This window comes from Mesoplodon bidens (assembly GCF_964165515.1).
Source record: "Mesoplodon bidens genome assembly, chromosome: 3".
NCBI classification, from domain to species: Eukaryota; Metazoa; Chordata; class Mammalia; order Artiodactyla; family Ziphiidae; genus Mesoplodon; species Mesoplodon bidens.
The window spans coordinates 102,867,286-102,999,904 of NC_138178.1; the positions used below are offsets into that span (position 1 = coordinate 102,867,286).

Consider the following 132,619-nt stretch of genomic DNA (forward strand, 5'->3'; position numbering starts at 1 on the left):
GCCTGGCACATGGTGAGTACTCAATCCCAGCATGAGTCCATCAGTCACGCAGCTCTGACAATCTTTTTTTTTTTTTAATAATTCTTTTAAAATATTTATTGGGCTTCCCTGGTAGTGCAGTGGTTGAGAGTCCGCCTGCCGATGCAGGGGACACGGGTTCGTGCCCCGGTCCGGGAAGATCCCACATGCCACGGAGCGGCTGGGCCCGTGAGCTGTGGCCGCTGAGCCTTCAAATCTGGAGTCTGTGCTCCGCAACGGGAGGGGCCACAACCGTGAGAGGCCCGCGTACCGCAAAAAAAAAAAAAAAAAAGTATTTATTTATTTGTTTGTTTGGCTGCACGAGGTCTTAGTTGCAGTGTATGCGATCTTCGTTGTGGCACGCGGCTCTTAGTTGTGGCTTGCAGGATCTAGTTCCCTGACCAGGGATTGAACCCAGGCCCGCTGCATTGGGAGCACGGAGTCTTAACCACTGGACCACCAGCAAAGTCCCAGCCCTGGGAATCTTAACTAAAACTTTTCCCGAACCAGTCTCTTCCATTCCTATTTCTTCCCCTGCTCAGGCTTTCCCCTCTCCTGGACACCACACACTCTCCAACTCCAGAAGGACTCTACAACTCATAGGACAGAAGACCTCCATGATCTGGCCGCCACCATGTCTCCAACTGCATCTCCATCTCTGCCTGCTTCCCCCACTGGTGCCCACCCCACCTCTCGCTCACGTTATCTCCTCTACGCAGCACGCTGCTCTCTCCTCCCGCTCTCACCCCCATCAGTTCCGCTGAGCCAGCTCATGTGAAGATCAGCCCGGACGTCCTGTTTAAGAAGCGTCTGCTCGGAGCACCTCCCCAGGGAAGTGTGCACAGCCAAGTAAGTGAGGATAAAGCCTACACTGGCAGGTAGCTCATCTGTATCCTTCAGGCTGGTGTATCAGCCAACACCCAGTGGGAATCCATGCAGGGTGGTGCCAGAGCCTGGCTGACTCAAAGTCTTTGTTTCGAGGAAGCTAGCACTTTGTGGCCCCAGATTCAGAGTGTGCCACCTCTTCCTTATTTGCTCAAGGCTGCAGCTTCCCTTGGAAGAGAAAGGGGCTTGTCATGCCTCTTGATCTTCTTCTTTCTTCATTCCTACCCACCCACCACCGCTAACCTCTGCACACAGTGTTACAGAGATGGAACAGCACATAGTAGAGGAAAGAGTTTAGGACTTGATCTCAGATAACCTACTGAGCTTCTGTTTCCTCTTCTATAAAATGGAAGCCTTCCTTACCTCATGAGGCTGCAAGAATAAAATGAGATGGTCAATATGGAGGTGACTTTTAGCCATTAAACAATATATAAATGGAAAATTGGATATGGTCTCCTAGGTCTTATAACAACTCACTTTTCCCCCCAACTCACTTAACATCTGCAAAGCCTTCCATTTTTTAAAAAAAAATATTTATTTAATTTATTTATTTTTGGCTGCGTTGGGTCTTTGTTGCTGCGCGTGGGCTTTCTCTAGTTGTGGCGGGCGGGGACTAGCCTTCCTTGCAGTGTGCAGGCTTCTCATTGCAGTGGCTTCTCTTATTGCAGAGCACAGGCTCTAGGCATGTGGGCTTCAGTAGTTGTGGCACTTGGGCTCAGTAGTTGTGGCTCGTGGGCTCTAGAGCGCAGGCTCAGTAGTTGTGGTTCATGGGCTTAGTTGCTCTGCGGCATGTGGGATCTTCCCAGACCAGGGCTCAAACCCGTGTCCCCTGCATTGGCAGGCGGATTCTTAACCACTGTGCCACCAGGGAAGCCCTGTAAAGTCTTATATTCCCCAAATGAGCCAAGTGACCTCCCCACATCCCCACTCTGCCAATCTAGAGCCCTCTTTAACACCTGACTTAAATTCATCTTCACCAAGCTTTCTATTAGTCATGCCCCACACTGATTACTTTTAAATACTTTAAATTGTTGAATACTATCTGAAAAGCACTATGACAAATGTTGGGGAAATTAGAAAGGTAAATAAGATAGTTCCAGTCCAGATTAAATTTACAATTCAGTAGGAACAACACACATATGAACATATGTTACAAAGGCCTGAGCACGGGCCCAGGAAAAGTGCTGAGTGTGCGATGGGCCTCCAGGTTCCAACCTACTGTCCTACTGGTCTGGTCTTTAAAATCCTATCCCAGAGGAGCTGATCCATAGGATTGCTTCATCCATTCTGACAAAGCCTGAGATTTGTGGAATTGTTACCCCATTATACTGGACTTTACATATGCAAGAATCATCCTAGAGATGAAGAAACTAAGTTTTAGAGATGGGTGGTAGCTTGCTTGAGGTCATATGTCTAATTCAGTGGTTCTCAACGGGGAGCAATTGGATCACGTCTGGAGACTTTTTTTTGGTTGTCACAACTGGGAGGTGCTACTGGCATCTAGTGGGTAGAGGCCAGAGATGCTGCTAAACATCCTACATTGCACAAGACGGCTCCCACAGCAAAGAAGTATCCAGACAAAAATGTAGATGGTACTGAGGTTGAGAAATTCTGGCCTAATGAGAGAATCAGATTTCCTAACAAAAGCAGACTTATTTATACTTTATATATTGAAAAGGATTGGTAAATATCCAAGACTGAGAAATATTTTTGTTAGACTTTGCTTGTGATGGTGTTGTTTCTTTTACCAGCAAAAGGATTATTGATAGTTCATCATTGAAACAACTTTTTGTTATTTTTCCCGTAAAAGTGACTTTCTGCATATAACCATCTACACATTCTTTCCCTTCTCCCCTCCCCAATGGTAGGATTTCTAGAACCACTGACTAGAGTGACAAGTGCAGGGGTGATTCCCTACGATTGACGGGGAGGCTCAAGATTTTGCCCCAAGTGAGCTCACTACAATCTCAGTGGCATCACTTTTGCCCTGTCCAACTCATATTGTTCAAAGAGCAAACTGTCCTGGGTTGTCCTTGAACCCAAAGGATTGCTTCAGCCATTTCAACCTTCTTGTCATAGGTTCACCTCCACCCCAGGGTTAAAGTTCAGGAACTGCCTTGTCAGTTCCTCAACTGGGACCGGGATCATTCAAGGGCAGAATGAATGCCTTCTAACATAGAATTTGAATCATTTAGGGTCCCTTATATGCAAGGCACTATGCTACATCCTGTGGGAGGTACAGAAGTAGTGTAAGAGATGGTCCTTGTCTTCTGGGAATTCACAGTCTAAACTGGAGGAAAGCAATACATATATATGAAGAAATAACCAATGATTCAAGGCAGAAAATTATACACCTTGAAGACAGTAAATGTACGAATTTAGAGGTGAGAGAGATCCCTCTGAATTAGGAGGGTCAGAGAAAGTTTTCTGGGGAGAGAGGGAGTCACCTGGGACCTCAGGATGCGTCTCAAGGAACAGTTGAGTTAAGCGGAGATAAAGAGAATCATGAAAGGTATGTTTGAGGAAAGAGAGAAAACCAGCCTGGCTGGGGTTGAGGCAATCAGCGGGAGAAAAGTCAGAGATAAAGTTAGAAAGACGGGTTTGCCAGATTACGGCAGACCTTGAATATCAGGCTAAGGAATTTATATTTTATTCTCGAGATAAATGAGGAACTGGCAATGGCTTATGAGACAGAGTGACCTGGTGAGGCCTCTCAACCCCAGACCAGGTCCCCCACTCCTACATCCTGGCTTGTCTAAAGGCATCGCGAGCCAAAGATTCCAAACTTCTGTCCCTGCTGCTTCCTCCAGATCCACAGCTGTTCCAGGAAAGGTCATGAGAATTCAAAGACCCAAAGTGAATCCCACATCTGACCCCGAGTTGCTGTTTTTTTCACTTTCCCCGTCTACAAAAATGAGTCAGCTACCTTTATTTATCCCGGGAGCAACACAATCAGGATCACAGAACTTGGATCTGCTCCTGCTTGGAGGGAAACTCTCACGGGCTTTCCATCGGTATCCAGAGGCCGTGTGGAACTCCGGAAGAGAGAGAGGCTGGGCTCTGAAGGGTGGGCACCAATCCAGGCTTGGCCCTCGTCTCTCCCAGCCCCCCTCACCCCCTCCCAATGCAGGCTAGAGGAAGTAGCAGCTGTGGTCCTGTGGGGAAGACAGGCAGAGGTCCACCTGGCACTATTGGCATTTTCACAACACCCACCCGAACAACTTTAAACACACACACACACACACACACACACAGCAGCCTGGGGAGAGGTTAGGCCAAGAGCAGTGACTATGCCGCTAGAAGAAGGAGGCTGGGGAGCTACCTCACATCCCTGGAGAGAGGCTGCCATGTGAGGGGCTTTCTTCCCTCCCATCTTCTCTCCCACCATTTTATTTTATTTTATTTTATTTTTGCGGTACGCGGGCCTCTCACTGTTGCGGCCTCTCTCGTTGCGGAGCACAGGCTCCGGACGCGCAGGCTCAGCGGCCATGGCTCACGGGCCCAGCCGTTCCGCGGCATGTGGGATCTTCCCGGACCGGGGCACAAACCCGTGTCCCCTGCATCAGCAGGTGGACTCTCAACCACTGTGCCACCAGGGAAGCCCGTCTCCCACCATTTTGTCTTCTGCTCTCCCTTCTTTAATTTTTCTCTTTTCTCTTCTGCCAGACTCCCTGCCCAGTCCTTGGCCTGACGCCTGACTCCTTTTGTTCTCCCTAACCCTGTTCCCCTTCCTCCATTCTTTCCTCTCGCCCTATGAATGTAGTGAAGGAAACATGGCAAAATTATCCTACCGAGTGCAAAGTGAAGCGGATCTTGGAAGCTGGATAGTTTCAGCGAAAAAATTAATCACCTGCCTTATCCAAATAATGGAGGTGAAATAAGGGTTTCAGCTTGAACTGTGCAAATAGTAGGTTCGACTTTTCAGTTTTCACACGCAAACCTAACCCTTTATTCCCTCCTCCCTTTGAACTGGGACCGCACGGCTGTGTTTACTTTCACAGAGCACTAAGGAATCCTGCTGGAGAACCCCACATGATGAAGTTAAAGGGCAAACTGGGATAATTATAATGACAGGAAAATACAAGAGCAGAGGGCAGTGCAAGCCATGGTTTGGAAACATCTCACCCTAGAATAATGAGAAGTGAGGAGGAGTCCGGGCAGGCGAGGAATCCAAATGAGCTCCTGGCCTCCCACCCCCTCCTCTTACCCCAGCCTCCAGTCCAGGGCTGGCCTGATCCACATTCTGTCCACAGTCTTCTTTAAACCATGGATTTTATCTCCAAACATTTGCATTTCTACAGCAGCAGAGGCATAATTCTCTACCCAGAAGTTCCAACTACAAAGATTCAGGCACCTGAACAAAGCAGTGAATGCTGCTCCCCAGCCAAGGCCTCACAGAGCGGGAACCAGAGAAGCCAGAGGCCTGTGTGAACTGGCTCCTGCTTCTCTGTTGCCACCTAGTGGTGCTTCTGCCTCCAACACCATTTTTTATTCCAAAGATACTTCATCCTGACCCACAGCTATGCTCTCTTATCTGCTGAAATGATGTCCCCTGACCTCAAAACAAACACCCATCTTTCTGACTCAGAACCCTAACTTCTGGACCAGAACACAAACTGTATGACCCATATGGTTTGTGTGGGCCTCTCTGCAGTCACATCCACACAACAGCCAGGGGATTTTTTTTTTAAATTAATTAATTTATTTATTTTTGGCTGCATTGGGTCTTCATTGCTGCGCGTAGGCTTTCTCTAGTTGCAGAGAGTGGGCTCTAGGCGTGCAGGCTTCAGTAGTTGTGGCCCGCAGGCTCAGTAGTTGTGGTGCACGGGCTCAGCTGCCCCGCGGCACATGGGATCTTTCCGGACCAGGGCCGGAACCCGTGTCCCCTGCATTGGCAGGTGGACTCTCAACCACTGTGCCACCAGGGAAGTCCCACAGCCATGGGATTTTTAAACAGATAGGGCTTTTACTCCTCTGCTACTTTTTTTTCTCTTTTTTGGCCAGGGATCTTGCAGGATCCCAATTCCCCAACCAGGGATTGAACCCGGGCCATGGCAGTGAAAGCCTGGAATTCTAACCACTAGACCACCAGGGAACTCCCTTTATTCCTCTGCTTAGAACCCTCCTAGAGCTCCCCACTCTGTGCACAGCAAAACTCTTAATGGTCTCTGAGGCTTCCCATGATCTGGCCTCTGGTCCCTCTCTGACCCCATCACTCATCCGCTCCAGCCACACTGGGTTCCTTACTGTCCCTCCAACTCCCCAGGCATCCGTCTGCTTTAGAGCCTTTACAGTGCTGTCCTCTATGCTTGGAGCATTCTTCCCCAGACAAGCGTAAGTTCACTCTCACCTTGAAATCTTTGTCCCAGAGTCACCTACTTCAATGACCCTATTTAAAAATCACTGCCTGAACACTCTTTGACATAAATCGCAGCAAGATCTTTTTTACCCACCTCCCAGAGTAATGAAAATAAAAACAAAAATAAACAAATGGGACCTAATGAAACTTAAAAGCTTTTGCACAGCAAAGGAAACCATAAACAAGACGAAAAAATCCTCAGAATGGGAGAAAATATTTGCAAATGAAGCAACTGACAAGGGACTAATCTCCAAAATATACAAACAGCTCATGCAGCTCGGTATCAAAATAACAACCCAATCAAAAACTGAGAGGAAGACCTAAATAGACATTTCTCCAAAGAAGACGTACAGATGGCCAACAAACACATGAAAAGATGCTCAACATCACTAATTATTAGAGAAATGCAAATCATAACTACAATGAGGTACCACCTCACACTGGTCAGAATGGCCATCATCAAAAAATCGCAAACAGTAAATTCTGGAGAGGGTGTGGAGAAAAGGGAAGCCTCTTACACTGTTGGTGGGAATGTAAATTGATACAGCCACTGTGGAGAACAGTATGGAGGTTCCTTAAAAAACTAAAAATAGAATTACCATATGATCCAGCAATCCAACTCCTGGGCATATACCTGGAGAAAACCATAATTTAAAAAGATACATGCACCCTAATGTTCATTGCAGCACTATTTACAATCACCCGGACATGGAAGCAACCTAAATGTCCATCAACAGAGGAATGGATAAAGATGATGTGGTACACATATACAATAGAATATTACTCAGCCATAAAAAGGAACAAAATTGTGCCATTTACAAAGACATGGATGGATCTAGAGACTGTCAAACAGAATGAAGTAAGTCAGAAAGAGAAAAACAAATATTGTATATTAATTAATATATGTGGAATCTAGAAAAATGATATAGATGAACCTATTTGCAAAGCAGAAATAGAGACACAGATGTAGAGAACAAACGTATGGATACCAAAGAAGGAAGGGAGGGGTGGGATGAATTGGGAGATTGGGATTGACATATATACACTACTATGTATAAAATAGATGACTAATGAGAGCCTACTGTACAGCACAGGGAACTCTACTCAATATTCTGTGGTGACCTAAATGGGAAGGAAATCCAAAAAAGAGGGGTTATATGTATAAGTATAGCTGGTCCACTTTGCTGTACAGTAGAAACTAACACAATACCATAAAGCAACTATACGCCAGTAAAAAACGAATAAAAATAAAAATCATTGCCTACCAATCTCCATTTGTTCTTTTTTCCTTAGCAATGGTGTATTTTTTACTGCCTTTCCTCCAATGAAATGTAAGGATTCCAAAGGTAGGGATTTTTGTATCTTTTATTCACTGATATATCCCAAGCACCTTGGAACATAGTAGATGCTCAATAAATATTGACTACGTGAATGAACCTGAACCCACTATTCTGAGACCACCTACTACTTACAGGTGAAACCTGAAAACAAGAACACTGTTCATCTCAGTTTTCCAGGCCTTCCCATCCACAGATAGTGTTGCTTCTCTTCCTCAGTGTCTCAATTCTTCTGAGTCTCCCATGCCAAGCTCACTGGAGCTGCCGGAGCAGCACGGACCCAAGCTCTCCACACAACTGTAACTGCTGCAAGGAACAGGGAATACACGGTAGAGGAAGGTCTAAGCTTGCTGTGGAGCAGCACCACCACCAATAGCATTTTCAAATTAGGACACTAAGCACTGCAAATTTTAATAAAGTAGTAATGGAAAGAGTGAAGGGTGAGAGGTGTTGGGTGCCATCTCCAGGTAAAGCCAGATGACCTTGCTTGACCTTGGAACGGGAGGGACCCAGAGGGATGAATCATTGTAGAATAGCTGAGGTGGGATGGTGCTGTGACTTGTGACTCTGGTGATTGGTCCACTTCCCTGTCTCCTCCATCTCCTCCAAAAGATAAGCAGTAAGTCCTGATGACAGGAAGTAACTTTCTAGGTTATTCCATCTTTATCTCAGATCAGAAAAAGCAATCCTTACCACCACAGTGATCGGCTCTTCCCAGAATCAGAACCAGAGGTGTATATAGGAGATGATAAATGACAGCTCTCATTCGGGGTTGACACCTGAGTCAGGTGCATTATTAGAGTCATTAGAACCATGTGGCTAGGAGTCAGGTCTAGTCTTTGAGTGTGAGGATTCAGGCTTCCTCATTGCTGAAGATGTTTAGGCAGGTGTACTAGCTCCACAGGTATCCACTTAATTGGGACATGTAAGTGAAGAGGCATGAACCTGATTCATTTCCTGATCCACGGCTATTCCCCAGCCTGCCCCCAAACAGAAGCACCACAAGCCAGGCCAGCTCTTAAGGAGTTCGGCGGTGAGAAGAGGCCCTCAGAGGTCTGAGGCCCAGCGGAAGGCAGGTGCGTCCCGGTGAGCCGAAGCCACAACACGAGGATTTGGTGAGGAGGTAAGGCCTGTGGCGGGACGTGAGTGAGGAGATAGGACAGGGCAGGGATGGGTTCTGGCCAGAGAACAGTGTACTCAGGTGAGTGACAAGGTGGACAAAGGAGGGACTCGATGTGGAGGGGGTGAGGATACACACAGGGGAGAGAGGAGAGAGATGCTGAGGGATGGAGGCACAAAACGGGGCTATGGAGGAGATGGGGATGGGGTCATGGAGGGTGTGAGACACAGAGAAAGGAATAAGGACATAGGGACACGGGGACACAGAGGGATGGACCTGAGGGAGAGGAGATAGAGCAAGGAGCGGGAGGCATGAGGGACAGAATGAAGGAGGATAGGGATTCAAGGTGAGGGGGATGGAGCCCTAGGGTTAGGGGGTGGGGTCTTAGTGGTTTGGGGCACCCGGAGGGGAAGGGAGGGGAAAGACACAGGGTGAGGGAGGAAGGAGACAGCAGGGGAGAGAGATGGTGATTGGCTAGAAGGAGCAGGTTTAGGAAGGCTAATTTCCACCTCCTCTGTGCCCAGAGAACCCAGCCCTCCCTTCTGACTGTTCCCCCCAAGAGAGATGGCACCAGCCAGAGCAGGATTCTGCCCTCTGCTTCTCCTGCTGCTGGGGCTGTGGATGGCTGAGGACCCAGTCGGTGCCAAGCCCAGAAACATGACCTCAGCTCAGTGGTTTGAAACTCAGCACGTGCAGCCCAGGCCTCAGAGATGCAACACGGCGATGCAAAACATCAACAAGTACTCCAATCGCTGCAAAGGCCTCAACACCTTCCTGCATGAATCCTTCTCCGGTGTGGCCGCCACTTGTCAGACTCCCAGCATAACCTGCAAGAGAGGCCGTAAAAACTGCCACCGGAGCCAGAAGCCTGTATCCCTGACCATGTGTAACCTCACCTCAGGGAGGTACCCAGACTGCAGGTACAAGGAGAAGCAGCTGAATGCTCCTTACATCGTGGCCTGTGACCCTCCCCAGAAAGGGGACTCTAGGAAATCCAAGCTGGTTCCTGTCCACCTGGACGATGTCCTTTAGGTTTCCAGCCAGCCACGTGCTTGGGCCGCGCCTTAAATCCCTCCACAGGCCCCTGGACCACTCCTCCTCAACCCAGAAGGTTCTCTTCTGACATCTCTTGGGGCCCTTCCTAGCTCAGGCTCCTCTGAGAGGGTGGGGCTGCGGGGAGTTGAGGTGATACATTAGTAGGCTAAGCTCCAGAAGAGATGGTGATCTCTCAACTTTTTGTTGCTGTTTTTCCAGAAGCTTATCCCGAAGAAGCTTAGGGGTGTGGGTTCCTTAGTCTATGCCTCCTACATCTTTCCCCTACCCCATCTTCTCACGGCAGCATGACGAGAGGAGGAAAGGAATGGAAAAGGAGTGTAGGAGATTTATGGCGAGAGCCACTCCTATTCCTAAACTAGGCCTCTTCCCTAGCTCTGATTGGTAGTGACGTGGCTTGTGGGCAGGGAGGTTGCCTGAAGGGAAGAAGACAAAGCAGCACCACTTCATATTTACATAGCATTTCATGCTTTTCACAGTGTGTCCACGTGACTCCCTTGTGAGATAGACATGACTAGGATTACTCATCTTTAGGGATGAGGACGTTGAGATTATTTTTTTTACATCTTTATTGGAGTATAATTGCTTTACAGTGGTGTCTTAGTTTCTGCTGTATAACAAAGTGAATCAGTTATACATAAGTTCCCATATCTCCTCCCTCTTGCGTCTCCCTCCCTCCCTCCCTATCCCACCCCTCTAGGTGGTCACAAAGCACCGAGCTGATCTCCCTGTGCTATGCGGCTGCTTCCCACTAGCTAGCTATTTTACATTTGGTAGTGTATATATGTCCATGCCACTCTCTCACTTAGTCCCAGCTTACCATTCCCCCTCCCCATATCCTCAAGTCCATTCCCTAGTAGGTCTGTGTCTTTATTCCTGTCTTACCCCTAGGTTCTTCATGACATTTTTTTTCTTAAATTCCATATATATGTGTTAGCGTACGGCATTTGTCTTTCTCTTTCTGACTTACTTCACTCTGTATGACAGACTCTAGGTCCATCCACCTCATTGCAAATAGCTCAATTTCGTTTCTTTTTATGGCTGAGTAATATTCCATTGTATATATGTGCCACATCTTCTTTATCCATTCATCCGATGATGGACACTTAGGTTGTTTCCATCTCCAGGCTATTGTGAATAGAGCTGCAATGAACATTTTGGTACATGACTCTTTTTGAATTATGGTTTTCTCAGGGTATATGCCCAGTAGTGGGATTGCTGGGTCATATGGTAGTTCTATTTGTAGTTTTTTAAGGAACCTCCATACTGTTCTCCATAGTGGCTGTACCAATTCACATTCCCACCAGCAGTGCAAGAGTGTTCCCTTTTCTCCACATCCTCTCCAGCATTTATTGTTTCTAGATTTTTTGATGGTGGCCATTCTGACTGGTGTGAGATGAGATCTCATTGTAGTTTTGATTTGCATTTCTCTAATGGTTAATGATGTTGAGCATTCTTTCATGTGTTTGTTGGCAGTCTGTATATCTTCTTTGGAGAAATGTCTATTTAGGTCTTCTGCCCATTTTTGGATTGGGTTGTTTGTTTTTTTGTTATTGAGCTGCATGAGCTGCTTATAAATTTTGGAGATTAATCCTTTGTCAGTTGCTTCATTTGCAAATATTTTCTCCCATTCTGAGGGTTGTCTTTTCGTCTTGTTTATGGTTTCTTTTGCTGTGCAAAAGCTTTGAGGTTTCATTAGGTCCCATTTGTTTATTTTTGTTTTTACTTCCATTTCTCTAGGAGGTGGGTCAAAAAGGATCTTGCTGTGATTTATGTCATAGAGTGTTCTGCCTATGTTTTCCTCTAAGAGTTGATAGTGTCTGGCCTTACATTTAGGTCTTTAATCCATTCTGAGCTTATTTTTGTGTATGGTGTTAGGGAGTGATCTAATCTCATACTTTTACATGTACCTGTCCAGTTTTCCCAGCACCACTTATTGAAGAGGCTGGAGGATGTTGAGATTTCAGAAAGATTTGTTAATTAAAGAGATTGTCAGGTTGGTTAGTAGCAGCAGCTGGACTTGAAACTAGGTCTCCTGACTCTAAATACAGCGCACTTTCTACTTTACCACTGGGTGGAAAAGGAGTGTCCTCTGCGGGGACCACAGGGGAACCAGGTAAGATTTCACCTGTGAAACAATGTCCCGAGAGCTCTGAAGAGCCAGTTACCCCATGTTGGCTGCAGTAAAGGTCATTACCTCTCTAGCCAAGGGACTGTTTATGAGATGCTCCAAGGATCTTAATTCTCTCTCTCTGTCTCTCTCCCTCTCTCTCCCCCTCTCTCTCTCCCTCTCTTTCTCTCTCTCTCTGCCCCACCCCACCTCTCTGCCCTCCCCCTTCTCTAGTCCACTGCTCTTCCTTCCTGGGCCCTGGTCCTGGCTCTAGCTTGATCGCCTATAGCCCTGAAGGCACAGTGTCAGGGGGGTGTCCCAACTTCATCTCCCTGCTCCGGGATCACATTTCCCTTGACCTCAAGGGACTTCCGTGGCCCAGTGCCTGCTTGTCACAAACAAGCTGGTGGGAGCTGCCAGAGCTTCCTTCCTCCTGATAATGATCTCTCCTGCCTTGGTGCTTCCCTGGCTCTCTGCTCTGGCAGTCCGCCCAGGCCGGAGGGGTTGAGATGTGGAAATGCCATCTCCCCGTCCTCCCCCCACCCCTCCAAACCCCGGCTTCAGACACCACTTCTCCCTTCCTGGTGAGCAGAACTGGAGAAGCTATGGCTTTATGTAGACTCGGTCCTGATAGCTTCCCACTCCTAGCCCACACCCAGCATTGCCTACAGCCTTGACCATCACCAGCCCCTTCTCTCTTCCTTAATCTCAGTCCCAGACAAACTGCACTAAGCCCCATGCCCGCCCCACGCCCACCCTACTTGAGCACCCAAATACTACCTTGTTAGACCTTCCCTTCCCAGCTGTGGAGTCTACTATCTACTTATCCCTCTCCCATACTCCAGTGCTCCCTTATGCCTTACCAGAGTCAGAGTAAGCTTTGGAGCCAGATACCATTGGGTGTAAATCTTGGCTCAGTCCTTTGTGGCTACATGACCTCAAGAAAACTGCACCTCTTTGCAACTATGTTTCCATATATGGGAGTAATACTACCTACCCAACAGGATTTCAGGAAGATTTAGAAATGACATTTATGAGGCCTTAGTCAACCCCAGGCACTGGTAAGCATTCAATAATGATAGCTAGCTGTAGGTAACAGTAGCAATAGCCCTGTCCAGTCATATTCACCTTTGGCAAACACGCAGATACCCCTTTGGCAAATACCCCATTCAATTCTCCTTGAGGTCTTTCTTCTGCTAGAATGATGTTTATGAGTAGGCTAGAGAATAAGTCTGCAGGCAGAGTCCTGCTAGGTGGGCTGGGTGGTTTGAGATGGTGAGGAGAGAAGGTAGGGAAGGGATGATGAAAAGAAAGGGGAGCAGAACATTGAACAATTCAATTCAAGCAGAGTGAGGGGCCAATACGTTGATGAGTCTTGAAAGTAGAGGGGCAATAAATATACTTTATAGCCAAATGCCAAATGACTGAATGTAAAATCTATACATCCTGTGGTCACTGTACTAGACATTTATCATTCTAAATACATGATTTTCAACTGAGGTGCATAGAAAACCAAGTCTCTTAGGGGTAGCTGATTTTTCTTTTCACTTTATTCTTTCTTCACAACTCTTTTTTTTACTCTTTATTGATGATTTTTCTTATGGGTGTTATGGTTTTGGAGACATCCTCCTCACAAACTATTTAAGTGGCTAAAATTATGCTTTTATTGTATCCTCTCGAAATAAGAAGAATTTCCAAATATGGCTTTTTCTTGAAATACTCATGATCTAAATAGTATTAAATAACTAAACATTAAACATAATTCTAAAGCAGTCTATGGTGTGGTGATAGCGGTCAGAATAGGGGTAACCTTGGGGAGTGCTAACTGGGAAGGTGTAGGAGGTAAGCTGGAAATGTTCTATTCTTGCTCTGGATATACTTACTTTGTGAAAACTTATTGAGCTGTACACTTAAGATTTGTGTACTTTACTGTAAGCAAATTATACCTCAATTTCAAAATCTTCCTAAAAAGTATATTTTTAAGGATTAATTTATTTAACATGAGAAATGCTAATATATCAATTCACAAAGATTATAATATAATGAAATCATGGACTCATGATCTAATCTAATTTCTATTGTTCTGCTTTGTACTATTTGTTAAATTAAATAGTAGTTGTGCTAATTATTAAATTGTTGTAAATATTTTTGGTTCAAAAAATATATAAGGTTTTTTCCTAAAGTTATCCAGCTTATCCGTGCTCTTCTATTAGTTGTATAACTGTCAACTAATTTTCCTATTTAACTATGTGAAAATTCTTAATAAAATTTATATGCAGTATAAGATTTTACAACCATTAATCATTACAACATTTTTCTTAAAATAATAAATATGCATTTATATTTCCCCTGACTGATAGGATTTCAACATTTTTAAAGTTCATAAGGAAAATTTCACTTCCAGTCACATTCAGAGTACTCACCAATATCTGATTATTCAGATATTAACAATGAACCCAAATGACCTGCCTTGTTTTCATACCAATGCTTTAACAGATTAGATTTGACAGTCACCCATTCCTTCACATGATCCTGATCACAGCCAAGTTCAGGGATGCCAGGAATTATGTTGAAATAAGCATTTGGCTATTCAGCCTTTCAAAGGCTGAAGCTGAGGTCCAAAACGAATAACAGGGTTGCGCCAATTACCAAGGCTGCATCTTGATACATTCCTACTTAAAGGCTGAAAAATGGGAAAAGGAGACCGATTACTTATGAGATTTCTGTTGCTGGGGGTGGGAGCTTGGAGGGGGGAGGAGGGTGTCTAGGGGAGTATTGTCCAGCCTTGTGTAGATGGCTCTAAAGAAAATTGTTTCGACCTGGATCTAAGGAGCAGAAACAGAGTCCTGTAAAGAATGTAACCCAAGAACTGGAGCTAGTGTGAACTAGCTTTCTAGGAGTAAGACTATCTGAGATAGCCTAGGTAGGATACTTTTCTACATGACCCTAGTTCCCCAAAGTCTCCACACTCTGAAGAAAATGACCCATAGACACTATGAAGAGGGCCAGCTGAGTCAACAGAGAGAGAAGGGTCCTGATCTCAAGGGCAGGGTGTAGGAAGAGGAAGTGTCCTTGAGTCTGGGACCCTTTTGCTCACATTGATTCAGACAGCCCTCTTCATAGTGTCTCTGGCCCTAGGGGATGACCTTAGAGCTATAGCAGCAGAAAACAGACCAACGCAGTAACAGCAACCAGGGAGACTTCTCTGTGAGAACCCTGGCCCATTTCACCACATTCCTCCTACGCTCCTGTACAACTGGGCCTCCAAAAGGGCTTCGAAGACTTCAGATCCTCATTTTAAAGTCCTCCTCCTATACCATCTGCCCACCCCCACCCCCACATTCTACCATGGAGAGATAGAAAGAACAGTCAGAGCTCTTACCAGGATGTGTTCCTGTGCAGGACTCCAAAGCCAGTAAGCTTGGGAGCATCCATGAAGCCATGGGGGCATGAGAAAACATTGCTAGTGAGGCCTTGTAGGAAATTCACAAGAGGTGAGATAAGGAAAGATGTCTACCCATAATGGATATACACCCATGATGAAAAGTCCTCTTGATTTAGAGAGATTGGAATTTCCTCATCTATGCAAAGATCACCTACTTCATAGAGTATTATGCAGATTAATGTGACAACATATATAACGGGCTTAGTACAGTGGCTGGTGTGTAGGAAAAGTTTGAGAGATGTAATCATTTATATTTATTACTGTGATGTCAAATGTTGAGAGGCCAAACCTGTGATGGATGGAGCAGGCCTGACTTCCATGACAGAAGAACAAAGGACTTAAACAAAGGAGGCCAAACTCCTCCTCAGCCTCCTCTTGCCAAACAACCTTCCTAGCCAAGAGTATATAAGGTAGGGTTCAAGGTCAGACAAAAAGGACAATATGTATTAATTTCTCTAGGTAAGGTAATTTGGAGTGGGGTGGGTGGGGGTAATGCTTTCAATTAGAGGGGGAAGAAAAGGCTACTGAGTATTTATATTAAGACTACTTACGGGGTGTTTTCTCATCTCTACCTTCCATGAATCCAGAGATATGGAAAGAAGGCAGAGGATTTAGGGTCACTAACTTTTGAGGGTGTCCTCCTTACCAGCTCCTCTCCAAAGGGTTCAATTATCACAGCAGTTGATGGAGAGAAGGCTCTAGTGACATTTCCAACTTCCCCTCCTGAGTCATTTAAACTAGTCCTTAGGTAAGCTTACTGTCCCTTCGCCTCCCTTGTGGAAGATCACTTGTATTTTTCCCACCGTCTGATTCAGCTCCATTTCCTAGTTTGTCTTCCATTACACAAGACTACCACCAATGGTGGTTCACTGCTTTCCAATGGATTGGTTACAATGGGAAAATATCACACTTGTTACTTTCTATGGTCTTCACATAGAAACTTAGTTGAAGTTACACCTTTAAAACATAAACTGTATACCTGAAATTAACACAACATTGTAAGTCAACTATATTTCCATTATAAACAAACAAAACAAACAAACAAGCAAACAAACTGACCTAGTGAGAATCAATACAAATTCCTGCTTGGGCCATGGCATTTAGCACAAGACAGAACTTCACATCTGCATAGCTTTAGGCTCTTTCAGTAGATATTCATAAAATCATGTCTTAAGAGATTGTAGGGCTTCCCTGGTGGCACAGTGGTTGAGAGTCCGCCTGCCGATGCAGGGGACATGGGTTCGTGCCCCAGTCCGGGAAGATCCCACATGCCGCGGAGCGGCTGGGCCCGTGAGCCATGGCCGCTGAGCCTGTGCATCCGGAGCCTGTGCTCCGCAATGGAAAAGGCCACAACAGTGAGAGGCCCGTGTACCGCAAAAAAAAAATAAAGAAATAAAAAAGAGAGATTGTATCCAGTGACCTCAGAGATCATCTAGTCCTCCCCTCCGCATTTTGCAAATGAGAAAAATAAGACTGAGGGGACCCAAGATCACATGATTAGTTAAGTGAGAATTCAGGTTTCTTGAACCAGTCCAGTGACGTTCCCAAAGTGTCATTCTAGTTGATGGTCCCAAATGGATCTCAGACATCTTCCAAGGTCAAACTCACTATACCTCGACTGGCAAATCAATCAGCAAGTGGGCAGGTTCCCAGATTGAGACAAAAATATGTTCATTCAAAAAAGAGTGTTCAGTGCCCATGATCCTGAGGTGTTTACATTTCTGCCTCTCACTTGCGGACCACATCCCCTTCACCTGAATGCTCACACTGTATCAGTGAGATGGAAAAAATAGTAGCACTCAAGAACTTGATGGTAAACTAGTCAAACATGTCCCTGGACCATGCCATTGGCTGTTGGAGACATAAATAAGGGCATGCAGCAAGAACAAAAGTCTTCACTTCCAATCTGCTATTTGGGGCCAGGGTGAAAACATTGCAGAGATCCCATTTGGTGAACCTCCAGATGGGCCTGAAACATCCGAAATATTTTATCTTTGGTAAGTATAATCATTCTTTTTGTTTGAATTTTATTTTATTAATTTTTTATACAGCAGGTTCTTATTAGTTATCCATTTAATGCATATTACTGTATATATGTCAATCCCAAACTCCCAATTCATCACACCACCACCAACAACCCCCGGCCACTTTCCCCACTTGGTGTCCATACATTTGTTCTCTACATCTGAGTCTCTATTTCTGCCCTGCAAACCGGTTCATCTGTACCATTTTTCTAGGTAGGATCAACATTCTTTACCCTCAAAGTTGGCACATCCAGGGCTGGGTCTTCATGGTCAACTAGAGCCCACAGAGCAATGTTTCTCAGACTTTTCCCCAAAGTGCTAGTAATGGCCAAGGGGAATTAAGCACCTAAAGTGATGCCCAGCAGGAATGAGCTTTCTCTGAAGCCTCTTTCTTTTACTTAACTAATATTTATAAAATAACCAAGTGCACAGATTTTTTTCCCCCCATACTGCGAGGCTTGTGGGATTTTTAGTTCCCCAGCCAGGGATCAAACCCAGGCCCTCGGTAGGGAGAGTGCCGAGTCCTAACAACTGGACCACCAGGGAATTCCCCCAAAGATGTTTTATATGTTATCTTCAAACATCATTTGTGGTAATAATGGATCAATATTAATTTCCTGGTTTTGATGGCTGTACTGTGGTTATGTAGGCAAGAATACTTGTAATTAGAAAATATTCATTTCTGTATAAAGGGATAATGGAGCATTTTATCTGTAACTTAGTCTCATATAGTTCAGAAATGTTAATAATTAGGGAATCTGGGTGAAGTAGATAGGGGAGCTCTGTGTACTACTTCTGAAACATATATAAATTTGAAATTATTTCAAATCAGAACCATTTACAATTATTTTTTTAGGGACTTCCCTGGTGGCGCAGTGGTTGAGACTCTGCGCTCCCAATGTAGGGGGCGGGGGTTCAATCCCTGGTCAAGGAACTAGATCCCATATGCATGCCTCAACTTAGAGTTCACATGCCACAACTAAGGAGCCCACCTGCCACAACTAAGCCTGTGCAACCAAATAAATAAGTAAATAAATAAATTTTTTTAAGTAGTTGATTTGAATTTTTCAATATACTCCATCAAAGTTTTATTTTATATAAAAACAATGTTTTAAATCACTTCCTTTCCCCAAAAAAATAGTTTTGGTAAAATTGGGATAGAAGACATTTATCTTGTGGCTTTGTGTGTACTTTGTGCATATCTGTATTCAACCTAGGATAGGAGTGTACTGGCCTTAATGAGGTTTTCCTTAACTTGTTCGCTATGGGTTATGCCTCTGACCAGTATTTCTTTTTTATTTCTTCTTTTGTGTGTGTGTGTGTGTGTGTGTGTGATCGGTATTTCTCTTTAGGAACTGACTGAGGAAGATAAGGTAGCCATGGAGCCAGGGCAATAGGAAGGTTCCTCATATGCTAAAAAATGAGAAAATAGACATCGAACACTTGCAACAGTGACTGGGACCTAGAAACCCCTCAGTAAGTGTTTGCTCTGCTTTTATCATTGTCATCATCATCCCTGGGAGGTCCAAACACTGAACACAGGCTTGAAATAAGTCAAAGGCAACAAAACACATGTGAGGGGAGCCACATGCCTCCACTCTGGCTGGACAGAAGACTACATCCTCTCCTTCTTGAGGACAGATCCTATAGTCAGGAACTAACAGAGGCGTTCCACTCACTGAAGCAAGATCATGGTGGCACTGGGCTCCCTGAACAGGCCCCAAAGAGCTACACAGTAAAGAAAAATGGACCTGGTAAGAGAGAGAGGGTCAACCACTGGGTACAGAAGGAGGCTTCCCAGTAGGAGTGCAGCAACCAGATTTCCTGTGATAGTGCTCTGAGGCTCGGAGTTTAGAAACCAGGATCCAGGACATCTCAAGGCCATGGGCCTTCAGAGTCAGGGACCCCTCTTGGAGGAGACTCCTTCTTGGAGAGATTCCCTGTGAAAGCTTCTGGCAATCTGAGACCAACCCAACTCCTCTGGCCTGGCTGTTGACTCATTGCCAAGACCAGAGGTCTCAGCAAGCAGAGCAGGAGAACGTTCGGAGAAGTGGGGCAAGGTAGCCCTGCTGTCCTCCAGAGCTGCTCCGGAGCAGGACACTGCCCTGCAGGCTGCCCATCCTTTTCATTTCCCTCTGGGCTTTTCCAGCCAGAGCTTGCCTCTACCCAGTTTCCTGGACTGTCGTTCGATTTGCATTTTTCTCTTTTTTTCCCTCTTCTCTCTCTCCTGGGGATATCCTTATACATACTCACAAAGTAATCAAGGAGCTGAGTATTCACAGTCTCAGCTTTCTTTCTGAATTAGCATCGCAATAGTGTTTCACAACAGAGCTAGTCAAACGCCAGGGTGGCAGGGCATCCATCATTACGAGTAAGTGCTGCTTCCAGTCAGCTGTCCTAGCCCTAGGTGGTCCTCCTGGATGTGTGAGCTGTTTGGCAGAAGCTAGCTGAAGATCTTCTGTGCTGTGCTCAGAGAAACAGAAGACTATCAGCAGCCACCTGCCTCCTGAAGCTAAAGTTACACCTTCATTCAGCTTGTCTCTCCGGTGAATTTCACTTCAGGGTATCTGCACCCCAGCCCATCTCAGCCTTGACACCTTCAGAAAGCGGCAAGCGGCGTCAGCAATAGCTCTTCTCACAGGCTGTCAGGACTAACTTAGCGGAACAGCGAAGCTTCCAGCTGGTTACTCACAGTGGAACCTGTCCTCAGACACAACCTCTATGAAAAGATCCCATCAGTGCCCTCTACTGAGGGGCCAGGAATCAGTCTGGACAATCTCACACAGGACCCAAGCAGAGGATCAGAAAATGCACAGCCCCTTCTCCCCTTAGCCACAGCTGGTCATTTGTAGTGGCCCCGGCGCCCCCTACACCAGCCCCGCTCTTCCAGAACCCACTTCTTCCTGAAGAAGCTACCTCTCACCTCCAGGGGGAAGCCTGACAACCATACTGGAGGTGGCATTTGGAGTTCAAAGGCTACCTCAGGCCAGCAACCCAGACAGACATTTCTGGTCCCCTCACCCATATGCCTCTAGGCTATCCTGAAAACACTAGTCTCTACAGGATCATTGCATATTCTCTACTCCCCCTCTTCTGAGCTACCTTTGGGGTCTTCCTGAAGGGCCTCTCCTCACATTCTAGCCTAGCTACTAGCACTTTGATGTTTCATCTTGTCTCATAAAGTCTTAGAAGCGGGCGGGGGGGTGCTTTTTAGAAATTATTCAGCTGAAACTCCTTGGGTTACAAATGATGAGGAGACTAAGAGGACCAGAGTGGCGATTCAGTTCAACACACAGTTAACTAAGTATCCCTCTGAGCTATCCATATGCCTGACACTATGGAGATACAGAAGCATGAAAGGGCCTGATTTCTTTCCCACGAGTTTACCATCTAGTTGGGGAGACCTGATACACACGTAAGAGTCAGATAACAAAACAAGGTAGTACACGATGGAGCACCCAAATGAGTGGTACCTGGAGTTAATGCTGAAGGCGGTTACGTTCAGGAAGCGTTCACCCGAGGTGGAGTTGTACAGGAAGGTTCACGCAGGTGGTTATGCACAAGCTCATAGGACCAAGCGGAGATCTGAAGGATGGTAATAGTTGAGGGAGAGCCCTTAAGGAAGAGAAAGAAAAACAGAAGTAAAGTTGAAGAGAGCAAAACCTGTCCAGGAGATGAAAAGGAGCCCTATCTATTAGAATAGTCACAGAGTGACTGTCAGCCCATAAGGTAACTATCAGTAAACAGGGAAGCAGTGTGGCAGGAAGAGAACAATAGCTTTGGAGGCAGACCTCCCTCATTTTCAATCCTGGGCCTGTCACTTAACACATCTGTGACCTTAGCCTCTCTAAGCCTCAGTTTCCTTTTCTATAAAATGGAGGTAATAACATGGAACACACAATATTGTTTTGCATATAGCATTACACATAAAGCACAAGGCCTTGGCACACAGAAGGCACTTTTTAAAAGAAAGCTATTATCCGTAACCAAGTACCTAGCACCGTGCCAAGTGCATATTACATGTTCAGTAAATGGTGGTTAGCAGTATTCCTTTCTTCCTGCAGCTGTGGTACAGCCCTGTGCTGACCTGACCCTAAAGTAAGGTGACGTGTATTCTCCTGGCTGACTTTAGGAGAGTAGTAAGTGATACACTCGAGGCAACTGGCCCTAGAATGTCAAGGGCTATGTTTAATACCCCCATACCACACTAGACATTTTAACATTTTATCACGCCATATTGAATATATAAAATGTATGCTCCTCATTCAATATCATTCTTGCAGATGTGTACCTGAAATGATTTTTAAAGTTTTACTTCTGAAATTGTTTGACTTCAAGTAATTTGGGATTGGCACTGCTCCTTCTGCAATTGTGGTATTGAGAATTCCCATAAAAGAAGAAATAAATCTAAACTAAGATTGTTTTCCAGCATAATAAACTTCTTATGGGTGCCAAATTCCCAAATAAGTGAAATCAACTTACCTGCTACCACCACGTGACTGTGGTAGCATGGAAGTAAATATTTTAAATTTGATTTTATAGTTGACTTTTCCTATATTGGAGCCAATTTTTTTTTTCCTAGTCTCAAATATTGTAGGCCCCTGAAAGCCTCCCAGACCCTAGTCACTGGGCCTCTGGTGCTTAATGGGTAAAACAGCCCTGAGACTGTAGCACCTGGGAAGACATGTGATGAATAACTAGGATCAAATACACAATCAAAGGAACCCCTTCTTCAGGCCTCCCTGAGTGGGGCTGGCCAGCGGCAGGGTCAGCACCTACTTGAGGAAAAGCATGTTTGCAACTTAACAGGATTCAGAGGTTGCAGAGTCTGTGGTCAGTCATCTTGGTCGGCATGAAATGTTCGTGCCAACCCTTGTCTCCTGCCGCCATCCCTACCCTCTTGCACAAAAGCCCAGAGGCTTGGGTCTGCAACTGTAAATGAATAATCACATGGTAATCCTTCCATCCCAATGGGAAAGGCTCAGCTGAGGGCCTGCAAAAGAGAAATGACTTCCTGAATAAATATATATATATATTTGCTCTCTGAGGCCCAAGTCAACTGCTTGCTGGATAATGTTCTCCTGGGTTGAAAAATCAATGTTTTGTTAGCTTTGTGGGGAGGAATGCAGGAAGGGATTCCCCACTATGAAAACGGTGAGCTCTGTTGATGAACCTGGCTCCACCTTGGAGACAGAAAGGCAAACATCTCAGAAGTTTCCCATCTGGCAATGCAGATCATAGGAGCCTAAGTGATTTTTGTCACTTTGCAGAGCATTTTATCTCAAAGGCAGTGAAGTCACATGGAGGTCAAGATGCTGGGTAGGGCTCAACACACCAGCAAAAACCTGAGAGGTCGGGCTTCCCTGGTGGCGCAGTGGTTGAGTCCGCCTGCCAATGCAGGGGACATGGGTTCGTGACCTGGTCCGGGAAGATCCCACATGCCACAGAGCAGCTAGGCCCGTGAGCCATGGTCGCTGAGCCTGCGCGTCCGGAGCCTGTGCTCCGCAGTGGGAGAGGCCACAACAGTGAGAGGCCCACGTACCGCAAAAAACAAAAACAAAAACAAAACTTGAGAGGCTATAGCCAAAGCAAGATCCCTCACTTCAGTCATTTGCTTCCTCCCTTGATAATTGCTGCAATACTGCCAGTATAATAATTTACTAAATATGTATGTATGCATTTAGTTCAAATAGTTCCTTGAAAATGAAACTGTGTAACATCATATTTCAAAGAATACTAGGGTCACTTAATAAATAGAAGCAAAAATAAATATAGTGAACGCCATCCAATTTTTAAAAATTCTATCCAGGGCCTCCCTGGTGGCGCAGTGGTTGAGAGTCCGCCTGCCGATGCAGGGGATACGGGTTCGTGCCCCGGTCTGGGAGGATCCCATATGCCGCGGAGCGGCTGGGCCCGTGAGCCATGGCCGCTGGGCCTGCGCGTCCGGAGCCTGTGCTCCGCGACGGGAGAGGCCACAACAGTGAGAGGCCCGCATACCGCAAAAAAAGAAAAAAAAAAAAAAAAAAAAAATTCTATCCAGATATTGCTTTCAGCTGAAGACTCAGCCTGGGGTCTGTTGTCTGTACTGAAAAGTGGGGAGAAACAAAGCCTTACTTTCTTGCTCTAATAGGAGACCTTCTTCTAAATGTCATCAGAAGGATTAGAAGAGAATTACCGAAGGCAATGTTCATGTTTCATTTAAACCACAAACAGACACACACTGCACTCTGTTTCTACGGGAAACACTTCCTCCTTCCCTTTTCAACCTGGCACTAGACCAAAGGGATGGGCTGAAAGTCAAGAAGCTCTGGCCCCAGCTCTGCCACTCACTTGGTGGCCTTCGGAAGGGCAGTTGCTCTTTCAGGCCCTCCAGGCCTTTCATCTGTAAAATAGAGTTGCTTGAGATGATCTTGAAAAACTCTTCTGCTCTGATTCTCTATGATTCCAAGACTTTCTCCAATAGAGCAATATGTCAGCCACAGAAAGAACCCAACTCACCATACTGCTTTGCTGGCTAGAGAAGTGAGAGTGACTTTTTCTAGCTTCAGAGAGAAATTGGACCACAGAGCAGAGAGGAATTAGCCTGACTCCACAATCTTAATACTGACTTTCAGGAATGACTGAGCTAGACTGGGAGGGTGAGGTACGGATGCTTGGCCTACTTTTCTTCCAAGATTAGTTTCCTTTTGTGGTCTGACTTCTCAGAGTTTCAAACGAGAAACATGGGAGTGTAGAAAGAACAGGGGGTTTGGAAGCCAAGAAGCATTGATTCAGATCCTGTGTTTGACGCTCCCTAGCTGTGCGATGATGGGCAATTTCCTTAACTTTTCTGAGTCTCAGTTTGCTCATATATTTAAAAAAAAAAAGAAAGAAAAGAAAGAAAGAAAGAAATCATACCTCATAAAACTCTTATGAGGGAAAAACAGTATAAGTGCTTATTGGGGGCATAAAAATGTACATTATCTGCTGGAACTGAACAATAAACAGCCAGTAGTGTTTTTAAATATCTGAGGCTATATGAGCCCTGCAATAATTGACTTACAGTATGAAATTCTTAGAAGGGCTAGCAGGGCAACACCCATGGTGACCCAGTCACATACCTCCCACTTCTTCTGTGCCACTGTACCCCTTGGGAGAGATGGCACCAGCCAGAGCAGGATTCTGCCCTCTGATGCTGCTCCTGATGCTGGGGCTGCGGATGGCCAAGGACCCAGTCGGTGCCAAGCCCAGAAACATGACCTCAGCTCGGTGGTTTGAAACTCAGCACGTGCAGCCCAGGCCTCAGGGATGCAATGCTGCGATGGCAACATCAACAAGTACTCCAATCGCTGCAAAGGCCTCAACACCTTCCTGCATGAATCCTTCTCCAGCATGGAGACTCCCATCATAACCTGGAAGAATGGCTGTAAAAACTGCCACCAGAGCCAGAAGCCTGTATGCCTGACCGCGTATAAGCTCATCTCAGGGAGGTGCTCAGACTGCAGGTACAAGGAGAAGCAACTGGATGCATTCTTCATCATGGCCTGTGATCCTCCACAACAGAAGGATGGCCTAAGGTACCAGCTGGTCCTGTGCTTTTGGATAATGTTGTCTAAGGCCAGGTGTTCCCCCACCCCAAGCTCTGCAGACTCCCGATGCTACAGCTGCATTTCCTCCCTTGAGTTCTTCACTAATCCTTACCCTTTTTGCAAATACCACTTCTCTCCCATGCAGCCAACTTCACATACTCTTAATTCCTTACGGGGTTTTGTGGATGCTCCAAATGGTGAGGGAAGAGAGGTGATTCTCCTTAGCCCTTCACTGTTGCTTATATTGCTTTCTGAGTGTGGATACCATGTGGCCCTTCAAGCACTAAGGCTCTTAGCAGAGGTGCATCTAGGTTTTGTGGGGCTTATGGCATATGAAGTTTTGGAGACCATCTTTTGTTGTTGTTGTTGTTTTGTTTGTTTGTTTTTGCGGTACGCGGGCCCTCTCACTGTTGTGGCCTCTCCCGTTGCGGAGCATAGGCTCCAGACGCGCAGGCTCAGCGGCCATGGCTCACGGGCCTAGCTGCTCCGCGGCATGTGGGATCTTGCCGGACCGGGGCATGAACCCGTGTCCCCTACATCAGCAGGCGGACTCTCAACCACTGCGCCACCAGGGAAGCCCTGGAGACCATCATAAAGAAGAAGAATAGTCAGAACCTTAGAAGAGCTGTGGTTGGACAGTTCAGAGGGAACCCCGTCGGGGGAGGCAGAGATTATCTAAGGACGGAGGGCTGGAGAATCTGTGCCGGGTTCCCTGTGTTGGGCAAAGGAATGTGTCTGATTTTGTTGCAATAAAAGACCCTGCTTTTCCTGATTGAGTGTGTGTATTACTATCCAAGTGAAAGTATGGAGGTTTGGAAACCCCTCCTTATCTCTGTGAAGCTTCAGTATCACATGCCCTGCAGGCAGAAGGGAGGGCAGCTCCCTCAGCAGGCTTGGGCTTGGAGGAGCAGCCTGGGCTCTGCCTTCTACCCCCTTGAAAATTGCCTGGTGGTGTCATGTCATGTGAAGGGGAGGAAGGCAAGGAAGGGCAGGCGGAGCCCTGGGATGCCAGTCAGACCTGAGGCTGGACCCCCTTGTTTATGCTCAAGACCTGACCTTATGCCTCATTGGTATGACCCAGAGCAGGAACCTCAGACTTCTGAAGTGAATTTACCCCCCTTGGAAATTTCAGAATCAGGACCTTCTAAAAATCTTGATCTGATTCTAATTAGTGCTTCTCCAACTAACTGTGATGATGGAGCAGTTTTATATGAATCTGCCATAGACCAGCACTTTCATAAAATACAATAAGATGAATTGCTGGAAAAATGAAACAGAACATACAGATATAGAAAACACAAGGCCAAATTTTTTATTATTAGATTCAATTAACATAAAATCAGCGTATCAGATTGGCATAAAAGTTTCTCAGTGCTTTCTCTCAATTTCTATACTTATCATGATAGATACACAGCGAAAAATATATACATGTACACATATAAATTAAACACCAACATAAGACATACACGCCCACACACATATACATACACAGGGGCACATACTCACATACGTGCACGTGTGTACACAATACAAATGCACGTATACAAGTACACACACTCAACCATAAGGCAACCACTGTCCTTCCCTCTTCTGACTCTGCCTCCCCCATACACTTCCCTTCCCATATTTAGAAAGAGATTTTCCTACACAGACTAGGGCTCAGAATAAGAAAAGGATGATTGGTGAAATGGGAAATGGCAGGAAAAGCAGAGAATCCAAAAATTCTGACTCCCAGCCTGCTTCCCTGCTTTCTAGAAAGAGATCTAAGGCAGAGCTCCTTGCTACCTACCACACCCACACTATCCTATCCCAAATATAGCTTCCCCAACAGCGGCCCTGCCATACCACAGTCTGCCCATCACCATCACTATTGAGCCCACCCTGTGCTTCTGACCAAGGAAGACATACTGAAAATGAGAGGAAAACAACATTCTTGTACTCCTCTGGCTTCGCCCCAGTATCGTAGGCAGGCTCCACTTTCTCTGTCTGCACCTTAAATGATGGTGTTTCTCAGGGTCCTATTCTTAGCTCTCTTTTCTTCCCACACTGTACTCTCTCTTTTTTTTTGTGGTACGCGGGCCTCTCACTGTTGCGGCCTCACCCGTTGCGGAGCACAGGCTCCGGACGCGCAGGCTCAGCGGCCATGGCTCACGCGCCCAGCCGCTCCGCGGCATGTGGGATCTTCCCGGACCGGGGCACAAACCCGCGTCCCCTGCATCGTCAGGCGGACTCTCAACCACTGCGCCACGAGGGAAGCCCCCGGAAGCCCCCACAAGCCCCCACACTGTACTCTCTTGAGTGACTTGATAAAGTTCCATGGCTTCAAGTGCCACTTACCTGCTCCCAAAAGCACCTCCCCAGCTCCAGTCTCCCAAGTTCCAGGCACATATATCCATCTCCCTACTGTTACTAGCTGCCTCAGCATCCTGCAGACATCTTAACAAAAACACTCAGAACTGGGCTCAAATCTGCCTGGCTGCCAAACTCGCCCCTCCTCCTGCCATCTCTCAGTCTTGGTTAGGGGAAACATCAGAGCCAATCATTCAAGATCCTAATCTAAGAGACACCTGTGTCTACTCATTCTTTTTTTGTTTGCTTGCTTTTCCAGTAATTCCCCATCTATCCCAGATACTACCTTAGGAGGGCACAAAGGTTCTTGGATTTTCTTTTTTCCATATATCACTGGCTTCCTAACATAGGTCAAACACACATTATGATTTTGGAGGGGGTTGTGAATTGAAGCTAAGCAAAGACACCTAGGTGGTTGCAATCAAGGATTTACTGTCTAGCTTAGGAGGCAAGAAAAAATAATACCTTTAAAACACTATCAAACAATAACAGAAGAGTATAATGAATCAAAGGATTCTGTAACATTTTTCTGCCACCTCTCCCAGGGTTTCAGTCATCCTAACCTTGTTCCCTGTTAAATGTTAATATTCCTGATACATGTCTCTGACATAATGTTAGGTCTGTAACCAGAGTCAGGCAACACCAGGAGAAATTAAACCACTCAATATCTGTAAGAGTTGTGGCTCCAGAAGCTGGCAAGAGTGTGGAAAGAATCCAGAATAGAATGGATCCTTAAATAGATTAATTATATCCAAACAAGTGGTGTAGCAGCCTGGGTAGGAGTTTCTGACTTCCGTGTGTAGGTTGAAGAATTAGAGGGAGTGTAACTTGAATCTAGGGGCCATGGACTATGAAACTGGCCCATTCAGAGACTAATGACACAGCATCCATAAAACAGGGCCCAGTGGGGAAGCTGAGGCCTGAGAAGAGCTACCCAAAAGCCTTGGGACTAAATCTCTGCTGGTTATACTCTCTGAGCCACTGAGAATGTGTTTGCAAAAAAGTCACTCAGGAAGGAACTTCCCAGATATTTAGGATGACATAATTATTACCTAGTGGGTAAGTTTGTTTTAATATCCAGAAATTTTTAAATTAAGGATAAAAATATTTATGTGAATCAAATACATGGCATTAATGTGTCTGTATTAAGGACTTTGTGCATATTTGGTATTTTAGGTATTTGCAATGTTTAAGAGAATTTAGCCTGTTACAGTAAGAAATTGGTCTTGCCATTCTAATTTTTTTAACTTTAAAAAAATACATTTGTTTGTCTATATATTTATTTGTTTGTTTGTTTGTTTGTTTTTGGCTGCATTGGGTCTTCATTGCTGCACACGGGCTTTCTCTAGTTGCGGCGAGCGGGGGCTACTGTTCGTTGCGGTGCGCAGGCTTCTCATTGCAGTGGCTTCTCTTGTTGCGGAGCACGGGCTCTAGGCGCGTGGGCTTCAGTAGTTGTGGCATGTGGGCTCAGTAGTTGTGCCTCGTGGGCTCTAGAGTGCAGGCTCAGTAGTTGTGGTGCACGGGCTTAGTTGCTCCGCGGCATGTGGTGTCTTCTTGGACCAGGGCTCCAACTCGTGTCCCCTGCATTGGCAGATGGATTCTTAACCACTGCACCACCAGGGAAGTCTGCCATTCTAATTTTAAACGTATAATTAGTTTAGATGTGTGGTTTGAAATAGAATTTTCCTTTAAAATTAGTTTTGGAACATTTAAGAAAACAGGAATTTAATCACCATATTCATAAATTGTCAGATTTCTAAGAATTTTTTTAGGTATTCAGGAATGTGTAGTTGGTTAGCACAGATAACTGAATTACTTTGTAAGGACATGGAATATGTTAAACTTATAAAGTATATTTTTAAATGTTCAAAGGAGTATTTTAAACTACATTTATAAATGGTACCAAATAGTCATCAAATACAACCATTTAAAGTGATTATTAAAATATACTTGTTTGTAAGTTAAACATAAAAGCTTAAGGAAGAACTGAGCTTCTGATTTGCATCTTTAACATAGGGAACATACATTTGAAAAAGCCAAAGTAGCCCCCTAAATGTTCTTTCCTGGGCACAAAAGAACATTTTAAAAATTTGCATTGACCCTGCGAGACCAGTCCATTTTCTGGACTGTTTTCATCTACACAGTGCAGAGTAGTTTCATTGATTGTATTCCCTGGTGTTCCCATGTTTGCTGGTTTTACTGAGCCTTCAGAAGAGAGAGTGGCCTCTGATGATGCAATAGCTGAAGCCAGGGACTGGCACAAAGCTGGCAGTGGTGGCACTGGAACTGAACCCGGAACTGTCTCTCCCCAGCGCCCCCCTTTCTCTGCATTGTACTGCCTCCAGGTGGATCATTCTGCTGACCTGAAGAGTGTCTCCCACTGCATTGTGGAAGAACTGAGAAATGGGAGCAGGGCTCCCCTGCCGCCGGTGTGGTCGTTGCAGAGGAGTTCAGCTAAATATACTCTAAGAAAAAGTAAAACTCAGAGACCATATAATTGAGTCTCCATCCTCAATAGGGACTTTTCCTCCCTGGTCAAAATTGGAGTTTTGAGACTACATATTTCCAAGTAAGGTGGCTTTAAAAAAACAAAAACAAGAAAACAACAGATTGTTAAGCAACTGGTTCCTTCAATAAATCAGGCTGCTTGCCTGGAAGTGTGTGTGTGTGTGTGTGTGTGTGTGTGTGTGTGTGTGTGTAAACACACGTGCTCATGGTGGGGAGAAGTTATGTTAGTGGAATTAGGAGTGCTATATTCCACCAATTACAGATTCTTTGGGGACCAAAACTCCTCATTTGAAGTACAAATATCTTTTGACAGAAATAAAAAACAAGATAATGTAACAATTACTTGGAATCAATCAGTTAGGTACTGGTGCATTTGGCTTGGGAGCATTTGGATGCATTGCATAGTGTATTGAAAGTTTTGTAACAAATGTCTTAAAAATAGGTGGAATATGGGCAGAGATGTGGAAGTAGAAAATGAGCACAGAAAACGAGATGTCAAGGAACTGGAGACAAATTTGCACCCACCTGCTTAGCAGTTCTGAAGACTGGGGTGTTGGGAGTGGGGATGGAGGTATGACTTCATGCTGTTGCATTTCCCAGGTTGCCGGCCCCTGGAGGCTCAGGTGGGAGTCTGCCAATGAGAGCTGCAGCTGCCACTGGATATACCTGGCACATTTAGATCTTAATAAATGTTCATTTAACACAATTTGTTTTCAGAGCAAAGGAATGGGGCTAGGAAAATATACAAATCACAACTCTGGAAAGTTTATAAAACAATTTATTTTAAAACTCTCGGCGTTTCCCTGGTGGTGTAGTGGTTGAGAGTCCGCCTGCCGATGCAGGGGACACGGGTTCATGCCCCGGTCCGGGAAGATCCCACATGCCGTGAAGCGGCTGGGCCCGTGAGCCATGGCCGCTGAGCCTGTGCGTCTGGAGCCTGTGCTCCGCAACGGGAGAGGCCACAACAGTGAGAGGCCCGCGTACCGAAAAAAAAAACAAAACAAAACAAAAAAACTCTCTCATTATGCTTTAAAATTTCCAGAGAGGGGGAATTTACTACCTATGGAGACAGCCTGTGCCATTTTCTGGCAGCTCTAAATATTAAAAATTCTCCTATAGAGAACCTAATCTATATCTCCATCACTACAGCAATTCACTGATGCCCTATCACTTTGAGCCATTCAGAATAAATCCAATTCCTCATCACACTCAACTTTTTCAATATTTTCAAGAGTGTTTCATGCCCTTTGCCCTCCAAAATTGCCTCATCAGACAACAACACAAGCTATAAAATGGCCTCTAATGTTTGATCCAATAACTCTACCAAGTAAAGTATGCTAAATGGAACTAACTCAAAGTGAGGAGGAGTGAACTTGCGCAACCTGTTTATACTTTTCTTTTCGTAACCAAAAAAAAAGCTTAGAAATAATACAAATTCCCCAAAATTGAGAGTGACTAAACAAATGATGGGGCAACTACTTACAGTGCTTTAACTGAAGTGTCAAGTCATCACCTTAACTGAAGACAAATACACAGAAATTACATTGATGCATGGAAATGTGTGTGGGCAATGCTACATGAAGAAAAGAGAACATAAAACTCTATTTCCAAGGGACTTCCCTGGCAATGGTTAAGAATGGTTAAGTGGTTAAGACTCCACCCTACCACTGCAGGGGGCACGGGTTCAATGCCTGGTCAGGGAATTAAGATCCTGCATGCCTCGTGGGCAAACAAACAAACAAAAACAAACAAACAAAAACCCCGTATTTTCAAATGGATTACAACTATGTAAAAGAATCCCTGGTTTTGTACACCAATAAAGTCCATAAGTGAATTTGGAACTTTTCCAGAATTCCATCTCCAAACCAATGTTTCCTCCAGATTCAGCTAGCCCAGTGAACCTACATCTGACCCAGAAGACATTCCACATGTGCTTTTTTTTTCTTTTAATTAAAGTATAATTGACATATAACATTTTACCAGTTTCAGGTATACAACATAATGATTCAATATTTGTATATACTACAAAATGATCACCGCAATAAGTCTACTTAACATCCGTCACCATACATAGTTACAAAAACTTTTTTTCTTGCGATGAGAACTTTTAAGATCTAATCTGTTGGCAACTTTCAAATACACAATACAGTATTATTAATTATCGTCACCATGCTGTACATTGCATCTCATGACTTATTTTATACGTGGAAGTTTGTATCTTTTGATCCCTTTCATCCATTTCACACACCCCCCATGCCTCTGGCAAGGCAACCAGCAATCTGTTCCCTGTATCTATGAGCTTTTTTTTTTAAATTTCACATGTAAGTGAGATCACATAGTATTTGTCTTTCTTTGACTTATTTTACCTAGCGTAATGCCCTCCAGGTCCATCCAAACTGTTGCAAACGGCAAGATTCAATTCTTTTTTTACAGTTGAATAATATTCCATTGTATATACATACCATATTTTCTTTGTCCATTCATCTATCAGTGGACACTTGGGCTGATTCCATATCTTGGCTATTATAAATAATGCTGCAATGAACATGGAGGTGCATATATCTTTTCAAGTTAGTGTTCTCGTTTCTTTTTTTTTGTTTTTTTTTCCAGCCACACTGAGCAGCTTGTGGGAATCCTAGTTCCCTGACCAGGGATTGAACCCAGGCCCTCGGCAGTGAAAGCAAGATGTCCCAACCACTGGACCGCCAGGGAATTCCTCAAGTTAGTGTTTTCATTTTCTTTGGACAAATACCCAGAAGTGGAATTGCTAGATCATATGGCAGTTCTAGTTTGAATTTTTTGAAGAACCTCCATACTGTTTTCCATAAGGGCTACACCCCACATTTCTTTTTAATTCTGTCCTGTGTATTTTCTACTTGCAAATATCAACCAACAGACAAAGAACTTGGGAGAGCTAAGGCCAGGAAGAAAGGAAAGTTAAGCAGCAGACTCCATGCCTTGGCCTCCCCACTTGCTCCTGGTTTCTATCTCTCACCTGTTCCCACCACAATTCTTATTATATGGGGATTTCTGCTCCCCCTACAGTCTTCACCTGGATTGGTGACATCTTTTGGAAACTTGTCAGACACTATCTAGAATACAGCGGTGACAAAACAGACAAGGTCCTTGACTTCACGAAGCTTGTTTTCAAATGATATGTGGTGGCAGAGGTGGGCCTATTATGAGAGACAAGAAATATCCAAAGAAATGAATACATAAACAAATAGAGATAAATGCTGTGAGAAAAACAAAACAAAAACATACATTATTGGGAGAGACAACAGGTGAGAGACCAGTTTAGTCCACTTTAGGTCAGGGAAGACATTTGAGAATGTAAAACTTCAGTTAGGACCTGAAGGATGAGAGCCAGCCCTTAGAGTTGTGAAAAGAAGCCTCCAAACAGAAGGAAAAGAGAGTAAGAAGGCCGCAAATTAGGAATAAGCAAGGCCTGTGTGAAGAACTGGAAGGCCACCACGGCTGGAGGATCACTAGTGGCTTCCCACAACAGGGTCATGGTAAGAGATGAGGCTGGAGAGATAGGAGAAAAGGAGTCATGATGCAAATGGGAGGCCGTTAGAAAGGGTTGATGTGATCTGATTGAGGTTTTCAGAAGATCACTCTAGTGAGGGTGCAGGGAACGCCTTCTCGGGTGGGGAGAGTGGAGCATGTAGACCAGTATGGAAACTAATGCACTAGTGAAGGCAAGATGGTGGTGGTGTGGGCCTTGGCGACACCCAGTTCAGAGCAGACAAGTTAAATATAAATGTTTAAAGGAATATTAGCAATAAAATAAAACCAAAACTAAGGGGAAATTAAACAAAAAATAGAATCAACGTATGTATACTATACAGATTTCTTATCCTGCAATAGCTAAGGTTTGGCCCCCAGTTTCCTTGGAAGGCATGAGTAACAAGAACATGTTCCCTCAAGTCTGTCCCTTCCTGTCCCCCCAATTCTCCTTTGTGGTCCTTCATTAATTCCCCCTTAACTTGAGGCATGCAGCTCAAGCAGAGCCCTAGTCACTGCTACTCTCCAAGTGGACAAGTAGTGAGCAGCCTGAAGTCCCAACCCTATGTAGAATGGCCATTACACCTCTTGGGGCACATAAGCCAGGTAATAAACATTAAAGACACAAATGTTTCTTTCACCATCTCTCATGTTTGCATAACACTACTTTCCCATAAGAACCACACTGGAAATTTCTTGGGGATTATTTTAACTATTACTTACTCTAGAACAAGACTAGGGGGGAAATGGCTTCAATTTCTGACCCACAGTGACATATTTAACACTTTTAGAAACTTTTTCAGCACTGGCTACTATAAAAATAAACATTTTTTTAAACATCTTTATTGGAGTATAATTGCTTTACAATGGTGTGTTAGTTTCTGCTTTATAAGAAAGTGAATCAGCTATAAAGTTAACACTTTTTAACATGATGGTTAGGTGGTGGAAAAGGTGATATCATGTTCAAAATGCTTCTTTTATGGACCCTTGACAGCTTAGATGAAACCCTATAACTTAGTGGTTGAGAATGAAGCCTCTGGCGTCAGACTGCTGGGTTTCAAATCCTGGCTTCTCCAGTTACTGTGTAGCTTACAGCTAGTTTTTTAATTTCAGTAAGCCAGAATTTCATCTATAAAATGGGAGTTTGATCAGCGTGAAGGGGGCTAATGTGCCACAGCTAGCCGGCAGGGAGTCCGGGAAAACTCTGGAGCTGCCGAAGAGGCAAGAGACTTTTTCTTCCCTCTTGGTTTCCTGGTGCGCGAGGAGAGGGGATTAAGAGCGCTGCTTAAAGGGGCTCCACAGACGGGCGCGAGTCGCGACTGAAAGCGCGGAGCCCAGCGACGGGCGTGGGACGCTGGGGCTGCTGCTGCCGCCGCCAAGAGGCCTGTGTGCGAGCGCAGGTCACTGCCCACACCGCCCTTCCGGGAGCCTGTGCAGCCCGCCACTGCCGGGGTCCCGGGATCCAGGGGCGGCTTCCCTGGGAGAACGCACGGCGCGCCTCGGGCTGGTGCAACGCCATGCCGACCTCTGTCGCTGCAGGCTCGCCCCGCACTCCGTGCCCCTCCCTCCCGCCCGGCCTGAGTGAGCAAGAGTCCCCGAAGCGGCTGCTCCTTTAACCCTGTCCTGTCTGAGCGAAGAACAGACGCCCTCCGGCGACCTACACGCAGAGGCGGGGCCAAATCCAAAGCTGAGACCCAGGAGCTGTGAGAACAAAGAAGAGAAAGGGAAACCTCTCCCAGCAGCCTCAGAAGCAGCGGATTAAAGCTCCACAATCAACTTGATGTACCCTGCATCTGTGGAATACATGAATAGACAACACATCATCCCAAATTGAGGAGCCCGGAGTCAGTGCTGTGCCTCTGAGGTGGGAGAGCCAACTTCAGGACACTGGTCCACAAGAGACCTCCCAGCTCCACATAATATCAAACGGCAAAAATCTTCCAGAGATCTCCATCTCAACACCAGCACCCAGCTTCACTCAACGACCAGCAAGCTACAGTGCTGGACACCCTATGCCAAACAACTAGCAAGACAGGAACACAACGCCACCCATTAGCAGAGAGGTGGCCTAAAATCATAAAAAGTCCGCAGACACCCCAAAACACACCACCAGACGTGGACCTGCCCACCAGAAAGACAAGATCCAGCCTCATCCACCAGAACACAGGCACTAGTCCCCTCCACCAGGAAGCCTACACAACCCACTAAACCAACCTTAGCCACTTGGGACAGACACCAAAAACAACGGGAACTACAAACCGGCAGCCTGCAAAAAGGAGACCCCAAACACAGTAACATAAGCAAAATGAGAAGACAGAAAAACACACAGCAGGAGAAGGAGCAAGATAAAAACCCACCAGATCTAACAAAGGAAGAGGTAATAGGCAGTCTACCTGAAAAAGAATTCAGAATAATGATGGTAAAGATGATCCAAGATTCTATTTCCCAGGTCCAAAATCTTGGAAATGGAATAGACAAAATGCAAGAAACAGTTAACAAGGACCTAGAAGAACTAAAGATGAATCAAGCATCGATTAAAAACACAATACATGAAATAAAAAATACTCTAGATGGGATCAATAGCAGAATAACTGAGGCAGAAGAATGGATAAGTGAGGTGGAAGATAAAATAGTGGAAATAACTGCTGCAGAGCAAAATAAAGAAAAAAGAATGAAAAGAACAGAGGACAGTCTCAGAGACCTCTGGGACAACATTAAACGCACCAACATTCGAATTATAGGGGTTCTAGAAGAAGAAGAGAAAAAGAAAGGGACTGAGAAAATATTTGAAGAGATTATAGTTGAAAACTTCCCCAATATGGGAAAGAAAATAGTTAATCAAATCCAGGAGGCACAGAGAGTCCCATACAGAATAAATCCAAGGAGAAATACGCCAAGACACATATTAATCAAACTGTCAAAAATTAAACACAAAGAAATCATATTAAAAGCAGCAAGGCAAAAACAACAAATAACACACAAGGGAATCCCCATCAGGATAACAGCTGATCTCTCAGCAGAAACTCTACAAGCCAGAAGGGAGTGGCAGGACATAATTAAAGTGATGAAGGAGAGAAACCTGCAACCAAGATTACTCTACCCAGCAAGGATCTCATTCAGATTTGATGGAAAAATTAAAACGTTTACAGACAAGCAAAAGCTGAGAGAGTTCAGCACCACCAAACCAGCTTTACGACAAATGCTAAAGGAACTTCTCTAGGCAAGAAACACAACAGAAGTAAAAGACCTACAATAACGAACCCAAAACAATTAAGAAAATGGGAATAGGAACATACATATCGATAATTACCTTAAATGTAAATGGATTAAATGCTCCCACCAAAAGATACAGATTGGCTGAATGGATACAAAAACAAGACCCATATATATGCTGTCTACAAGAGACCCACTTCAGACCTAGAGACACATACAGACTGAAAGTAAGGGGATGGAAAAAGATATTCCATGCAAATGGAAATCAAAAGAAAGCTGGAGTAGCAATTCTCATATCAGACAAAATAGACTTTAAAATAAAGACTACTAGAAGAGACAAAGAAGGACACTACCTAATGATCAAGGGATCGATCCAAGAAGAAGATATAACAATTGTAAATATTTATGCACCAAACATAGGAGCACCTCAATACATAAGGCAAATACTAACAGCCATAAAAGGAGAAATCGACAGTAACACAATCATAGTAGGGGACTTTAACACCCCACTTTCACCAATGGACAGATCATCCAAAATGAAAATAAATAAGGAAACACAAGCTTTAAATGATACATTAAACAAGATGGACTTAATTGATATTTATAGGACATTCCATCCAAAAACAACAGAATACACATTTTTCTCAAGTGCTCATGGAACATTCTCCAGGATAGATCATATCTTGGGTCACAAATCAAGCCTTGGTAAATTTAAGAAAATTGAAATTGTATCAAGTATCTTTTCTGACCACAATGCTATGAGACTAGATATCAATTACAGGAAAAGAGCTGTAAAAAATACAAACACATGGAGGCTAAACAATACACTACTTAATAACGAAGTGATCACTGAAGAAATCAAAGAGGAAATTAAAAAATACCTAGAAACAAATGACAATGGAGACACGACGACCCAAAACCTATGGGATGCAGCAAAAGCAGTTCTAAGAGGGAAGTTTATAGCAATACAATCCCACCTTAAGAAACAGGAAACATCTCGAATAAACAACCTAACCTTGCACCTAAAGCAATTAGAGAAAGAAGAACAAAAACATCCCAAAGTTAGCAGAAGGAAAGAAATCATAAAAATCAGATCAGAAATACATGAAAAAGAAATGAAGGAAACGATAGCAAAGATCAATAAAACTAAAAGCTGGTTCTTTGAGAAGATAAACAAAATTGATAAACCATTAGCCAGACTCATCAAGAAAAAAAGGGAGAAGACTCAAATCAATAGAATTAGAAATGAAAAAGGAGAAGTAACAACTGACACTGCAGAAATACAAAAGATCATGAGAGATTACTATAAGCAACTCTATGCCAATAAAATGGACAACCTGGAAGAAATGGACAAATTCTTAGAAATGCACAACCTGCCGAGACTGAACCAGGAAGAAATAGAAAATATGAACAGACCAATCACAAGCACTGAAATTGAAACTGTGATAAAAAATCTTCCAACAAACAAAAGCCCAGGACCAGATGGTTTCACAGGCTAATTCTATCAAGCATTTAGAGAAGAGCTAACACCTATCCTTCTGAAACTCTTCCAAAATATAGCAGAGGGAGGAACACTCCCAAACTCATTCTACGAGGCCACTATCACCTTGATACCAAAACCAGACAAGGATGTCACAAAGAAAGAAAACTACAGGCCAATATCACTGATGAACATAGATGCAAAAATCCTCAACAAAATACTAGCAAACAGAATCCAACAGCACATTAAAAGGATCATACACCATGATCAAGTGGGGTTTATTCCAGGAATGCAAGGATTCTTCAATATATGCAAATCAATCAACGTGATACACCATATTAACAAATTGAAGGAGAAAAACCATATGATCATCTCAATAGAGGCAGAGAAAGCTTTCGACAAAATTCAACACCCATTTATGATAAAAACCCTGCAGAAAGTAGGCATAGAGGGAACTTTCCTCAACATCATAAAGGCCATATATGACAAACCCACAGCCAACATTGTCCTCAATGGTGAAAAACTGAAACCATTTCCACTAAGATCAGGAACAAGACAAGGCTGCCCACTCTCACCACTCTTATTCAACCTAGTTTTGGAAGTTTTAGCCACAGCAATCAGAGAAGAAAAGGAAATAAAAGGAATCCAAATTGGAAAAGAAGAAGTAAAGCTGTCACTGTTTGCAGATGACATGATACTATACATAGAGAATCCTAAAGATGCTACCAGAAAACTACTAGAGCTAATCAATGAATTTGGTAAAGTTGCAGGATACAAAATTAATGCACAGAAATCTCTGGCATTCCTATATACTAATGATGAAAAATCTGAAAGTGAAATCAAGGAAACACTCCCATTTACCATTGCAACAAAAAGAATAAAATATCTAGGAATAAACCTACCTAAGGAGACAAAAGACCTGTATGCAGAAAATTATAAGACACTGATGAAAGAAATTAAAGATGATACAAATAGATGGAGAGATGTACCATGTTCTTGGATTGGAAGAATCAACATTGTGAAAACGACTCTACTACCCAAAGCAATCTACAGATTCGATGCAATCCCTATCAAACTACCACTGGCATTTTTCACAGAACTAGAACAAAAAATTTCACAATTTGTATGGAAACACAAAAGACCCCGAATAGCCAAAGCAATCTTGAGAACGAAAAATGGAGCTGGAGGAATCAGGCTCCCTGACTTCAGACTATACTACAAAGCTACAGTAATCAAGACAGTATGGTACTGGCACAAAAACAGAAAGATAGATCAATGGAACAGGATAGAAAGCCCAGAGTTAAACGCACGGACATATGGTCACCTTATCTTTGATAAAGGAGGCAGGAATGTACAGTGGAGAAAGGACAGTCCCTTCAATAAGTGGTGCTGGGAAAACTGGATAGGGACATGTAAAAGTATGAGATTAGATCACTCCCTAACACCATACACAAAAATAAGCTCAGAATGGATTAAAGACCTAAATGTAAGGCCAGACACTATCAAACTCTTAGAGGAAAACATAGGCAGAACACTCTATGACATAAATCACAGCAAGATCCTTTTTGACCCACCTCCTAGAGAAATGGAAATAAAGACAAAAATAAACACATGGGACCTAATGAAACTTAAAAGCTTTTGCACAGCAAAGGAAACCATAAACAAGACCAAAAGACAACCCTCAGAATGGGAGAAAATATTTGCAAATGAAGCAACTGACAAAGGATTAATCTCCAAAATTTATAAGCAGCTCATGCAGCTCAATAACAAAAAAACAAACAACCCAATCCAAAAATGGGCAGAAGACCTAAATAGACATTTCTCCACAGAAGATATACAGACTGCCAACAAACACATGAAAGGATGCTCAACATCTTTACTCATTAGAGAAATGCAAATCAAAACTACAATGAGATATCATCTCACACCAGTCAGAATGGCCATCATCAAAAAATCTAGAAACAATAAATGCTGGAGAGGGTGTGGAAAAAAGGGAACACTCTTGCACTGCTGGTGGGAATGTGAATTGGTACAGCCGCTATGGAGAACGGTATGGAGGTTCCTTAAAAAACTACAAATAGAACTACCATATGACCCAGCAATCCCACTTCTAGGCATATACCCTGAGAAAACCATAATTCAAAAAGAGACATGTACCAAAATGTTCATAGCAGCCCTATTTACAATAGCCCGGAGATGGAAACAACCTAAGTGTCCATCATCGGATGAATGGATAAAGAAGATGTGGCACATATATACAATGGAATATTACTCAGCCATAAAAAGAAATGAAATTGAGCTATTTGTAATGAGGTGGATAGACCTAGAGTCTGTCATACAGAGTGAAGTAAGTCAGAAAGAGAAAGACAAATACTGTATGCTAACACATATATATGGAATTTAAGAAAAAAAATGTCATGAAGAACCTAGGGGTAAGACAGGAATAAAGACACAGACCTACTAGAGAATGGACTTGAGGATATGGGGAGGCGGAAGGGTAAACTGTGACAAAGTGAAAGAGCGGCATGGACATATATACACTACCAAACGTAAGGTAGATAGCTAGTGGGAAGCAGCCGCATAGCACAGGGAGATCAGCTCGGTGCTTTGTGACCGCCTGGAGGGGTGGGATAGGGAGGGTGGGAGGGAGACGCAAAAGGGAGGGGATATGGAAACATATGTATATGTATAACTGATTAAATTTGTTATAAAGCAAAAAATAAAATAAAAAATAAAAAAAAAGAAGAAGGTGGAGGAACTGGATCAGAAAAAAAAAAAAAAAAGGGAGTTTGAAGGCTTCCCTGGTGGCGCAGTGGTTGAGAGTCCGCCTGCCAATGCAGGGGACATGAGTTTGTGCCCCGGTCCAGGAAGATCCCACATGCCACGGAGCGGCTGGGCCCGTGAGCCATGGCCGCTGAGCCTGCGCGTCCGGAGCCTGTGCTCCGCAATGGGAGAAGCCACAACAGTGAGAGGCCTGCGTACCGCAAAAAAAAAAAAAAGGGAGTTTGATAAGCTCCAAAGACTCTGAAATTGGAGAAATATAGTGAGAACTATATTTGTGAATGCTGGAGAGAGCTTCTAAATCTGGTCTATTCCCAGCCTCTATTTCCTTCATTTTAATCTTTCCACTTCACATCTCCCCAAAAACATACACATCAACACACACTCTATTGCACAGACACACAGGTAGCACACACATACACCCTCTATTAGGTAAGAGCCTACATTCTTGGAGAAAGTGGTATTTAACCACTGTAAGCATGTCTGTCACCTTATTTAATAAAATAAACCTTTCTAATTTAGCACAGATTAAAACTCCTGGAAAGGAATAACTGGATCCCAGACGCTGCATCCAAAATCCCTCACCCCATAGGCTCAAAAACTTTCAATAAGTCCCCTTTTTTTCCCATGGGGAAAAAATGATCCACTCATTTTTTCCCCAGGAGTCCACAGACTCCAAGAGCCAGTTTAATTTGTATGCACTTCCTAATTGTGGGAACCTTGGATTCTACAAACTGTTCCCCAATTTGCTTGAGTATAAAGAATGTAAGACCTGGTAAGGGAAGGTTCAGACTCTGTCAACACTAGGAATGGGCGAGCTGGGTTTGAAACAAGTGAATAAGGTTCATAATGCACCCCCTAAGAAAGTTCCCTAAATTCTGGTCTCTGTAACCAACCGCTGGGCAACATTTACAGAGTGGACACCAGGGGGTAGCAAAATCTCACTCTCCCAGTTCTCGGCACTAATTATAAGGAAGCTGGAGAGTCTGGATGACTAGAGGGCCCATAACCCATTGATGGAAAAGATCTCCAGCTCCCTGCCTCTAACTCTGCTGGGAAGATGGTCACTGAGGTTCGATGCCCTAGATTATGTTTGGGGTTTTTTTGTTGTTGTTGTGTTTTGCTTTGTTTTGTTTTTTTGATGCTATGGAGCAGAGGGATTTTCTTGCCTCCAAGAAAGATGAACATTTTCTCTCTCCTCTTTTCCAGACCCGGAGGAGTGGAGAAAGGACGGAGATTAGCGTTCTGAGGAGGTGAGAGAAGAGCCCATCACCTAGGCGACGCCGTGCCACCCTGCTTCCCCCCCCGCCCGCCTCTGTGCCAAAGACTTCCCTGAGGCTCCGGCCTCCTGGCTTCGTAGGAGCTGCATCCACGGGCAGGACGTTTTCCAAACGCCACCCCGCAGTCGCAGTGGTACTTGCCTTCACGTCTGTCTCTGGGGTCTATTTGGCTTTCCTACCTTCTCAAATGCCCACCCTTTAGAAGCGCCCCTCCCCACGCCCCCCAGCCCTGCAGGGCTTCCCGGTGCCTGCTCAGAGGAGGGGCAAGGCATCTCCCTGCTATGTCTAAGCCTCCTCCAGCCCTCCTGGGGGACCCTCGCCAGGGCTTCATTTCCCATCCAGACGCGGTGGAGGATGGGTGAGAATAGAACTTTCTTAACTAGCCTACCCCCTTTGTCTACTGCGTCAGACAGCCATCCCCGCCGCCAAGAGCCCTAGCGACCCTGGGAGACTCTCTTTCGCCACCCCATAAGAAGGAAGGGTCTGGTATCCAGTGCCGGATCGTGGGGCTGAACGGGGGTCTGGTGCCTTCCCTCCGCTAGCTAAGGGAGAGATAGGGGATGCGGAGGGGAAGGGGCAGCGAGGAAAGAACTCAGAAAACGTCCGCCGAAGCGCACGCCCCTGCAGGAGGATCCTAATCCCGGGACCCTGCGCGCATTCAGCCTCGACACCCACCCCCCTCCCCAGGCCTTCACCGCTCCCTAATTCCCCCACGCCTCCGCCCTCCCCAGGCCGCACAGAGGAGCCCATTGTCGGAGCACGAAGGCTCGAGGCCCGAGGAGATGGGAGGGGAAGGAGGAAGGCGGGCAAGTCCCTGGAGAGTGGGAGGAATCCCCCGATTTTCCTGCCCTCGGCTCCACGGGAAGCGGGCAGGGATTTGGGGCGGAGGTCTCTTCTGATCCCCAGGTGCTGCCAAAGTCTGGCAAAGGAGGGGTGAAGAGGTTCCAAGGCGAGTTGGAGTCAGGAAGCTTCCGGCCATCAAACGACACCAGTCCTAGGCTGGGGACCCCACGGATTTCACGCACGCCCCAGCCTCTGGACTGTCCCTTGCGGAGACTAAACTGATCCCGTAGGGAGCTAGGCGGTGGCGGGAAAAGAGGGGCGTCCTCGGCGGGACGGGCCTCCGAGGGTCAGGGTCGGGGCTACCGGCTGGAGGGCGGGGAGAAGGAAGAAGAGGGTTGCGGGAGAGCTGGGCAGATCGGGTGGGGGCGTAGGGGGAGCAGCCAGAGGCAAGGCGCGGGAGAGGGAGTCCCGGCTGGGGGTCCGACGCGGAGGCGGAGGCGGGCACTGAAGGGCGGGGCGGGGAGGGGCGGCCGTCTCGACCCTCCCTGGTGGGGCCCCGCGGCCTGGGAGCCCGAGCTGGCCGAGCCGCCACCGCGGCCGGAGCTGTCCCCTAGCCAGACCCGGCGAGACGCGAGCGGCGGGAGGGAGGCGGCGGCGCGCCCGGCCCCGCCCGCCCGCCCGAGCGTCGGACGCGGCCCCGAGCCGAGCCATGGTGAGTCCCGCGTCGCAACCCGGTGTCCCCTCCGCCTTCCCGCAGCCCGCTGTGGATCGCCAGACCCCAGCTGGGTGCCTCTCGCTCTTGCTTGGAACTCTTGAGCGCTCCTGGGACTCTCCTCCCTCCCATCCCCCCTTCTTTTCTTTGATCTGTCTGTCTGCCCCACTGTCTGGCTCTGTCCCCACTGGGTATTGCCCTCACTCCTTTCTTCCTCCTCTTCTCCGCCCCTTCCCCCAACCTCCCTTAGGTCTCTCCCTCTAATCCACACACCTCCCCTCGACCTCCTCTGTCCCGACCTGTGCCTTCCTTTGCAGGATCTTCCCTCCCCCTCCCGGTCCCAGCTCCTCACCCGCGGGAGACCCCCGCGGGACTGGGCTGCAGCGGCCCTGGCAGGGGCCCGGGCTCAGGTCATGAGAACTGACCTGCCTGGCACCACCATTTTCCATCCCAGTCCCCAGCCCGGTGAGCCGGGCCCACCCATCCGGCCCTGGGGGACCGGCCACAGCTGTGGCTGGGCTGGGGCCAGGGACCTGGCCAAAAAGGGAAATTCCCGCGGAGAAAGAGAGGCTGCCTCAGAGTGGTGGACAGAGTGGGGAGAGGGCTCACGGTGCCCGGGGGCGTGACGCTGCCAGAGGCGACACGAGATGCGGTGCGGGGGGAGAGGAGTGCCCCCGAGCTCACGCTGCAGGGGACAGAAACACTGTCCCAGAGCATTCCCGCTGCAGAGGGGAGGGGACACCGGCAGGAGCTCCCTGCCGCGGGTTGGGGACCCTGGCAGCAGCAACTCAGGGCACAGGAAGCAGGAGGGCGCTGTTAAGGGACGTCCATGCCAACAGGAGTGGACACTATCCTGTGAACTCTCGCTCCAAAAGTACTCTCTGAAGAGTAATTGCAGGTGTGGGCACTGCCAGGGAGAGCGCCCACTGCGGGAGGGATGGGTGGATGGGGGGGTACGGCCAAAGGGGCGCTCACCGCAGGGAACAGAGGAGGGGGAGAGGCCCTGCCAGGGGGCGCTCACCGCAGGGTGGAGAGGGGGAGGAGAACCACCGGGGCTGCTCCTCTACAGAAGGAAGGGCACCCCCTGGCAGGGAGGCTGGAACAAGAAGAAAGAGGAACTGGGCCAGGGAGAGCTGACTCAGTCTCTCTGGTCTCCTCTTTGGTCCGGGCCGGCTGGAGGCCAGTCTCTGAGCTCCTGCCCGCCCCCTCCCACCCCAGACCCCTCCTCCCCTCCTGCCGCTGCCGTTTCCTGTGGCTGAGACTCTCACTCAGGCATGAGCTCACCGCCCCTAATGGGTTGCAGCTGCCTCGCAGCTCCAACTCTAGCTCCCCCTTCCAGGCCTCGGAGAGGACGGCCCACTCTGCCTCCCCCCCGCCCATCTCCACCCTCCCCCCACCCACGCTCCCGGCGCTGGCCGGGTCCCCGGAACACTGGGGGGTCTGTCTGCTCGCCCACACACCTTGGGGCCGGGTCTCTGTGCTGACGCACTGACTGTCGGTCTCCGGAGTGGCTGCCTCGCTTCTCAGACGGTCGGGACAGGCAGGCAACACTCAGGCTGAGAGGACTTAAAGTGAAATATGCAGTATTGTCCTCAGGGCGAAGGCGGGCGGTGGGGGCGGGTTGCAATGGGGAGTAGAGAACTAGATAAACACTTCAGCGAGCATCCCCCTTGCCCGGTTACAGCAAAGAAATCTGATAAAAGGAATTTCACAGCCACCTTGAAAGACAAATAGGTTTGCAGAGGAATAGCCTGAGGGGTGGCTGTTTAGGGTATGAGATGGAGAAAGATATCCAACTGATTCACTTAGGGATTCGAGTCTGGAGGAAGCAAGGCTGAGACTTTTGAGATAGTGGCTCCGGGTGGAGGTTGGTGGAGAGGCCCTACAGGAATCAGAAAATATTTCAGCTCCAGTACATACCAGCAAGGCCTCCTCCTCCCTTCCCTACAAGTTCCCTTTGTGACTTTTTCCTCTTTCAACTGTCCCCACCCAGGTCTTTGTAACCCAATCCCACATGCTCCGGGAATGGGTGATTGCTTTAGAGCCACTCTGGGAGAGGATGAGGGGTGCTCGAAAGACTCAAGACAGATAGCCCTTCAGTCCTTCCCACCCAATGAGCATCTCTAGCATATGATTGTTCATGGGTGGTGGCACCTCTACTTAAGATGGGTGTCTCTGTGGAAGGCCCTGAGAAGAGGGACTGGCAGGAGGGCTGTGTAAAAGGGCTCCACCCTCCAGCGCTCTCAGCCATCAGTGACTTCCCTGATGGCCCAGGGGCCCATCTCTTCCTGAGGAGAGCCTATTCAATCCTTGCAATTTACAAGAACCAGGCTCAGCCCTAATCAAAGTCCTTCACAAAAGAGTCTCCTCAGATCTCCAAAGCCAAGGTCTCAGAGTACACTGCTAGGGCTGTGCACTCTGACTGGGCCAGCCCCACTCCCATCTCATTCAGCCAGCCTTTCCTGTCGTCTCTCTGCACACACTCTGTACATGATGGGGCCCCTGGGGGACACAGCCAGCCTCCAAGGAGCCATGCTCGGGTGATCTCTAGGGATCTGCAGCCTGGTCTTGTGTCTCCCAGGAGCCTGAGCCAGTAGAGGACTGTGTGCAGAGTACTTTGGCCGCCCTGTACCCACCTTTCGAGGCAACAGCCCCTACACTGTTGGGCCAAGTGTTCCAGGTGGTGGAGAGGACTTATCGGGAGGATGCGCTGAGGTACACGCTGGACTTCCTGGTGCCCGCCAAGCACCTGCTTGCCAAGGTCCAGCAGGAAGCCTGTGTGAGTGAATGCATCCCTGTTCTATCTCCCCTAAGAGCCACTGCCTCACCCGAGACACCAGTCAGACTGAATAATTTCCCCTCACCCAGAGACATCGCCTCCCCTGATACTGGTCCCCCCATAGGCACTTGCCATTCGCATGCTAACACATAGACACTCATCTTCCCCAAACACTGACCCCTCAGAAACATCAGCTCCCAAAGACCCTGACCCTCCAGACCCAATTCCAGACATTCCCTCCTCATATCAATTTTTCAAGATACTAACTCCCCCAGAAATGACTCAACAGAGTCACTCCTACAGATATAAAGAACTTCTAAGAGTCTCCAGCTCCTCCAAGACAATGGCATCTGCTGACCATGTCTTTATAATGACTCAGTTCTTACTCTCCCACTCATGGAACTAGCTTCCTAGAGAAGCTTCCTACCACCAGAAAACTGATCAGTCCCAATCCTTTCCTCTGTCACATGCACACCCCAAGATATCTCCTCCCCCTCCCCTGGAGTTATAACCCACCAGGCATAAGGCCACTCCTGCCTAGGGTAGCGCCATTCTAATTGCCCCCTCCTGCTGGTTTCATCAGCAGAGGCCTGAGCACAGCCTGCCACCTCTCTCCCCAGGCCCAGTACAGCGGTTTCCTCTTCTTCCACGAGGGCTGGCCCCTCTGCCTGCACGAGCAGGTAGTGGTGCAGCTAGCAGCACTCCCCTGGCAGCTGCTGCGCCCAGGAGACTTCTACCTGCAAGTGGTGCCTTCAGCAGCCCAAGCGCCCCGCCTGGCACTCAAGTGCCTGGCCCCAGGGGGTGGGCGAGTGCAGGAACTGCCTGTGCCCAATGAGGCTTGTGCTTACCTGTTCACACCTGAGTGGCTACAAGGCGTCAATAAGGACAGGCCGACAGGTCGCCTCAGCACCTGCCTTCTGTCCGCACCCTCTGGGATTCAGCGACTGCCCTGGGCGGAGCTCATCTGTCCTCGATTTGTACACAAAGGGGGCCTCATGGTTGGACATCGGCCAAGCACACTTCCCCCAGAAGTGCCCTCCGGGCCCCCAGGGCTCCCCAGCCCTCCACTCCCTGAGGAGGCCCTGGGCACTCGGAGTCCCGGGGATGGGCACAATGCCCCTGCTGAAGGACCTGAGGGCGAGTATGTGGAGCTGCTGGAGGTGACGCTGCCTGTGAGGGGAAGCCCCACGGACGCTGACGGCTCCTCGGGCCTCTCCAGGACCCGGACGGTACCCACACGCAAGGGTGCTGGGGGGAAGGGCCGGCATCGGAGACACCGGGCGTGGATGCACCAGAAGGACCTGGGGCCTCGGGACCAGGATGGAGCCCGCCCACCCGGTGAGGGGAGCAGCACTGGAGCCTCCCCTGGGTCTCCCCCGGGAGCCGAGGCTGAGGCTCTCCCTGCAGCAGCAGCCCTGGAGGTATCTGAGCCCCCAGCGGAGGCACTGGGGGAAGCCTCTGAGTTTTGCCCCCTGAGGCCAGGGGAGGTCGGAGGAGGAGCAGGCCAGGGGGCTGAAGGGCCACCCGGTACCCCTCGGAGAGCAGGCAAAGGAAACAGGAGAAAGAAGCGAGCTGCAGGCAGAGGGGCTCTTAACCGAGGAGGAGACAGTGCCCCACTGAGCCCTGGGGACAAGGACGAGACCAGCCACCAGGAAGCCCTTGTCAGTCTGCCCCCACCAAGTGAACACGAGCTTCCAGGATGCGGCCCAGTTAAGGAGGAGCACGAAGGCCCGGGGAAGCCAGACCCTGAGCCGAGAGAGGAGCTCAAACCACCAGATGAAGAAGAGCCTCGGCCCCCAGAAGCCTGTGGGCCTGTAGAAGAGAGGGCCAGAGAAAGAGAGCAGGAGGGGCCGAGGCTGGTGCGCGTGGCAGGTGAGATGACACCAAGGCCCGTGGGGCAAGGGCCAGGGTAGGTGAGGCCTAGGGAACGGGGCTGCGGGAAGAGCAGAGGTGAGGGTGGGAGCAGAATAGCCAGACCTGTCCTCACTCCAGGCCCATAGCTCTGCCTGTGCCTGCAGGGCCCAGCAATCCAGAAGGGCTCCTGTCTGAGCCCCTGGCACCATCCCCAGAGACTGTGCAGGAAGTGAAAGGGGACAGCATCCCGGAAGAGGCCACTCCAGTCTCCAGCTCTGATGACCCTGGTGTAGCTTGGGACTTAATGTCGTCTGGATATCTCGTCCTGACTGGTCAGTGGGCAGCAGTGGCTGAAGGGAAAGGGGTCGAGGAAGGAGAAGCCTCCAGGGTGGGCTGGGGAGGGAGGCAGGGTGGATGGGAGGTAGCCAAGGCCTGCCCCCAGTCGGGACCATTTTGTGTCTTCAGGAGGGGTGGATCAGAGTGGGCGAGCTCTGCTGACCATTACCCCACCGTGCCCTCCTGAGGAGCCTCCACCCTCCCAAGACATGCTGAGCACTGCTCTTCATTACCTCCACTCACTGCTCAGGTAACTGAGGCCCAGGCTGGCAGCTTACACACTAACCTCCTGGGTCGTGAGCACCCTGCCCTCCTCTCTCCTCAAGATATTGACCTCTAGGATACCTACTTCTTCAACCCTCAGATTTTCAAGTCATTGCTCTCTGACCTTACCGACCCCTGACTTGCAGCATATCTTCATCAATCCTCAAAATCAACACTGCTGACTTTCAGTATCCTAAGACACAACCTAGTTTATCAGAACCTTGATTAACTCATTCAACAACTCTTTCTTGAGCACCAGAACCGATTAGGCAGTATGCTAGGTGCTGGCATTGAATTCATACCCTTCCAGAGCACAGAATTCCTAACTTTTATTTATTTATTTATTTATTTATTTTTTACATCTTTATTGGAGTATAATTGCTTTACAATGGTGTGTTAGTTTCTGCTCTATAACAAAGTGAATCAGTTATACATATACATATGTTCCCATATCTCTTCCCTCTTGCGTCTCCCTCCCTCCCACCCTCCCTATAGAATTCCTAACTTTTTAATCCCTGATCCCATGACCCAGTAGCCATGTGAATACAGACTCCTAATTGCTAGGTCACTACCTCTTGGACACATGTCCGAGACTTTGACACTTTGCCCATCGCCAGGAACTAACTTCTCCTGAGGATGAGTAACATTAACACACACACACACACACACACACACGCACGCACAACCTCCTTGGCTCTTCTGCCCCCACAGGCCTGACCTACAGGTACTGGGGCTGTCCGTCCTGCTGGACCTTCGCAAGGCACCCGCACTGCCTCCAGCACTCATTCCTGTCCTGAGTCAACTTCAGGTGAGCAACCGCTTGAGACAAGTACTTCTTCTGGGTCCTGACTCTTCCCTAATGGTCATTCCAGGCTACCCCGTTGCCCACAATTCAGGGTTATTCTTCTCTGCCTTCAGGACTCAGGAGACCCTCCCGTCATTCAGCGGCTGCTGCTTCTCACTCATGATGACCCTCCAACTGAACTCCATGGATTTCAGGTTTGAGCCCCTCACTCCCACCTAGAGAGAAGAAGAACTGGCTGGAGCCCCAGGCCAGTCCCTGAATCCCTAGGTGCCCAGGCCAGAAAGCCCCTGCCTTCACATGTCTACAGGGTGCTGAGTTGCTGTCAGAGGGTGATCTGAAAAGAGTGGCCAAGCCAGAGGAGCTGCAGTGGGACTTGGGAGGTCACAGGGACCCCTCTCCCAGCCACTGGGTAGAGACACACAAGGTAAGCTTCACCTCCCCCACTCAGGACACTGGGAGCCAGGAGTGACCCAGCAGAGGACATTTTAGGAGAGAGAGGACAGATCTGAGACATGACCAAGGGGTTGAGGAAAAGTGGTTTCCCTTCCATTTAGTTCAATAAATATTTATGGTTCACAATTCAACAAGTGTTTATGAGCAAATTCAATTCAACAAGTATTTATTAGCAAAAGACTGTGCATGTGCCCTGGGCTACTGGGGAGATGAGACGAGTATGTTAAATAAATTCTTTCTTTTTGCTTCTAGTTTTGAGGTATAATTGAACAAGCACTGAACAAGTTTGAGGTGTACAACATAATGATTTGATTTACATACAATCATGAAGTTGTTACCACTAGTTTAGTGAACAGCCATCATCTCCTATGGATACAAAATTAAAGAAATAGGAAAAAAATTTTTTCCTTGTGATGGGAACTCTTAGGATTTACTCTTAACAACTTTCATATATAACATACAGCAGAGTTAATTATATTAATATTTATCATGTTGTACATCACATCCCTAGTGCTTACCTGTCTTATAACTGGAAATTTGACTATCTTCATCCAATTCCCCCTCCCTCTCATCTCCTGCCTCTGGTAACCACAAATCTGATCTCTTTTTCTATGAGTTTGTTTTGTTTGTTTGTTTTTGAGGTATAATTGACCTACAACACTGTGTTAGTTCTTGGTACACAACATAGTGATTCAATATGTCTATGCATTTCACCATAATGTCTAGTTGTCATCTGTCACCGTACAAAGATATCACATAATTATTGTACATTTTATACCTGTCGCTCATTTATTTTGCAACTGGAAGTTTGTATGTCTTGATCTCCCTTACCTATTTCTCTCCTCTCCTCACCCCCCTCCCCTCTGGCAACCATCCGTTTGTTCTCCGTATCTATAACTCTGCTTCTGGTTTGTTATGTTTGTTCACTTGTTTTTAAGATTCCACATATAAGTGAAATCATACAGTATTTGTCTTTCTCTGTCTGACTTATTTCACTTAGCATAATACCCTCTAGTCCATCCATGTTGTCACAAATGACAAGATTTCATTCTTTTTTATGGCTGAGTAATGTTCCATTGTATGTATATACCACATATTATTTAGTGGGAATTTAAGTTGCTTCCGTATCTTGGCTATTGTAGATAATGCTGCAATTAACACAGAGATGCATATATCTTTTCTAATTAGTGTTTTCACTTTCTTGGGATAAATACCCAGGAGTGGAATTGCTGGATCGTATGGTAGTTCTATTTTTAATTTTTTGAGGAATATCCATACTGTTGTCCATAGTGGCTGCACCAATTTACATTCCCACCAACAGTGCATGAGGGTTCCCTTTTCTGCACATCCTCACCTACACTTGTTATTCTGACAGGTGTGAGGTGATATCTCACTGCGGTTTTCATTTGCATTTTCCTGATGATTAGTAATGCTGAGCATCTTTTCATGTGCCTGTTGGCCATCTGTATGTCTTCTTTGGAAAAATGTTTATTCAGATCCTTGGCCCATATTTTAATTGGGTTGTTTGTTTTTTTGATGTTGAGTTGTGTGAGTTCTTTGTATATTTTGGATATTAACCCCTTATAAGATATATCATTTGCAAATATCTTCTCCCATTCAGTAGGCAGTCTTTTCATTTTGTTGATGGTTCCTTCGCTGTGCAAAAGCATTTTAGTTATACATAGTCCCATTTGCATATTTTTGCTTTTGTTTCCCTCGCATAAAGAGAAGTATCAAAAAAAATTACTAAGACAGATGTCAAAGAGTGTATTGTCTATGTTTTCTTCTAGAAGTTTTATGGTTTCAGGTCTTACATTCAAGTCTTTAATCCATTTAGAATTTATCTTTGTGCATGGTGTGAAAGAGTAGTCCAGTTTGATTCTTTTGCATGTAGCTGTCCAGTATTCCCAATACCATTTATTGCCGAGGTGGTCTTTTCCCATTGTATATTCTTGCCTCCTTTGTCATAGATTAATTGACCATATGTGTGTGGATTCATTTCTGGGTTCCCTATTCTGTTCCACTGATCTATGTGTCTGTTTTTGTGCCAGTATCATACTGTTTTGATTACTGTAGCTTTGTAGTATAGTTTGAAATCAGGGAGCATTATACCTCCCTTGACTTTGTTCTTTGTCAAGATTGTTTTGGCTATTCAGGGTCTTTTGTATTTCCATACAACTTTTAGAATTATTTGTTCTAGTTCTGTGAAAAATGCCATTGATATTTTGATAGGGATTGCCTTGAATCTGTAATTGTCTTGGGTAGTATGGACATTTTAACAATAATAATTTTTCCAATCCATGAGCACAGTATATCTTTCCATCTGTTTGTGTCATCTTCAATTTCTTTCATCACTGTGTTATAGTTTTCCAAGTACAGGTCTTTTACCTCCTTAGTTAGGTTTATTCCTAGGTATTTTATTCTTTTTGATGCAATTGTAAATGGAATTGTTTTCTTAATTTCTCTCTCTGATAGTCCAGTATTAGTGTATAAAAATGCAACAGATTTCTATATATAGATTTTGTATCCTGCAACTTTACTGAATTCATTGGTGAGATCTAGTAGTTTTTTGGTGGTGTCTCTAGGATTTTTTATGTATAGTATCATATCATCTGCAAACAGTAACCATTTTACTTCTTCCTTTTCAATTTGGATGCCTTTTATTTCTTATTCTTCTCTGATTGCTATGGCTAGGACTTCCAAAACTATGTTGAATCGAAGTGGCAAGAGTGGGCATCCTTGTCTTATTCCTGATCTTAAAGGAAATGATTTCAGCTTTTCATCATTGGGGATGATGTTAGCTGTGGGTTTGTCGTGAGTGGCCTTTATTATGTTGAGGTATGTTCCCTCTTTATCCACCTTGTTGAGAGTTTTTATCATAAGTGGATGCTGAATATTATGAAAAGTTTTCTCCACATCTATCAAGATGATCTTGTGATTTTTATCCTACATTTTGTTAACGTGGTGTATCACATTGATCAGTTTGCAGATGTTGAACCATCCTTGCATATCTGGAATAAATTCCACTTGATCATGGTGTATAATCATACACCATGCACTGTTGGATTTGATTTGCTGGTATTTTGTTGAGTGTTTTTGCATCTATGTTTATCAGTGATATCAGATGATATCAGTGATATTGGCTTGTAATTTTCTCTTTTTGCAATTCTTAATATGACATTAAACAGCATATCATTTTTGGTGGATGATAAGTCAGAAACAACTGGAGAAGAGTGCAAAATAGTATCACTGGGGTTCTAGAAAGAGCTGAGAGTCAGAGAGCCTGGTTCTGGTTCCACGTGATCTTGAGCAAACTAATATACCTTACTTCCGGAGATGGTGCCTTTCTGTACCTGCTCCCTGCACCAGCATTCCAGCCTCAAGATCATTGCCCTCACAGTACAGCAACTGTGACATAATCTCTGATTCTATGAATCTAAATTCTGTGAGTATTCAAGAAAAGAGGTATGAGCATGATCTGAGCCAAGTATTAAAGGGGGTCTGTAACATGGCCTCTAAGCTGTGGATCAAAGGGGAAGTGCATCTGAAGAGGCAGAGAAAAGGGTTTTATAGGGTCAAGAGCCAGTGCAGATGAGGGAAAGGAGATTCATGTTTACTAAGCTGTAAGATGTGCCAGGCCCATGATACCTGCTTACCTAGCATCATCTCTTTAAACCTTTAAATCCAGTGTGTCTTATCATGACTTTACAGTTGAGGAAACTGAGGTTCAGGAAGGTTTCTGGACCTGCCTAAGGTCATACAATTAGTAAGCGACAAAGTCAGGAACTGAACCCAGCATCGCCCCCATAAAAGTCTCTGGGGTTGCCCCTCCTCCACCCTAGGGCTTAGGCCCCTTATCCTGAACTCTGTCCCTGGACTCCATTCCTGTGTGTTTGTCTCAGGAAGTGGAAAGGTTGTGCCGCCTGTGCCGAGGTGTGCTGGGCTCTGTACGGCGAGCCATTGAGGAGCTAGAGAGAGCAGCAGAGCCAGAGGGAGAGGTAGGAAATGAGATGGGACAAGAGGGGATGAGGTGGGGATGGGGCTGGGCTGAGCTGAGGACCTCCTGGTGGAACCCCAACTGTCAACTTCTCCCTGCCCCGCAGGAGGCGGCAGGAATGCCTGAGCCCCTACAGAAGGTACTGGCAGATCCCCGGCTGACGGAGCTGCAGAGGGATGGGGGAGCCATCCTGATGAGGCTGCGCTCCACCCACAGCAGCAAGTACGAGGGATGGGTGTGTGGGTGCAGGTGGATGTGGAGGATGGAGACACAGCAGGGGGCCGCCAATTCACCTTAGCTGCCAGATAATTCTTACTAAGCATGTATCTGGACAAGATATGCTTCTCCACTTATCTCATAACTCTCACAACATCCCTAGGTGCTAATTATGATTATCAATGGGGATTTGGAGGATCAGAAATGTTTAATGTCTTGGCCAAGGTTGGTCAGTAAATGGAAGAGTAAAGATTCAGATCCAGGCCCATACTCTGACCCAGGATGCTGTGCCACTCCTCACGTTGGGATGCAAGGATGGGATGGGGTTGCGGGGCAGGCTTGACAAAGGCAGTGGTTCATTCTGCCCCCCTCCCTACCCAGGCTGGAGGGCCCAGGCCCAGCTACACTGTATCAGGAGGTGGACGAAGCCATTCACCAGCTTGTGCGCCTTTCCAACCTACATGTGCAACAGCAGGAGCAGCGGCAACGCTTGCACCGACTCCAGCAGGTGAGCCAGGACCTCCTCCTCCATGCTTAACTCCACCTGGGGGCCTGGCCTCCAGCACCCTTTCCCACTGATACTTACAGTTGATGGTGTTCTCCTAACCTGGCTTGGTCGAAAGGCCCTCCCTCTCTCCTCATCTCCCCTGGAAGTTGATCATGGTCAGTGTGAGATTCAACAAGAGGGAGATAGCATCTCAGCACCCGCTAAGAAGAGAAGCCAGATCTCCCCCTCCCACTGTTGATGTTTGATCAAGGATCCTTAGAGACTGTGAGAGAGGCTTAGGTGCCCTAGGGGATTCTGGGAAGAGCCGATTGATTCTGAGTGCCTACCTCCTTAGCTTAAAAGCAACAAATGTCTATCGATACCAGCTCCCTCCACCCCTTGTGCAATGTCATCCCCAAACCTGAGGACGGAAAGGTCCCACCTCCCTCCACCTTGGAAGGAGAGGACAGTGGAAACTGCTAAAGGCCTTGGAAACCAAGGCCTCTTTGTGGGAAAGATTCAGGAATAAAGCTGGCTTCTCTGAGCCTTGATTCTTTTCTCCTGGGGTTAAGAACTCCATAGGGATTTGCTCTCCACCCTACCTTGTGGGGTAGCAGGGGCACTGAAATCTGATTGCTCCTCCATAGCTCCTAAGTGTGGTAAGTGAACACCTCATGGACCTGCATGTGGCCTTAGGGGAAAGGTCATCTCAGGGTCAGTGTTAAAGCAGGGTGGGGGCAGGGGTCTCTGTTCCTGAGATTTCTGCATATTTAGCTTCCTCCATCCCAGCATCCAAAGGTTTGTATCTCCCACTGTTTGCTTGTTTGCTTATTAGCTGTTTTCCCCCTGTCTAAAAACTATTAGCACACAGGATCTGGAGTCTAAAGTGTTCAGCTTGAGTTCTCTGCTAGGAGTGAGATATTGGACAAGTCTGGAAGCATCTCTGAGTCCCCAAGTCCTCATCAGCAGAATGGGGGGTGATAGTAAGGCTTACCTCACAAGGGTGTTCGGGTGATCAAATGATTTCAGCAAAGGACTGTAGAAGTGTTTATTGTTGGCACGGGTTACTGGGAACATTCTCAAACTTCCCGTCCTCAGGCTGTCTCACCCCAGATTCCAGCCTTTCTTCAGAGGGAAGAATTACCATCCCTTTTTGGTCAGATATCCCAGAACCAACACGAGAGTACCTAGAGCCCCATAATAGGCAACTGGAGCTACACACACACACACACATGCCTGGGGTGTCTCTCCAAGCCTGGTCCCTGTCTCTAGGCTCTATGAATGTGAAATTTCTCCTGGCCCTCGTGCCTCTGGCTCACCCCAGTTTTATCTATTTCACCTGGAGGCGTAGCCCTGGAACCCTAGCATGCGCCTCTCAGGGCTTCCTGCCAGCCCAGCCTCCCCTTCAACTGGTGCTTTACAAAGATGGCTTACTCACTTTACTTGACCCTTGTGGAAACTACCACCATTCCCTGTTATCACTTCCACTTTACAGCTGAGATGAAATGGTTTCCCCCAAGGTTCTACAGGGTGGGGCGGTGGGGTCAGAGCTGGATCTCAGCTTTCCTTTCCACTGCACGGCCCCTTCTCCCTCATGGCCCCGCTCTCCCACCCTGTCTGCCCCAGGTGCTGCAGTGGCTCTCGGGCCCGGGGGAGGAGCAGCTGGTGAGCTTTGCTGTGCCCGGGGACTCCCTGTCTGCCCTGCAGGAGACAGAGCTACGATTCCGGGCTTTCAGTGCTGAGGTTCAGGTGAGAAGGGGGAGAGGGGCAGGTGAGAGGAAACACGTGGGGAGGGAAGGGGAGACTGACTGGACTGAGGGCCAGGTCTGAGAGCAGCCTCCCTTCTCCAGGAGCGCCTGGCTCAGGCGAGGGAGGCCCTGGCCCTGGAGGAGGACCCTGCCTCCCAGAAGGTTCTGGATATCTTTGAACAGCGCCTGGAGCAGGTTGAGAGTGGCCTCCACCGGGCTCTGCGGCTACAGCGCTTCTTCCAGCAGGTATGTGCTGAGCCTCTTCCTTCTATGCCCACCACTGCCTTTCTTCTGCCTGGAGAAGCTAATGGGGTAGTCGTTAGAAGCAGGGACTTAGGAGGCCGTCTTCTGGGCTTTGACTCTTGGCTCTGCCGCCTACTTGATGAATGACCTGGGACAGGATACTAAACCTGAGTGTGCCTCGTGGCACCTACCTTACGGGGCTGAGTGACGATTACGTAAGCAGTATGTAACAGGTACTTAGTACAGAGTCTGCCACTTGTAAATTCTAAGTATCGGCCATCCTTTCGTCTAGGCCCCTCTGTCTCCATACCAGCCCAGAGTGACACGCTAGGCCGTGATGCCGGGACAGTGAGGGGAGGTGTTCTAAGAGGACTGGGGTGTGGTGGGCCTTGGGAAGCCATCAGCGAAGGAGGACAGGAGCTGTCATCGGGCAGCGTGTGGGAGTGGCACAGGACCTCACTCCTTCCCCTCGCCACTCCCCACCCCTTTGGCCTTGTAGGCACATGAATGGGTGGACGAAGGTTCCACGAGGCTCGCAGGAGCTGGGCCGGGGCGGGAAGCAGTGCTGGCAGCCCTGGCCCTGCGGCGCACCCCGGAGCCCAGCGCTGGCACCTTCCAGGAGATGCGGGCCCTGGCCCTGGACCTGGGCAGCCCGGCGGCTCTGCGAGAGTGGGGCCGCTGCCGGGCCCGCTGCCAAGAGCTGGAGAAGAGGGTTCAGCAACAGCTGGGAGCGGAGGCGAGTCCACGGGGCCACCGGCGACGACGGGCAGACAGTGCCAGCAGTGGAGGGGCCCAGCGGGGCTCCCACAGCCCCTCACCCAGCCTCCGTTCCCTGCTGCTCCCCAGCAGTCCCGGGCCGCGGGCAGCCCCGTCCCACTGCTCCCTGGCGCCCTGTGGGGAGGACTATGAAGACGAGGGCCCCGAGCTGGCTCCGGAAGCAGAGGGCAGACCGCCGAGGACGGTGCTGATCCGAGGCCTGGAGGTCACCAGTACGGAGGTGGTAGACAGGACGTGCTCACCCCGGGAACATGTGCTGCTGGGCCGGGCCGGGGGCCCAGAAGGGCCCTGGGGAGTAGGCACCCCCCGGATGGAGCGCAAGCGAAGCATCAGGTGAGAGCCCAGCCCAGCTGGTGCCCAAGAGGCAGGCCCAGCTAGCCCGCGGGAAAAGAATATGATACTGTTGGCATGGTCCTCCCATGCCACAACCTCCCCTGTCACTCATTGTACCTGCAGCGCCCAGCAGCGTCTGGTGTCTGAACTGATTGCCTGTGAGCAGGAGTACGTGGCCACCTTGAGTGAGCCAGTGCCACCCGCTGGGCCTGAGCTGACCCCTGAACTGCGGGGCACCTGGGCCGCGGCCCTGAGTGCCCGGGAGAGGCTCCGCAGTTTCCACCGGACACACTTTCTGCGGGAGCTTCAGGGCTGCGCCACCCACCCCCTGCGCATCGGGGCCTGCTTCCTTCGCCATGTGAGTCAGCCTCTGAAACTCCTTCCAGGGCTTCTCCCTTCACATGTCTCAGCCCCATCTGCTTGTCCCTCCTTCTCAGTATCTGCCCCCCGACCCCACCCACCACCAGAACGTGTGGCCCCAAACGCCGGCGCCTACTGCCGTTTGCTGGGCTCCTGGATCCACTCAGCTCATGTGTCCCTGACGTCCAGTGCTGCCTGGCCTTCGCTCTCTCCACGGGAGCCTGTCATTCCCCAGGCAGACTGAGTGTTCCCTGGTGGCCTGTCCCTCCTTCGGGCTCTACAGGATGTGGAGGAGGAAAGGGAGAGGCTTGTCTGCAGAGCCTCACTGGAAATGACTTACCGCTTCCCTACCGGCACAGGGGGACCAGTTCAGCCTTTACGCCCACTATGTGAAGCACCGGCACAAACTGGAGAATGGTCTGGCTGCCCTCAGCCCCCCAACCAAGGTAACTTTTTCTCCAACCCTCATGAGAAGCGGAGGGGCCGGGAAGACCTAAAATCCACCCAACCTCAAAATCTCTCGGGGAAAAAAAGCTTTCCTGGATGTACCCAGGAACGTCACCTACCAATAATCTCCCAGAGTTGCTGAGGGTGGGACAAGCACTGGACTGGGAGCCAGGTGAACCCGGGTTCCTATCCAGCCCACCTGAGGACTTTGGGCAATAGTATTGATTCCTGTGGGCCGCTGTTTCTTCATCTAGTGAATGGTGGCAGTATTCGCTATAGCTAACTAAGAGAGTGCTCTGAGGGTCAAAAGGCCTCACATCAAAAGATGTGAAAGTGATTTCAAAAGTTAAAAGCCAGAGAATATAAGGGATTACTTATATCCCTCTTCCATTCTCCCTCAAGATATAGAGGACAGCGGAATCTCCTGCAGCCCTCCTGCCTCCTTTCTTTCTGGTGGAAGGTTTTTCGCCTTACCTTTGGGTGTATCTGGGCTTGACCTACCCCTAAAAACCCGGAATACTGCGCATCTTCCCCGAAGGGCTCAGACCCGAACAGCTCCAGCCCCTCCCCTCATTCCTATCTGTTTCTGCCCCAAACTAGGGCACCATGGAGGGGGGCCCTCATCTGCCCCGGGCCCTGCAGCAGCCCCTGGAGCAGCTGGCCAGGTATGGGCGGCTCCTGGAGGAGCTCCTAAGGGAAGCTGGGCCTGAACCAAGTTCTGAGCGCCAGGCCCTTGGGGCTGCCATGCAACTGCTCCGGGAACAAGAGACCCGCGGCAAAGACCTGCTGGCTGTGGAGGCGGTGCGTGGCTGCGAGGTGAGGCCGTGGCTCCAGACACTCCAGCTTGGGCTGCCTAGCCTTGTAGCCTGTGGGCTGGTAACCAGAAAACTAGACTCAGGGTCAGAGGGCTCCAGGCTGTAATTTCTAACCAGCTGGATAGCTTTGGTCAAGTCACTGAACTTCACTGGGGCTCAATTTCCTCGTCTATAAATAAAGAAGCTATGTCCTGCCCGACATCCTGTGGCCCTGTATCTGCCTGTGCTTTCCTACTCCTTTCCTAATTCTCATCTCTATCTACCCTGCACTTCATCCTGTATCTCAACATTCAACATATACCTTATTCTCCTCTCCTTAGTCTCTTTCCAGTCCTGAGGTTCCAGAACAGGTTGGAAACCTACCTCCTCTAGGATAGACCTCTTTTCCCTTCGGTTCTTTGCTGATTTGATTCTCTTCCTGGGGCAAAATGGTGCTTTGGTCCCCAACATGCAAAGGCTTACCCATTGGAGGCTATAAACCCTACTGTGTGATGTACCTTCTATCTTCAGGGCTGTGCTGCTGGGCCAGGTGTGCTGTGCGTGGTGACCAGTGGATAGATTCTAGGCCAAGGGCTTCCCTGATTTCCTGACTCTGCCTGAGAACCAGTGCATTCGGCCCCTGGCCCTATAAATCCCATTTTTACTCCCCGTAAAATATATACAAAGGGCTCCAGGGCCAATGACCTTTCCTTTTGCTTTCCCCAGATAGATCTGAAGGAGCAGGGACAACTCCTGCATCGGGACCCTTTCACAGTCATCTGTGGCCGGAAGAAGTGCCTTCGCCACGTCTTTCTCTTTGAGCATCTCCTCCTGTTCAGCAAGCTCAAGGGCCCTGAGGGGGGGTCAGAGACCTTTGTTTATAAGCAGGCCTTTAAGGTACAATGCCAGGGGGTGGGGTGGGGGTGGGAAACCATGGGGATGGGACAGGAAGTCATGCTCTTCTTGGGAACGCAGGATGTTCTGGAAATTCAATCCCAACCCAGGTTCAGAATCTGTATCATCTGGAACAGGCTTTGGCCTGTAATCAAACATCAGGTTAGGGTGCCGAGGTGACAGAGGTCCCTGTCATTGGTCTACTCCATGGGGTTCTCCTTATTCATGCAGGAGATTCATGAGGCATTCCAAACCAGAAGCGGGGAGGACCTTTCCCATTAGGAACACACATGCTTTCTGAGTTAGGGATGGTCGCTGAGGGAGGAAGAGAAAGGACACTATAGATATAGCTTAACTTGATGGAACTGAAGAACCCAAGAGGAGGGAGGCCTTGCTTTAGGGAAACAGCCTTGATATCCAGATAAACATCAATAGCGGCCTAGTCCCAGATCAGGCGTTGTGGCATGACTCTTAAGAGTTTCTGACTTTGTCCCCCCTACACTAGTTCCAGCAGAGTCCAGTATAGAGAAAAAAGCCTAAGTTTGGAATAACATAGCCACGAGTTTGAACTCTTTCTCCAATAAGCTATGATAAGCCCTTGGACAAGTTGCTTTGTGTGTCTGGGCACCCCCCTTCTGTAAATCGTGCTTGTTATAAAGACTAAAAGCAGAGCACTTGGCTCATGGTAGGTGTTGAGCAAACATTTACTAAGCATCTACCAGATGCCAGGCTAAGTGTAGTGCTTTTCCACGTGGTATCATCTAGCCAGAATGCACTCCGTCTTCACCCACTCTCCTCCGCTTTTTCTCAGACTGCTGACATGGGGCTAACAGAAAACATCGGGGACAGTGGGCTCTGCTTTGAGCTGTGGTTTCGGCGGCGGCGTGCACGAGAGGCGTACACCCTGCAAGCAGCCTCACCAGAGATCAAACTCAAGTGGACAAGTTCTATTGCCCAGCTGCTGTGGAGACAGGCGGCCCACAACAAGGGTACCAGGCAGAGCTGGGAGAGGGTGTGCTTGGGATCAAGGTTATGGCAGGTTAGCTGGAGAGTGTGGAGAGTGCCCAGGGGAAAGAGGATGTAGGATGGAGAATGACGTATGAGAAGACTGAAGATCTGACATGAGAGAGATTGCTGAGATAGAACTTAATCTGAGGTGCACCAAAAGGAAAGAGGAAGCTAGCAAATTTCAGGGAGGCAAGCGCAAATGGCTGGGCAAAAGAGAGTGAGAGAGTGCTCACCGGACCTGCCTTCCAGAACTTAATTGCTGTGTTACCAGGATTAGTTTGTTTGTTTTGTTTTGGGGGGGTCTTTTGCTAGTTGTTTTTTAATTCTCTGAACCTCATTCCACTAATCTGAAAAATGGAAAGCAACATCTACATCTTGGTATGATAGGAAGGATTAAATAAGGTGATATATATGGAAGCACTTGATAAACTGTAAAGGTATGTAAAAACGTGAGTTTTGCTCTTAATGTCCAAGATAAAGGGAAGAAGGTATTAGAAGAGAAGTTGGGAAGCCGGAATGACAAATGGGCAGGATGCAACATATAGGAGAGAAGAGACAGAAGTCTGAGGGGGAAGTCGAGGACCACGATCACCATCCATGTCATAACAGTCAACAGGAAGCATAACAAGAGATACCAGAGGAATGAGAGGGAGGAATGAGAGTTGGGAAGGAGCAAAGAGGTTGGTAACAGGGTCTCTGTTCCCTAGAGCTCCGAGTGCAGCAGATGGTCTCCATGGGCATTGGGAATAAACCCTTCCTGGACATCAAAGCCCTTGGGGAGCGGACGCTGAGTGCCCTGCTCACTGGAAGAGGTGAGGGCCAGAGTGCTGGGGGTGGGGGGGTGGCCTCCAGCAGTCAAGACCTTGAGAGTGAAAGTACGGTGAGGAGGCATGGTGGAAAATGAGCAAAGGTCATGAGTGGATATGTCTTCCCAGAAACTGTGGGACTGACTGGGAGGCCCTCTATGAACTGAGGGGCATTTCAGGGAGCCAGGAGGGCTTTCCCACACCAGCACCCCACCCCTCCACCCCCCCACCCCCGCTCTCTGCAGCCGCCCGCACCCGGGCCTCGGTGGCCGTGTCATCTTTTGAGCATGCCGGCCCCTCCCTTCCCGGTCTTTCCCCGGGAGCCTGTTCCCTGCCTGCCCGCGTCGAGGAGGAGGCCTGGGATCTGGACGTCAAGCAAATTTCCCTGGGTGAGGCACCTCTCAAGGGGTGGCTCCCAACAGCTGGGTCATCATGGTGATGTTCAGGCTGCTTGCTGCTGAGCAATTCCTTTCTCTAGCCAAGGGGCCCAGCTGCCATGACAACTATGTACAGCTTCCCCATTGCTAAAAGAGCCTTCCATCTGGTTGCTAGGGTAATGCTTACAGCAGCCTGTTGCTAAGAAGCACTTCCTCTGTACCTCTCTCTCTAGCTCTCCTTGGGTTTCTATAGAAACTGCTTCAGCTTCCTGTTGTACCCTCCTGGTTCACCACGGCAATCCTTATAGTTTCCTGTCGCTTCCCCTCTGGTTGCTCTAATGATGCTGCTGACAGTTTCCTGCCTCTTGGTAGGGGGGTTCTCTTGCAACTGGATTGCTATGGTGACTTACAGCTTCCTGTTGCTCTGGAGCTTTTTCTTCCCTGATGGAGCAGCTTGGTTACTTAAGGTAATCTAGAGGGGTTCTATACCCTGCTCTCACCCTAGCTTCCCCTCCAGCCCCAGAAACATTTGCCTCTTCTGGAGATGTGTCCCCAGGACCAAGAAACAGCCCCAGCCTGCAACGCCCACACCCTGGGAGCAGCACTCCCATCCTGGCCAGTGGAGGGATCTTAGGGCTATCCCGACAGGTAAGTCCTTGCAATAGGGCTGAGAATGGGGTAGTCTCTTCGGACACTTTCTGGGTGGGCTCTTCTGATCATTCAACCCATGAGGGGCAGGGGGACCAGTGAGCCTGTGCTCCCAGCAAGGCTACAGATTGGAGGGATGTATTGTCCAGTCTGCCCTTCTCCTCTTCCCCAGGCCTGGCTGAGAGGGCTCAAGGTCAGAAGTGAATCTTTAATAAGGAGTGGAGGGCAGGAGTGATAGAAAGGGGAGAATTCCAACAGCCTGGACTTGGATTAAATCAGCAAAATTCAGGAACGCTGGGGAGGAAAGAGGGGTGAACTAACTGACAGGCTTGGGAGAGAGAGAAAGGTTATATAACCTCTCTATATAAGAGGTCGTTTCTTATCCTTTAAATTCACTGCAGTTTCTCTTCCCTCAGAGTCATGCCCGAGCCCTGAGTGACCCCACCACACCTCTGTGACTGGTGAGTTGGTACCCGCTTTCTACCACATACTGCAGCCTTCCCTCTTCCCTTCCCCAGCGGCTTGGGAGTCAGCTTCTTCTCTCTCCCAACTCATCTTCCCTCTTCCTTCCTGGCTTCTAGAGAAGATCCAGACCTTGGCTACAGGCCCTCCTCTCAGCACGCTTTGGGCTGGGATGCTGGGGGGACATAGTGGAGGACTGGAAGAGCATTGAATTCCTTCCCTCTGCTTCTTGGACAGAAAGGAGGTCAAAGGACCAGTGTGTTTCCCTGCTACTGCTGTCTCTAGCTCTCCCCAGCCAGGTGCCTTCCTGCAGGAACCAGAGTGTCCACACTTGCTTGCCTTCATACCCTGGAGGTGGGGAAATTATCCCTCGTCCAGTCCTTCCCCATCCGGGGCCACTGCATACTCCCAAGACACCGCTCCGTGTCAGCCCTTCCCCGACAGCCTGTGTTCGCCCCTTCGTCCTGCCCCCTGACCCTCCTTGAGAAGACTCATCTCTGCCAGTTCCTGGTGACTCCATTCTGGGGTGTCATAGGAAACGGAGCTATGCAAACCATTATAGAAGGGTGGGCTAGGGAACTGCAAACTTTATATATGTAATAACTGTTATTTTAATACTATTGTTATATTAAATATATTTACTCACACTTTGTCTCTGAAGAGCTAGAGCAGACCTCAGGGTTGAGGTGATACCACTAACTTGAGCACTACCACTCACCCAACCATTAACTAGAACACAGAAAATAAAACCAAGGCTGCAAGGTACCCTGTACCCCTTACTGGGCCAAAGCTGGGCCCGTGCCTGGGTGAATGTGTGCCCTCCCAGAGGAGTGGCCCCCAGAGGTTCAATGCACCCTTTGAAGTTCCTGCTCTCATGCTGCACCCACTTCTTGAGGCTGAGCTGGTCACAGTCAAGCTGGGGTCCAGCACCATTCAGCAGTTCTCAAAATGAGGTCCTCAGATCACAGTACATGAGAATCCCCTGGGCTACTTGTTAAATGCTAGTTCCTGGGCCCTGCCCCTGAGCTACTTAAGCCAAAGCCTGAGGGTAAAGCCCAAGTTTCTTACCAAGCTCTTTGGGTGATAAAAAGTGCCTGAAAAGATGACTATTTTCTGGACACAGTGGCCCAAGGAGGACAGGACATAGGCAGGCAGACACAGTGCCCTGTGCCTCAAGACACCTGTTTATTGGGGACACAACTCTGCGACAGGGATGACAGGAATCGTACCAAAAATAGCAACGTCTACAGGGCCCCTGGAGGGGCTAGAAGGGTACAGTGCCCCCACCCCCACCCATTGTACAAAAATAAACTCTCACGCCTATGGACCAGCAAAGACTGGCAAAGCTGCCCCTCACCAGGAACACTCCTCTCTGCCAGCCCTGGGACCCCGTTCTTTGATCCTCACCCCTGCCACTTCTAAGGCACTGTGACTCTCTCTTGGGCTGAGTGGGTATCGCCCACCCACCCTCCTAACGCCTTCTGCCCCCTCTACCTCTGATCCGCCCGGGGCTGGGATATGGGTCCCACGCTGCCCCCTGCTGGCTGCTCTACCCAACTACCTCTAGCGCGGCCCCGCTCCTGCGGGGTAAACTCACTAAGCTAACAGCCCGTAAGAGGGCTCCCTACCTTTCTTGCCCCCCCAGCCCAGCCTCTCCTGAACGCAACAGCCCGGGGCCCTCCTCCCCTTCCTGCGGAGGACTGGGAGGGGTCTCTCCGGACGGTGCTCGGGCATAGGGCGGGGATGCATCGGCCTGGGGCGGCCTTCGGCCCCGAGCCCTGCGGCTGTGGTGCACTTGCAGGTGCAAGGCCATGAGCTCGGGGGCTCCAGTGGCGAAGGGACAAAAGAGGCATCGGTGGAGGGCACCCCCCGGCCCAACCTCGCCTCCCGGCCCTGCCCGCAGGGACAGGTCGAGGGGTTCGGCCTCACCGCCTCGCCCGTTGCGCAGGGTCCTCCCGGGGCTGGCGGGCTTCCGACGGGACCCCGACGCGGCGCCGCTCGAGGGAGGCCGGGAGCTCGCTGTGCCCTCCACCCAGGTCGCAGGCTGCGCAGCCGGCTTGGCTCCCGACGACTGGGTTGCACCCCTCTGGGAAGGGGGTGGCGGCTCTGGAGGAGGCCCGGGGCCTGCCCCGCTCTTCTGCTCCCGGTGGTGGCGCTGTAGGTGATACTTGAGCGACCCGGACTGGGTGCCCGCGTAGTCGCAGTGCGGACACTTGTAGGGGCGCTCTCCTGGAGGGCGGGGGGTGCGATAGGGCCCGAGTCACAATCACTGCCAGCCCTAACCCGCAATTCACTCCGAGTACAGACCTCCGGGCCAGGAGGAAAACCGAGCCTCTCCCACGCCTCTCGTTTAAGAGGCGTTTCCTAACGATCTCATCTGGACAATCCGAAGGCTGCAGAATGTCATCTCCCGGCGTTTCCCATGGGCCTCTCGCCCCCCTTCCTGCCCTCCAGTCCCCTCCCCACCCCGGAGGCTGCCCCCCTCACCTGTGTGCACTCGCAGGTGCACTTTGAGGTGATGCGCTGAGCGGAATGATTTTCCACAAAAGGGGCAGTCCTTGCCGCTGGCCCCCCGGCCCCCTTCAGGCCGGGCCCCTCCAACTAAGAGCCCATTCTCTTCTGCAATACACACATTACAAGAAGTAAGAGGGACCCTTTGCCCTAACCCTATTAGGGCCATTTGTCCCCATACCCACCCACAGGACTGCTTCCCCTCCCAGCCCAGAAGGAAACAGCATGTTTGCGGGAACTTGAGAGGTCTGATTTGCTGTGAGTGGAAATGTACCCTCAAAAGGTTGTAAAGCCTCCAGGGGAGGAAAATTGAGAAATAAGAAAATTCTTAAAAATAAGAAATAAGAAACTGCCCTCCTGTCCCCACTCAAGGAGGGCAGTGGTGGTGACAGAGTGCGCCCAGGATGCCGAAATCCTCAGAGAAAGGGGACCCTTACGTACCCTGCGTGGCGGTGGACCTCGCCGGGGCCCCCGCAGCAGTCGCAGAGTGCCCTGGGCCCTCGCCTGGGCGTGGGGGCAGTGAAGCCAGAGGGCCCACCGCCCTGCTCCGGGCCCAGGTCTCTTCCTCTGCCTCCACCACCTCCTCTTCCTCGTCTGGCTCCTCCGCGCGGTGCCGGCGAGCCCGGCCTGGGAGAGCAGAGGGCAGTGGGCGGAAGCCTCCAAAGCTGCGGCCAGCCCCAGGCTCAGCGCCCTCACCATTGGGCCGGGCCTCGCCGGCTCGCAGACTCAGGTATCCCAGGAGGCTCGGAGGCTCACGGCGCTCAGCTGGGGTGGGCGCCGGGGCCAAGAGGAGCGCGGGGCCCAGAGGCTCATAGGCCAGCAGGCCCAGATCAGGAGGCTGGGGGGCCCGGGCAGGCCCAGAACCAGGCCCTGGGGCACGCAGTGGGCCCAGCTTGCTGGCGTGCACCTTCATGTGGTTCTTAAGGAACCAGGGCTCCTTGAAGCAGCGGCCACAAACAGGACATGCATGATCGAAGGAGGCCTTATGCTTGCGCATGTGGCCCTTGAGAAACCAGGACTGCGTAAAGCTCTGGCCACACACTTGACAGCGGAACTCCGGAGGCGCGGGGGGCTCCTCGGGAGCAGCAGGCGCGGAGACGGGGGTTGCCTCACGTTCAGGCTCCGGCTCGGGCTCAGGGACGGATTTGGGTTCAGGCTGGGGTGGAGGCTGAGGCTGGGGTGCAGCCGAGGTGGCCGCCAGGGGGCGCTCAGGAGCTCCGTGGGCTGTCAGGCTGTGGTGCAGCAGCTCCTCCTCCTGGCTGGAGCCGAAACTGCACAGGCCGCACTTCCAGGGCCTGTGCAGAATGTGCAGGTGGCGTTCGCGCTCCGCCGCGGTGCGAAACTTGCCTTTGCAGAAGGGGCAACGGAAGGTGGACGACGAAGGAGCCTGGGACCGCGCCAGGCCCTCAGTGGCAGGGGTGGCCTGCAGGCCCCCTGAGCTTCGGGGTCTCCCCAGCCGCGCTTCCCGCAGTAGCGCGCGCTCCTCCAACTCCAGCAACAGGCGCGCGGCGGGGCTTCGCGGGCGCTCAGGCTGGTGCGTGCGCAGGTGCGAGCGCAGCAGGGCCCGCTGCGCGGCACGGTGGCCGCAGTGCGGGCACTGGAAGGCCTGGGCGCCTGGGTGCGCCCGTAGGTGCAAAGCCAGGATAGAGTTGAAGCGGAAGCGCTTCCCGCATACAGGGCAGGGGAAGCGCCGTTCGCCTGTGCGACTCTCAGACCAGCCCACTGCTCCCATACCCGGAGACCCGGCGCTTACGCCTGGCCCATTGGAGTAGCGCTGCAGATCCAGTTCGCCGTCGAAGGCCGGTGGCGACGGCGCTAGGTGGCCGCCCGGGGCGCGGGGACGTGAGCCCTGTGGAGAAAGATGTGAGTAGAGCAAAAGGTGGAGAAGGGAGAGCTGTGGGGAAAGCAAGGGCATGGAGAGCCAGAGGAACCCGAGGGAGGGTGGGTCAGGGCCTGAACCACGAACACCGGGTGCCCCTCCCACTCACCTTGGGGAGGCTGCGGGATGAATGGGAATTGAGCTGTGAGGGCCACGAAAACAACTTCTGATAATGGGAGGCCAGAGAGAGAAAGAGAGAGAGGTAGGGAGGGGAGGAAGTATAGTTGCAGGTACTCATAGGTTCAGGCCAGAGCTTCACTCACCTCCATGGACCCCCTTCACATTCTTTGGTTCTGAGGAGTGCAGGGAAGAGGAGGAGGAAAAGCTGCTAGTGAAGGCAACAGGTGCTGAAGAGCTAAAGCAAGAGAGACAGATTTGGAGGAAGAGGTGAGCCCTGATTTTCAGCAGTGGGAAGAGTCACCCCGAACCCCAGACTCTTAGCACTCTGAAACCTATCCCTTCTCCTTCCTTACATCCTGAGACAGGAGGGGGCTGCTGTCTTCAAAACTTGTACTCCTTTATTTGCCCACAAGTCTCCCTGATAACCCAGATTTCTTCCCCCAAATTATTCATATTAAATGCCTTGTCCAGAACAACCACTACCATCACCAAGCCCCCCCCCCACTTCCTCTCCACCCTCGTGGTGGAGGAGACCATCACAGTATACCCTTCTCTCATTTAGGTTGGGCTGTGCAGCTTGAAGAGCAAATGGGGTGGGCTTGCCATGCTCCCCAGTTATCCAAGTGGGACCAGTTGCTCTCAGACCGTTAACTGACCAGCCAGCCAAACATTCTTCCAGGCTCCATAGTTCTTCCTTCTGCCTTTACCCTGTCTTTCTGTCTTTCCCCCTCTTTCTTCCTCCCTCCGCCTGGATTCCTGATCCATTCATTTCCATTCATTACAGAGACTCATTCATGCATGGGAGAGAAACACCTCCCAGCAGCAGAGTCTGGAGACAGACAGAGGGGGAGGGGCATGAAGGGGGAGAGAGCCAGAGGGAGACGGAATGAAGAGAGAGTTGGGGGAGGAGTGGAAGTTAAGGGGCGCTGCTGGCTTTGGGAAGGGGTTAAAAACTGCAAATACCAGATAGGATTCATCCCCTTGTTTCAAACCTTGGAGCCTGCAGTTTGATGGGGCATCTCAGCCCCTTTGTCCAGGGCTGTTCCAAAGCAGGCTTTCCTCCTCTCTGCAGGGGAGAGGCTCCCTCACACAAGAGGAGGATTACACAGGCTCTGAGCTCAAGAGGCTGGAGTGAGGGATGGGGGGCGGGGCTGGGCCATCTGCACAGATAGGGGCTCAGCACATACTCTGAGCTGGAAAGGGTTAAAGTTCTCCAGGCTAAAATTCTCTGGGCCTGGGATGTACAGAGCTCCAGTTCTGAGGATGAAGAGCAGTGAGAGGAAGAGGACTTGGTGGCCGGTGTGTGTGGGTGGGGAATCTCCTGATTCTAAGCTGCAGAGGAGGTTAGCATTAGGACTTAGAAGCAACCCCAGAATTAAGATTCATGGAAATAGGCCTAGGAGAATGGACCAGAAATCATCCAGTCTATCTTTCTTACTTACATACAGAATTGTTTCTGGTCAAGGCTAGACAAATGTGGGCCTAACCTTTTTTTTTTTGCCTGAGACAGAAAGAATATTTGAGATATAAAGAACTTCCTTACAATAGGCATTGTGAAACTGAAATCGGTTACTGAGAAAGAAAAGGACTCAGCATTACTTTGCTTAAGGATCTTTAATAAAAGAGAACTGAGCCAGGAGTCAGCCCTGCAACGAGAAAAGGCTCTGGAGATCCAAGGCTTCTTTAATTTTTGACATTTAGTAGATAGGATAAGACTCTATGAAGGGGCAGGTACCTGTTACATTTGGAATCTGTGTTATGGGAATTTTATTAAGAGATTAATTAACAAAATATCTTTGTCCAAGGATCAGTAAACAACCTCCAGCACCACTTTTAATATCTGTATTTCTGTAGCTCCAAATTAAGGCATCCACCCTCATTTTCTGGATCCTCCAAATAAGCCCCTTTACTGAGACCAAGAGCCTAGCCAAATTCGCTGAGTAGTATAATGAAAGGTGAATTAGAGTACGACTGAGGGGTGCAAGACTACTGTGGGCCCAGTCAGACCATTAATAGTTCTGCAGTCCTCAGTAAATCACTTAACCTCCTGGTTTACTCATCTGTAAAATAAGAGGGTTGGACTAATTTATACTGATGGTCCCTTCCAGTTCAAAAGTTTTGTGGTTCTGAGTCACAGGACTCTTCTGGACCCCAGAGAGATGCTGAAACAAATGGTCATTCCTTCAGTACCATGGAGAGTGCAGTGGGCTACCAGAGGAGCCACTTTGGCCACCTCCGTACCATAGAGCAATGAAGTACTAGAGGGGCCACATTTGCCATTTTAGCGCCACAGATAAGGCACTGAGAAAAGCCAGAGGATTTGTAAAAATTCCTATCTGGAAACCATAGAGGGGGAGAAAAAATAGTGGTACCAGAGGGATTATTTTGGCCTTTTGGATGTCACTGAAAATAGACAGATATAATAGAAAATAGATGTAACTAGAAGAATTTTAATTAGCTATAAGGAGTGTTCTGACAGTTACAGTTTGTACATCCTGGAATGAGTTACTGAGGCATCGTATTTGGGTCCATCACATTCTGTTGCTCTCCTGGGGATTCCCGGAACATCCTGGTGTACAGCCAATCTGGTATATTCAGAGGAAGCAGATGGTGGGGGAGGAGGGGGGAGGCTGGGAATACTGCATGGTCATAGCTGACTAACCTATGGGCACATACTCTGATTCTGAGAAGATTCTAGGGCCCCTAAAACTGCCTATAGGATAGTAAACAAAATACCTCATGGGAGGCTGACCTCATATCCAAGGCAAGTAGAGTAGGAATTGGGCAAAAGCTTCCTCCCCCAAAACAAAACAAAAACAAAAAACCTGCTTTGCACATAGCAGTTTCCAGGATGGAAATCCAGTGATATACAAGAAGGCCCAAATTGAAGCTGAATTCCCAAGAAGGGAAAGTTTCCCCAGAGGGTGGCCTCAAATCAACAAAACCACTGAGAGACCCTCCTAGGCCCAGTCAAGGTCTCCTGAATCATCTCCTCACCAAATGGGGTCCCAAGAACCTGATCCCATGAGTTTTTCTCAATAGGAGAAAGCACTGACAGAGCCCCAGATTTTATTAACTGACCTGGGACCTAGATCATGCATGTATTGCCTGTGGGCAATAGTCAGAGTTTTCTATAGTCAGGACAATTTCTATAGTCAATTTCTATAGTCAGGACTAAACACCATCCATGAGACTTAGCCAGACAGTAGCACTGACCTACTTTCCACCCCCACTGGGAATCAAGGGTTATCTTACCCTTATTTGGGTTCTATAGGGATGCAGGGCCAGGGATAGGGATCCAAAATCTTTCCAAAGCAACAGGCCAATTCCTTTTATGTGCTAGGAGAGCTGGTGTGGACCATCAAACCTTACTGAGCAGGGAAGGATGGAAGGGTTGGTGAGAAGACTTAGAAACAACTGGGACAAGTACACAGAAGCATCTGCTGACTGGAGGACCATGAAGATTGTCCCTCAAGCTTTGTGGTTCAAAAGTTTTTAGGGTCAAAGTGTAAGGGGCAAGTGTTCAGGACTTGAAGTATATTTGTGACTAGGTCTCCGCCTCTGGTCATTTCTAATATTGTACTTGATGTTTTTCCCTCTGAGAATCCTTATACCTTCCAAGTCCCCTAACAATTGATTAACGCTGCACTAGATGGAGTTAAAAGGGAACTCCTTAGGTGGTCTAGAGTCAAGACCACCTTTATCACACAGACATGCCAGTAGTTCACTTTTATGGTCTCCTCTCCATGGCCCTCTGAACCTCATTGCTCAGGTGGCTCCCCCAAACTGACCCCACAGCATAGCTTGCCCACCTTTTAGATTGAGTTCTTGGGAAAGACTCCTTCCCTCCATCCTCACTGCCCTGAGTTGGGGTTACAGACCTCAGTCATGTCATGGGTTTCAAATGTACAGCATGAGGTGAGAGGAAGGTACACCTGCTCACCTACTGCCACCCCACCATGGAGAATCTTATCCCAGGGGCATGTCCCAACTTGACCCCTCTTCTGAAAGTTCTGGAACACCTGGATTTGGGGGAGGGGGCATGTAGCCAGCCCTAAGCCCCTTTAGCTGGAGCTGACCCTAGAAAGGTCAGAGTCTTGGCACCCATATGAACCTCAGTTCTCAGATTAGGGGGTGGGGAGTGGGTAGGAGAGCCTCTGGGAAAATCTCCCTCCCAGAAGTAGATTGGCAAGTAGGGCAAGACCTTTCATCCTGTGCAAGAGCTTCTTCCAGCAGCACCCCAGACCCCTCCCGGGGAAGATAAACCAGAAGGATGATGGGGGACAGGGTTGGGAGACTGGGAGGCCAGGGCTCAGCTACCCGGGCCGGGAGAACAAAAGCTGAGTTGCAGCCGCCTCCGCCGCTGCCGCCGGCCGAGCTCTTTGTGACACTTTGTTTGGGACGCAGAGAGGGAAGCACCCCCCATCCTCTCCCCTCCCCCACCCCCCGCTCCCGGAGAGTTTGGGTCCCTTCCCCCTCCTCCAACAGCCCTACCTGGGCCGGGGGGCACTCATCCACTCTGGCTCCCAGCTCTGCCGCCCCGCACCCCCAGGCCCCTCGCGCCCTGCCTTCGGGCCCCTACAAAGACGCCCGCCCCCCCCGCCCCCGCTGGCCTTTCCCCTTTGGTGTCCGCTTTCCCGGCTCCCCCACCTGCCCCCCTCCCTCGAGGCCCCCCTAGCTCTCCAGGCTTCCGTGGCCGCCGCCCCCACCCCGCCCCCCAGGAGCTCTGGGCGAAGTTTGCTTGGGGCCGAGCCGGCGCCCCTCCCCCGCCCCCGCCCCCTGCACCTGCTCCGAGCCGGGAGCGCGTAACGGCCCCCCCCTCCGGGAGGGGGGGCGGGGGCCGGGGGCGGGGGCCGGGTGGCGGAGGGGGGGCCGGGAGTGGGGGGAGCGGCTACTCACGAGCCCCGGGCGGGCGGCGGCGGAGCGGGCGGCGGCGGCGGCGGCGGCGGCGGCGGCGGGCGGCGGGCCGGCGGCGCGGGCGTCAGCGTTACGTGGGGCCGGGGGAGATGCGCCGGGCCCCGGCCCCCCCGCCCCCGGCCCGGCCCCCGCCCCCTCCCCGGTCCCCCGCCCCCGGCCCTGGCCCGCATTGTGTGCGGCGGGAGGCGGCCCGGCCATTAGCATGCGGGGGGCGGCGCGGCGGGGCTGGGAGCCGCGCGGGAGCGAGAGCGGGAGCGGGGCTCTGGCTCCGGGGACAGGGAGCTGGGGACCCCGGGAGCCGCGAGAGGCGGCCGCCAGGGGCGGGGTGCGGGCCGTTTGGAGACTGGGGGCGCTGTCGGAGGGAAGGAGGGAGGGAGCGGGGGTGGGGCGCACGGATGATTCCAACAGGAGACTGGAAGAGATTTTCAAAGGTCATCTCGTCCTTCCCCCAGCCTCCAAGCGGACTGCCCCTCCCACCCTAAACCCGGACATACCAGGGAAGGAGCTGGCTCTGCCGCTCTTTCTGCCCCAACATGCACAGACTCGGGAAGTTCTTCCTGGGGTTTTATCTCAAAGCCTCTCCCTTACAATTTCTGTCTCTCTTTTGGGGGAGGAGGAGGGGCGATTATAGAGATAGTTAATGTCTGCCGTATAAGAAACATTATTAAAGTTACTCTCCGGTCCTTTCTCTTCTTGATAAACAATTCCTGCTCCTTCCTCTCGAATTCTATTTTTCCATTCCTTAAGTCACTTTAAAGGCTCTTCAATACAACAAATATTTACTGAGTGTTTACTAAGTACCAGGCACCTATGCTCAGCGCCGTGGGGGATGAACACATGAGGGGAATGTACTACCCTCTCTGGAGGAGATTGTAATCCAGACAGGGACTACAAATTTGTAAGTAGGATACTTAGATTTAATCAGTATTTACCGAATACCTGTTCACATATTTAATAGTATATAATCTTTCTAATAACACTGTGAAATATAATTGGTCTGCATTTACAGGTAAGGGAAATGAGGCTAAAAGAGTCGCTTTCCACTGGCCTACCAGCTCAGGGATACTCAACCCAACATCTCACATTCTATCAGGCCATTGCCACAAAATAAAATTAATGTACATAAGGATCGAGGAGGGGGTAGACACACAGCAGTTCTCAGGATCCCTTTAAATGTGATTTCCACTCCCCAGGAAAGAAGGGTGGGCACAGTGTTCCAGTGAGTGTTGGCCCAGCACTGAGCAGGGCAGAAGTGGCTTACAAAGGCCACTTGCCTCCCAGGACCCTGCCTCCTGGTACTAACTCCTGGGGGTCTTCTGGCTCAGTCGTCTTCTGTCATCAATAATAATAATAATAGCCACTAACATTTATTGAGCATGTATGTGCCAGGTGCTGGACTGAGTTAGTTCATACGCATTTTCTCTTTTAATATTTAAGGCAATCTCTTGAGATTGGTATTCCCCTTATTGATAAGGAAACAGCGAGATTAAGTACCTTGCCCAAGGTCACCCAGGTAGATCTGGGCTTTGAACATACGTCTGATTGCCCCCAGACCTCAGGCTCTGCACCAATATGGACTGTTCCTATTTTTGATGTACAGAATATATATTTGGGCCCATGTGATTCTGCTTCTTATTGTATGAATAAATGACCCCAACTTAGCTTCTGAATAAGCCCTGTAGTATATGAGGTACATCAGTATGACCTCATCAGCATCATTAATGGTTATTATGCACCTACCCTGAGTTAACAACCCTTCACAGTCATATTATTATCCCCCTTTTAATCACTCAGTTTCAACAAACTGAGGTTCAAATTGGTAGAATAATGTATCCGAGGCCACACAGCTCGGAAAGTGGCAGAGCTTGCCTGGCTGCAAGGCAACTTCTGTCCCTCAAAAATATTAATTGTTGCAATAGTGTCCTTCCCGAGACTGACCATTTAAGGACCATCTTCTATACATGTCTAGCTGCAGGTTATCACTGAGTCAAAAGCAATCCCTACTATAAATAGGGCTCTCCATCCACTTAGTCAGTGTCCGATCCAGAGTAAATCCTTCAAGAAAGGAATGAGAGAGGAGAAACTGTCCAGAAAGTGAGAGACAGGAAGCCAGGTCTTGGCTGGTCTTGGGACAAATCTTCAAGCAGTAATGACGGGACTAATTCAGAGAGTAATGTGGGATTTCCCTAGGGAACAGCAAGTAATTTGAGGAGGAAGCCCCCTAAAAAAAGGAGAAAGATTAGATGGAAATGGGGGGGAAATTGGGGCCCAGGGGGGTAGTGTCCATGTATAAGGTGAGTGGATGAGGTGAGTGATCAGAAGAGGAACCCAGGATGGGCAGAGATGGGGTCAGTAGGAAACAGGAACAGAATGAGTTAGGGCTGGGTGTCTTGTGGAGTGAACTGAGGCTGGTGTCTACCCAGCACCACTCCCTGGATCCTGAGGCCCTCATAGGGACCTTTGCCCCACCACACCCCAGCCCTGATAGCCTGTCTCTGCCAGGACAAGTTTGTCTTCTGCTCTGAGCTACCAGGCCCTACCAGGAGCTCCAGGGCCAGCTGGGACCCATCCCTTTAGAGTAGCTGCTTCAGACTAGGTAAGTGTGAGGCCCTGAGCCTCAACTCCCTGGATATTGGAAGCAGGCAGAGGGGCAGCTGAAAGAGATGTTGCTGTATGTCCTGTCTCCTGATAGGTGCCATAATGAATTTTTCCCAGGCTAGGAAGCACTGAGCTCTGGTGGTCAAGGGAGCCATGGAGGAGAGAGCTGGTCAGCGAGAGCAAGACAGACCAAGCCTTCGTCTGGAAAAGCTACAGCACTGGGCCAGGCGCAGGCAGAGTGGGCACCTCTTGGTGCTGGCGGTGAGGCCAGGCTGCCCCACCCCAACTTGTACCCCAGTTCAATTCCACCCATGTTTAGTGAGCACCTATCATCTGCCTGAAACTGTGCTAGGCTCTGAGTGGGAGGAGGGTGGAGGAAACAGAATAAACAATGCAAGACCCTTAATCTCCAAGTAGCTTCCATCATGTGGGGAAAACACATAGTTAAGTAACTGAACTATGACATGAGGCAGAAAAAATTAAATGATATCCCCTTCTTTTATGGCTCTTGGTTGACGACTCTCCACCACTTGGGAGGGTGGAAGGGAATCCCTAACAGTTCTCCTTCAACTACCCTGCATCCGGCCTCCAGGTGAGCCAGCTATGGCTGGCAGTGGCTGTGGTGCCCTTTGCTATCTCAATTGCCTGCCTGAACTCTGCTTGTCACATGGCCACAGCACTGCCACTTGGGCCTGGCGTACTGGTAAGAACTACCATATGGGAGGGTGGAAGGAAGGTCCTGGGGGCCCCTCCCTAATGGGCCAGAGCTCACCACTTGCCTTTCTCATCATTCAGGGTCTCGTCACTGGAATTGTAACCCTTGAGCTGCGCAGAGCACCCCGTCTCTGGAAGGTGAGAGGGGAAAAGAATGCAGTACTATTCTCCCACCCCCTAAAACACACACACACCTCAGCCCAGGAAGTGGATTTCTAACTGTTGACTAATTGTGTTAGTTATCTGCCCGTGACTGGTCCAAAAGACTGAGGAGGGAAACAAGAAAGTTAGAGGGCTGATGGTCCCGTTTGGAGGTGGAAAAATAGGAGCTGAGTTTTGTTTTCAGCTAGGCTACAGGTGGGGCTTGGGGTTGCAGTGAGTCCCCTAGGCTGGGCAGGGCTGAACTAACTCACTGGCAGGTGCACGCCATGATGCTATTCAACACCTTCAATCTGATCTTGGGCTTCATCGTGTTGGTGGTCGAAGTGGTGAAGACAGCCTTGTTGTCTGCCCCAACTGTCCCCTCCCAGGTACAAGTGAATAAAGGAGAATGTGGGAGGATGAGGAGGCCAGAGGAGGGGAGAGGGCAGGGGCAAATAGGTGCAGGGTCCCCTGCAGCACACCCTCAGCCCTATCTACCTACAGCTAGCTGGCTTGCTGGTGCTGGAGCTCAGTGCTGAGGCCTTCACCCTAGGGGGAGTGCTGGTCTCAGCATACTCCCTGTTCCTGCTGAGCCAGAGGAAGCCAGGATGCTGCTGGAGCCAGAGTCTGCACTACCAGGAGCTGCAGGAGGTACTGAGGGCAGGGAGGAAGCAGCTAGCTAGCAGTTCATTTTTTCACTGGCTATCCTGGTCGATGGTACTTAAGGGAAAACAGTGGGGCAGCCCGGAAAGGAAGGGGTCCTAAACTGAAACTGATTGGTTTTCTGGCTTTGGACATTTCTCCCCTAGTGGTGGGTAAGAGTGAACTGGGTATCTAAATGGGGCTAAAAATGTGGGAGAGCATTAGAAATCTGCGTAAATATTGGAAGGGCTATGGGAACACGAGAAAAAAAAAAAATGGGAGAGGAGGAAGCTGCATCTGTCTGGGATTCCTCATTTCTCACCCTTACAGTTTGCTTGCCTCACACCTGTCTGGTTTTCAGGGTCTCTCAGAATTAGAGGAAGTTCCTGATTTGGAGACTGGTCCCACGGTGTCTAGCAGAGCAAACAGAACAAATGAGTGAGCTGGCAAGGGGAAGCAGACAGGTGTTGCTTTCCTACCTGGTGGGAGCATTCTCCAGACCCTCCTGCACCCCATCCCACCGAACTCAAACTAGATGGAGTCCCCTGAGACCTACTTGAAGTCTGGTGGAGTGCCTTCAATCTTCACTCACACTAGGCCCCTTTCTTTTTCCTCCCCTGCTGCGGAAAGCAATACCTAGACCGAGTTTTAAACCACCTCACCGCCCTGAAAATCTGCCCGCCTGCAGGATATCCTTAAGCCAACTTTCAGCTAGACCCATTTTCTCCCTTCTATCCTCACCCTCCTTCCCCACTGCCTCCCCACCCTGCTTCACATGTGCCTCATCTCACTATTTCCAAGATTTCCACCTTTCACAATCCCATCCACTAAAAACCCGTACACGCCCACTCTCTGAAATCAGTTCACAACGGGTGCTTTCGTTATCTCGCTTCGATCCGGTTCCTTTCTACTCTAGCGGAGACTACAAATCCCAGGATGCCCAGCTACCCTGTGGCCCGCTGGGAAATAAAGAACCTTCCCTCCGCGGTAGGGGCGCTGTGCATCGGCTAAGTGACGCGAAACCCTGGAAGTCGGGGCTTAGCTGAGAGTTTCTTCGGACGCGACCACTGGCCCAGCGTGCCGGGAGGAGCCGGACGGGCTATTCTGCGCGGGGGCGCCACCACCCCAACCTCGGTAACGGAGAGATGATTGTGGGTCTACATTCCTACATCCGGCAGCTTCGGAGACGGGCAGGGGCTGAGGGCTGGCCGTCGGCAGAGCTAGGGTTTCCCAGATGCTGTCGCTGTGCCCCCTCCCACAGTGCCCAGGTGCAAAGTCCTGAGACTTGGAGCGCGCGCGAGAAAGGGGTTGGAGATGATGAGTCAGAAGCCCAGGGCACTTCTCATCCCCCTCCCCCAGGGCCTACGCGCCTGAGGAGGACTGACTGGCTGGGCAGACGGGTGGACAGGGCAGGAAGAGGGAGGGACACGGCGACCCGACCTAAGGTTTCCCGCCTCTTGCGAGCACGCCGGTGTAAGGAGCCCGCGTTGCCGCCACCCTTTCTCTCCAAGGTGGGAGCGGGACTGCGCAAGCTCAGCCTCTCGGCAGCCCAGCCGACCTTTGATCCCAGCTGTGGGGCGGTTGCTGAAGTTCTGGTTTTGCTCAAACCCCACCGTTTATGATCTTTGCAAGTGTGCAAGGATGGCAGGCTCAGGTGGGCTTGAGAAAAGCCCAGAAAAACGGGGGCACCCTGTAGCACCAGCCCGACAGCTTACTAGCGGCTAGAAAAACTAGAAGTTGACCAGAGCTGCAGTACTAAGAGAACTCACCCCAAATTCACATAGTGCCCAGGATGGCTGTGCGCCTCACACTCATTTTTGTTCCCACTTGAGAAGGCTTCTTTCCCTAGAGAATGCTGCTTCTCCGGGCTTAGCCAAGCCCAGGCACCAGTGAGGAAAGAGCGCAGCCTGGCTGCGTTGCCCTGACATTGCAGTGGCGCCAGCTGCAGCTCCTTTCTGTTTGTGACACCTTGGGTAATAGTCGCCCTATGACAAGATTGTGTGACTATTAGTGGGTGGGGACAGTTCTGGGATTAGGCTCTGGAATGGTGAAAACAAGATCTGGGCCTCCCCCTTCTCCTCCTCCCAGTCTAAATGCCAGAATAATGGAGAGCTCATCTGTGAAGGATTCAAAATGCTTTCTTCAAAATCAGAAGGTGGTGGTAGCTGAGGAAGCTGGGGGTAAAAATCAATTCATTCTCACTGTCTTCCACTTAGGAGCAACAGCTTTTCGTGATATGATCAGATGTCTAGAAATTGCATTTTAGTTCTTGGAGAAGTTCAGTCACCACGCAGATGAACCTTGTATCAGGTTAGGCTAGGTTATGCTGTGGTAACAATGCCAAAATCTCAGTGGCCTAAAACTGCAAAGGTTTATCTCTCACACTACATGTCTAGGGTAGTCTGGCAGGGTTCTGTGCTCCTTGTAAGTGATTCAGGTAACCAAGCCCATGGAGCGCCACCATTTTGAGATCCTATCATGTAACCATGAGACTAATCCCCCCTATCCCCACCCCCTTCCCCAGTTGTGAAGTAAGCATGAAGAATTGTTCGTGGGCTCTTAAATGTTTCTGCCTCAAAGGGATACATATCACTTCCACACACACTTCATGGGCCAAAGCAAGTCATATAGCCGCACCCAATTTCAGGATGGTTAGAAGGGCAATCTCTTCATATGCCTGGAAGGGGGGTAGAAATACTTCATTAAAAGAAGGGGAGGTAGTAATTTGCAATGATTCTTGAACAGCTTAGCAGTTGGAATTCATCCATTCCAGCAGTTATGCCCACATCTACTTCTTTGGTTTTGTTCCATGAACCACTAAAATGAAGTTCTTTTTTTTTTAAATTAATTTATTTCTTTTTGTTTGCGTTTGGTCTTCGTTGCTACACTGGGGGGCTTTCTCTAGCTGGGGTGAGCTACTCTTCGTTGTGGTGCACGGGCTTCTCGTTGCAGTGGCTTCTCTTGTTGCAGAGCATGGGCTCTAGGTGCACGGGCTTCAGTAGTTGTGGCACGCGGGCTCTAGAGCACAGGCTCAGTAGTTGAGGCGCACGGGCTTAGTTGCTCCGCAGCATGTGGGATCTTCCTGGACCAGGGCTTGAACCTGTGTCCCCCGCATTGGCAGGTGGATTCTTAACCACTGTGCCACCAGGGAAGCCCCTAAAATGAAGTTCTTAATAGAAATTTTCCTCCCAGAATAATACTGGGAGTCAAGAAATCTAGACTGTGGTTTTGATGTGTAAGTTTGGGCAAGTCAGACCTCTCTGAACTACCTTTTGCTTAAATGGAGATTATAATATTTACCCTCTCTACCTTACTGGAGTACCAAGGCTCAAATAAAATCACACATGAAAAAATACTTTATAACTATAAAGCACTTCAGAGGTTGAAAATAAATTGCCTATAGGGACGAGGAGTGGTGTAAATGAGTGAAGCAGATTAGGTATGAGTTCATAGGGAGTGGTGGGAACTATGGCAAACTAGAGAGCCCACATTCTGTTTAAAGACTAACTGCACTCATCTCTACCCAATTGCCATGTGGGACTGTGGGCTTGGTATTGCCATTGTTCCAATTTTCCTATAAAAGAAATTGACTTTTTAAATGTGAAATCTTCTGATTTTAAAATGTTGATAACTGATTTTTTTTAAATTGAGGACCAGATTTGGCCTATAGTCCTTCAGTTATTGTCTCTCCATTATACAAACATACGGTAGAAAATTCAGGTTTTAGATACGCAATATGGTTCTTGTAGGCCCTTGAGGCCTGTTCTGAAATTCAAGAGTCTTGGAGAGATTTAACATTAGGTTCTTAAAACCTTTTTTTTTTTTTTTTTATCATATCCCTCTCATATTGGTTCTCAGGGAGGGGGCATTTTGCCCCCAGGGGTTATGTGGCAGTTTTTGGTAGTGACAGCTTTGGGGGGAGGAGGAATATATAACCAAAGGAGCATTAGGTGATAAGTTGGAAGATCAGAGATTTAGCCCCAGTGCTACTGATCCCCCTTTCCTGTGCATTATCCTCTGCCAACTGCAAGTGAAGACTGTGAGACTTGGACTGTGGGCCTCATTATGCCCACCCCCATCCCACCCAACACTGCCTATTGTCAGAGTCCCTAGCTGCTCCATGAAAGCATTCTGCTTTGCTGCAATGCTGCCCAGCAACCTCTGTATCTGCCCCTTCATCAGTTTGGCAGCCTCTGTGAAAGTCACTCGTATTTTACTTGAATTGCTGCCCATTGGAACTTCACAAAAAGAAGTGACTGTGACAAGGTTCCTGCTGACGTCAGTTTTTAAAGGCCTTGACCCCTATCAGTTCTTTAAGCATTGGAGAAATATGTGGCTTCATATGCAGCTGAATTCTGTGGTGGTTGGGAAATTCTCCATGTTGATGAATTTTACCCTCATTTCTTTGAAATTCAGTAATGTATTCTGGCCTCGAATACATGATTATAGACAAGTGACCTTTCCCCAATGAAATATCTGCTTTTGCAGATGGTTCAGGATTTGTGTCCTGGGCTGCGTCCTCTGCTGCCATCTCGTGGTCTCTTTGCTGCCCCGGTCGAGGTCTCACAAAGGGCCTTCCCGCAAGGTAACGGCGTGTGTCAGCGGCTTAGTTGGAGATGGAGCCTCTGCTCTTTGTGGGGCGTGCTCCCAAATCCCTCCCCTGCTGTGAGTCCACCTGAGCAGCCACACATGCCGCTTGGTGCGTCGCGAGTAGGCTGGAGGCGCAGGGCCCTTCCGGGTCATTCTCAGCCCCTTGGGCCTCTATGTGTTATGCAATCCTGGACTCGAGCCACGAAATCAGTAAACTCAACTACCCAGGAGTAATCGGAGCTGACCTCGCCTGCTTGGCCTGATAAATGCCCCGCAGCCTCTCGCCACTCGCCATCCGGGGCTGGGATATTCTTTACCTTGGTGCAAAGAGATGATTGCCCCGTCAGGTTTCTGGATTTCGTTTTCTTGTCTAGGCCCACTTTGGGTTGCTTTGTGTACAAGCGCTTCGTTCTTGACTTGCCCAGCAGTGCTGCCTCAATTTCGATGTTTGATTGCTGGATTGAGCAGGATGGTGGCAGTGTGTCACTGTTAGGCAGTGTCTCCTTTAAATATGACAGGATCTGAGAACTGCAGTGATCAGAGGTCCATCTCCAGGGCACAGGGAATCTAGGAGACTGCCCTAGTAGCTGGGTTACTGGTGACTGAGCAGTGAGTGACTCATGCAGGAGGAAAGGCAGGAAAATTTTATTTGGTGCTCATTTTTTTTCATTATAATAATGTGTTTAAAACCTTCCAGTTGTTACAGTAAATGTGTAGAACTGTCCCTTAGTTGTTAGCCTCAGCTGTATGCTTTACACATGTTTGGCTTCTTCTGGAGAGCCCTGACTCTACCAGGCCCCCCTTATCCCTAACCCCAGAATTGGAGGAGGAAGAGGAAAAGGAAGGAAGAGAGGAGGAGGAGGGGGAGGAGAAACCGCTGCCTTTAGTGTTTGTTTTAATCTGCTTTTCCCTGTATAAAAGTTCAGGGGGGGCTTCCCTGGTGGCGCAGTGGTTGAGAGTCCGCCTGCTGATGCAGGGGACACAGGTTCGTGCCCCGGTCTGGGAAGATCCCACATGCCGCACAGCGGCTGGGCCCGTGAGCCATGGCTGCTGAGCCTGCGCATCTGGAGCCTGTGCTCCGCAGCGGGAGAGGCCACGGCAGTGAGAGGCCCGAGTACCGCAAAAAAAGAAAAAAAAAAAAAGCAACAAAAATTCAGGGGGAAGGGCCTCCTTGTATGGCCTCCATTTCCTAGGCTACTAAAACTGGTGTGCATTGCCGCTCTTTAAAATTCAGATGCCGCTTACTTAATGAGAGTTGTCTTCTGTTTCTCTTGTTTTTCCTTCTTTGCCTACATTTTTTCAGCCATATTTATATTTTGTGTTGCATGTTATTCTTGATTCTACTTATCATCTGAATCTTTGGTTTATTTTTCTTATCAGAAACTTCCTGTGTTCTGTCCAGAGGGAATGAGTCATCTTTGTTGATTTTTGTTTGTTTTTCCTTGCCTTTGTAAAGTTTTCTTGTTTATAATATTTTTCCACAAGTCCAAGCTCCCCAGATATGATTTAATTTGTTTTGCTTCTTTATAATTATGTGCTCACTTTATAAGGAAAATGCTTTGCACCCACTCTTATGCTTTAGGTAAAGTGAGAGGACTCAAAGTCATGGCATAAGAGAAACAGGATTGATGTCTTTGTAAATCTCAAAGATAATTATGAGGAAGAGAAACTGTTCTTTGTGAACCTAAGAAGTGAAGCTGGATCCAATGGTTACGTATTATAGAGAGGCCAGTTTTAGACCAAAAAAGAGAAGCTGAACACCTTTCAAACAATGAGCTGCTTTGAAGTTAGGCTGTCAACCTCTGGGTATGTTTGAGGTGTTTTGTGCAATGTACTTCTGCACAGATAGGTTGTTGAAGCAAGCTTTCAAATATCAACTGAATGGTTGGAATAGATAACCTTTACTTTCTCCTCCAACACTAAGATTTGGTTTCTCAGCAGTGGTGGTGTTTTTTTAGTAGACCCATCCATACTCTCTAATCTGAATGACCGGAGCTGAGCGAAAGTGTAAAGTATTCCTCTAGTTCCTAGAACAGAGTTTATCAACTGTGGCACTACTGACATTTGGGCCAGATAATTCTTGGTTGTGGAAGGCTGTCCCTTGCATTGTAGGATGTTTAGCAGCATCCCTGGCTTCTAACCACTAAATACCAGTAGCACTCCTCCCCTTAAATGTGACAACTAAAAATCTCTCCAGACATTGCCAAATACCCCTTGGGGAGCAAAATTGCCCCCTCATAGGGCATGAAAACCAACGCCCTAGAGAGATATGATCAGAAAGATTTCAAGAACTTAGTGTTAACTTCTCCAAGATTCTTATATTTAAAAAGAACCTACAAAGACCTGCAAGAACCATATTGCACACTCAAAACCTTAAATCTTCTCTTTGTGCCCCCATTCTCCCTTCTGGATTTTCTGTCATTTTTTTTCTTTTTTTTTTAATAAACTTATTTATTTTTTGTTTATTTATTTTTGGCTTCGTTGGGTCTTTATTGCTGCTCACGGGCTTTCTCTAGTTGCAGCAAGCAGGGAGCTACTCTTCATTGTGGTGCACGGGCTCCTCATGGAGGTGGCTTCTCGTTGCAGAGCACAGCCTCTAGGCACGCGGGCTCTAGAGCACAGGCTTGGTAGTTGTGGTGCATGGGCTTAGTTGTCCCTCAGCATGTGGGATCTTCCCGGACCAGGGATCGAACCCGCGTCCGCTGCATTGGCAGGTGGATTCTTAACCTCTGCGCTACCAGGGAAGCCCCGGGAAGCCCCTGGGTTTTCCATCTTAACTGGTATTATCACTTGGTCATATAAGCTGAATGCTAAACTCTCCCTCATTTCCTGTAGCCAAAGGCTCACCACACTCTATAGATTTTCTTCCTGCTCTTGAATCAGTCTTCTCCTCATCACCACCACCCCTGCCCTAGTTCAGGCCCCCACCACTTCTCACCTACTACAGAAAAAGCTTCCTAAATAGTTTCTGTGCTTCCAGGATCATCCTCCTGGAGGATCTTTCACATAGCCACATAAACATGACCACATAGCTTCCCTGCTTAAAAGCTCTTCAGTCATCTCCTTCCTATAAGATCAGCTCCAAGCTGTTTTAAATGGTGCAATGATCCCTGTGATCTGGCCCATGCCTTTGCAGTATCATCTCCACATCCCCTCCCTTGCACTACACTCTTCAGTGACAGCAATCTGAGGAAGGTGGCATTGGTGTGCAGCCTTAAAAGTTTGTTTTAATTATTAATTAATATGTATGAGAAGCACTTCCACCCCATCTTTGAGCTTTACCCTCTCCCTCTTATTTTTTCTTTTTGATTAGCCCAAGGATGATGATGGTGACAGCAATGACTCAGTGATGGGCAGGGTGGGGGTCAGGGCTGTTTTTTGCGCACATTAATAAGTCAGAACAATTAAAACACCGGTGATAAGTCAAAGCCATGTCATGTCAAAATAGCTAAGTCAAAACATCTCACTTTGGCACATATGTTTCTTTCTTTTTGGACCTTTAGTAATTTTTATTATTGCAATTACAAATAATGCTGCATTGAACATTCCTATACATGCATCTTTTTTTTTTTTTTAACTTTTTTTTTTTTTTTTTTTTTTTGCGGTACGTGGGCTTCTCACTGTTGTGGCCTCTCCCGTTGTGGAGCATGGGCTCCAGACGTGCAGGCTCAGCGGCCATGGCTTACGGGCCCAGCCGCTCCGCGGCATGCGGGATCTTCCCGAACCGGGGCACGAACCCGCGTCTCCTGCATCGGCAGGCGAACTCTCAACCACTGCGCCACCAGGAAAGCCCTACATGCATCTTTTCATACATTCGTAGTATTATCAGCAGGTTAAATTCCTAGAAGTAGAATTCTTGGGTCAATGGCACATATGTTTCTTACTTCCATGCCTTATTCAAGCTGTTGTAACTAGTCCTAACCCCATATTGCTAACTGGTACTGTTTCTTTAAGACTCAGCTTAGTCTTCACCTACTTTGGGAAGCTTCCCTGACCGCTCCCATCACCACCAAGACTGTACTCTTACAGTGCTCTACACACAGTTCTATACGTATTGTGAAGAGGATCAGAATTCACCACCCCAAAATGTGCCACATTGGCATGGGGATTGTTTTTATTGGAAGACAAATAAGAAGCAGCAAACTCAGAAAATGCTCTCTTCCCTCCCCCTATCTAAATAAAAATGAGATGTAAATTTCCCTTTGTGAAGGTCTTCCCCGCCCTCTCTCATAGCAGGAGGAAGAAAAACAACCATTACACTGCAGACAGAGAGTCAGCACCATGAATGGGTCTATACAAACAAACCTTACTAAAATCACACTTACCTTCCATCAGTTTTCCCTATATAGTTACTTTCCTTCAATCTACAACCCCTAGGAGCCCAAAATGCTTTTTCTTTGTCTTGTCACTTCTCCACAATTTCTCACCCTTTGTTAAAATGGTATATAGGACTTTGCTGGTGGCACAGTGGTTAACACTCTGCCTGCCAATGCAGGGGACATGGGTTTGAGCCCTGGTCCAGGAAGATACCACATGCCGCGGAGCAACTAAGCCCGTGAGCCACAACTACTGAGCCTGCGTGCCACAACTACTGAAGCTCGCGCACCTAGAGCCTGAGCTCTTCAACAAGAGAAGCCACTGCAATGAGAAGCCTGCACACTGCAATGAAGAGTAGCCCCCATGCAGCAATGAAGACCCAATGCAAAAAAAAAAAATGGTATATAATACCCTGTGTCTAATCACCCCCGAGCCTTCATTTCTTTTCTGTGAAGATCCTCTGTATACATAAAAATTGAAATATTAACATCAAGTGAAATGTGTATGCCTTTTCTCCTGTTAATTTGCCTTTTGTCAATTTAATTTGCAAGCACCAGCTACTAAACCAAAGAGGGTAGAGAAAAGTTTTTCCTTCCCCTACAATTGAAATTATCATTTATGTGCCCACCTTTGAAGAGAGAACCGTGTTTTATTCATCTTTATAACCCCAGAACCTAGCTAAGTGAATGGCATAAGGAGACATTCAATACATGTTTACTGAATGAATGAATAAATTAAATCAGAAGGGGTCTTAGAAGGCATTCTACGTAACACAGAAACATCTGTGCAACATTCTGATAGTCATTCAGTCTCTGCTAAAACATTAACAGTAATGGTGCTACTAGAGAAAATCACTCAAACATGGCAGCTGGTGCCACAAAAAATTCATGATCTCAAACTGCAACTAGATCCTAAAGGCAACCCCATAATACTACTATTGGCAGTTCTAAATTTCCACAGCTTCTACTTCAAGTTTTTTGTATTGTTTTGTTTTCAGTAGTTATTCTAAAGTGCATCTGGAAGAATAAACAAATGATAAAGAAAGGGAAGGAAGAAAGGAAGGAAGGAAGGAAGGGAGAAAGAAGGAAGAAAGGACTTCTAACAAGAAGAGTAATAAGGTGAGACTTGGTCTATCAGTTATTAATGTATATTATAAAGATGAAAAATTAAAACATGGTATTGACATCAGAATAGACAGATAGATGAATGGAATAGAATAGAGTCAAAAAAAGAGCTCAAATATATACAAAGATTTAATATATTTTAGTAGCACTATTTCTTATCAATCAGTTAATCAAACTAATTTTTTTCAATAAGTGATGTTGGAATAACTGCATAACTATTTGCACTAAGTTACACTTCTGTCATACTCCATGCACCAAAATAAATTCTAGACTTAAATGGAAAAAATCAAAACCATAAAAATATGAGAAGAAATATAGGTAATTACTTATATAACCTGGGGCAGATGAGAGCTTTTAGATATAACACTAATAGCAGAAACTAAAAAGAAAAAGATTGATTTTACATTAAAAATTTTAGGCTTTCTATCAAAAAAATCACAATAAAGATAAAGTTCAAATGTAAAGTTAAGGAAGGATGACTGAGAGTAACATATAGCTAAAAGATTGTTAGTATTAATATTGAATCTTTTCTTGTAGAAAAACTGATAAAGACAAAACAGCCAATTTACCAAATAAAGAAATTTAAATGGCCAATAAATCTATGAAAGATGATTTGTATTCATAGTAGTTAAATAAATACAATTTATTTATTTTTTGGCTGCACCTTGCAGCATGAGGGTTCTCTGGTTGGGGAACTAAGATCGAACCTGTGCCCCCTGCAGTGGAAGTGCAGAATCTTAACTACTGGACCACCAGGGAAGTACCTAAATAAATGCAATTTAAAACAGTAAGATGCCATTTTGTGCCAATCACATTGTTATTTTTAAATGCGTAAAACCCATCACTGGTGAGTGTGCAAGGAAATAGGCACTTTCTTATACCTCTGATAGGATGGTAAATTGGTACAACTGTAATGGAAAGCAATTTAACATCTTGTATATACAGGTTAAAAATTACCTACCCGGGCTTCCCTGGTGGCTCAGTGGTTGGGAGTCCGCCTGCCGATGCAGGGAACACGGGTTCATGCCCTGGTCCGGGAAGATCCCACATGCCGTGGAGCGGCTGGGCCCGTGGGCCATGGCCACTGAGCCTGCGCATCCGGAGCCTGTGCTCCGCGATGGGAGAGGCCACAGCAATGAGAGGCCCGCGTACCACAAAAAAAAAAAAAAAAAAAATTACCTACCCTTGGCCCAGCAATTCTGCATCTAGGAATTTTCTGCAGGAATACTTTTGGACATGTATAAGGAGTTACCTATTGAAATGTTCAGTACAGCATTAATTTTTCAAGTGCAAGCAGTTCTAAATGTCTAACAATAAGGTAGTTGGTCTTTAAAGTATAATAAATGTAGAGATTGAAATATTATACTATATTATACTGGCATAAAAAAGACTAAAAGATGTCCATGGTATATTCCTAAGTGGAAAAAAAAAAAAAAGCACACTGCATCATTGCATCCAGTTAAAAAATGGCAAAAGTCTTGAATAGACATTTCTCCAAAAAATTTGCAAATGACCAAAAAACACATGAAAATGATGTTGCACATCATTAGTCATTAGGGAAATACAATTCAAAACCGCAACAAGATTCTACTTTACCACTTCACGGCTACTAGGAGAGCTATGAAAACAACAGCAACAAATGGAAAATGACAAGTGTTGGCAAGAATGTGGAGAAATTGGAACTCTCATGTATTGCTGGTAGGAGCGTAAATGCTGCTGTGGAAAATAGCTTGGCGATTCCTCAATAGGTGAAACATAGAATTGCCATGTGAGCCAGCAATTCTGCTCCTAGGTATATACTAAATAGGTGTTCAAACAAAAAGTTACACATAAATATTCATAGCGAAAAGATGGAAACAACTCAAATGTCCATCACCTGATAAATGGATAAACAAAATGTGGTATATATCCATATAATGGAACACTTCTTATTCCACTATGTACAACATGGATGAACCTAACAACTATGCTAAGTGAAAGAAGCCAGACACAAAAGGTCACATATTGTGTGATTCCATTTATCTGAAATATCCAGAATAGGTAAATCCATAGAAACAAAAAGCATTTTAGTGGTTGCCAGGGGCTGGGAGAAGGAGAGAATGGGGCATGACTACTTAATGGCTATGAGGTTTCCTTTTGTGATGCTAAAAGTGTTCTGGAAATACACAGTGGTAATGATTGCACAGCACTGTAAATGTACTAAATGCCACCAAATTGTCTATTTTAAAATAGTTAAAATGGTGAAATTTATATTATGTGAATTTTACCACAATACAAAAAGTGCATTACAAAACAGTAGGTATAGTTACTTTTGTTTTTCTAGAAGTATATACATAGGAAAAAAAGTGTAGAAGGATAAATATCAAACTACTCTGGTCATCCATGGTTGTCATTTAGGACTAATGTCCTAAATTTTCTACAATAATCCTCAATTACTTGACTCCTTTTTAAAACATGCTGTAGAATAATATTTAATGAAAGAGAGGAGCGTTCATCATGTAATGCCCTCCAAGTCCATTCATGTTGCTGCAAATGCAAAATTTCATTCTTTTTTTAAGGCTGAGTAGTATTCCACTGAATAGTTATACCATTTCTTCTTATTTGTTCATCTGTTGATAGACACTTAGGTTGCTTCCACCTCTTGGCAACTGTGAATAATGCTGCACTGGGGTGCATCCAAACCAGTATATTTGAATGGAATCAATTTTATTGTAAAAACACACATATTGCATAGAACAAAAACCTACCAGAAGTATATATGCCAACGTATTAATGGTTATATTTCAGGGGGTGATTATAGGTGAATTTTATTTACTTTTAAAAACTACATTTTCAAAATTCTTCCAGTGAATATGTATATATATATACTACCTCCACAATCTGGGTTTTAAATATTATTTTAAAGTTTTCCTGGGGGATACATGAGCATCGTGGTAGTGTGAGAAGCTCCCTTTGTCTCACCCCTTCAATTTACAACTAGTAAAACATCCCTAACTCAAGAAAATTTCCCTACCCAACACAGCAGAATGCTAGAGAGATCCACACATCTGTGCATGTGAAGGTGGGTGCATTGGAACACATAGAGGAGGCAGAAGCGGGGTGAACAGCAGAGGCAGTGCCCATGATCCCAGCCCCCCGGCCACAGCAGCTGAACCCGGAGCCCCAGAGAACCCTGTGGCAGGAGGAGGGGCAGCAGGCACAGCTTCAGCCTCCTGGCTGCACCAGTGCCTATTGGCGCAGGAAACTAGGCGGCAGCACTGGTGAGGCCAAGACTCAGTCCTTCCAACCCTGGAGACGCCCACAACGCTCCCCCCTACCCCGCCCTCACCCACTGCAGCGGCGCCTGCAAACCAAACAACCCCAGACATGGCAGAGGTGCCCATGACCCTGGATCCCCCACCAATCCTCTCCCCTCACTATGGTGGCAATGCCTGCAACCCAGTCAACCCTGGACAAGGCAAAGGTACCCCCATCCCAGTGCCCCTGGTGGCGACGCCAGCAACGCCAGAGGCACAAGCAGCTATGACAAGGGCACCAGTGACACCTCTGGCAGAGGCAGTAGAAGATGGAAAGTGCCGATTCTCAAATATAGACAGAACAGCTCAGGTAAGAGAAACCAAAAACTTGTGCTATAGCGCCACCTACTGAAAAACAAAAGAAAGGCCTTCTAGTGACCAATCTGTTAAATTGTTATAATCAAAGTAAACAAAACTACCTAAAGAAGAAAGGTGCTCGCTACTTCAGATACGCTGGCAGAGGACCAATTCATCAAGCACCATAAAAGAAAACATGCTAACACAGTATCAAAAAAAAGAAAGAAAATGACAAGTCTACAGAAATCAAAGTCACAGAAGATTTTAATCTATTAGAGAATTCGAAAATAGCTGTCATGAAGAAATTCAGCAAGAAAACACAAAAAGGAAGCTCAATGAGCTCAGGAATAAAATCAATGAACAGGGGCTTCCCTGATGGTCCAGTGGTTAAGACTCCACCTTCCAATGCAGGGGACATGGGTTCAATCCCTGGTCACAGAACTAAGGTCCCACATGCCGGGTGGTGTGGCCAAAAAAACAAATAAAATAAAATAAAATAAAATAAATGAACAGAAGGACTATTTTACCAAAGAGATTGAAACTCTAAAAAAGAACTAAGTAGGAAATCTGGAGCTGAAGAACTCAATAAATGAGATGAAAAATGCATTAGAAAGCACTGGAAATAGAGAAGACCATATGGAAGAGAAAATTCACAAGCTCAAAGACAGAAATCTAGAAATGATTCATGTAGAAGACGAGATAGAACTAAGTTTTGTGTTTTGTTTTGTTTTTTAATGAAGAAATTCTATGAGAACTATCTAACTACCTTAGGAAAAGCAACATAAGGACAATGGGTACCCCAGAAGGAGAAGGGGGGGAAGAAGGGAGCAAAAAACTTATTTAAAGGAATAATAGCTGAGAATTTTCCAAATCTGGGGAAGGAACTGGATATATACATTCATGAAGCTAATACAACACCTAATTATATCAATGAAAAAAGACCTTTTCCAAAACACATTATATTAAAACTGTCAAAAGTCAGTGACAAAGAAAGAATTTTAAAGTCATTGAGGGGAAAAAATACAGTAACCTAGAAAGATACCCCAATAGGCTATCAACATATTTCTCAACAAAAACTCTAAAGGCCAGAAGAGAGCAAAATGACATACTCAAGATACAGAAAGATAAAAACTGTCAGCCAAGAATACTCTATCCAGAAAAGTTATTCAGATATGAAGGAGAAATGAAGTCTTTCCCAGACAAACAAAAGCTGAAGGATTTCATTACCACTAGACCTATTTACAAGAAATGTTGAAAGGAGCTCTTATACCTGAAACAAGAAGGCAAAAGTACACAAAACTTTGAGTAAGGTGACAAATAGAATAAGAAAATTAGAACTCTATATCAGAATAGATTATAGATTGTTAAACAATTATAGCATAAAGGTTAAAGGGGAAAAAGTATTAAAAATAACTATAGCTACTTCAATTTGGTAATGAACTCGTAACATAAAAAAGGACAATTTGTGACAATAAAAACATGAAAGGGAAGAGGAAAAGGACAAAATCTGTATAGGCAAATGAAGACAAGATGCTATCAGCAGAAAAAGAAACTATAGTCCTAAAAAGGACTATTTTATCTATGACATGTTTTATACAAATCTCATGGTAACCACAAAAAAAATTTGGAGCAGAGACATGAAACATGAAAAAGAGGAAACAGAAAAATTTCATGGAAAACCACCAAACCAAAATGACAGACAGAAACACAAGGAAAAAGAAACAATGGAGATAAAGAGGAACCAGAAAACAAAAGATAAAATGGCAGGACTAAGTCCTCATCTGTCAATATTCACCCTAAATGCAAATGGATTGGATTCACTAATTAAAGGACAAAGAGTGGCTGGATGGATTAAAAAATAAGACCCAACTCTATGCTGCCTCCAGGAGACTCAGCTCAGCTCTAAAGACAAACAGGCTCAAAGTGAAGGGATGGAAGATGATACTCCAAGCAAATGGCAGCCAAAAGAAAGTGGGTATAATTAATACTCATATCAGGCAAAATAGACTTCAAGAAAAAAGGTAACAAGAAATAAAGATGGACATTATATAATGACAAAGGGGACAATCCATCAAGAAGATAAAACATTTATTAATATATATGAACCTAACATAGAAGCACCAAAATATATGAAGCAATTATTAATAGACCTATAAGAGAAATAGACAGTAGCACAATAATAGTTGGGGACTTTAACATCCCACTACATCAATGGATAGATTATCCAGACAGAAATTCAACAAGAAAATATCAATCTGAAATCATATGGACTTAATAGATTTATACAGAAGACCCCATTCAAAAGCAGTAGAATACACATTCTTCTCAAGTGCACATACAACATTCTCAAGGATAGACTAGATGTTGGGATACAAAACAACTCTCAGTAAATTTAAGAAGACTGAAATCACATCAAACGTCTTTTCCCTACACAACAGTATGAAACTAGAAATCAGTTACAAGAAGAAAGCTGGAAAAATCACAAATATTTGGAGACTGAACAACATGCTACTGAAAAACTATTGGGTCAATGAAGAAATCAAAGGAGAAATTTAAAAAATATACAAAGACAAATTAAAATATGACATACCAAAATCTATGGGATGCAGCAAAAGCAGTACTAAAAGAAAAGTGTGTGGCAATACAAGCCTACCTCAAGAAACATGAAAAATCTCAAACAATCTAACCTTACACCTAAAGGAGCTAGAAAAGAACAAATGAAGGCCAAAGAAGGAAATAATAAAAATCAGAGCGCAATTAAATGATATAGAGACTTAAAAGATATCAGAAAAGATCAATGAAACTAAGAGCTTGCTCTTTGAAAAGATAAAAAATAGAGAAGGCTCAGACAAAATCAGAAATGAAAGAGAAATTACAACAGAAACCACAGAAATACAAAAGATTATAAGAGAATACTATGAACAGCTATAAAACAACAATTAGACAACCTAAAAAATAAATCCTTTGAATCATACAGCAAAGACTGAATCATGAAGAAATAGAAAATCTGAATAGACTGATCTATAGCAAGGAGATTGAAACAGTAATTAAAAAAACCTCCCAAAATACAAAAGTCTAGGACAAGGTGGCTTCTGTGGTGAATTCTACCAAACATTCAAAGGAGATTTAATACCAATCCTTAAACTATTCCAAAAAATCGAAGAGGAGGCAATGCTTCCTAACTCATTTTACAAGGCCATTATGCTCATACCAAAACCAGACAAGGGCAACACAAAAAAGAAAATTACAGGCCAATATCACTGATGAATATAGATGCAAGCATTCTCAACAAAATATTAGCAAACCAAATACAATAATACATCTAAATGACCCATGCACCATGATCAAGTGAGATACATTCCAGTTATGCAAAGATGGTTCAACATTTGCAAGTCAATCAACGTGATACACCACATTAATAAAATGAAGGATAAAAATCATATGATCATCTCAATAGATGTAGAAAAAGCATTTGACAAGATTCAACGTCCACTTACGATAAAAACTCTCAATAAATTGGGTACAGAGGGAACATACTTCAACAAAATAAAGGCCATTTATGACAAGCCCACAGCTAATACCATACTCAATGGTGAAAAACTGAAAGCTCTCTCTCTAAGATCAGGAACAAGACAAGGATACCCACTCATAATTTTTTTAAAAAATAAAATTATTTATTTATTTTTGGCTGCTTTGGGTCTTCGTTGCTGTGCCTGGGCTTTCTCCAGTTGCGGCGAGCGGGGCTACTCTTCATTGCAGTGCGCAGGCTTCTAATTGCGGTGGCTTCTCTTGTTGTGGAGCACGGGCTCTGGGCACGCAGGCTTCAGTAGTTGTGGCACACGTGGGCTCAGTAGTTGTGGTGCACAGGCTTAGTTGCTCCACGGCATGTGGGATCTTCCCTGACCAGGGCTTGAACCTGCGTCCCCTGCATTGGCAGGTGGACTCCTAACCACTGAGCAACCAGGGAAGTCCCCACTCTCATCATTTTTATTCAACATAGCATTGGGAGTCCTAGCCAGAGCATTTATACAAGAAAGAGAAATAAAAAGCATCCAAATTGGAAAGGAAGAAATAAAACTGTCACTATTTGCAGATGTCATGATTTTATATATAGAAAAAAATCAGTTCCAATTCTATATGCTAACAATGAACTATCAGAAAGAGAAATTAAGAAAACAATCACATTTACAATTGCAACAAAAAGAATGATATACATAGGAATAATTTTTTTAATTTTAATTTTATTTTATTTTGCTATACAGTAGGTCCTTGTTGGTTATCCATATTCATAGGAATAAACTTAACCAAGGAGGTGAAAACTCTGTACACTGAAAACTATAAGACATTGTTGAAAGAAATTGAAAAAGACACAAAGAAATAGAACCATATTTTGTGCTTATGAATTGAAGAACAATTTTTAAATGTTCATATTACCTAAAGCAATCTACAGATTCAGTGCAATCCCTTTCAAAATCCCAATGACATTTTTCACAGAAATAGAACAAAAAATTCTAAAATTTATATGGAACCACCAAAAAAAAAAAAAAAAACCTCAAACAGCAAAGGCAATCCTGGGAAAAAAGAACAAAGCTGGAGGTATCACACTCCCTGATTTCAAATTATACTACAAAGCTAGAGTAATCAAAACAGCATGGTAGGGACCTCCATGGTGGCACAGTGGTTAAGAATCTGCCTGCCAATGCAGGGGACATGGGTTTGAGCCCTGGTCCGGGAAGATCCCACATGCTGCAGAGTAACTAAGCCCGTGCACCACAACTACTGAGCCCTCATGCCACAACTACCGAAGCCCGTGTGCCTAGAGCCTGTGCTCTGCAACAAAAGAAGCCACTACAATGAGAAGCCTGCACACTGCAACAAAGAGCAGCTGCTGTTGGCCACAACTAGAGAAAATCCATGCACAGCAACGAAGACCCAATGAAACCAAAAATAAATAAATAAATAAATTTATTAAAAAAAACAAAAAAAAACAGAAAAATCCAGCATGGTATTGGCAGAAAATCAGACATACAGATCAATGGACCAGAACTGAGAGCCCAGAAAAAAACCCAAACATATATGAACAACTAATTTATGACAAAGGAGTCAAGAACATACAATGGGGAACAGAAAGTCTCTTCAATAAATGGTGTTGGGAAAACTGCACAGTCACATGAAAAAGAATGAAACTAGACCACCATGTTACACCATACACAAAAATTAACTCAAAATGGATTAACAACTTGAATGTAAAACCTGAAATCATAAAACTCCTAGAAGAAAACACAGGCAATATGCTCTTTAACATTGGTCTTAGTAATATCTTTTTGGATATGTTTTCTTAGGCAAGGGAAACAAACTCAAAAATAAACAAATGGGTAGGAATTCCCTGGTGGTCCAGTGGTTAGCACTCTGTGCTTTCATTGCCAAGGGCCCGGGTTCGATCCCTCATCAGGGAACTAAGATCCCACAATCAGCTTGGCACAGCCAAAAAATAATAGTAATAGAATAAACAAATGGGACAACATCAAGCTAAAAACATCTGCCTAGCAAAGGAAACCATCAGCAAAAAAAGGACAGCCTACTGAATGGGAGAAGACTTTTGCAAATCGTATATCTGATAATGGGTTAATATTCAAAATATATAAAGAACACATGCAACTCAACAAAAACAAAAAAAAACCTGATTGAAAAGTGGGTGGAGGCTATGAATAGACATTTTCCAAAGAAGACATACAGATGGCCAACAGGCAAATGAAAATAAATTCAACATCACTAATTATTAGGGAAATACAAATCAAAACCACAATGAGATATCACCTCACACCTGTCAGAATGGCTATTATCAAAAAGACAAGCAATAACAAGTGTTGGAGAGGATGTGGAGCAAAGGGAACCCCCATACACTGTTGGTGGGAATGTAAATTGGTGCAGCCACTGTGGAAAATAGTATAGAGATTCCTCAAAAAATTAAGAATAGATCTGCTATACGATTCAGGCATTCCACTTCTGGGTATTCAAAGAAAACAAAAACACTAATTTGAAAAGATATACGTACCTCTATGTTTATTGCAGCATTATTTACAGTAGCCAAGATATGGAAACAACCTATGTTCTTATTGATGGATGAATGGATAAAGATGTGGTATATATATACCATTCAGCCATAAAAAGATGAAATCTTGCCATCTGGACAACATGGATGGACCTTGAGGGTATTATGCTAAGTGAAATAAGTCAGATGGAGAAAGACAACTATCGTATGATTTCACTCATGTGGAATATAATAAATAAATAAATAAATGAACAAACAAAACAAAACAAGGGGACTTCCCTGGCAGTCTAGTGGTTAAGACTCCACCCTTCCACTGTAATTGGTGAGGGTTCAATCCCTGGTCTAAGAACTAAGATCCCACATGCCACATGGCATGGCCAAACAAACCCAAACAAACAAACAAAAAAACCTCAGAAAACCCACATAGACACAGAGAACAGATTGGTGGTTACTAGTTGGGAAGGGGGTTGAGAAGGAGGGTGAAATAAGTAAGTGGGGTCAACTGTACAGTGATGAATAGAAACTAGACTTTTGGTGGAAGGCACACTGTTGTGTATTCAGAAGTCAAATTATAATGTTGTACACATGAAACTTACCTCAATTAAAAAAAATAAAATAAAATAAATATGCCATTTCCCAATCAAACTGAAAAATGAAAGTTACATCAACTTGAAGCGGAAAAAAAAGTTTTCCTTATATTGAGGCCAAAACTCGTTTTACTTGTTAAATGAAACCTTTAGTTGGGGAAAAATTGATAGAGTTTTAAAGGTAAATAACACCAAAGAATCTGGAAACTACTAAAGTTATGATGGAAGAGAACATTCAGAGAGACAAGTAAGCATGTGCTTAGAAAGGAAAAAATCTCTTTTGTAGCTGAGTCAAAGATGTTGTTATTGCAGGGGAGAAATACCTTTCAAAAAGAGAAAGGCAAGCAAAGAAAAGAGAATAAGGATGCAACCGAATCATATTAAGAGGTACAGAGTAGAAGTTCCTTTTGCAATAGATTGTAACAAACAATGCCAGGGAATTAAAAAAGAACTCAGGAAGAAATTAGAAAACTATTGACCGAATCTGTGATCTCTGACTACAGCTGCCAACTGGGTTGCAAGACATGGGTTGCAAGTGTGATTTGTGTTCATGAAAAAGCCTTCAGAAGGGGCCTGAGAAAATAGCAGTTATGAGCAGTCATGTAGCATTTATAATAATAATTATTATTATTTTCTTTCTTTTTTTAAAAATTTATTTATTTTTGGCTGCATTGGGTCTTCGTTGCTGTGCGCAGACTTTCTCTAGTTGTGGAGAGCGGGGGCTACTTTTCATTGTGGTGCACATGCTTCTCGTTGTGGTGGCTTCTCTTGTGGAGCACGGGCTCTAGGCACGCGGGCTTCAGTAGTTGTGGCATGCGGGCTCAGTAGTTGTGGCTCATGGGCTCTAGAGCACAGGCTCAGTAGTTGTGGCTCACGGGCTTAGTTGCTCCGTGGCATGTGGGATCTTCCCTGACCAGGGATCAGACCCATGTCCCCTGCATTGGCAGATGGATTCTTAACCACTGCACCACCAGGGAAGCCCCCAATACCTTATTTCTAATGATAATATTAACATGTGCCTTTGTCACCCTTACTCTGTTCTTGACCCTGTCTTAAGCACTTCTAGTGTTTTAACTCACTTAATCCTCACAACATCCCTAAAAAGCAGGCATTATTATCCTTTTTTACAGTTAAGGAAAATAAAGCACAAGAAAGTTAAGGTCACACAATTAGTCAGTAAAGAGCCAATTCACATTCAGGAGTCCCTGCTCTAGAGTTCAGGCACCTTAACCACTGTTACACTGCCTCTACAGCCAAAACATCCCCTCCAGCTGTGGTTCACAAAGGACAGTCCTTTCAGGAAGTCCAGGAGGTCAAAACTATTTTCAAAATAATACTAAGATTTTTTTTCTTCCTTTTTCATTCTCATGTTTTTATGAGTACACAGAGGAAATTTCCAGAGGCTACAGGAAGTGTGATGACATCATCACTCTAGATAATAGAAAATGTGTTTGTATAGTCTTGTGTTTTCTGGAATTTTCTAAGGCAAGCTGTTTGGGATCCTGAAACCAAAAAATTTGAGAACTATTGCCCTAAGGTAAAGTGTTCTCTGGTTTCTGAAGGAATAATCAAGACTGATCGCCATAATTTATTTATTCATTCATTCATTCAGTAATTATTGAGCACTACATTCCAGGTATTGTGCCAGGTGTGGGGATTACAGTGGTGGGCAAGAGTGGCATGGTCCCTTGACTCATGGAGTTTGGTGAGATGGTCCTAAAACATTAGGGTGCATGGGAATTACTTGGTAAATTAATTAAAAGTACAAATTTAAATGCTGATTCATTTTTTAGGGGATGGGACTCAGGAATTTTAATTTTTTTAAAAAACAGCTGTTAAGTCAATTCTGAAGCAAAATATCCACTAACTACACATTGGAAAACACTGGTCTAGTGGTTGTTTAGCTTGAAGAGAAAATTTGGGGAAATGAAAGTGATCTCCATATATAAAGACCTGTGTGACTCCAGAGAGCAGACTAGATACCAGTAAGCAAAGCTAATCTGGAGGCAGATTTCCATCTAGTATTAGTTAGGAATGGTCTTCCACGTGAGGCAGAGAATTCCCAATTAACTGCAAGTTTTGAGTCAGCTAGAGGGCCATACCATAGACATCATCATAAAAATTCTTACATTGGGTGTGAAATTTTTCTATATGACCTGTAAGCATGAGGGAATTTTATAAGAACCAAAAGGAAGGGCTGATAAAAGTCACAACTAATTTAATGCACTATTTTAACCACTAACTTTCTCCAAAAAACTATGTCAACTCAGATGATAATACAAATTCCAAAGTGACCACTTAGGCTACGACAGACTACAAGGGCTGGCTAAAGTTCAAGAACTTTGAAAATGAGAGGATGAGAACTTTGGGAATGAGGAAAAAGTGGAAGCAGCTTCCCAGACCTTCCCTTGTTCCTCATGGGGCTGCACCCAAAGTTCAGTGTAGCAGTAAGGGCCTTACCTCTGCAGTAAGAACCAAGAACAGCATTCTTCCATCTTGGGAGAGGAGTTCCGTCAGGCTTCATCATCCCAGCTAACACCTGAGTTCCAGGTTCATAGATCCTTTCTGTGCCATAGAAATATAATCTAACTAAGAAACCCATACAAAACATTTTATGTAACTTAGCTACTTGCAAGTTTCATCTCTTGCTGGCAATTAGGCCTACTAGAGATTTCAGTACAGCAAACCTAGCCATGGCCTATATACTGTACATGACTTACCTGCACGTGCATTACCCCTTGGAAGCAAACACTATTATCCACATTTTAGAGATGAACTAGAATTAAGTTTATGACTCATTTCATATTTTACTGAGAAAATAGGAAAATCTAACTAAAAACTACTTCGTCTTCTTCACCAAGCTACCGAACTACCTGGGCCTATACCTGTCTGCCTTCTTTCCTGTTACAATGGATGAACTATTCTCACTACCATCTAAGGCCAATCCCCTCATTTGTGTACAAGACTCCAAACCCTTTTCCTTACTCACGGGCTCTGCTCTTCTAGTTATACCCTCTCTCTTCTGCGCCATCAATTTCTTCCTCTATAGCCTACAAATATGTCATAGTAACTCCCATCTTTGGAGAAAAAAAAAATTTTGTTTCTACCATGACACTGCCTATTTTCTCTGCTCTCTTATGTCAATGTCAGTGTGAATTATGTTTAGTCACATATAACACAAAATCCAGAATAGAGTAGTATATATAAGGCAGGGTTTGTTTTCTTTTATATAAAGGAAGCTCAGAGGTAGATATTATGGGTTCATATTGTCCCTAGGGACCCAAGCTCCTCTGTCTTCCTGCTCTGCCATCCTTAGCGTAGAACTTCCAGCCTCAATATTACCTCATGACGCAATATGGCTACTGTACTCCAGACATTTTATCTATGTCCCAGGCAAATAGAAGTAGAAAATTGGAGGAGGGAAAAAAGAAGTAAATCCTAGGCTTTCCTCTGCACCACTGTACTGAAAATGCTTTTGCGAATTTCACCAGTTACTGCCATATTTTCAAATTTCATATTAAATTTTCTGTTCTCATCCTATTGAACTCTCAGCAACATGGGACATACTAACCCCTCCTTAGTTTTGAAACAATGCTTTCATCTGACATCAGAGACTCCGCATTCTCCTGGTTTCTTTGTACTTCATTGGCTGCTGCTTCTTAATTTCCTTTACTGGATCCTCCTTCTCTTCCCAATCTCTAAAGATCAGTTGCCTCAGGCTTCATTTCTTGGTCCTCTTCTTTATATACTCTGTTTCCCTAATGATCTCATTCAGTCCCATGACTTTAAATACTCTCTATATACTGCTGATCGCATCAGTTTATATCTCCAGACATGACTCTGTCCTGAATCCTAGACTCATATATTATCTCCACTTGGATGCCTAATAGGGATCTCAAGTATAACATGACCAGAACAGGACTTCTAATTCCTACCTTTAAAAAAAAATCTTCTCTTCCCCCTCAATCTTTCCCATTTCAATTAATGGCACTACCATTCACACAGTTCTGCTGGACAAAAACCTCAGAGTCATCCTTGATTACTTATTTTCCTCCTCTTCCTCATCCAATCCTTTAGAAAGTCTGGTCTACTTAATGTCCAAAATATATCTCCAATCCAATAACCTCTTATACCGCCAACATTCTTGCCCACACCATCATTGCCTCTCATCTGGTTTATTATAATAACCTCTAACCCTTTCCCTTCCTCCAGGCTTGTTTCCACTGATGGTCAGGGTTAATAGTTACAAAAAACAGAAACTAACCACTGATTTAAGCAGAAAAAGAAATAATTTGAAGGAATATGGCCAGGGAATTTGGAGGTAAACTGGTGTGCAGCATTGGTAGGGAGGATAAGAGAACACAGCAGATAAAATCATACCATGCCATGCATGGAAACAACCCCCATGGATACCATCCCCAGTGGTCTAGGATGCTGCCACTAGTTTTACCATGAAGGGGCAGGCAGTGACTGTCTGTCTCAAAGCAACTCTGCAGAAGGAAAGAGCAGAACTTTAAGAAGCTTTTCTTCACTTACCTTCTCACTGCTACCCTCCACCATAGTGTAGCCCCCAGTCTCTCTTTCTCTCCTCGATACCCATCTTCTTCCTCCCTTCCCACACACTCTAATTCAAGATAGACTTTTTAGTTTCCCTAAGGGTTTCTCACAGAGGTACTGATTATGGTGGTTCATTCATGGATTCTATGCTTCCCTCTTACTTTACATTTTCTCCACGGTTGATTTTAGAGGAAAAAGCCAGTGACCTGAGCTTATTTGCCAGTTGCTGGTGTTTTCTGGTTCTTTACAAGTTCCTGTAGTTATTGGAGGAGGTTACTGCATTGTTATTGAAAGGAGGGGTTGGCCCAGAGGTATTTTTAACCCCCAAATTGTACAACTTATAGGAGGCTGATTTAGTGTCATCGATGCAATAATCCCTGGGAAAGGATCTGGAATACATTGTGGATTCACGTTCATCTTAATTAACTCAACGAATACTTAGGTGGTTATTGTAAGCTAGGTGTGGGGCTGTGTACTAGGGGGAAAAAAAAAAGGAATTGTCCCTGCCCTCTAGTGGAGGAGGAGAGGAATTACCTATTATAATTATAATATTGTAAATAAAGATAATTGCATACCTTAATAGAGACATGCACAGGGTCATTAAGTATATAGGATCCTTGGCAAAGTGCTGTTTCATGGAAAGGTAACATGTGAGCAGGGAACTTGAAGAATGTGTAGGAGTTTTCAAAGAAAGCAAACAGAAGGAAAATGTTACAAGCAAAGAAAAAGTACAGTATGAGGCAAAGAAAAAAGGCTTGAGAAAGCATGGGAAAATACAAAATAGATCAATATTTCTAGAACATAAACTGAATGAAAATAGGTGCTGTAATTCATCGCTGATAGGTGTCTAAATTCGTTCGACTCTTCAGGAAGGCTATTTAGCAATAACTCAAAATATTAAATACATATACTATTTGGTCAGGAATATGTATCCTCCAGCATTGTTTGTAATAGCAAAAGATTTGAAACCACCTAAATATCCATGAAAGAGGGAATTGGTTAAATAAATGATAGGATATCCAAACAATGGAAGAGTATGAAGTTATAAAAAAGAATGAAGCAGATCTGTAGGTACTAATATGAACTAGTTTTCAAGACATACATTGTTAAATGAAAAAATCTGGGTGCTGAGCACTGTGAATACAACATTATAATCTTTGATTGTTTGTTGGAGGGGGCGGGGCGACTTCACACAGATGCATAGAATATCTGGATGAGTTCACAAGGAATAGGTAACAGGAGCAGCCCCCTGAAGATAGGAACTGGGGATCTGGGGTGGGAGGCAGTGACTGACAGGTTCTAAAATGGTCCCAAATCATCTCTGCCTCCTAACAGTCATGCCCATGTGTAATCCGTTCCCCTTCGAGTGTGGATAGGATCTGCAACTTGTTTCTAGACAATAGAACACAACAAAAGTGATGGATGTCACTTCTATGATTATATTAAATAGGACTGTAATTTCCATCTTGCTAGCAGACTCTACTGAACCTCACACTTGCTGGATTTTATAAAGTAAACAGCCATTCAGAGAGGTCATATGCTAAGGAACTGAGGATACCTCTGGCTGGTAACCCACAAGCACAAGGAACAAATCCTGCAACAATGACGTTAGCTTGGTATCCTTTCCCAGTTGAGCCTCAGATGAGACTCCAGTCCTGGCCGATAACTTAATTGCAGCTTGTGAGACCCTAAAGCAGACGACCCAGATGAGCGACCACACCCAGGACTCAGGTGAGCGATGCTCATATTCCTGATGCACAGAAAATGATATAATAAATGTGTGTTGTTTTAAGCTTCTAAGTTCACAGTAATTCATTAACACAGGGTTAGATAACTAACACAGAACCTGACTTATTTTTCTTGTAATACATTTTTAGTGTTTTTAATCATGTGCCTGTAAAACCTACTTAAACAGACTTATTTTTCTTGTAATACATTTTTTAACATCTTTATTGGAGTATAATTGCTTTACAATGGTGTGTTTCTGCTTTATAACAAAGTGAATCAGTTATACATATACATATGTTCCCATATCTCTTCCCTCTTGTGTCTCCTTCCCTCCCACGCTCCTTATCCCACCCCTCTAGGTGGTCACAAAGCACGGAGCTGACCTCCCTGTGCTATGTGGCTGCTTCCCACTAGCTATCTGTTTTACATTTGGTAGTGTATATATGTCCATGCCACTCTCTCACTTTGTCCCAGCTTACCCTTCCCCCTCCCCATGTCCTTAAGTCCATTCTCTAGTAGGTCTGCGTCTTTATTCCTGTCCTGACCCTAGGTTCTTCATAACCATTTTTTCTTTTTTTTAGATTCCATATTTATGTGTTAGCATACAGTATTTGTTTTTCTCCTTCTGACTTACTTCACTCTGTATGACAGACTCTAGGTCCATCCACCTCACTACAAATAACTCAATTTCGTTTCTTTTATGGCTGAATAATATTCCATTGTATATATGTGCCACATCTTCTTTACCCATTCATCTGTTGATGGACACTTAGGTTGCTTCCATGTCCTGGCGATTGTAAATAGTGTTGCAATGAACATTGTGGTACATGTCTCTTTTTGAATTATGGTTTTCTCAGGGTATATGCCCAGTAGTGGGATTGCTGGGTCATATGGTAGTTCTATTTTTAGTTTTTTAAGGAACCTCCATACTGTTCTCCATAGTGGCTGTATCAATTTACATTCCCACCAACAGTGCAAGAGGGTTCCCTCTTCTCCACACCCTCTCCAGCATTTATTGTTTGTAGATTTTTCGATGATGGCCATTCTGACTGGTGTGAGGTGATATCTCATTGTAGTTTTGATTTGCATTTCTCTAATGATTAATGATGTTGAGCATTCTTTCATGTGTTTGTTGACAATCTGTATATCTTCTGTGGAGAAATGTCTATTTAGGTCTTCTGCCCATTTTTGGATTGGGTTGTTTGTTTTTTTGATATTGAGCTGCTTGTAAATTTTGGAGATTAATCCTTTGTCAGTTGCTTCATTTGCAAATATTTTCTCCCATTCTGAGGGTTGTCTTTTCGTCTTGTTTATGGTTTCCTTTGCTGTGCAAAAGCTTTTAAGTTTCATTAGGTCCCATTTGTTTATTTTTGTTTTTATTTCCATTTCTCTAGGAGGTGGATCAAAAAGGATCTTGCTGTGATTTATGTCATAGAGTGTTCTGCCTATGTTTTCTTCTAAGAGTTTGATACTGTCTGGCCTTACATTTAGGTCTTTAATCCATTTTGAGTTTATTTTTGTGTATGGTGTTAGGTAGTGTACTAATTTCATTCTTTTACATGTAGCTGTCCAGTTTTCCCAGCACCACTTATTGAAGAGGATGTCTTTTCTCCATTGTATATTCTTTCCTCCTTTCTAGTAAATTAGGTGACCATATGTTTGTGGGTTTACCTCTGCGCATTCTATCCTGTACCATTGATCTATATTTCTGTTTTTGTGCCAGTACCAGACTGTCTTGATTACTGTAGCTTTGTAGTATGGTCTGAAGTCAGGGAGCCTGATTCCTCCAGCTCCATTTTTCTTTCTCAAGATTGCTTTGCCTATTCGGGGTCTTTTTTGTTTCCATACAAATTGTGAAATTTTTTGTTCTAGTTCTGTGAAAAATGCCAGTGGTAGTTTGATAGGGATTGCATTGGATTTGTAGATTGCTTTAGGTAGTATAGTCATTTTCACAATGTTGATTCTTCCAATCCAAGAACATGGTATATCTCTCCATCTGTTTGTATCATCTTAGTTTTTTTCATCAGTGTCTTATAGTTTTCTGCATACAGGTCTTTTGTCTCCTTAGGTTTATTCCTAGGTATTTTATTCTTTTTGTTGCAGTGGTAAATGGGTGTGTTTTCTTAATTTCTCTTTCAGAGTTTTCATCATTAGTGTATCGGAATGCAAGAGATTTTTGTGCATTAATTTTGTAACCTGCTACTTTACCAAATTCATTGATTAGCTCTAGTAGTTTTCTGGTAGCATCTTTAGGATTCTCTATGTATAGTATCATGTCAAACAGTGACAGATTTACTTCTTCTTCTTTTCCAATTTGGATTTCTTTCTTTTTTTTTTTTTTTTTGCTGTCCACAGGCCTCTCACTGTTGTGGCCTCTCCATTGCGGAGCACAGGCTCCGGACGCGCAGGCTCAGCTGTCATGGCTCACGGGCCCAGCTGCTCCGTGGCATGTGGGATCTTCCCGGACCAGGGCACGAACCCGCATCCCCTGCATCGGCAGGCGAACTCTCAACCACTGCGCCACCAGGGAAGCCCTTTTCTTGATGAGTCTGGCTAGTGGTTTATCAATTTTGTTTATCTTCTCAAAGAGCCAGCTTTTAGTTTTATTGATCTTTGCTATTGTTTCCTTCATTTCTTTTTCATTTATTTCTGATCTGATCTTTATGATTTCTTTCCTTCTGCTAACTTTGGGGGTTTTTTGTTCTTCTTTCTCTAATTGCTTTAGGTGTAAGGTTAGGTTGTTTATTTGAGATTTTTCTTGTTTCTTGAGGTAGGATTGTATTGCTATAAACTTCCCTCTTAGAACTGCTTTTGCTGCATCCCATAGGTTTTGGGTCGTCGTGTTTTCATTGTCATTTGTTGCTAGGTATTTTTTGATTTCTTCAGTGATCTCTTGGTTATTAAGTAGTGTATTGTTTAGCCTCCATGTGTTTGTGTTTTTTACAGATTTTTTCTGTAATTGATATCTAGTCTTGGTTATTAAGTAGTGTATTGTTTAGCCTCCATGTGTTTGTATTTTTTACAGATTTTTTCTGTAATAGATATGTAGTCTCATAGCATTGTGGTCAAAAAAGATACTTGATACGATTTCAATTTTCTTAAATTTACTAAGGCTTGATTTGTGACCCAAGATATGATCTATCTTGGAGAATGTTCCATGAACACTTATGTAATACATTTTTAATGCTTTTAACCATGTGTCTGTAAAACCTACTTGAACATGACAATGCATTCATTCATTGATAAACAATAAATAAATTAATAAATCAACAAATAAAATAATCTTAAATAATATCTTAATGATTTATTTATTAAGAGCTAGTTATGTCAGATGACTTCTGGGATGATGGCAGGAGAATCTCTGCAGATCTCTTCCCCAGTGAAACATCCATAACTGGAAAAATTATAAACACACATTTATATGTTCTGGAAATTGTCACAAGGACATACAGCAAATGAAGAAACATTTATTCAAGAAAATGTACTCAAATCACAGTAAGAAGAACAAGAGTCCATAGCAACTGAGCCGTGACCTGCTCTTTCCCTAAACTCCCCAGCTCAGTGTGATGGAAAGTCCATTCCAAGCAGGTTTGGCCAGTAAGACAGGTACCATCTCCCCCCAGATCCCAGCCAATGGCTATCGTATCTCACTGGGAGGGACATGCCACCAGCATTTCTCATCTCTCCAAATTCCATGTTGCAGAGGTTAAATTTGAGACAAGTGTGCCAAGATATCAATGTCTCCCTTCTTACACCTGGTTCCCACTCATTGAGCAGAGGCTCTACCTGAAGCATGGCAGGCTGAGAATACTGGGACCCCAATTACCCTCACCCAGTGTGTTCATAGGGTAGTGTTATGGTGGAGTTCCACAGCGAGAGGCAAGCCAAGAAGACCAGAGATTACTGCCCTACCCTGTGGCCTGCTAATAAAGCAGGGGAATCATTCCAAGAAAAGCAGGCTACTATCTCCACCTGAGTCCTGAAGCAGTGGCTGAGATTTTTCTCAGTGCCAGGGGTGGTTCTTAAGAGCTGTGGCACTCTCCCTAAGTGAACTGACTTTAACTGAAAAAAGAGCGTGGTGGCAATATATGGCAGGTCCACAGCTAACATCATACTCAATGGTGAAATGTTGAAAACCTTCCCTCTTAGGTCAGGAAAAAGACAAGGGTGTGCCCACTCTTACCACTCCTATTCAACATAGTACTGGAAGTCCTAGCCAAAGCAATCAAGCAAGAGAAAGAAATAAAAAGAATCACAACTAGAAAGCAAGAAGTAAAATTGTCCCTATTTGCAGATGACATGATTTTATATATAGAAAATCCTAAGGACTACGCCAAAAACAAAAGAAAACAAAACTGTTAGATCTAATCAATAAATTCAGTAAAGGTGCAGGATGCAAATTTTTTTTAAATAAATTTGTTTTATTTTTATTTATTTTTGGCTGTGTTGGGTCTTTGTTGCTGCGCATGGGCTTTCTCTAGTTGTGGCAAGCAGGGGCTGCTCTTCATTGCGGTGTGTGGGCTTCTCATTGCGGTGGCTTCTCTTGTTGTGGAGCACAGGCTCTAGGCACACGGGCTTTGGTAGTTGCGGCACACGGGCTCAGTAGTTGTGGCACACATGCTTAGTTGCTCTGCAGCATGTGGGATCTTCCCAGACCAGGGCTTGAACCTGTGTCCCCTGCATTGACAGGTGGATTCTTTTTTTTTTTTTTTTTTTTTTTTTGCGGTACACGGGCCTCTCACTGTTGTGGCCTCTCCCGTTGTGGAGCACAGGCTCCGGACGCGCAGGCCCAGCGGCCATGGCCCACAGGTCTAGCCGCTCCGCGGCATGTGGGATCTTCCCGGACCGGGGCATGAACCCGTGTCCCCTGCATCGGCAGGTGGACTCCCAACCACTGCGCCACCAGGGAAGCCTGACAGGTGGATTCTTAACCACTGCGCCACCAGGGAAACCCAGGATGCAAAATTTACATGCAAAAATAAGTAGCATTTCCATACACTAACAATGAATTATGTGAAAAAGAAATGAAGTGATCCCATTCACAGTAGCATCAAAAATAATGTGAGGAATTTCAAGGCTGAGGGTCAAAAACAATGGAGATTTAAATTGTAAGCCATTAAGAGGTGGCTGGAAGCTCCATGAAAGGAACAAAGTAAACTGTAGGCCAGCTAGTTTACTAGAGTCACAGAAAGAGACAGCTATAAAGAGTCCTCAGAACAAACCCAAAGACTGGCCTCAAAACCACCTGTAGGAAGAGGCCTGAATTTAATTGACTGGAAGAATTTATGCCCTAGGGCATTGTCAAAAACAATAAAACAATCAGCCACCAATTAGTGAAGCCTAAGAGCTGGGTATGATATAGAGACAGACAGCTGAATAGAGAGATCAGGGAAACAGTCAAAAAGAGCCCTGCTAAATACACCCAAGATGATTATCCATATTCCTAAGCCTGCACTCTTCAGGGTGTGACATCAGAGGCTATATGCTGTGGAGGAAATAGACATCCTCAAAATAATCCAGCCAAGTCACTAAACAAACAACAACAAGCCTTGGATGGGGAGGATGACATTAGTATCCAGAATTGCTTTATCATCTCAAACATCCAGTTTTCAACAACAACAACAAAATTATGAGAAATGTAAAGAAAAGGAAATTGTGACTCATATGTGGGGGGCCGGGGGTGGGATTGGGGAGGGGGAGGCAACAGAAACTGCCTATGAGCAGGCCCAGATAATGGGCTTAGCAACCAAAGACTTAGCAGCAGCTATTATAGATATATTCAAAGAACCAAAGAAAGTCATGATTAAAGAAGTAAAGGATTATATGATGACAATTTCTCATCAAGTAGAGTATATAAATAGATAGAAATTACAAAAAAGAACCAAATGGAAATTCTGAAGTTGAAAAGTAAAATAACCAAACTGAAAAATTTACTAGAGAAGCCCAATGGTATCTTTAAATTAGCAGAAGAATCAGTGATTTGAAGATGGATTGATAGAGATTTTGTAATCCAAAGAACAGAGAGAAAAAAAATGAAGAAAAATAAACAGAGACTCAGAAAATGTGAGGCATACTTAAGGGCACCAGCATATGCATACTTGGAGTACAAACAGAAGAGGAGTGAGAGAATGGAGAAGAAAAAATATACAAAGAAATAATGGATTAAACATTCTCAAATTTGATGAAAATACTAATCTACACACCCAAGAAACTTAATGAATTCCAACTAGGATAAATGCAAAGAGATTAAAAAACAGACACATCATAATAAACCTGTTGAAAGATAAAGACAAAAAGAAAATATAGAAAATGGGGGTAGGAGGAATCTGCTCACAAGATACAGATTTATTGTAAAGATAAAGTAATTAAGACAGTGTGGTATCAGTGCAGAGAAATACAAATGGACCAATAAAACAAAATAGAGAACCAAGAAAAGGACTCATGCATATGTGGAATTTGATTTAGACAGAACTGGCATTGCAGATCCATGCGGTATTGAGTGCCTATGCAAGAAATGGTCTGGGACAATTTGGGTATTGATTTTGAAAAAAAAGAAATTTAATCCCAACCTAACAGCAAAACAAATGTGAAGGCAAAACTTTTAAAAACATTTAGAAGAAAACATAAGAGAATATCTTTATGATTTTACATTTGGGAAAGATTCTTAAGATACACATTAAAGGGCTTCCCTGGTGGCGCAGTGGTTGAGAGTCCGCCTGCCGATGCAGGGGACGGGGGTTCGTGCCCCAGTCCGGGAAGATCCCACATGCCATGGAGCGGCTGGGCCCATGAGCCATGGCCGCTGAGCTTTCGCGTCCAGAGCCTGTGCTCTGCAACGGGAGAGGCCACAACGGTGAGAGGCCCGCGTACCGCAAAAAAAAAAAAAAAGATACACATTTAAAAAATTCAAACCAAAAAAGAAAGTATTGCTAAATCTGCTCATATTAAAATTAAGACCTTCTGTTAATCAACACATCATAAAGAAAGTAAAAATAAATAACATATTTAGAAGACATAACTAGGTGAAGATACCTGCCACACATTCAACCAACAAAAGATTAGTTTTTAGCATACGAAAAACTAAAAAAAAAAAAAAAAGATGTAACTTATGAATAAGCACCCCCTAGTGATAGGCACAGAGTAAAGGGACAAAGTAGGTGATTAAATAGTTAATCCCACTAGGGAATTATAAATAAAGAAAAAGTATGGGAGATCTGTGTAAGTTAATGATCACTCAAGAAAGCAGGTTTGCTTAACCACAAAATCAAGCAGGCTTGCTTAGCAACAAAACCATGCATCAGAAGCATGAGACATGCCCCCAAATTATAAAACAATGGTGGCATGAGACCCACATCCTGCCCAGTGAGCTCAGTAAGTTAATGACTCCTAGGACATGCTCTCTGCACACATAAAAAACAATAATTTATGGAAAGGTGACATTTCAAAGTGAAAGACCCTTACTGTACTGAGACCTGAAATAATTTTTCCATAATGCCATGACAGTCCTGGCTTGACCATGTAGGGACAAGAAATCTCCCCTGCCCAACCTGGAGGAGGAGATGATGATGGAAGCATGACATCTACTCAAGAATGAGGAAGAAGGTGGTATTCCCCCCCTCCCCACTTTTCCTTTGATTATAAAAATGTAACCCACTAAGTACTCAGGGCAGCGCAATGCTCACCTGTCTGCTTGTAAGCCTCACAAGCGTCCTATTCTAATAAATCACTTCGTATCTATCACTTTGCTTTGAATTCTTTCTCCAAGGAGACATAAAGGACCAGAGCCCTCCGAAACGCCACCTAGTGGTTTCACTAGAAGATAAACAAGAATAGTTCTTAGTGAATCAGTAATATTGTCTCTTTAGCTGGATTGTGAGTGATTGCATTTTATTTTTAATCACTGTATGGTAGATAGACATGAATATGTTTAAAATATTCTTTTGTGGATTTTCAGTATTTAATAATGATAACATGACAAAAAAACCCAAAATAAATGAAAAGAAAACAGAAAGAAGGAATTAATAAAGAAAAACCTGACATTAATAAAATGGGAAGCTGATACATTGTAGAAATAAGAAAAACCAGAAAACAGAATGTTTTAAAAGGTTGATAAAATCTTCTGTTAAGCATTATTAAGGAAAATAAAACAAATATATGAAGAATGTATAAAGCAATATAACCACAGAAACACACAAAAGAAATAAAAGTAGCTAATACAGACTTAGGAAAGGTTTACTATGTGTCAGACAATGTTTTAGATATTATGTCATTTAAATTCCACAAGTATAAGTATTATGTCATTTAATTTTCACAACAGTTTTATACATGAGATAGCTTTTATTGTTACTTCTATTTCCCAAATGAGAAAAACTTAGTAGAGAGAGGTAAAAGAACTTCCCCAAGTTTACATTGCTAGTGAGTGACAGATCTGGGATTAGAATCTAGGCAGTGTACGTGTTTAATCCTTCCTCAACATTGTCTTTCTTCAAATGTTTATCTCATAGAATATTAGAGTCCAGAAGATCCTTACAGACCACTTAATCCATTTCTCTCATTTTGTGGTAGAGGATCTTTTTTTGGATTGTCCTAAAAAATGGAACAAACTCTCTGGAGAGACTTAGAAGAGTAAGTGCAGATGTTACTAACCTAAAAAACAAGTACAAAAATTATAAGAGAATGTTATGTGCAACTCATGGCAATAAATTTGACAACATAGAAGAAGGAAACAATTTTTGAGCAAAATACAAATGATGAAACTGACTTAATAAGCAGGGAAAAAACCTAAAATGAAACCAATAATGATATAAGAAATTGGAAGAGTAATTAAAGATCTACCTTTTAAAAACACACCAGTCTCAGATGGTTTTATAGCAGAGCATATATCATTTTTAAAGAACAGATATTCCTATCTTATTTAAATTATTCCACACTATAGGAAAAGAAGAACTTAAAATACATTTTATAAGACTAGCTTACACTTAATATTAAAACATAATAAAGATAATATGAAAGGATAATAGATCAACTTTATCTTTGAATACAGATGCAAATAGTCTAAATAAAATCTTTGCAAATCAAATCCAACATTCTATTAAAAGAAAATCATTTCATGACTAAGTAGGACGCCAGGAAACAGTAATAGTTTAACATTAGAAAATCTATGTCTTCAATTCACCATGGGAACAAAATAAAGGAGGAAGATCACATGATTATATCGAGTGATATAAGGCATTGTCAGCAGCCGTTTCTAATAATAACAGCTAATGTTTAAGTGCTTGCTATGTGCCAGGCGTCGGTTCTAAGTGCTTTGTTTGCATTAACGTACTTAATTTTCCTAACAACTGTATTGCTACAATCATTATTATTGCTATTTTACAAAAGAGAAAACTTGAACTCAGAGAGGTTAAATAATGTCCCACATATAGGAAATGATGGAGCCAGGATTTGAAGAAAGGTTGTGTTTCTCTAGAGCCCACATCCTTATCAGCTAGACTACACTGCCACTAAGAAAATCTCTAATTAGCACTAAAAAAAAGTCACTATCCTTAAATATGATCAACATTCATTATTGAAGGCTAACAGTAAACTCTACAATAAAAGGTGAAATTTCCATTAAAATTCAGGAACAAGTTCAGTGTCAGGAACTTTGTGTGGGTGTGTCAATATATATAGCACCATTCTTTCCCTTGTGATTCTGAACAATGTAGAAAAAGCATAAGATGTAATCAGGGAGAAAAATATCAGTCATATTACCATTAAAGGCTAGATTAGAGTTCATGGATTGCATCTGTGGGAAATGGACTTTGGAAACTAAACTCCAGAGTTAGGCAGACCTTGCTGACCCAGTCATGGAAGCACCGGCCCGAGGCAGGTCTCCCCTTGTCAGGGGACTAGCCAAGCGTGCCTGATTTATTTACCTCAAGTGTGTCAATGAGCACAGAGAACCCAGGAATATTATGTTTGATTGAGCTCCCTCTATGTGATCCTTCTTATTTAAAAAGATTTAATTTGATTCAATCACAACTTATAAACTATCAAGAACAAAGCAGGGACAACAAACCTTTGTGAATGGTGGAACATGTACTCCTCTCTCTCACTTTGTGAGAACTTAGGGACTGATAGAAAGGAAAAGATGGGGCGTGTGGCATGCAGGATCTTAGTTCCCCGACCAGGGACCAAACCCGTTCCCCCTGCAGTGCAAGTGCAGAGTCTTAATTGCTGGACCACCAGGGAAGTCCACAAATGCCTATCTTGTGCTGAATGATTTACATGCAATATCTCATTGAATGCTTAGTTTAAAACTCATACCAATTAAAGGATGAGATATCTGTGGCTCAGAAAAGCTAAGTAGCTTGCTCAAGTTTATCCAGTTTGGAAGTGACTAAGTAGTTATTTGGCCAGGAAAAAAAGTCAGTGAAGACAATAGAACATCATCTGAGCTTTTGAAATTGTTGTTACAGTCTCATTCAAATAATTAGTCAATCAAAAAAAATTTAAGTCAAGGAGTCAGCCTTTACAAAGAAGAGATTGTAAAGAATGGGGAAGATTTCCCCAAGATGTGAAGGTCTTCAAGTTAGTCAAGGGAAGATTTCATTATGAAGAATATAAATGTCAGTTTGTAATAATAAACTAAAATATTCACAAACATGGAAATATGAATGAAGCATCTGAACAAAGGCATGACTAAATATTGCCAGTGGGTCCAATTATGCAACAAGCTGACACGCCTTGCTTCTTTTTAGCCTTTATGACACCATCAATTCTTTCTGTGGCAGGTAGATGCAGAAGCACCTGCAGACCAGAGAGTGCCCCCTATAAATAGGGGTGAGCATGGGATTGTACTCAGGTTGGCACTACATAAAGTACCCTCAGTTTTCTAAAGATATGTGGTGATGAACTGAGAAGATCATTCCATTATTTTCCTTCCCCAGACCTTTCTTAAAGCGTCTTTCACATCCTTGTTTCTCAAAGAGTAGATAAGGGGGTTCAGCATTGAGATCACCACTGTGTAGATCACAGCAACCATGCGGTCTTGGGTCAGGGAGTGGCTGGACCCGGGGCACAGGTACATGAAAAGTGTTGTGCCATAGAAGAGCCACACAGCAGTGAAGTGGGAAGCACAGGTGGAAAAGGCCTTGAACCTGCCCTGGGCTGAGTTCCTTCCCAGGATGGTGATGAGAATGAAGAGGTAGGAGACCAAGATGGTGAGGGTACAGCTCAAAAGGTTGAAACCAGCAAAAATAAAGAGCAGGATTTCACACCGTGAAGTGTCCACACGTGACGGAGACAGGATGGGCGGTCCATCACAGAAGAAGTGAGTGACCACGTGAGCACCACAGAATTTCAGACTAAAGATACAGCTCATGTGGATTAGAGAACTGAGGAATTCTGCACTGTAGGAGCCCACAATCAGAGAGGCATAGACCTCAGGAGACATGGCAATTGAGTAGAGCAGGGGGTTACAAATGGCCGCATAGCGGTTGTAGGCCATGGCAGCAACGAGATAGCACTCACTGGTGACAAAACCCTCATAGAAAAACGTCTGAGCCATGCAGCCAGGATAAAAGATCACCTTCCTCTTGGCTAAGAAGTTCACCAGGGTCTGGGGGACAACTGTGGAGGAGTAGCAGAAATCCAAGAAGGAGAGGCTCTTCAGAAGGGAGTACACGGGTGTGTACAAGGTGGCACTCAACGTGGATCATAATGAATGATCAGATTCCCCAGCAGTGTGATAGTGTACATGCCCAGGAACACCATGAAGAGCAGCCTCTGGAGCCAGGGGTCACTGGTGAGGCCCAAGAGCTCAAACTCAATCCCTTGGCTCAGGTTTGCCCTTTCCATATTTCTCCAGTGCTCTGCGATGTGGAAAGATAGGACCACCAGAAATGAGGTGAAACACCCAGGGGCTCTCACTTGTTTAGTTCTGCCCTAAGGACAGCCTTCTGAAGATGATTATGATAGAACTTTGTCATAGAGAAGTCCTCCACTACTTGGCTGGTTGGTTAGTTAGGAAACATGACTTGAGCAGCAACGGAAAATATAAAAGAAGTATACACAGTTTGCTTTCTTAGGGATCTTAAAAAATTCTAAATAATGAAACCGTTACTTACCAAGTATTTATTGACCGTCTGCCATATGCTTAGCTCTGTGTTCTTCCTGTCAGGAATTCAAGAGTGTCTCACCTCAGGAAGTTTATATTCTAGAGACAGTATATTTTGCGTTTAGGCACACAGGTTCTGGTGTCAGAGTGCCAAGTTTCCAAGCTGGGACCTCACTACTAACTAGCTGTGTAAACTTGGGAATGTTTCTTAACCTCTCTGATTTTCAGTTTTTGGTAAAATAGGGATAATAGCACTAATCTCAAAAGCTTGTTTTAAAAATTCAATGACTTAATTCATGTAAAGCACTTGAACAAAGCCTGGCACATTGAGAAAGAATGTTAGCTTTTTTTTTTTTTTTTTTTCTTTTTGCGGTATGCGGGCCTCTCACTGTCGTGGCCTCTCCCGTTGCGGAGCACAGGCTCCGGACGCGCAGGCTCAGCGGCCATGGCTCACGGGCCCAGCCGCTCCGCGGCATATGGGATCCTCCCAGACCGGGGCACGAACCCGTATCCCCTGCATCGGCAGGCGGACTCTCAACCACTGCGCCACCAGGGAGGCCCCAAGAATGTTAGCTTTGATTATTCTTGTTGGAGAGATAGATCTAACACAAAACTAAACAACAATAAAATGAATAAATGAAACAATGACAAGATTTGGCAAGCAACCTACCACCAGACAAAATAGACAGAGACACGTGTACTAAGCAAGAGTGACTAAACAGGCCTTCAGAGGATCCTGAGTGTTCTAGAGGAGTTGAAGGTTGTTCATTGGCTCAGCTATAAAATTGCCTCTCAGAACTTGACCCAAGCCAGGCACTACCATGGGCTCTAAAGGTGATGGGGGTCGGGATGTGGAGAGATGGGGATGGTGGAGGGCTGTAGAGAGCGGGCTGAGACCTTGCACTCTCGGGAGCATCAGCCAAAGGGAAAATGCCACCCGTCGTTCACGAAGTCACCATCGTTTCCAGTGAGTAGACTCACCTTGTTCTCAAGGGCTGTTGGGCCAGCAGGGAAGGAACAGCCCCTCCCTAGGACTAGGGCTTTGTAAAAATGCCTTTTCTATTCAGAGAATGAACAAAGCCATGATGCATCACCTAAGCACCACACTCTCTTCTGCTGCATTGGCTGCTCTGTTCCTGAATTACCTCTGGGCTCTGGAGTCAGTTAAGTACCCTGTGCTCTTTGGTGAGGATCTTCAGTTGTGAAGATTTTGAAACCAGCAGATGTGATTGGGGTAGGATAGAAAGGGACAAAATTGAGCCCCCTCCTTCTGCCTTGAGGAGAGTAAATGAATAATACAGCTGTGAAAGATGTTGAGAGGATTCCAGAGAGGAAAGAGCTGTAATGAACAGGCAAAAGATTCTAGTTTTTCCCACTGGCAGACTTTCCAGAATCAGCAAACTGCCAGAGTAGCGGAAGACTCTGGACATATGGATAACTAAATTTACCTGTCAAGTAGGTAATGAAGGCACTATGGCTGTTGATAGAACACTGTGAGTGGTGAATGGTGACAAGAAGAAAGCATTGTAATGCCCGAAGAGATAACATGCCCTAATGAAGTTAAGACACAAAATACGAGGGCAAATTTGAATACCAAATTGGAGCCTTGGTAACTTCTTTTAGAGCACGTGGAGTATAACTGATTTATTTGGTCACTGAGATGTAACATTCAGCCATTCTTAACCCAACAGTTTCTAGTTTATAATAAACCCCATTATTGCAGGAATGTGGACAGCCCTAGATTTGGGTTGCAGATGTCATTGGCCCTATTGGTGTCAAAAGCCAACTCAGCTTCAAGGCAAATTACAAGGATTTCAAAGAATTGACTGTAAAAATCCTAGGATGGAATAATTTACAGGAACTTCAAGGAAGTTGAGGAATTGTTGCTAAGAGTGAAGTAGAACTTCTTAAGACGCAGCTTCATATCTTCTTCCTCAGTTGACTGTTTCAGTGTGGGTAATGAGTCTGCAAGTACCTCTCTGATTCAAAGAATGGACAAAAGCAGAGAAGAGAAGGAATGTGGCCAACACTCAGGCAGGGAGGTGGGTTGGAATAGGGTAGGGTAGGGTGGTGGTTAATACAATGGGTAGCTGATCAGAGCCTCTGATTTATTACTTGCTTTAAATCTACTCTCTCTTTCTATTCTTCTCCCCTTTCCTCTCTCATCTCTCTTCTCCAGCCTGCACTGAATTCAAAACTATTCAGAATATAGAGAGTTAGTCAAGCAAGAGATTGTGGAGAAGTTGACATCTCTGACAGTCTTTCAAAGGATGCTGGAGTAACCACTATTTCTGTTGGCTGCAGTTTGTACCTGTGAATGAAAACGAGGAAGAAAATTTGAGTGGTCTTATCATATGGAAACGGATTGTGGAGTGGAGTGTTTAGGAGTGAGCAGTTGCCTGGTGCCTGTAGATGAGGGAGAAGTAAGCAAGGGATTTTATTTCTACCTGCTTCTTGGCCCTCCTCCTTGGGCTAGCAGAGTGGGGGTACAACGGAGAGCCGGCAGTCAGAGGGAGCAGCCAGTATCTCTGAGCAACAGTGATCCGAAGCAATGGTTTTTTTTTTTTTGCGGTACGCGGGCCTCTCACTGTTGTGGCCTCTCCCGTTGCGGAGCACAGGCTCCGGACGCACAGGCTCAGCGGCCATGGCTCATGGGCCCAGCCGCTCCACGGCATGTGGGATCTTCCCAGACCGGGGCACGAACCCGTGTCCCTTGCATCGGCAGGCAGACTCTCAACCACTGTGCCACCAGGGAAGCCCCCAAAGCAATGGTTCTTAAACATTAAGGTGCCCTGCCCAAGGTTCACTGGAGAAGCTTGTTTCTGTGCAGATTCCAGGTCCCAATCTCAGAAAATGTGAGCCAGTAAGTCTATAGCCAGGCCCCCAAGTCTGGTGAATCTGAAACAGGTGGTTGCTGAACCATTCTTTAAGAAACACTAAACCATGGGGTAACTTCCCCCGAGCCACATATAAATATCTGTTCTAAGTTGCTAGAATTCTCCATGTCCTGGAAAATCAGATCAGCCTGTGGGGTAGGATGGTTGTCCTGGACATTCTCTTCCTTCCAGGATATGTGTCAGTAGTTAACAGTTCCCAGAAATCTGAGTACTACCTGACGATAATCAAACACCAGCGAATTTCCTCCTTCAAGGTTGCCTGAGATGTCCTTAAGCAAACCATTTAATTCCAACAAAGCATGTGACTTGGTGGCAGAGCTATTGCTCTGGGGTCAGAACACAAGCCTTCATTAGAAAAACAGTAAAGACAAAGCCAGACTCATTCGGTCCATAGACTGAGTCTGGGGATCAGAGCCTGCTACTGACATTAACCTCCCACGTGGTGAGGGGAGGGAGGCAGCCCCCTCTCTGAGAGGCACTCACAGCTTATCCTGTACTGGGAAGAGACACCCCAGAGCCATCTTTTCCCCTGGGCGGCCCATCAGGTCACAGCTGGGGAGGACGATGTGTTCGTTAATGAGGGCTTAGCAGGCAGGTGAGGAAGTGAGAATAACTGGTCCCATGTAGATCCATTAACATGTTTGCAAAGTTACTAGCTCCTCTACCCTTGAGGAATCTGGCGATTGGGAAACTGGAAATGAAGGAATGGTTCCACACTAGATATCTGACAATACACTGATCATTAGCCCCAAAGGACTTCTCTACCTCAACCCCAAACTGAACTCTTGTGTAATTATTATCTGTATTTCTTCTACACTGGAAAACAAAGTTTTTACAGTTTTTCTTTCTTTTATTCCAGTTACCCAATGTACACTGGGACCTAGATTACAGCTGAGGACCTCTATACCCATCAAGATCATAATAAAATTAGAGGTATGTGATTTACTTAACAAATACTCAGGGATTTTCTAGGGATCTTTCGGTTATTGATTTCTAATTTAATAACGTGATCAGAGAACATCCTTTGTATGTCTTGAATGCTTTTGAATTTATTGAGATTTGTTTATGGCCCACCCAGAATATGATGTATTTTGATGAATGTTCCATGACCACTTGAAAAGAATTATATTCTGTGGTTGTTAGGTTAAGTGGTCTATCATTGTCAGGTCATATTCCTTGATAGCGTTGTTCAAGTCTACTATATCCTTTCTAATTTTCTGCCTACTTGTTCTATCAAGAGTTGAAAGGGGGGGCTTCCCTGGTGGCGCAGTGGTTGAGAGTCCGCCTGCCGATGCAGGGGACACGGGTTCGTGCCCCGGTCCGGGAAGATCCCACATGCCGCGGAGCGGCTGGGCCCGTGAGCCATGGCCGCTGAGCCTGCACGTCCGGAGCCTGTGCTCCGCAACAGGAGAGGCCACAACAGTGAGAGGCCCGCGTACTGCAAAAAAAAAAAAAAAAAAAAAAAAAAAAAAAAAAAAAAGAGTTGAAAGGGGAGTACATTGAAATCTCTAACTGTAATTGTGAATTTGTTGATTTCTCCTTGCGTTTTTCAGTTTTGCTTCATGTATTTCGAAGTTTTGTTATAAGGTGCATAAACATTTAAGATTGTTATGTCCTCTTGATAAATTTCCCCACTTACATTATAAAATGACCTTCTTTATGCCCGCTAATATTTTGGCTCTGAAACATACTTTTTAATACTGTCACTACAGTTTTATTTTGATTACTCAGCATGGTATATCTTTTTTCATTTCTTTACTGCTAACCCTGTATTCCCAACTTTTCTGCACCATTACGTTTGCAGAATTTCCCCAGGCGGACCTGAAATCTTGGTCTTCCAGGATCATGATATGCCTGGAAAATTGATTTCAGATGTACCTTGACACACAGTAAGCATTCAGAAATATTTGGGGGCTTTATCAGAAGAGCTGGTATGGGCTAGGCAGAAATCAAACAAACCCTGTGAAAGGCAACTTTGCAAAGGATGGGATGGGAGCCTCACCCCAATCAGATGGTATCATAGGCAGCCTTTGTGGAGCCCTGAAAGCCAGAGATGATTGTCACTGTGATAGAGTGCTGCTGCATCTTCTTCTCCATGCAGGTATCTTTATTCAGTTGATTTCTCACATCCTTTACTTACAGTAAAGGAATTTTTGCCCTTTATTTGCGTCTGTTAGCTTGTTTCACATTAAAATCACTTTGGGGAACCAACACTCAAAGTTCAGGTGTGTGTGGCTTTTGTAAACAGCATATATCTAGAATATTCTCTTTTAACTAATCAGAGTATCTGTTTTTATATAGGTGAGATTTTGGGGTATTGGTTTTTTGCTTTTCAACTTTTGGGGCTTACAGGTATATTGAATTTGTTTTATTTCTCACCTTGAGTTTTCCATTTATCATACTTTTTCCAGTTTGCTTCCCTCCCCCACCCTCTGATCCTGTTCCTGTTTCCTTTTGGATTAAGTTTTCTTTTTTTGTAATGTATGTTTTTCCCCTTCTACTGATTCCTCTATTTCTATTAGTAGCTATCCTTAAATATTTAACAATGATATTTAGTTTAACAAAGTATCAAATATGATTAAATCCATAAGTTCATGATGATATTTAAATTAATTGGTCACTGGATTAGTTATCTATTGTCACACAACAGATTATCTCAATAAACATTCATTTTCTTATACTTTTGGAAGTGACACAGTACTGTAATTTTTGCAGTATCCTCCTGGTTACACAGGTCAGCCCCATTCACTGTGGGAGTGGACTACACAAGGGCATCAATACCAGGAGCTGAGAATCACTGGGGCCATCTCAAAGACTGGCTATCATAGTCCTCCCTCTGGTCCTCACTGATTCATGTCCAACTTACACATGAATATACGCTCAAAATATACTCACCCCCTCCCAAGAATCCCAAAAGTCATGTTCCATTACAGTATCAGCTCAAGGTCCACAATCACGTCATCTAAGTCAGGTACAGGTATGGATGAAGTGCATCATATGTGGTTTCTTACATAGAGTTTCTTGAGTACAGTTCCTCTCAATCGTAAGATTAGTGAGCTAAACACACAAGTTACATCTGGCTTCTACACATACAAAACACATAATGGCAGGACAGGTATGGGAAAACCACTATAGAAAAAATGGGGGTTAGAGGAAGGTGGGCACACAAGAGTCACTGAGGCACAAAAATTCTAAAATCCAGTAAGACACTTGTTGGCAAGTCCTTGATTAGGACTCAAATCCTAGGAATAATTCTCTGTGGCTCTTGGCTCCACTCTGAGATTATAGTTCTGCCCACTAAATTATCCTTCATTTTATATGAAAGCTAGCCTGTGTTTGTAGCTGAGTAGTTTTCTTAGCTTGCTTCCTGTCTGAAGGAGTTTGGGGATTGAAAGACTTCTCTTCATTTTCTACTGTCTTACAGTTCAAGCTGGTGGTGATTCTGCCACCATGACATTCTTAAAAACTTAACAAATCTCTATGAGATAACACTCTACCTTGAACCTCTGCTGAGACTGCTGAGGGCCTACACTCTGAAGCTTCCTGGAAGTCCTATCATTTGTCTGAACTGTTCTCTGAGGCACCACCTTGGATCTTCCTAAGGTCTTAATGAAAGATTTTACTGTCACCCTCAGCTTCATCTTTATTGATTGATTGATCGATCGATTGATTGATTGGCTGCACGCAGCTTGCGGGATCTTAGTTCCCTGACCAGGGATTGAAACTGGGCCCTCGGCAGTGAGAGCATGCACTCCTAAGCACTGGACCACCAGGGAATTCCCAGATCACCCATTTCATTAGGTACATTTTCTACCACCTACACTACTGTAACAACAGAGTTGCTAAACTCTCTGCCAATGCATAACACAGATTTTTTTTTCTCCAGTTTCCAATAACACTATCCTCATGTTTATTTAAGTCCCATTGGCAGCCTTCTCCAAAGGCTATCAGAGTTTTGCTAACAGTCTCCTCAAAGCCTTTTAGACTTTCACTGATACTTTCCTCAAAGTTCTTTCAGCTTCCTCCCACCGTACTGTCAAAGACACTATAACTTTTCAACGTCTCACTTCCATGTACCAAAGTCTGTATTACTTATCTGTTGCTGTGTAATAAATTGTCCTAAAATTTAGCAGCTTAAAAGAACAATAAACACTTAGTATTTCACATGATTTCTGCTGGTCAGAAATTTGAGAGACCTTGGCTCTCACCACCAGGAAAGTCCGTCAGGTGGATTCTTAACCACTGCATCACCAGGGAAGTCCAAAAAACATTCTTAAAGAACATAACTTACCAAAACAAAGAGGAAATAGATAATCAGAATAGTCCTAAAGCTAATAAAAATTTTTATCCATTATTGAAAATTTCCGGGACTTCCCTGGTGGCATAGTGGTTAAGAATCTGCCTGCCAATGCAGGGGACATGGGTTGGAGCCCTGGTCTGGGAAGATCCCACATGCCGTGGAACAACTAAGCCTGTGTGCCACAACTACTGAGCCTGCTCTCTAGAGCCCATAAGCCACAACTACTGAGCCTGTGTGCCACAACTACTGAACCCCACATGCCCTAGAGCCCGTGCTCCACAAAAAGAGAAGCCACCGCAGTGAGAAGCCTGCGCACAGCAACAAAGACTGAAAGCAGCCAAATAAATAAATAAATAAATAAATTTAAAAAAATTCCCTACAAAGAAAAGTCTAGGCCCAGATGGCTTATCAGTAAAATTTCCCAAATATTTAAAGAATAAATAACATCTATATTACACAAAAAATTCCAGGGGATAGAAAAAGAGGAAATTCTGTTCAGTTCATTGGAAGAGGCCAGCATAACCTTGACCACCAAACTTGAAAAACACTGTAAGAAAAGAACCTACAGGTCAATTTCTCTCCTGAACATAGATACAAAAATCCTAAATAAAATATTACTAAAGCGAAGACGGCAATATATAAAAAAGGTAAATCTTACATCAAGTTGATTTTATTCTAGTAATGCAAAGTTGATTTAACATTCAAGATAGAATCTAAAGAAAGGGTACAAATGAACTTATTTATAAAACAAAAGTAGAGTCACAGATGTAGAAAACAAATTTATGGTTACTGCGGGTAAGGGTGGGGAGGGATAAATTGGGAGATTGGGACTGACATATACACACTACTATATATAAAACAGATAACTAATAAGGACCTACTGTATAGCACAGGGAACTCTACTCAATACTATGTAAGGGCCTATATGGGAAAAGAATCTAAAAAAAGAGTGGATATATGTATATATATAACTGATTCAATTTGCTGTACATCTGAAACTAACACAACATTGTAAATCAACTATACTCCAATAAAAATTTTTTTAAAAAATTCACAATAAAGGCTAAAATATATAATTGTCACAATTGATGGAGAGTAAGCATTTGATAAAATTCCATATCCACTCATGATTTTTAAAAACCTTTGCAAACTAGTGATAAAAAAGAATATCCTTAATCTAACAAAAGATAAATACAAAAACTTTACAGCAAGCAGCACATTTATTGGCTTTATTAAAATCCAATAAATAGTAAAAATTTTCTCCCTGAGATCAGGAATGAAGCAGGGTTGTCCTCGATCACAATTTTGTTTTGATATTGAACTGAACAATTTGTATTCAATAGTGTGTAATAGGCAGGAAGAAGAAATAAGAGGTATTGAAAAAGAAGAAACAAAACTTTTATTATTCACAGACATGATTGAATACATAGAAAGTCCAAAATGAATCTACAGAATTAATAATTTAATTTTACAAGGACCTGAATACAAAGTTAATGCATAAAAAATAAATTATTAGAAAAGATCATTAGAAAATGAAACATCAAATGATAGCATTTCTACTGGTATCCAAAATTAATGACTTCTAATGACAGATGTATATGAAAGCTACTACATAATACTAAAACTAAAGAAGACTAAATAAATAGTTATATTATTTTCATAGATTAGGAGATTCAAAATTATAAAAATTCATTCCATTTTGATCTACAGATTACATTCAGTCCCACTCAAAATCCCAGCAGTTTGTCTTTGGAAATTGCAAGCTGATTTTAAAATTATTACATATTTTTGGGGCTTCCCTGGTGGCACAGTGGTTGAGAGTCCGCCTGCCGATGCAGGGGACATGGATTTGTGCCCCGGTCCGGGAAGATCCCACATACCGTGGAGCGGCTGGGCCCGTGAGCCATGGCCGCTGAGCCTGCGCGTCCGGAGCCTGTGCTCCGCAACGGGAGAGGCCACAACAGTGAGAGGCCCACGTACCACAAAAAAAAAAAAAAAAAAGTTATTACAGATTTTTAATTTTTTTAATTTTAATTTTTTTTATTTTTTATTTTATTTATTTTTTATTTTTTATTTTTTTGCAGTACGCGGGCCTCTCACTGTTGTGGCCTCTCCCGTTGCGGAGCACAGGCTCCGGATGCGCAGGCTCAGCGGCCATGGCTCACGAACCCAGCCGCTCCGCGGCATGTGGGATCTTCCCAGACGGGGGCACGAACCCATGTCCCCTGCATCAGCAGGCGGACTCTCAACCACTGTGCCACCAGGGAAGCCCATTACAGATTTTTTAAAAAGGCCTTCCCCAAATCCTCTCTTTAGCCAAAGGACTGGCAAAGGGTGGCCTAGCAGAATAGAAAATCTTTGGAAAATATTCACACTACTGCAAACCACCATAGCAAAAACTGCAATCAGCAGTCCCAAATGAGGAACCTAGAGTTCCAACCCATCCAGCAGTAATGAGGCACCATTCTCCCTCCCTGCAGAAGCTGAGTGGAGGGTCTAGACTTCCATTCCTGCCTGACAGTAACAAAGCGCCCCTCTGGATAACCATGATGTCAGTAGAGGCTGAATCAAAAGTCTAAATTTCTACCGCTACACAGCAGTAATGAAGCATTTCTCCCCATGTAGGCAGAGGCTGAGTGGAAAGCATAAACTTTCACCCCCACCCAGTGGAAAAAAGAGGTGTCCTCCCTTACCCCACCAGCAAGGTGTCATTGGAGGCCTGCTAAAAGACAAGATTTAAATAAGATCCAGAAAATCATAAAATAATACCCAGTATGTCCAGGATACAATAAAAAAAAGTTGTCATACCAAGAACCAAGGAAAGCCTCAACTTCAATGAGGCAACACCAAATGAACACCAAAATGACACTGTTGGAATTATCTTAGAAAGATTTTAAAGCAACCATCATAAAAATACTTCAATGAGAAATTATAAACATGCTTAAAACAAGTGAAAGAGGGCTTCCCTGGTGGCGCAGTGGTTGAGAGTCTGCCTGCTGATGCAGGGGACACGGGTTTGTGCCCCGGTCTTGGAAGATCCCACATGCTGTGGAGCGGCTAGGCCCGTGAGCCATGGTCACTGAGCCTGCACATCCAGAGCCTGTGCTCTGCAACAGGAGAGGCCACAACAGTGAGAGGCCCACGTACCACAAAAAAAAACAAGTGAAAGAAAGGAAATCTCAGCAAAGAAATAGAAGATATAAATAAGAACCAAATTCCATTTCCATGGAAATCTAAATTTCCAATTTAGAACTTAAAAATAACTGAAATTTAAAACTAACTGGATGGGCTAAAATAGTACAAATGGAGATGACAGAGGAAAGAATATGTAAATGTGAAGATAGAACAATAGAAGCTACCCTATCTAAACAACAAACAGGGAGAAAAGGGACAAAATTAAAAAAAAAAAAACCGGGCTTCCCTGGTGGCGCAGTGGTTGAGAGTCCGCCTGCCGATGCAGGGGACACGGGTTCGTGTCCCGGTCCGGGAAGATCCCACGTGCCGTGGAGCGGCTGGGCCCGTGAGCCATGGCCGTTGGGCCTGCGCGTCCGGAGCCTGTGCTCCGCAACGGGAGAGGCCACAACAGTGAGAGGCCCGCATACAGCAAAAAAAAAAAAAAAAAAAAAAAAAAAACCAAACTAAACAAAGAAAACACCACCAACAACAGAAAAAAAAAAAAAAAAAAAACAAGAAAAACCCCCAAATCCCCAAAACCTCAGGTACTTGTGGGATGATAACAAAAGATCTAACATTTGTATGATCAGAGTCCCAGAAGAACAGAAAGAGAATGAGAATTTTTACATTAAAAAAAAAAGCTAAATTTCCCCCAAATTAGGTGACAGGCATAAACCTACAGATTCAAGAAGCCTAGCAAATAATTCCTAACAAGATGAACCCAAAGAAATTCACACAGAGAACATCATAATCAAAACTTTTGTTATCTAAGAATGAAGAACACCATCTTGAAAGCACCTAGAGAGAAAAGATACATTACCTATGGGGGAATAAGAATTCAAATATTAGACTTCTCATGAGAAATCATGGAAGCCAGAAAGGAGTGGCACACTTCAAGTGCTGGAAGAATGGTCAGCCATGAATCTTTATCCAGGGAAAATATCCCTCAGGAAGGAAAGTTAAATAAAGATATTTTCAACTGAGGTAAAACAAAAATTTTTGTCAACCAACCTATTCTAAAGAATAAAGCAAGTTCTTGAAAAAGAATGGATCTTGAAAAAGAAACTTTGGAATATTAGTAATGAAAAACAGGAAAATGAAAAGGGTAAAAATATGACTAAAGGTAATACACTATCCTTCTCTTGAAATAAAAAAAAATTCTGTTTGATGGTTGAAGCAAAAATAAAATTGTCTGATGTGGTTCTCTATGTAGGTAAAGGAAATATTTAAGACAATTTTATGATGAAGGAACAGGGTAAAGGGATCTAAATAAAGTTTCCAAATTTTGCTCAAAATGGTAAAATAAAAGCAGTAGACTATGGACTTCCCTGGTGGCACAGTGGTTTAGAATCTGCATGCCAATGCAGGGGACACGGGAGCCCTGGTCTGGGACGATCCCACATGCCATGGAGCAACTAAGCCCATGCACCACAACTACTGAGCCTGCACTCTAGAGCCCACGAACCACAACTACTGAGCCCACATGCTGCAATTACTAAAGCTCGCATGCCTAGAGCCTGTGCTCCACAACAAGAGAAGCCACCACAATGAGAAGCCCACACACTGCAACAAAGAGTAGCCCCTGCTCGCCGCAACTAGAGAAAGCCTGCGCACTGCAACAAAGACCCAACACAGCCAAAAATAAATAAATTAAATAAATAAAAAAATTTTTAAATGCAGTAGACTGTGGTCAGTTTTGTATGTATAATGTAATATCTAAGCAATCTCTAAAAATCTCTATAGAAATCTATCAACAGAGTGAAAACACAATGCACAAAATGAAAGAAACTCTTTGATTATAGCTCATAAGGAATTGATGATATCCAGAATTCATAAAGGACTTCTATAATCCAACAAGAATGAAACAAACAAGTCAATTAAAAAATGGGCAAAGGAATTGAATAGACTTAATCCAAAGAACATATAAAAATGACCAATAAGCACAGCAAAAATGCTCAACATCATTAATCATTAGCGAAATGCAAATCAAAACCACAGAATTCCCTGGTAGTCCAGGGGTTAGGACTCTGTGCTTCCACTGCAGGGGGCACAGGATTGATCCCTTGTCAGGGAATTAAGATCCTACATGATGTGGTGTGGCAATAAATAAATAAGTAAATAAATAAATAAATAAAAATAAAAAACATTAAAAAAAAGAGACTTTATAAAAAACCCCACTTTTTTACATCTTTATTGGAGTATAATTGCTTAACAATGGTGTGTTAGTTTCTGCTTTGTAACAAAGTGAATCAGTTATACATATACATATGTTCCCATATCCCCTCCCTCTTGCGTCTCCCTCCCACCCTCTGTATCCCACCCCTCCAGGCGGTCACAAAGCACCGAGCTGATCTCCCTGTGCTATGTGGCTGCTTCCCACTAGCTATCTACCTTACGTTTGGTAGTGTATATATGTCCATGCCTCTCTTTCGCTTTGTCACAGCTTACCCTTCCCCTCCCCATATCCTCAAGTCCATTCTCTAGTAGGTCTGTGTCTTTATTCCTGTCTTACCCCTATGTTCTTCAGGACATTTTTTCTTCTTAAATTCCATATATATGTGTCAGCATACAGTATTTGTCTTTCTCTTTCTGACTTACTTCACTCTGCATGACAGACTCTAGGTCCATCCACCTCATTACAAATAACTCAATTTCATTTCTTTTTATGGCTGAGTAATATTCCATTGTATATATGTGCCACATCTTCTTTATCCATTCATCCGATGATGGACACTTAGGTTGTTTCCATCTCCAGGCTATTGTAAATAGGACTGCTATGAACATTTTGGTACATGACTCTTTTTGAATTATGGTTTTCTCAGGGTATATGCCCAGTAGTGGGATTACTGGGTCATATGGTAGTTCTATTTTTAGTTTTCTAAGGAACCTCCATACTGTTCTCCATAGTGGCTGTACCAATTCACATTCCCACCAGCAGTGCAAGAGTATTCCCTTTTTTCCACACCCTCTCCAGCATTTATTGTTTCTAGATTTTTTGATGATGGCCATTCTGACTGGTGTGAGATGATATCTCATTGTAGTTTTGATTTACATTTCTCTAATGATTAAAGATGTTGAGCATCCTTTCATGTGTTTGTTGGCAGTCTGTATATCTTCTGTGGAGAAATGTCTATTTAGGTCTTCTGCCCATTTTTGGATTGGGTTGTTTGTTTTTTTGTTATTGAGCTGCATGAGCTGTTTATAAATTTTGGAGATTAATCCTTTGTCAGTTGCTTCATTTGCAAATATTTTCTCCCATTCTGAGGGTTGTCTTTTGGTCTTGTTTATGGTTTCCTTTGCTGTGCAAAAGCTTTTAAGTTTCATTAGGCCCCATGTGTTTATTTTTGTCTTTATTTCCATTTCTCTAGGAGGTGGGTCCAAAAGGATCTTGCTGTGATTTATGTCATAGAGTCTTCTGCCTATGTTTTCCTCTAAGAGTTTGATAGTGTCTGGCCTTACATTTAGGTCTTTAATCCATTTTGAGCTTATTTTTGTGTATGGTGTTAGGGAGTGATCTAATCTCATACTTTTACATGTCCCTGCCCAGTTTTCCCAGCACCACTTATTGAAGAGACTGTCCTTTCTCCACTGTACATTCCTGCCTCCTTTATCAAAGATAAGGTGACCATATGTGCGTGGGTTTATCTCTGGGCTTTCTATCCTGTTCCATTGATCTATATTTCTGTTTTTGTGCCAGTACCATATTATCTTGATTACTGTAGCTTTGTAGTATAGTCTGAAGTCAGGGAGCCTGATTCCTCCAGCTCCATTTTTCATTCTCAAGATTGCTTTGGCTATTCGGGATCTTTTGTGTTTCCATACAAATTGTGAAATTTTTTGTTCTAGTTCTATGAAAAATGCCAGTGGTAGTTTGATAGTGATTGCATTGAATCTGTAGATTGCTTTGGGTAGTAGAGTCATTTTCACAATGTTGATTCTTCCAATCCAAGAACATGGTATATCTCTCCATCTATTTGTATCATATTTAATTTCTTTCATCAGTGTCTTATAATTTTCTGCATACAGGTCTTTTGTCTCCTTAGGTAGGTTTATTCCTAGATATTTTATTCTTTTTGTTGCAATGGTAAATGGGAGTGTTTTCTTGATTTCACTTTCAGATTTTTCATCATTAGTATATAGGAATGCCAGAGATTTCTGTGCATTAATTTTGTATCCTGCTATTTTACCAAATTCATTGATTAGCTCTAGTAGTTTTCTGGTAGCATCTTTAGGATTCTCTATGTATAGTATCATGTCATCTGCAAACAGTGACAGCCTTACTTCTTCTTTTCCGATTTGTATTCCTTTTATTTCCTTTTCTTCTCTGATTGCTGTGGCTAAAACTTCCAAAACTAGGTTGAATAAGAGTGGTGAGAGTGGGCAGCCTTGTCTTGTTCCTGATCTTAGTGGAAATGGTTTCAGTTTTTCACCATTGAGGACAATGTTGGCTGTGGGTTTGTCATATATGGCCTTTATTATGTTGAGGAAAGCTCCCTCTATGCCTACTTTCTGCAGGGTTTTTATCATAAATGGGTGTTGAATTTTGTCGAAAGCTTTCTCTGCCTCTATTGAGATGATCATATGGTTTTTCTCCTTCAATTTGTTAATATGGTGTATCACGTTGATTGATTTGCATATATTGAAGAATCCTTGCATTCCTGGAATAAACCCCACTTGATCATGGTGTATGATCCTTTTAATGTGCTGTTGGATTCTGTTTGCTAGTATTTTGTTGAGGATTTTTGCATCTATGTTCATCAGTGATATTGGCCTGTAGTTTTCTTTCTTTGTGACATCCTTGTCTGGTTTTGGTATCAAGGTGAGATACCACTTCACATCTTTTAGGATGGCTATCATCAGAAGAAGAAAGAAAGAAAACAAATAACAAGTGTTAGTGAGGATGTGGAGAAATCTGAACCTTTGTGCATTGCTGGTGGGAATTTAAAACGGTGCAGCCAAGGGAATTCCCTGGTGGTCCAGGGGTTAGGACTCGGTGCTCTCACTGCCAGGGGTCCGGGTTTGATCCCTGGTTGGGGAACTAAGATCCCACAAGTCACATGGTACAGCTAAAAAATGGTGCAGCCACTGTAGAAAATGGTGTGACAACACCTCAAAAAATTAAACAGAATTCCCATATGATCCAGCAATTCTACTTCAAAGTATATAGCCCAAAAAAGTGATAGCAGAAACTTGAATAGATATTTGTACATCCATGTTCATAGCAGCATTATTCACAATAGTCAATAGGTAGAAGCAAACCAGTGTCCATTAAGCAGATGGATAAACAAAAGTGGTATATGAAAAAAAAGTGGTATATATACCTAGGAATAAACCTACCTAAGGAGGCAAAAGACCTGTACTCTGAAAACTGTAAGATGATGATGAAAGAAATTAAAGATGACACAAACAGATGGAAAGATATACCATGTTCTTGGTTTTTTTTTTTTTCACCTTTTCAAGAACTTTATTTTAGAATTGACTTTTTCCCCTTATATATATATTTTTTAACATCGTTATTGGAGTACAATTGCTTTACAATGGTGTGTTAGTTTCTGCTTTATAACATAGTGAATGAGCTATACATTTACATATATCCCCATATCTCCTCCCTCTTGCGTCTCCCTGCCACCGTCCCTATCCCACTCCTCTAGGTGGTCACAAAGCACCGAGCTGATCTCCCTGTGCTATGTGGCTGCTTCCCACTACCTATTTTACATTTGGTAATATATATAAGTCCATGCCACTCTCTCACTTTATCCCAGCTTACCCTTCCCCCACCACGTCCTCAAGTCCATTCTCTACGTCTGCATCTTTATTCCTGTCCTGCCCCTAGGTTCTTCATAACCACTTTTTTTAGATTCCATATATATGTGTTAGCATGCAGTATTTGTTTTTCTCTTCCTGATTTACTTCACTCTGTATGACAGACTCTAGGTCCATCCACCTCACTACAAATAACTCAATTTTGTTTCTTTTTATGGCTGAGTAATATTCCACTGTATATATGTGCCACTTCTTCTTTATCCATTCATATGTCGATGGACACTTAGGTCACTTCCATGTCCTGGCTATTGTAAATAGATCTGCAATGAACATTGTGGTACATGACTCTTTTTGAATTATGTATACTGTGTTCTTGGATTAGAAGAATCAATATTGTTAAAATGACCATACTACCAGGAATTCCCTGGAGGTGCAGTGGTTAGGACTCCATGCTTCCACTGCCGGGGGGCATGGGTTTGATCCCTGGTCTGGAACTAAGATCCCACAAGCCATGCAGCACAGCCAAAAAAAAAAAAACCCAAGGCAATCTACAGATCCAATTAAATCCCTATCAAATTACCAATGGCATTTTTCACAGAAATAGAACAAAAAATTTAAAATTTGTATGGAAACACAAAAGATCCTGGATAGCCAAAACAATCTTGAGAAAGAAGAACGGAGCTGGAGGAATCATG

At 45.3% G+C, this 132,619-nt stretch overlaps 5 protein-coding genes, 1 long non-coding RNA gene and 1 pseudogene across 13 annotated transcripts; 4 read left to right on the forward strand and 3 right to left on the reverse strand.

The window, feature by feature from the left end:
* Positions 1-9,283: 9,283 nt before the first annotated feature.
* On the forward strand, positions 9,284-9,751 carry LOC308613857 (ribonuclease 8-like; the record flags this gene model as incomplete). Its single annotated transcript, XM_081227912.1, has 1 exon — positions 9,284-9,751. The coding sequence occupies one exon, from the start codon at positions 9,284-9,286 to the stop codon at positions 9,749-9,751; it is 468 nt and encodes a 155-aa protein (XP_081084038.1).
* A 14,738-nt stretch (positions 9,752-24,489) lies between these two features.
* On the forward strand, positions 24,490-24,946 carry LOC308613576 (ribonuclease 7-like; annotated as a pseudogene). Its single transcript has one exon. The product of its transcript is annotated as a ribonuclease 7-like (transcript).
* A 7,858-nt stretch (positions 24,947-32,804) lies between these two features.
* LOC308614863 lies at positions 32,805-45,077 on the reverse strand. Its single transcript, XR_014015447.1, has 3 exons — positions 44,993-45,077; positions 44,554-44,628; positions 32,805-32,952 (listed from the first exon to the last, which is right to left on the reverse strand). It is a non-coding gene; the product is annotated as an uncharacterized lncRNA (long non-coding RNA).
* Positions 43,332-64,931, forward strand: ARHGEF40 (Rho guanine nucleotide exchange factor 40). Of its 4 annotated transcripts, none has more exons than XM_081229639.1 (24): positions 43,332-43,532; positions 46,114-46,311; positions 46,932-48,183; positions 48,330-48,497; positions 48,631-48,751; positions 49,477-49,573; positions 49,684-49,764; positions 49,878-49,994; positions 53,926-54,021; positions 54,127-54,242; positions 54,618-54,744; positions 56,350-56,472; positions 56,574-56,717; positions 57,214-57,824; positions 57,948-58,182; positions 58,544-58,630; positions 59,232-59,447; positions 60,152-60,322; positions 61,131-61,308; positions 62,035-62,139; positions 62,379-62,522; positions 63,028-63,158; positions 63,575-63,619; positions 63,740-64,931. In XM_081229639.1, the coding sequence occupies exons 1-23, from the start codon at positions 43,530-43,532 to the stop codon at positions 63,614-63,616; spliced, it is 4,563 nt and encodes a 1,520-aa protein (XP_081085765.1). In that variant the 5' UTR covers positions 43,332-43,529; the 3' UTR covers positions 63,617-63,619; positions 63,740-64,931. The 4 variants fall into 4 exon arrangements, with proteins under 4 accessions (XP_081085765.1, XP_081085763.1, XP_081085762.1 ...); XM_081229636.1 differs by having other exon boundaries at positions 43,386-43,532; positions 63,858-64,931; XM_081229637.1 differs by lacking the exon at positions 62,379-62,522 and having other exon boundaries at positions 43,385-43,532; positions 63,016-63,158.
* A 150-nt stretch (positions 64,932-65,081) lies between these two features.
* Positions 65,082-73,054, reverse strand: ZNF219 (zinc finger protein 219). Of its 4 annotated transcripts, none has more exons than XM_081229649.1 (5): positions 73,030-73,054; positions 68,274-68,365; positions 66,573-67,980; positions 66,108-66,239; positions 65,082-65,849 (listed from the first exon to the last, which is right to left on the reverse strand). In XM_081229649.1, the coding sequence occupies exons 2-5, from the start codon at positions 68,277-68,279 to the stop codon at positions 65,245-65,247; spliced, it is 2,151 nt and encodes a 716-aa protein (XP_081085775.1). In that variant the 5' UTR covers positions 68,280-68,365; positions 73,030-73,054; the 3' UTR covers positions 65,082-65,244. The 4 variants fall into 4 exon arrangements, with proteins under 4 accessions (XP_081085775.1, XP_081085777.1, XP_081085776.1 ...); XM_081229651.1 differs by lacking the exon at positions 73,030-73,054 and having other exon boundaries at positions 66,573-66,758; positions 66,828-67,980; positions 68,274-72,490; XM_081229650.1 differs by lacking the exon at positions 73,030-73,054 and adding an exon at positions 71,386-72,489.
* Positions 73,055-75,798: 2,744 nt separating this feature from the next.
* Positions 75,799-77,584, forward strand: TMEM253 (transmembrane protein 253; the record flags this gene model as incomplete). Its single annotated transcript, XM_081227872.1, has 6 exons — positions 75,799-75,906; positions 76,238-76,348; positions 76,441-76,497; positions 76,779-76,889; positions 77,005-77,151; positions 77,504-77,584. 6 exons carry the CDS (start codon positions 75,799-75,801, stop codon positions 77,582-77,584), a joined length of 615 nt encoding a protein of 204 aa, XP_081083998.1.
* A 37,012-nt stretch (positions 77,585-114,596) lies between these two features.
* Positions 114,597-115,594, reverse strand: OR5AU1 (olfactory receptor family 5 subfamily AU member 1; the record flags this gene model as incomplete). Its single annotated transcript, XM_081229665.1, is given in 3 exon segments — positions 114,597-115,379; positions 115,381-115,399; positions 115,401-115,594. Coding segments are annotated over 3 exon segments (933 nt in total). The 5' UTR covers positions 115,532-115,594.
* Positions 115,595-132,619: the final 17,025 nt, after the last annotated feature.

Excerpts from the sequence above, each read along its gene's own strand:
- ARHGEF40 (XM_081229639.1), top strand. Across the intron at positions 56,473-56,573 it reads CTTTCAGTGCTGAGGTTCAG|GAGCGCCTGGCTCAGGCGAG; the intron begins GTGAGAAGGGGG and ends TCCCTTCTCCAG. Across the intron at positions 59,448-60,151 it reads AGGCGGTGCGTGGCTGCGAG|ATAGATCTGAAGGAGCAGGG; the intron begins GTGAGGCCGTGG and ends TGCTTTCCCCAG.
- ZNF219 (XM_081229649.1), bottom strand. Across the intron at positions 66,240-66,572 it reads GAGGTCCACCGCCACGCAGG|AAGAGAATGGGCTCTTAGTT; the intron begins GTACGTAAGGGT and ends TGTGTATTGCAG. Across the intron at positions 65,850-66,107 it reads GCACCTGCGAGTGCACACAG|GAGAGCGCCCCTACAAGTGT; the intron begins GTGAGGGGGGCA and ends CCCGCCCTCCAG.